We start from the raw sequence: 144,179 nt of genomic DNA on the forward strand, positions 1-144,179 counted from the left end.
ATCAACGTGGAGGGGTATTCCAATACGTATTTTCAGAGGACCGATTTTTATTTATTTTCTCAAGATGGGGAAAATATTGATGTCTTAGAGTATTATTGGATTCGAAACATCGACAAAGTCACCTGTGACGTAATTTTACTCGCAATTGTAATCATAGGTGTACACTTTCCTCGAGTTTACCTCGGTTTCGTCACCAGTGTGTTTCGACTTTGAAAAGGGACACCTTTCAGGCCTGCTGGCCCGCTTCAAGTATGTATCGAACCATTCATCATGTTTAGTTTACCCTCAACAGCCGAGCCGAGCAGAGTTCCAAGTGGAGATACCATACATTCAATACCTGTTGTGTGAAATTGATCTACCAGTCTTTTAATTAATATTATATCGGTGTTCGATAGTATCGTTGTTGTAAATTAATATTATATCGGCGTTTCATAATACCAGTGTTGTAAATTAATATTATATCGGTGTTCCATGGTACCAGTGTTGCAAATTAATATTATATCGATGTTCCATAAAAAAAGGAAGCAGATGAAGAAGTGTTCTTGAGTCTTGTATTAGGAAAAGGACACTTCGTGGAAATTGCTGCACTACTGTACGGATGCATGGTCCTGGGCCGGAAGATCAATCGTAGGTTTATACATATGTTTTTTGCGAAGAAACTCGAACATTATTTTCTCGAGACCACCTTATCCCAAACGATTACAAAGATATCGCGATTCTAATTAATCGATCGACACCAACGTCTTCGACACGTGTGTCTTTGTTGCACGTACCAGCATTCTCAAAATGCAATTTCTTTCGTTACTCTTCTTAGCGCAGTAAAGATGACAAGAAAGCAAAATATCGATAGTTTATCGTACAAGTACTGTCAAATTTCTAATTTTCAATATTTTCTCACAATTCTGGCACCAGACATAACCATGACCATACGTTCGTACCGAAGAAAATAGTTTTTCGAGTTTTTCATTTCGAAAGTACTTTTAGAGAAAGGTACTGCGTTTAGGTCATACGTAATTCTTAGAATGTTGATTTTTCTTACAAAGAATTGTTCACACTCCTGAAATATAGAGAGCCAAGAACGTAGGATCGTTTTATAGTTATTTTTTAACGGAGAAACGACTCCGTCTATCGTTCTTATTATTTCCCCTTTGATTTCCGCTACACCACACCCTCACCATGCATTCATCGACAAAGAATGTCAGATACGGGACGGGTTGCGTGCAAATATTCTAGTTTCTTTAGCTGGTTGCACTCTCGTCAAAGTACTTTCTTCGTCACGGTCCACACTCGTCGTTTCGTTATCGAAAAATAATAGAAAGTGGAGAAAATATCTACATCGTACCCTGCTCTTCTTCATCAAACATTCATCGACAAAGAATGTCAGGGTTGCGTGCAACTATTCTAATTTCTTTACCTCGTCGCGTATTCGTCAAAGTAGTTTCTTCCTTGTAGTCCACACTCGTCGTTTCGTTATCGAAAAATAATAAAAAAAAAAGAAAAAAAAATATACATCATACCTTCCTCGTCTTCATCAAACATTCATCGACAAAGAATGTTACGGTTGCTTGCAAATTTTCTAATTTCTTTACGTTCTTGTATATTCGTAAAGGTATTTTCGCCCTTATAGTCCACACTCGTTGTTTCGTTATGGAAAAATAATAGAAAAATGAAAAAATATCTACATCGTACCCTGCTCTTCCTCATCAAACATTCATCGACAAAGAATGTCAGGATTAAATGCAAATATTCTAATTTCTTTACCTTCTTGCATATTTGTCAAAGTATTTTCTTCCTTGTAGTCCACACTCGTCGTTTCGTTATCGAAAAATAATAAAAGAAAAAGAAAAAAAAATATACATCATACCTTCCTCGTCTTCATCAAACATTCATCGACAAAGAATGTTAGGGTTGCTTGCAAATTTTCTAATTTCATTACGTTCTTGTATATTCGTAAAGGTATTTTCGCCCTTATAGTCCACACTCGTTGTTTCGTTATGGAAAAATAATAGAAAAATGAAAAAATATCTATAATACATCGTACCCTGCTCTTCCTCATCAAACATTCATCGACAAAGAATGTCAGGATTAAATGCAAATATTCTAATTTCTTTACCTTCTTGCATATTTGTCAAAGTATTTTCTTCCTTGTAGTTCACACTCGTTGTTTCGTTATCGAAAAATAATAGAAAAATGAAAAAATATCTACATCATACCCTGCTCTTCCTCATCAAACGTTCATCCACAAAGAATGTCAGTTGCAGTACTGGTTACTTACAAATTTTCTAATTTCTTTACCTTTCTACACATTTGTCAAAGTATTTTCTTCCTTGTAGTTCACACTCGTTGTTTCGTTATCGAAAAATAATAGAAAAATGAAAAAATATCTACATCATACCTTCCTCTTCCTCATCAAACATTCATCGACAAAGAATGTTAATTGCAGTACTGGTTACTTATAAATTTCCCAATTTCTTTCCCTTCTTACACATTCGTCAAAGTACTTTCTTTGTTACAGTCCACACCACCTCGTCTTTCCAAAAGGCAATAAAAGCAAAAAAAGAAAGCAACCATCTCCTTTGCTGAACATTACAGTTGACTTCGAAACGTAGCAACGACTCGACTAATCGTCTTCGTTCCACCCTATCGTCGTTCCCTCCACACCACCCCTCGCCGTACATTCATCGACGAAGACCATCAGCACGCAAACAACGATTCAATCTTTGCGTATCCGTAACCAAGTGTAAGTCCACGCGTTCTCCGTCGATCGTGGCACGCTTTTCTTATCCGAACGCTTGGCTCGAAAAGACTGGTACTCTTCCCCTTTACCCAATCCGGCGGTCAGGAGGGGTGACCAACCACCCCCGACCGTCGTGGCTCGAATTTAATTTAAAACTCGTATTCCAGCCGGGTAAGATCCCAAAGAATAGCCTGGCAATTAATTCACGAGAATTACACGGGCTGCGCAACTTTTACGAAGTTTCGGGCGGTGGTTTGGTACGGTTTGCGCCCGTTGGAGAGTCCCGGTGGGGATATCGGCTCGGTCAGCGGGAACGTCGAAGGTGAAAGAACCCCCTGTGCCGGTTCTTGGCCGCGCGTAAATTCATTATAACGGAATGTCGTACGATCTCGGTACGTCACTCGGTTCGAGCGTAGGAGCATCGGGTTATCGCGTTAACGCTCATACGCTCTATCGACCGGATGTACACCGTTGGACAAAGTAGCACGTATTGCGTGCCCACGGTGACACGTGTATTACACAGCCGCGTATATATGCACACGTGTACACACAGAAGGGCCGAGCCACACCGTGGTAGCTCTCGCGTTTGTGCATGCCGAAGCCGGTCAACCGGTCCGCTGGCTTCCTCTTCAAAGCAACGTGTTTGCGATCGGACCTAACTATTCCTGTCACATTCTATCGAGCACCGGGGTATCGTTCCGCGGATTAAAATTACAGCGTAGTGCCGGCCAATCTGTTCCACCAGGCTCCCGATCAAAGATCTGGAGACAAGATGGTTCTTCACTGACGATACAACGACTACGAACGAACCAACGTGAGGAACACAGTTACTCATTTCTTTAACTTTCTACAAACATTCGTCCAAGTATTTTCTTCCCTGTAATCCACACTCGTCGTTTCGTTATCGAAAGATAATAAAGAAAAAAGAAGAAAAAAGATACATCATACCTTCCTCTTCTTCGTCGAACATTCATCGACGAAGAATGTTACAGGAGAAAAGTAGGAGGAATCGGTCACCAGCTACGATATCTCGTAGGAATCGAATTATCGGTTCGATCTTGGTATGTTCTTGACGAGATGGTTTTTTCGGGTTGGTTTTCCAGTTGAGGCACTCGTTACTTTTGGAATTACGCTTCTTTTTTTTTACAAAGGTTCTTTCGAACCCTATTGTGTACTTCCAGGTGGCGAGTCTAAGTATTAGTTTGAAAAAGGTGACTGTTTAGTGTAGCATTAGCCGAGACACTCGTTTCTTTTGGAATTACACTTCTTTTTTTTACAAAGGATCTTCTGAACCCTGTCGTGTACTTTCAGGGGTCGAGTCTACGTATTAGTTTGAAAAAAAGTGATTGTTTAGTGCAGTATTAGCTGAGACACTCGTTTCTTTTGGAATTACACTTCTTTTTTTTTACAAAGGATCTTTGGAACCCTGTTGTGTACTTCCAGGGAGCGAGTCTACGTATTAGTTTGAAAAATGTGATTATTTAGTGTAGAATTAGTTTGATTAGTTTGAAAAAGTTTGATAAAAAGTGTTTTACGAACGAGATGGTGTATTTTAGTTTCGAGTTACGGTCGATCCAGGAGGAATGTTTGAAACAGCGATGGAATATGAATCTTTTCAAAATGGATTTTTAGAATAATCCCTGTGGAGATTGTAGTAACAGCTTTGGATAATTTTTATACTAATTTAGCTGCGGAGTATATTTCAACTCGCTTTCGAAGGAAGGTAGAGTAGCTCTGTCGGCATACGTGGAATATTCGATTTTAATCCATTGGATTGTTCGGAAAATCATTTCGTTTTTTTTCTGGTGAATACGAAACACGATTTCTATAGAATGTATAAACATATTATTCAATTATACATTCTCCATTTTGAAAAACGAAATCACCTTCCGAACAACCTAATATAAATTAATTAACTCGTAAATATATCGGTTGTGTGAAAAATTCTTCGGATTGGATTGAACGTTTCTCTGTAGACGAACACGTAGAGATTGCACGAATTCGTTAATGAACGCAGCTCGTTGTTTTTCGTAAAAGAAGTACTAATATATTTACGTTGTGGCGGCACTACCCACGCTTGCCACCAGAGGGAAACTCACCACCAACCGTTTCCCGCAAGTTCCCGTACCTGCTCCGATCGCTATATATACGACCTCTTACCGATCTTCCAATGTCCCGGCGTATAAGGCAGGGCCTGCTAGGATGCCTTACTGACGAGTCCACTAGCAGGCCCGGGATGAAACGCTTATCCCCACTTCCTTATATTTCCGTTCTTTCCTTCCTCTAACATACTTTAATTTAGCGCCGCCAAAACGTCGTAAAATCGTTAGGTTTAAAGATATATTAATTTCGATACCGAAGAGTGGTATTACAAACGATATTGAGTCGTAAACGTCTTGTGTCATTTCGGAGCAATAGAAATCCGTCTCTAGTGATATAGAAATTTCATTATAATTCGGAGACATTTTAATTTCAATGCTACAGAGTGACGTTAGATTCGATTGCGAGAGAAACTCGTGAAAATCGTAATCGCTTTATAGTATACGTATCGTTCCAGAACAGTATGAATCCGTACTACTGGTACTTGGTGATACCAAGATTATTAAATTATCTTTCGAATGAACGATTTATCGACGTAAATAGGTTAATACAATACTCCGTATAGTACGACAGTTACCGAATATTCGCGTCTAATATTCTATCTACGATAACAGGGACCTATATACTCTATCATCCCGCAAAAGCGGGTTAAAATTAGAGGAGGGCAGATTGTGTCACCCTTTGACACAGTATCATACGCGTATACCAAACATTCTAACGCAAACCATCCGTGATTTTACTTAACGCGATCTATTATTATTGACTCCGATTCCGCGTTGGAACGCAACGGTTCCACAAGCTTCTAAATATTATCACTACGTTGAATCGTAATCTAATCGATCGTTAGAATCTTGGTGGATACCTATTAAAAGTTTCTGTTAAAGTATACGGTTAGTTTTTCTCGAATTTTAATTCTAACAAATGTAGTATTGTTATTTTAGTATCAAGTCTGACAATTGTAGTATCGTTATTTTAGTATCAATTCTAAAAATTGTAGTATCGTTATTTTAGTATCAATTCTAAAAATTGTAGTATCGTTATTTTAGTATCAATTCTAAAAATTGTAGTATCGTTATTTTAGTATCAATTCTAAAAATTGTAGTATCGTTATTTTAGTATCAATTCTAAAAATTGTAGTATCGTTATTTTAGTATCAATTCTAAAAATTGTAGTATCGTTATTTTAGTATCAATTCTAAAAATTGTAGTATCGTTATTTTAGTATCAATTCTAAGAATTGTAGTATCGTTATTTTAATATCAATTCTGACAATTGTAGTATCGTTATTTTAGTATCAATTCTAAAAATTGTAGTATCGTTATTTTAGTATCAATTCTACGAATTGTAGTACCGTTATTTTAGTATCAATTCTACGAATTGTAGTACCGTTATTTTAGTATCAATTCTAAGAATTGTAGTACCGTTAGTTTAATATCAATTCTGACAATTGTAGTATCGTTATTTTAGTATCAATTCTAACAATTGTAATAGTATCATTATTTTAGTATCAATTCTAATAACTGTAGTATCGTTAACCGAGTAGGTTTAGGAAAACGTAGCTTTAAGAGGACGTAGTTTTAGAGACAATGTTGTAAAAAAAAGAGTCTACGTTGCCAAATTAGAGAGTCGTAAATGTGCTGTCAGGGTTGTCAAGTCAGGAGTCGTGGAGTGTGATAGAACGGAGAGTCGTGTAAAATTATAACACGGTACGTTATTCACAGCCATTCGTATCACTATCGTACGTATCCATTTACAATTAATAAATAATAATCCCATACAATAATTACAGTAGCGTATCGATAAGTACAATACCAATATTAACCACTCTGGTACAAGTGGTAACAGTTCGTCTAACTACTGAAGATTCGATTTTCATGAATAGAAACTAAATAATTATACAAAGTATACTTATACATTCTGCAAACTGTACTCTCAAGAAACGCTACAACATCGAGAAAAGTCATTTCCGTAGCATTTTGCACTACCTGATATTATTTTCACCGAGAGAGATTGAAAACAGAACGCACACTTCTAAAAGTCTAAAAATCACTCGAACGGACACTACCGTTCTGTAATTAATAATTTCATTTACAAGCTACGCTTGTCAAAGATCGGTAAAGAGGATCAGAATGTTCACATTTTCCCTCAATCTCCGTGATAAACCGGTTAACAACGCTCGCGCGGATCGCGAGCGCGCTACGTCACCCGAAACGTACTCGCTTAATTGAAACGGCGGTGCCCGCGTCATAAGGACTAAGAAAACGTTCTTTCGGGTTTCAAATTAGTCCCGTGGCGTCCTGACCGCCCTCTGTCCGGCCCGCGAAAGAAGGTCGAGTCGCAGTTAAAGCTGTCTCTTATTTTAATCGCGATAATGGCGCTTCACCGTCGCGGCCTGGATATTTTCCGAATACCTCGAAGCGTTTCGCTCGGCCAGCGAAACGTTCCTCGATGGACGCGGGCCGGAAACGCGACAGGCAAGACGTAAGACCGAAGTTTCCGGCTCCCGAGCGAACGAACGAACGAGAGAGTGAGTCAGTGAGAGAGAAAGAGAGAGAGAGAGAGAGAGAGGATTTTAATTACGACACGATCGGATACAACGGGGCTAGTCTGTACGCGGCGTTAATAGAAGTTAATCGGCGGCAGAACTTAATCAGTGAATAATCACGTGAGCCCGGCCCACTTGGAAATTGAATAGAAACTTCCAGAGACCCAGCTCCTAAGTGTTAGACGACGCCCAGGTGATATTTACCACCTATCGTTACTTCGCGTTCTCGTACGAACGGTGATCGTCCACGGTTACTTTGCAACGAAAGGAAATTTCATTTCATTTATCGTTAGTGTAGGAATTATGTACGCCGGTTAAAAAATAAGGGTGAATAAATTCTAGGGTGTACGTGTATTGAATTAGGTAGGAGGAACAAAGCATTAACGAAGCGCACAATTAGTAACTACGCTGACTACGCTGACTACTGTGATCACACTGACTTCGCTGACTACGCTGACTTCGCTGACCACACTGACTTCGCTGACCACGCTGACTACTCTGACCACGCTGACTACTGTGACCACGCTAACCACGCTGACTACTCTGACCACGCTGACCACGCTGACTACTCTGACCACGCTGACTACTCTGACCACGCTGACTACTCTGACCACGCTGACTACTCTGACCACGCTGACCACGCTGACCACGCTGACCACGCTGACCGCGGTGATCACGCTATTCTTATTTTACGCGTCACTCTTCGACAATTTTCCAACAATGACTATCGCCCTAAACACTCTTCTCTCGCACACTTCATTCTAATTCTTAATCTCTCTCACTTCATGAGGCTGATCATGTACGCCGAAAATTTTCCAGTATGGTTCTATCTCAATCGCTCTTCTTTCACACTTCGCTCGCTCGTCTGTTCCAAACACTTCAGATTCTCTCACACGCAATCCCTTTCGTTCTCAAGCTTACCACATAATGAATTTATTCGAGAGATCGTACAACGAAGGAACGGATACGTGTACGTTTTACAACGCTCGAACGAAAATTTGTCCGAATTTAAATATTGAAATGGTAGAACGAAGGGAAGAAGAGGGGGGCTGGCAAAGAGAATTTATAAACGAGAGTAACTTGTAGGTTTAATTTCTGCCGATACGTTCATTGATCATCAGAGTTTGTGAACTTTGAAAGTGTGGAAAACGAGCAAAGAGAATTTGTAAACGTGGCAGGTTGTGAATTTTTCTTAAATCTTCGTCGGAGAAAATTGTACAAGCGGGTTGCTTAAATTTTCGCGACTTTTTTTTTATTTCGTTTCGTATAACACGATTTTGTAAACAACGTTCGCTACAAAATAACCTTTCCATTGTACGAGTAAATGACTCGATGAATAAAGTTCGACAAAACCGAACGAATGAAAATATACGTAACGCAAATTTTTTGTTAATCGAACCGGGCCGTGGAAATTTTCTCTTTTTCAAAGGAAGGGCGCTTTCCAAAAAGTTTGCAAACCACCGGTGTACATGCTCCGAATACTACACTCCGTAATTTTAGGGTTCGCCTAATTCGTTGCCCGAAAAAATTAGGAAACACTCGAGACTTTTTGTCGAGAAAACTATCCGACATATCAAACCTCGTGCATATATTTATTCGTGATTCGTCGAGCTGAACGAATTATCTCCAAATACGAATAATCTCCTTCCTCTTTTGCATAAATTGTTCATTCACAATCGTCCGTACCGAAAGAAGGATTCTTTAATAGAAAAAAAAAATGACAAAGAAACCTCGTCTTTCCAGGACTCGAAATACGACAGTGCAACGTTCGATTCTCAATAGCTCGATCATCGATTCGATAATCGAAGCCCCCTGCCTTTGGAAAGTCCAGCCAGAGACAATTCGAGGAGCTTTCTCGTTGAAATCGACGTTACGCGACCCAATTGCGTTCACCGCGATAAATATTAAATAGCGAGATTTACGTTGACCGCGGTGACCGGAGCGAATGTGCAAAGCTTCGCGGAATAATTGCAGAAACGGTGAGACGCGACGACGCGGGAATTACATTTCAGTAGCCGTGGCGAAATCTGGAACGAGCCCGTGTTAACGACAGCTACCTTGCTGGTATTGATTCTTTTCTCCTGTCCGCCGTACGGATATCACGGCTCGGGTCTTGCAGCGCCGCCTCGTAAATTCCTAGGGACGATTGATGCGGTTATTTGGATACGAAAAATTGTCGGCTCGCGCGAACCACGATACAGAGACACTTTCCTGTCGTTGTTCAATGGCTAGACGAGAGCCATCGAACGGTGTAAAGCGTCGTGAACGAATAAACCAACTGTCTCTACACGATGTCCCAATTATCGCCGGTCGATTTACCTTTTCGATCAAATTCGAACGGTTTCAATTATCGTGTTACGTATACGATAATTGAACACTCGATACGTATTTTTTTATTTAAAAGTACAAACCAGGGGGGTTGGCAACGATCTCGAGGGGAACGATCGCGAAGTTCCTGGATCGTTAACGTTAAAGATCGCGATTATTCGTAACGCGATATGAATAATTTACACGCGTCCTTTCACCGTGTACTCTTCCACGATTAATTTCCCGCTCGTCTAGATGACGCACATCGAGTTTCAATTGAATCGGTTCAACGTTTCAAAAACAGTGGGAAATTCGAATCGACCGGCCCTGATTGGGACACTCGGTAAATATTGCACATAAAGATGATTCATTTTTATGAAGATCAATCGCGTTATGAATAATTTACACGCGTTCCTTTCACAGTGTACTTTTCCACGATTAATTTCCCGTTCGTCTAGATGACGCGTGTCGAGTTTCAATTGAATCGGTTCAACGTTTCAAAAACAGTGGGAAATTCGAATCGACCGGCGCTGATTGGGACACTCGGTAAATATTGCACATAAAGATGATTCATTTTTATGAAGATCAATCGCGTTATGAATAATTTACACGCGTCCTTTCACCGTGTACTCTTCCACGATTAATTTCCCGCTCGTCTAGATGACGCACATCGAGTTTCAATTGAATCGGTTGGACGTTTCAAAAACAGCGGGAAATTCGAATCGACCGGCGCTGATCGGGACACTCGGTAAATACTTAAAAATGATTAATTTCCGTGAAAATTAACCACGCTCTGGATGTCCAATTTTCGAGGACAATTTACGAATTTGCCGAAAGGCTATCCGAGACGATTAACTGTTTTCATTGTCGAAGTGTTTCGCGCGATAGTTTTCCGGCTATACTAAATACCTCGTGTACGGTTCAGCGATTACGATCATTCACCGTAAACCAAAACCCCGCGTACATAATTTCGTTGTCGGTCTGCGAGCGCAGTCATTCGTGCTGGTCTACATCCACTCGATAAATAGCGATATTATGGACAACGTGAAAGTTTCCGTAACACTATTGCTATTAAATTGTAGCTTTGCTCGCGCGTACGTGCAACGAGCGTTTCGGTATCGCACGATCGCTTTTCGCTCGGACTTTCGCCTAGCTGGGCGGTTGGCGAGCAACAATTGAACTCGATGCTAATTATTAGTTGCAAGTAGCATCCCTGGAATTCCTTTAACGATTCTCGTGGTGATGGGAGGCTAGGCGAGTTAGTGGAACGATCGAATGTGAGGGACACACGCGTCTTTCGGCCACGGTGAACGGAGTTTAAGAAGCGAAACTGGTATTCAAATTTTCAACGGTTCGACGCTAACTTAGAAACTATCGCAGATGAGAAAAGTTTTCAAATCAAATCTTTCGCGGGGAACCATCGCGGGGTTAGGTACGCGGTAGATGATCGCACGTAGTCAGACAGTGGATTATGACGAGAGTTGGACAGACACTTGGAAATAACACTATTCAATTGCAGACACTTTTAACCCCTTGCTTTACGATTTAACTTTCGATAACGTCTTACGAATCGTTTATTACACCTCTTGTCTCAACTGAACGTTTCGATAATCGACATCGAGGTCGCTCGTAGCTCCAATTGTTCAATTTTCTTTTCGAAGACGTTACAGAAGAGTTTCTTTTCTAATATTTTCGAGGAGATATATTTATTGTACAGACTTGTAGAATTTCGGTTCGGTTCGCGAATCTTTCATCCGAAGTTGGTTCGCTCATCGAGAAGACCAATAAGATAAATTTAACGTAAGAAATTATACAGTCGGGTAAAATATTGGGTTGTTCGGAAAGTAATTTCGTTTTCCAAAATGGAGAATATGTCATTTGATAAAATGTTTGTACACTCTGAAAGAAATCGTGTTTCATTTTCACTAAAAAAAAAAAAATTGAAATTACTTTCCGAACAAGCCAATAGAATTTTAGGAAACGCTTACGATGGGAGAAGAATTTTTTCGTTGAATTCAATACCTTCGAACTTTTCGAAAGCTTGCATTTCCCTACGAAACGATATATTTTTATATATTTTATCTTGTAAGTGACGCTAAGAAGTATACATTGCAGTTTGGTGTGACTTCGAAACGACACTTTAAAAAATCGTGCTTCATTTTTACCAAAAAGAAACGAAATGACTTTCTGAATAACCCAATGTAAGAATTTCTTTCTAATATTTTCGAGGAGATATATTTAAAAATTGGAATCCATGGTTTTTACGTTCGTTACTTTTTCCTTATCACGTGTCTCGCACAATATTCTAAACAAAAGGGTCAATTGAACATCTGAACAGTGTATAGTCGAACATACAATAATTAAAATAAAACCGTTTCCACTTAAAATGGAGTACTATACGACCGATCATTCGGAGCTGGTCAATATTTCGAGACGTGAAATAAAACAGTGTCAAATTAAACACTTGGAATATATTAGGTTGTTCGGAAAGTCGTTTCTTTTTTCTTTCTGGTGAAAATGAAACACAATTTTTTCAGAGCGTGCAAACATTTTATTAAATTATATATTCTCCGTTTCGAAAAGTGAAATTACTTTACAACCCAATAATATTCACTCAGAAGAGTGTCTAGTTACGGTAATTCCAAGTCAGACATTTGGAATGGTGTCCGATCGAACACTTGGAATAAGTCTGTACCCAGTGAGACATTTAGAACAAGGCCACCCCAGGATCGATATTTGAAAGTGAAATATACCTCGTCGAACACTTAAAAAGAGATAGTGGTAGCCAGGTACTTGGAATAGCCCGACATCCAGACGAACACCCGGAACGGTTCAATATCTAGTCAGGCACTTGGAGCAAGATCGTTCCAAGTTAGACGCTTATTGTTAGTATAGAACTGTATCTATAGTACGAGCGCAAGGAGATTGCGTCTAGAGTTACGGCGGGTTCTATTCGTTCGGAGGCCATTTCCTCGGGCGTACACGATCCGCCATAATTCCCGACGCAATCTCTTCGCGCGTATACTGTAGTTAAACAATTGAAACGGGCCAGTATCCAGTCAGTCGCTTCGACTATGGCTGCATTTGGTTAAAAAACGCGAAACAGGGATGCATCTAGCGAATGCAGTCAGAGATGCATCTAGCGAATGCAGTCAGGGATGCATCTAGAGACTACACTTTCATGGGCAAGTGAAACGAGATCGTCTATGGTCAGACAATGTAGAATCCACTGTATAAATTGAACAGGATCGTTGTTGATCGAGCAAGTAGAGTTGTGACGTAAATATTAATAATTACAAGTGGTCGAAAACGATTTGGAAATTTCTCAAATTTGACGAATTTTTTAAATTTCTTAACGTGTTCACCGTGTCACTCGTTGTCACAAGTGTGCAACAATTTTTCTACTGTACGAATTGAACAGGATCGTTGTTAATCAAGCAAGTAGAATTGTGACGTAAATATTAATAATTATAATTGGTCGAGAACGATTTCATCACTCGTCATCAGAAGCGTAGAACAATTTTTCAACTGTATAAATTGAACAAGATGGTTGTTAATCGAGCAAGTAGAGTTGTAACATAAATATTAGTAATAATAATTGGTCGAGAACGATTTGGAAATTTCTTAAATTTATCCACCGATGTGTTCACCGTGTCACTCATCAGAAGCGTGCAATAATTTTTCAACTGTATAAATTGAACAAGACGGTTGTTAATCGAGCAACTAGAGTTGTAATATAAATATTAATAATAACAATTGGTCGAGAACGATTTGGAAATTTCTTAAATTTGTCCACCGACGTGCTCACAGTGTCACTCGTCATCAGAAGCGTGCAATAATTTTTCAACTGTATAAATTGAACAAGACGGTTGTTAATCGAGCAAGTAGAGTTGTAACATAAATATTAGTAATTTTAATTGGTTGAGAACAATTTGGAAATTTCTTAAATTTGTCCACCGACGTGCTCACAGTGTCACTCGTCATCAGAAGCGTGCAATAATTTTTCAACTGTATAAATTGAACAAGACGGTTGTTAATCGAGCAACTAGAGTTGTAATATAAATGTTAATAATAACAATTGGTCGAGAACGATTTGGAAATTTCTTAAATTTATCCACCGACGTGTTCACCGTGTCATTCGTCATCAGAAGCGTGCAACAATTTTTCAAAGAACTTTCGTGTGTTTCCAATAAGTTTCAAGATAGCATCAGAGGGGTGAAACTTTTAAGGGTATTTCCACCCCTTAAACTTGACTCACCGCAGTGAAAAAAAATATTCCCGTCCCTTGTTTTACACTGTTCTAAAAACCTCCAGACTTTCATCTAAATCGGCATCGGACACGCGATTGTTCGTTGTTGGTCGATCGATCAGACACAAGTTTTTCGTTGCTATAATATCGAGTTCTTTTCGGATAGCTTCGATTATTGGAAAATAAAAATGCGGATTGAACGGTTCATTGAACGTTACATTTTACCAAAAATAGAATATTTTGAAACGGGAACGTTTGCATCAACGGTGATCAATTGAGGTTAGTTTTACAAGAGTATTTTTAGCTGCACTCTATGCACGTAAACTGATTATATTTTGTCCTTATGTATAGGTACTAAAGATCTTTAATAACAATAATTACAATAATAAGTTCTAAACTGTGCGAAAAAAATATACTAACTATTATAACACGGTCGAAACTCGATTATTCCAAAGAGTATGCATTAACTGCTGCACTTAAAGTATACCTAAGTAGCGAACAAAAAAAAAGAAACTTTTCAATTTGCATCCAGATGAAATTACTCATCCACCGTATTTTCTCTACTACGCATCGCTAGATGATCGTCTCGCTGATACACGAGCGAAAAAGAATTTAAAAATCGAACATAACCTTAAAAACTTCTAAACTTACTAATATTATTATTATTATCATTAAACGTTTTCATTGTGCATTCGTAGAAGTATATACCCGAATGTGTATAAAAGTAAGGTGTAAACAAACTATGTATGTATTTGAAAGAGGCGTGGTGCAGTGAAATATACTGCTTACGAAACCTAACCTCGAAACGATTTACAACGAGTTGCGTGCCACGATGAGTCGTAGGCTCATTTCGAAAACAGATTATTCGAGGTGAGAAAAGAATTGGAATTTATCGAGTTTGGCATCGGGAACAAAAGACGGTGATTATTTCAATTTCTGTAATGCATTACGCTGTGAACTTATTGATATTCACTCGAACCGGGCTGACAGTAATAATATGGCGCGGCGACGTGATAAAGGGAGAGCCGGTTTCCAATGCGCAACAGCGATATTTCAGTGAATAATTTCCCTTTGTAATGTTGTAATGTATGTAACGCGTGGATGCGAGAGAAAAGGACGGAGACAATGAGCGTCGTGTAAAAACGCTAGAATATGAATTGGCTGTTTTGTCCCTTTGTATACGGGACGCGAGCGAATCGATGGGTCCGATTCGCATTATTACCGATAAATAATGAAGCGCGGGCGCGGAGAAAATATAAACTCGTTCGTTAAGGGGGGGGGGGGGGGCGGTCTTTATATTCGGTTATAGACTTTTTGCCCGCTTTGTGAATTATTAACCGATATTGGACCTTATTTGTCTCGGCACGTAAGTTCCCTCTCTGTTATTTTGCGCCATTAAGCAAGGACAGTGCGGCAATAAAGTATCGGGGAATAAAAATCTATTACTACCGGGGAAAAATATGCTAAATGCGCGTTAGGAATTCTTTCCTTAGCTGCATAATAAGAATTCTTAACGGAATATCTAATGAAACTGCATAATTCGATCGTTCGAACGTTTCTACGGCGTAGCGACGATTCAGGATTGAGATTATAATTCCACTGATTCGAGAGACGTCCGAGAAAATTCATTTAATATTGTCAAATCGGGTTCCGCGTTCGACGTTTATTAATCAAGGAATACCATGGTAGATTATCGAACGAAGTACGGAATTTAATATGTTTCGTTAATTTACGACATTGTTCATTGACAAGGTAACAATTGGAAGTTTCTCGAAATGAAATATCATTTTTATTATTTCTATCGAATAATTGGTAGAAATTGAACATTCTTGATAAGTCTGGTCGAAGGAAGCTCATGTTCGTGAAATCGACGATGTAATACTTTCTTTAAATGTTCGTTTTTAAATCGTGATTCGAGGAAATTGTAAAAAAATGAATGCTTTGGACTTTGTATCGGTTTATTTTCATTAAATGAATACATTGTAGGTGCAAATACAATTTATTCGGTACATTATGAATACAAATATATTTCACTCGTTGCATTATACATTCAACTATAATTTGTTCGTTGTGCATACAAATGCAATTCATTCGTTACGTTGTGCATACAAATGCAATTCATTCGTTACATTATGCATACAAATGCAATTCATTCGTTACATTATGCATATAAATGCAATTCGTTCGTTACATTATGCATACAAATGCAATTCATTCGTTACGTTGTGCATACAAATGCAATTCATTCGTTACATTATGCATATAAATATAATTCATTCGTTACATTCATTCGTTACATTATGCATACAAATACAATTCATTCGTTACATTATGCATATAAATATAATTCATTCGTTACATTCATTCGTTACATTGTGCATACAAGTGCAATTCATTCGTTACACTACGCATACAAATACAATTTATTCGTTACATTGTGCATACAAGTGCAATTCAATCGTTACACTACGCATACAAATACAATTAATTCGTTACACTACGCACACGAATACAATTAATTCGTTACATTACGCGTACAAGTACAACTTAGACAAACTTCACGAAGATATTCCCCGATATAGGAATGCGCGCGAAAGTTCAAACAATCGGAACAAACCTAAAGAGTTTCCTACTAAATTTCAGGCGCAGAAATTCACTCTCCTCCCGAGGGCCCTCCTTTGGAAAAAGTATCACTGCATCGTGGTGTTTCGAGGAAAGTGCACCTCCGGAAGCACCGAAAAGGGTACAAACATCCGAGAAGAAACTGTGCAGTAAATCGAACCTCGGGAACGATCCTCGATTAATTCGAGTCGGGAGCGATTCGAAGATCGAACTCTTCGACGACTCCGGTTGGACGTTACTCGTCCGGTTACCTCGGAATTGACACGATTTTCGATAAACCTTCCTTCCCACCAGGGGGGAGGGTGGTCACGGCCGATTAACATCGAATCGTGGTAGAAGATTGCCCGCACCGGTTACCGTGGTTCAAACGCCGTGAACGTCAACGATACCCGCGCAAGAGGGTTACTAATCGCTAAAGTACCTCCCTTTGTGCCACCTATTCCTTTCTGCGGGAGATAAAGCCGCGCGATCTCGCGCCACCGTCTCGTCTCGACAATGAACGAGTCACCGAGACCATCACGGTAACACGAATCCGCGAGCGACGCGCCAACGGACGCATCGACACGAAACACGACTCCCTCGCAAGAAAGAAAAACGAACACACCGCTGACAAAGAGCTACAGAGAGAGAGAGAGAGAGAGAGAGAGAGAGAGAGAGAGAGAGAGAGTGACGCGAACGGTGGAGAAGGTAGACCTGGGCACGAAGCCAAAGAGAAACGGAAAATAAGAAAAGAATCGCGGAAAGTTACCGCGACCGTTTCCAACCGCCCTCGAAACTCCATACCGGGGATGGTCCCATGTTCCGTGTGTGCCAGTGTTGTTTTTGCTCGGCGAGAAATGGCGGACGATTTCGGTCGAACGAGAACCGACGCGGCGTCACTCGGTAAATGGAGTTAATATTTTAACACCGGCGCTAGCTAACACGGTGGGGGTACATTTCTGCGACGTTTACACCCCTCCCCGTCTATCGGGCTCTCGGGCATACACCAGTAGGGGGAAATGACTAAGGAAGTTCCTCGAGGAACCGCCTGAAAGTGGAACGGGAGTCGCATACATTTCACGCCTGTTTTCGTGACAAACGTTACGAGGAATTCCCGACACGCGGCAGAACGAGCCGCGTGAAGGAACAAAGTACCTTTTTCCTCTCTATCCCCTCCACGCGCTCGTTATCCACCGTTCGCTTCCCCCACCATCGCTCGCTTCCCCCACCGCCGCTCGCTTCTCCCACCGCCGCTCGCTTCCCCCTCCACCGCGTTGTCGCGCGAAGAGGCGTGAACGGATACGGAGCGAGGGTGGGGGTAGCCGACTGCTCGCGAATACGACGCGGCACGTACGTCAACCGTTATTTCTTTCCACGAGGACGTCGACGACTACGGATACGAGGCACGACGATCCGCGCGCCTTAGACAATTTCGACGATCCGTTTCGCTGTCGCTTTTGTCAGCCCCGTGCCGCTTTCCAGCGATTCGCCTAGTCTCGCCGTGATGAATCAGCGTCGATGAATATTGCCGAGACGTCTATGACACGTCATACGCGCGAACATCCACCCCGTTTCCGGGTGCAGTTTTATCGCACCGAGGACAACTACACGCGTGTCTTGGGACACTTTTAACGCGAGATTTAGGAAACGGCTCTCGTTTTTTCGAAAGCTGTCCCAGAGACAACGTTTGTAGCGATCGACGTAATCGATATTTTTCTCGACTTTCCGTCCTAATTATTGAATCATTTAGACACGCATTGTATAGTAGAGATCCAAGTCAAGATTCAGGAACCACTTTTGCAATGATTTGTAACAACATTAATTAGTTACGAGCAACTTAAGAAAGCTCTTGTATCGTCGACGCTTGTAGTGCTCAAAATTGATCAACGACTTCAATCTGTGACATTAAATCTAAACACAATAATACATATGGGTAACAGCACCGTAAAACGTCGCTAATAAAATAAACTCTGACGAAAAAGAAAAGAAAAACGATCGAGTACTAAATAAACATATCCCTTGAGAAGATTACAAAATAACAAGTAAAGTAACAAGTACAAAATAAACCACAGTCTGTTATATTTGGCTCGAGCAATTCACCCGATTTAAATACAGGCTTCCATCCTACTTCCAACAGAGGGGAAAATTAGAATTGGCGATAAACATAATATTCAACTCCCTTGTTTACGACTAAGAAGATTTGAAACTCCGATAAAACGTAAATTGCCGGTAATTCACCCTACGGATTATACTTGAAGCTTTGAAAATTGCTCGTGAAAGTTCCACGATCGCGATGGGTGTACAATTTCGAAACGATCCTACGGTCATTCATCGTTTTTCTCGATGACGAAGCGATCGGGGGTAATGGGTGGTCGGTTCGCAGTTCGCGGAATCGAAAATACACCGGTGTCCGAATTACCACCGAATACAACTACCTTTCGTCGCGGAGATTTCGAAATGTGTCCCGTGCACGAAGAATTAATCGTACTAGAAGTTTCTCACGAATTCGAATTCCACGGATTTCGTTCCACGTCGCAAAAATAACAGGAACGCTTTCGGGGTTTTCACACTTTTCGTTGTAACTTTCTGATAGGATCGATGCGTCACTACTCGGAATTTTTGATACGTTCACCTGGGATTTTAAATGTAGTCCACGTGCACGACCGAAAAGAAAGAAAAAAGAAGGAATGATTTGAAAAATTCACGAGGTAAATTTTTACCGTTCGACACATCGTTCGACCGGTTTCGCGGCTCGTGAAAATAGAAAGGGTCGCTCGAAACGACTTTGGGACGATTTTCGTTTCCTCCGTGATACGGTGACGCGTATCGGGAACATTCGCGAAAAAAAGAAAAACAGCCGGATCCCGTTTACAGGGAGAAATATTATTTCGTTGGCCGGTTTGCGCGTTTGTTTGTGTCTTTACGCTCGTTTCGCGCCGTAGGACACGAAGCGTTCGCGTCCCTTATTGAAAGCTCGCCGTTGTGCGGAAATTTCGCGAGCGTAAGCAGCGAGTTAGACGGAAATTTGTTCGGCTATGTAGCCCACATTCATCGCACAGTTCATTACAGTCTTTTCAGACATCCGGCGGGTCAGTACCCAGAGGAAAGTTTAGTAAATTTTTGCGAGCAAAGCTTTTGTTTGCCGAGGAAGCCCAGACGTGAAATAGAATGGCACGTACTTTTCCCAGAGATACCATTTTCAAAAGAAATCTTTTTTTAACCGTGGAAAGTACTATGCTTCCCGAATAATTTACACGAATGTGGAACTTCGTAACCTATAGGCCACCGAATTAATCTTATTAACGTTATCTACGGTCTCTACGGAAATACTTCCGGGGTCGGAAAAGAAAAGGGATACTTTCGACAGAATTTTTCGTTCAGAGTTACAACGTGTCCTGTAAACGAGACAGTAAATTAAATGGGTATTGTAGTTATTAATAATCGTGCACAGGTGACACGTATATCGTTTCTTGAGGTTGTATTGTGGATAACGAACAGCTGAAGGAATATCGCGGTAAGTGATAGAATAAGCTTTTACGTAGTTTTCTTATGAATGTAATGAATAAAAATAAAGAAAGGAATCTTTGAAATTAGAGGATATTGGGTATCGGAAAAATCAATTAATCGTTCTTGCTGAAAGTTTTTCTTTTATTCGTAATACAATACAAATTACAAAAAATGTACAGTTGATCGTTGATACAAATTGTGCGACGATATTTTTATAATTAAAGTCACAGTTAGTAGAGAAGGGATATTCGAATCGCTCTATTAAAAACATTCAAAGCAATCGGAACAGTTCGTATCGTTTATTAACAATTTTATGTAAAAATAGCGAATAGGTTGCATTTCAAATCGTTTCTCGAATAGGTATTACAATTTTTGTTGCACCGTCTTATTTATTCTTTTACCATTTGCTCGTCTATGTACGAATACTCGAATACACTGGCTTTAAGTTCGAGTTAAAAATCTATGGAAGAAATTTAAAAAAATGTTAATTTACAAATAAATATCGTGATATCTTATTGCAAACAAATTTGACTTTCTTCTCGACTTTGTATCGATTTGTTTAATTAAACGCGATATAAAATCATTCTAATTAACCGAAACATAGTAATTCATTGTAATTGTACCACTTGTGCATCGAATTACTGTCCGTTACGTTGTAAATTAAGCGCGTTCAATTAATTGCGACGCCAAACGTTTTCCATTTACCAACAGACGAATTTAAATCACAAACTCTATAATTATAAGGACAATACATTTCGTGGACTTTAACGCGATTCCAAGTAAGTTCAAACCCGTATTTAGAGATCGATGTAATCGCATTAAAATTACAATCGTCAACATTCGAATTTCTACTTTAGTACCGATTTAACGAGTTTCGCGTAATTAAATTTACCCTGTAATTATAAATTATCGCAAATGTTTGTCGAAATTTGGATATTGGTGAAACGGAAAATCATTTAACCCGTTGGTTAGGTTAACAACAATTTATAATTGTACCGCGCATTTTCGCTAAACGTGTACACACTTCTGTATAAAATTACGTGTACTTTTTAAAAATGTATTCGTATTTCACAGAATTTTTCTTACATTTCTTACAATGTTCAATAATTGGCTACGAAAATAGGAAACAATAGTACAACCGATACAAAATTAAACAATGTGACAAATTCTTGCGCGTATACTATACGTATCTGGACCAAACAAATTTTTTTTTACTATCAAAGAGTGATCGGTAATAAACGTTTTCACGTAAGACAAACTATCGAAAAATTTCTCTCGATAAGAAACCTTTCCATCCTCGATAAGAAACCTTTCCATCGATTATAGACAATTCGTTTCACCTACGACGAGCATACAAATGTCAAATTGCACGACACAAAATCTCTAAAAATTTGATCGATTTGCTCCACACCTATCGGTTCTCTCGTGTCCACAACTCGAGCAAAAAAAAGAGAAAATATTCCTCGAGGACACGTTTGGTCGTTGGTTTGGATAGAGTTTCCCCGAGTACGCGTCCGTCGCGCGGAGGAACAGCACTTTTAATATCGACGTATCGCTGACGAAGGGACGCAAAAGGTGCGCGCTCCTCGCGACAAAGGAACGCGACGCCCTGTAAAAAGTCCATTCTGCAAAGCGCGAAATGACATCAAGTATCCGCGTTTTACGTCGCTTTGACGGTCCTGCGCTACCGGCACGGTTCAATGACGCCCGCCGAGCGTATAGTCGGCTGAGCTTTACGCTCGCGTTCGCCTCTGTAACATATTCTCTCGCATATCGCAATATGGTAGCAATTTGTCGGGTTCAACTGTCGAATATAACGCGCGCGCAACGCCGTCACGGGCGTGCGTTCTATAATCGCGTTCCTCGTCGGTGGAACCGATCCGCGGAGGCTTGAAAAGTATCACGGGGCAATTCGAGTCGCGCGAAAGACAAAATTTCCAAAGAAACGAAAATTCGAGAGGCGTTTCTTTCGTCCTGCGAAATCGTGTGAACGGTGGTGTCGTTTAAAGTTTCGAAGTTTTACATGGAATAATGTCAAAATTGAAGATGTAGTATCGGATTCGCCGCGTCCGTTTAGGCCTGCTTCGAGCGTAGGCCTAAACAAGATAACGCGCGCGGTCGGACTTGAGTTAAACTAAACATTTGGCGCCGATCGGTCCGCTAGCTTTCCTGGAAGCCACGAGTATCCTTTACAGGGGGTCTTGCTCTTGCGCGACGACCGAGCGTGAGAATGCATGGGGATCAAAGGGAATACACGTGGTTCGGAGAAAGTGAAGAGTGTTTGGGAAAGACGAACGATTAGGATGGCCGAACGTGACCGAATGTCTCAAGTGAGAGAGACTGAGGATTGGAATGAAAGAGAATGAATGGGAATGACTATATAGAGCGCGAAAAGAACAGTATGACACAGTATGACAAAGTATGACGACGAGAGTATGTCCGAAGAGTGTGTCGCGGACAGTATGACTGAAAAGACGATAAGACGAGACAATTGAAAGACGTACCAAGCGAAACTAATCACCGACACTACATATAACACTATTATCACTGTAACGTATAATATAAATATATATATCCATAAACCACGCACGAGTACAACAGTTATTTGGGGGCTCGTACGGGGATCAATCAGTCAAAGATCTCCTCTCAAGTGATTTGAAGAGAGAAAAACAACAAAGATATTTCGGTGGGCGTTGAATAGAAACAATGGATTCTTTCGAGATCGATTAGTCGTGGCACGATCAATTTAAAGAGTCCAGTACCATTTTGCAATCCGAGGCTTCGTTACGGTGGTATCAGCGGTTAAAGTTTACAGGCGCAACTATCGTTGCGTACTGTTTAGATTCCAATCGGTGTTGAGCGCACAGTTGCACGTACGCGCGATGATGCAGTCTCGCGGTGCATAAAAAATTTCACTGCGTGCATCTCGATAAGGAACTTTCGAACAACAGAATGGCAACCGATAGTTTGATTTACATTGGCAGGAGAAATTGACGCCGAAGAAAGGAAAGCCATTATTTTTATTAGGACATTGTTAATAATGTTCCTTCCGCACATTTTTACGGACGTACCGAATAAACGAAATGATTTCGATAATTAAATAGAACGATACGACACGAACACGTGTAGGAGATTCGAAAAGTAAATCGATAAGACGATTCGAAAGATCGGGAATCATCGCGATGATTTTTCTATCTGGAGAAGCGACTAATTGAATTTCGACGCTTTTACATCAAGAATACAGCTTCCACGCGTAATCCGAAAATTATAAGAACGAAACAAATATTAAATTAATGTAGCTAATAAACAATTGTTACTTTTCATGCTTTGAAACATTAAGAAACACGTTCATACTTCGAATCTCGGTCAAAATTAATTGCTGTAGGCGTATCAATCATATTTAATGCATAAATAAGATGCACATTGTTCGATTAATATACGAACATGCATAAATGTTAGTAACAATCGCGAAAATGAACATACATTCACCGAAACCGTTCGCCTTCGCAGATTTTGCAATATCTTGACGTTTATTTATCATATTTATTAACAATTGTTACAGGACCATAGTTTAAACAATTACTGACAATATCGTAGTATAAATAATGGCTTAAAATATCACTTCGTTGAAGTATTCTTCGTTCGCGATCAAAGTTTTCATTGAAATCCAACTGACATTCTCAAGGCTTGTTGAAATATTCGATTAGATTGAACAAAGACAATCGAAGTAACGGTGAGTGACCTTGTGGTGGGTATATAAGGAGCCCCCGGTTGTTTAAAATTTCATTGTTCCTGGAGCCTCCGAGGTGGACGGATCTCTTCGTTTTAGGTTTATGGAAGGGGGACCCCCCACCTTGGTAACCGGTACTGGCCGCCGGTAGGCGGTGGTCAGTACTGGCGACCATTATCTCAAACCTTTCTTTTTTTTTTTTTAATTGTTTCATTGTCTAATTCATTTCATTTGTTCTCTGATTTTAATTTCTACTTGTTTTTCCATGTTTATTTTTTTCCACTAACTGACTTCATTTTTATTTCCTATCATGCCTTGACTTTAGGTTTCTCTTAGATTTTTCTCGTCGCATCCGGCGATCTTTAGGAGGATCTTTGGGATCTCGTGGGATTTTTGGTTAAGCTTAGACTAAGTTAGTTTTAAGGTCACCATGTACGAATATCTGTGATCTGCCGAGCAATTATCCAATTTTTAGCTTCTTTTTGCTCGCTCGCTCGTTTCTCAGTCCGGCCACCTCTGCTTGTTGCATAAGCAAGTGACCGGCCGTGAAGGTGGACCGAACGCTCGATCGTCGTTTCTTCTGGTGCGTCCGCTTCGAGAGAGAACATGCTGCGAACACAGGGGCAGGTGTTCGCACCGGTCCCTGCGGAAGCCCCTGTGCCACAAGACCCTCTCTTCGTCATCCTCCGTGAGTCAGGTCCACGCTCTGCGTGGCTCCTGCCTGCGGAGTTGAGAGAAACGGGGCACTCCACGGAGTGGACGGGCGTCGTGCATTTCCTTGAGAATCGGGCCCACTAAGGGGAAACGGGACCGACCTAGTAGGATCAACTACACGGTTCGCGTCGCGTCTTTCCCAATTTTGCCTCATTTTTCCATAATATAATTGCTCGGCAGTACTAAACGAGGAGATCGAAGGAACATTGTTTCCTTCCATCTCTTTGGTTTAGTATCTTCGTTTGTACTGCGTGTCGAGGGAGATCGATGGAACTTTGATTCCATCTATCTCTCTCCGGGTCTCCGCTCGCAGCAACCTCCACGTGGTGAGACCTGGTAATCGGTATTACTCGCGACGAACAATAATTATTCGTCGTGGGTAGTACCGAGCTAATCGGCTGCGAGTTTAAAATAGTAATTTTTACGGTACAGTACTTTCCACAAGTAGAGTACTTTAAAGAACAACATTTTTGTAATGAGTATGAAAGTGCGAATATGTTAATGGATCGAAGAAAAGCGATTGTATTTCCGATGAATTGATGTATTGAAATAAAATCAATTTCACTGACAACAGAAACTTTATTTTTCTCCATTATTTGTTTCCATTTCTTTAACCCGATCCTATCAAACTGCTAAAACTACTTAAAACTATATGTCCTCGACTATCATGTTCTCCTAATACAAAGAAAATCGGAATCCATGATTCAGAAATTCGTTCGAAAGTACAACAAAATTTCGATTCGCGGAAATTCTTGGAATTTGACGTCAATTCTAAGAATCCGCGAAATCGTGCCACTTCCTCGCATATCGTATACTGACACCAAGAGTCCCAAAATCAAACATTTTCTAAAATTTATGCCTGAATTTCAACCTTTGGTATCAGGAAAATACCAAAAATTTCGATTCTTCAAGTATTAATCAAATGTTAAATTGATATATCTCATAGACAATTATTACTTTCCATGTTTTAAAACTTTAAGAAACATCTCTTTACTTTGAAGTTCGATCAAAATCAATTGCTGTAGGCGAATGAATCATATTTAATCCATAAATAAGATGCATATTGTAAGATAAATGTTCGGAACATGTATAAATGTTAGTAACAATCGCGGAAATGAACAAACATTCACCGAAACCGTTCGTCTTCGCAGATTTCGCAATATCTCGATGTTTATTTATCATATTAATTAACAACCGTCGTAGGACCATACTTTAGACAATTATTAACAATGTTCTAGTATAAATTATGACTTAAAATATCATTTCGTTGAAATATTCTTTGTTCGCGATGGAATTGTTGTTATTGAGATCAAACCGACATTATCAAGGCTGGAAATGTTTATCGATTCACAAACGTCCATCACGATGATTTTTCTCTTTAGAAAATTAATTGAATTTCGACGCTTTTCTTAAAGAATACAGCTTCTACGCGTAATCCGAAAATTATAAGAACGAAACAAATATTAAATTAATGTATCTAATAAACAATTGTTACTTTCCATGCTTTAAAACTTTACGAAACACGTTTTAACATCGAGTCTCGATCAAAATCAATTTCTATAAGTTACTTCATCATTTATAATGCATAAATAAGATGCACATTGTTCGATTAATATACGAACATACATAAATGTTAGTAACAATCGCGGAATAGAACAAAAATTTACCGAAACCGTTCGCCTTCGCAGATTTCGCAATATCTCGATTTTTATTTATCATATTTATTAACAAATGTCATCGCAACATATTTTAAACAATTATGAACAATGTCCTAGTATAAATAATGGCTTAAAATATCATTTCGTTGAAATATTCTTTGTTCGCGAAGGAATTTTTCTTCGAGATCCAACCGACATTGTCAAGGCTACATGTATCGATTATCGATTCACAAGTCTTCATCGCGATTATTTTTCTATCTAGAAAAGCGATTAATTGAATTTCGGCGCTTTTATGTAAAAAACACAACTTCTACGCGTATTGTGTAAATTATAAGAATTGAACAAATGTTAAATTAATGTATCTAATAAATAATTGTTACTTTCCATGCTTTAAAACATTAAGAAACACGTTTATACCTCGAATCTCGATCAAAATTAATTTCTATGGGCAAATCGATCATTTATAATGCGTAAATAAGATACATATTTAACATTAATATTCACAGCGTACGTAAATGTTAATAACAATTGCGGATATGAACAAACATTCACCGAAGCCATTCGCCACCGCAGATTTCCCAATATCTTGATGTTTATTTATCATAATTATTAACAACCTCCGTAGGACCATAGCTTAAATAATTATTAACAATGTCCTAGTAAAAATAATGGCTTAAAATATCATTTCGTTGAAATATTCTTTGTTTCGACATGGAATTTTTCATCGAGGTCCAACCGACATTCTCAAGGCTATACATATCGATTATCGACTCACGGGTGTTTATCACGATGATTTTTCTATCTAGAAAAGCGATTAATTGCATTTCGGCGCTTTTAAGTAAAGAATACAATCTCCATGCGTATTGTGTAAATTATAAGAATTAAACAAATGTTAAATTAATGTACCAAGTAGACAATTATTACTTTCCATGTTTTAAAACTTTACGAAACAGATTTTTACTTCGAATCTCCATCAAAATCAATTTCTATAAATTATTTAATTATTTGTAGTGCATAAATAAGATGCACATTGTTCGATTAATGTTAAAAACATGCGTAAATGTTAATAACAATCGCAGAAATGAACAAATATTCACCGAAACCGATCGTCTTTGTAGATTTCCCAATATCTTGATGTTTATTTATCCTAATAGTTAACAACCGTCGTAGGACACTAGTTTAAACAATTATTAACAATGTCCTGGTATATATAATTGCTTAAAAGCCATAAATTTCTTGTAATATTCGGTTAGATGGAACAAAGAGAATCGAAGTGAGGGTAAGTGACCTTGTGGTTGGTATATAAGGAGCCGCCGGTTTTCTTAAATTTCATTCCACGGGGAGCCTCCGAGGTGGACGGATGTCTTCGTTTTAGGATTATGGCAGAGGAGGGGGGGTCCCCTCTCTAGGTGAACGGTGGATGGGCGGTGGTCAGTACTGGCGACCACTTTCTAATTTTTTTTTTTCTTTCACTTATTTCATTTCTTCTGACATATCTGTGTTTCTTCCCCAACTGTAACTTGTACTTGTTTTTCCATGTTTATTTCTTTGTCACTGTTTTGTATATTTTCTGCCAATTAATTTACGTCGTGTACTTCATTGTTCACAGAGCCAAATTTTCTATCATGCCTTGACTTGCTTAATCTTTGTCGTTTTCCAATTTCTTTCTCTTAGCTAAGTACATCAGAACCGAGGAACATCGAGGGATCGAGGAACGTCGAAGAACAAAGAGCGAAGAACAAAGAGCGAAGAGCGAAGAGCGAAGAGCGAAGAGCGAAGAGCGAAGAGCGAAGAGCGAAGAGCGAAGAACGAAGAGGACTCCGTCATCGCAGCTACCGTGGGACATTCAGCTTAGTTTTAAGACTAGACTAAGTTAGTCTTAAGGACACCATGTACGAATCTCTGTACTCTGCCAAGCAATTATGGAATTAGTAGCCTCTTTTTGCTCGCTTCCTCGTTCCTCAGCCTACATAATCTCAATTCGCGAAAATTCAAAGACGGTAGAGACGCGTGCCGAAGGCAATAAGACGATTAGCTTAGATTTATACATAGTCGATCTATATTTAGTGAAAAGAGAAACCTATTACCAATACCACGTATATATGTATACGTACATATATATATAATAACAATAAATATAGTACGTATAATAACAATACTACAACTACAATAATAACACTATATACTAATAAATATAATATATACACCATAATCACTAATCGCACACGCACCACCAACAATAACATGTTTCACTTTAATTTTCGATCAAATATAATTTCTATAGGCATATCAATCATTTACAATGCACAAATAAGATGCATTCTCCAACATAAATATTCGGAATATGCGAAAATGTTAATAACAATCGCGTGGATGACCAAAAATCCACTGACACCATTCCCCTTCGCAAATTTCGCAACACCTTAATGTTTCTTTATCATAATTGCTAACAAGCGTCGTAGGACCATTGTTTAAACAATTATTAACAATGTCCTAGTATAAATAATTGCTTAAAAGCCACAAATTTCTTGAAATATTCTTTGTTCGCAATGAAAGTTTTCATTGAGTTCCAACCGACATTGTCACGGCTACACATATCGATTATCAATTCGCAGGTGTTTATCACGATGATTTTTCTATGTAGAAAAGCAATTAATTAAATTTCAGCGCTTTTAAGTAAAAAATGCAACTTTTATACGTATTGTATAAATTATAAGAATTGAATAAATGTTAAATTAATGTACCAAATAGACAATTATTACTTTCCATGCTTTAAAACTTTACGAAACACTTTTTACTTCGAATCTCGATCAAAATCAATTTCTATAAGTTACTTAATCATTTGCAATACATAAATAAGATGTACATTCTTCGATTAATATTGGGAACATGCATAAATGTTAGTAACAATCGCGGAAATGAACAAACATTCACCGAAACCGTTCGCCTTCGCAGATTTCGCAATATCTTGACGATTATTTATCATAATTATTAACAACCATCGTAGGACTATAGTTTAAACAATTATTAACAATGTCCGAGTATAAATAATAGCTTAAAAGCCATCAATATCTTAAAATATTCGCTTAAATCGAACAAATAAAATCGAAGTAACGGTAGGTCACCTTCTCGAGGGTATAAATAGAACCGCCGGCTGCCGAAAATTTCATTCGCCCGGGAGCCTCCGAGGCGGATGGAGCTCCTCCTCTGGGGCACCTGGACCCCCCGGGCGCGTGTCAGTGCGGACCCGCAGTCGACCCGCAGCGGAAACGGGCCGTACAAGCAGCGGTCACGCGCAGAACCCGCGCAGAACCCGCGCCGGACCCGCGCCGGACCCGCAGTGGATCAGCGCCGACCAGCGCGACGGAAGTGCGTGTGTAGGGAGATCGATGTAACTCCAATATATTTGAATAAATTCATTAAGCAAAACAAAATTAGCATTTTTTCTTTTCCCACTTTATTTCCACTCCCCCTACTCCAACAATTCCTAACTTTGGCTAAAATTTTTCCGAAAATTCTCAGAAATGACGTCATTTCCAAGAAATTTGGAAAATTCTAAGAAATGACGTCATTTCCAAGAAATTTGGAAAATTCTAAGAAATGACGTCATTTCCAAGAAGTGGCACGAAAGGAATACCTCCTTGCACATCATGTTCTCCTGATACCACTGTATCGAAAACAGCGAAAAATTCTAACGAAAGTACAGAAATTCGTTTAAAATTCCCGCCTCGAGGAAATTCTTGGAAATGACGTCATTTCCAAGAAGTGGCACGATAGGAATACCTCCTCGCACATCATGTTCTCCTGGTACCAAAGTCCCGAAATCACCGAAAAATTCCAGCGAAAGTACACAATTTCGTTTAAAATTCCCGCCTCGAGGAAATTCTTGGAAATGACGTCATTTCCAAGAAGTGGCACGATAGGGATACCTCCTCGCACATCATGTTCTCCTGGTACCAAAGTCCCGAAATCACCGAAAAATTCCAGCAAAAGTACAGAATTTCGTTTAAAATTCCCGCCTCGAGGAAATTCTAGGAAATGACGTCATTTCCAAGAAGTGGCACGGTAGGAATACCTCCTCGCACATCATGTTCTCCTGGTACCAAAGTCTGAATTTCGGGCAAAAATTTTAGAAAATTTCAGATTTTTAGAGTTTTGGTATCAGGAGAACATGATGTGCGAGGAGGTATTCCTATCGTGCCACTTCTTGGAAATGACGTCATTTCCCAGAATTTCCTCGAGGCGGGAATTTTAAACGAATTCTGGTACTTTCGTTAGAATTTTTCGCTGTTTTCGATACAGTGGTATCAGGAGAACATGATGTGCGAGGAGGTATTCCTATCGTGCCACTTCTTGGAAATGACGTCATTTCTTAGAATTTTCCAAATTTCTTGGAAATGGCGTCATTTCTGAGAATTTTCCAAATTTCTTGGAAATGACGTCATTTCTGAGAATTTTCGGAAAAATTTCAGTCAAAGTTAGGATTTGTTGGAGTAGGGGGAGTGGAAATAAAGTGGGAAAAGAAAAAATGCTAAGTTTGTTTTGCTTAATAATGAATTTATTCAAATATATTGGAGTTACATGGATCTCCCTTCACACGCACTTCCGTCGCGCTGATCCACTGCGGATCCACTGCGGGTCCGGCGCGGGTCCGGCGCGGGTCCGGCGCGGGTCCGGCGCGGGTCGACAGCGGGTCGACAGCGGGTCCGCACTGACCTGCGCCCGGACGGTCCATGTTCCCCAGAGGAGGAGCTCCATCCGCCTCGGAGGCTCCTGGGCGAATGAAATTTTCGGCAGCCGGCGGTTCTATTTATACCTTCGAGAAGGTGACTTACCGTTACTTTCATTTTATTTGTTCCGTTTAAGCGACTATTTCAAGAAATTGATGGCTTGTAAGCTATTATTTATACTAGGACACTGTTAATAATTGTTTATACTATGGTCCTACGATGGTTGTTAATAATTATGATAAATAAACATCAAGATATTGCGAAATCTGCAAAAGCGAACGGTTCCGTGAATGTTTGTTCATTTCCGCGATTATTATTAACATTTACGCAGTGATATTGCGAAGTCTGAATTTCGGGCACAAATTTTAGAAAATCTCCGATTTTCGGACTTTGGTATCAGGAGAACATGATTTGCGAGGAGGCATTCTTGTCGTGCCACTTCTTGGAAATGACGTCATTTTCAAGAATTTCCTCGAGACGGGAATTTTAAACGAATTTCTGTACTATCGCTAAAATTTTTCGTCGATTTCGAGACTTTGGTATCAGAAGAACATGATATGCAAGGAGGTATTCTTATTCCGCCGATTCATCGAAATGACGTCAAATTCCAAGAATATCCGCCATTTGAACCTTGGCAGCAATTTTAAACGAATTTCTGGACTTTCGGCTAAATTGCCGATTCTGGCACTCTCGTATCAGGAGAACATGATCGCATAGGAGGTATTCCTTTTTGCGGATTCTTCGGAATGACATCATTTCCAGGAATTTCCGTGGATTGGAGCTTTTTGTGAATTTTAAACGGATCCGCAATATTTTAAGCGGTGTAAGAGAAAGTGTAAGGCAAAGGAAAAATAAATGAGACTGATTTCATTTCATTTAATGGATTTTATTTATTAATCAAGTTTTCCTTTACAAATCAGAGCTATGGAGTGTATACATGATTGTTGTTACAATAAATAATAATGTGTAGTTAGGTATGGTTTCGTAAGAGAAGAGATAGTGATATTGGGGTTAGTAGCGGGGATATTAGTTTTCGTAGTCATAGTAGAGTAGGATCGGTAGTACTGGACCCAGCGATCAGCGGCGCTCAATTTGTGTATCGTAGATGTAAATTGTTACGTCGATAAGTTTCGTTTAATTCACCGCGGGGCTCAATATTCTTCTTTCTCACGTCTGTTTCGAAGCTAACCTCTTACTGACTCGGTGCAGACCCGTAGGATTCACAATGTAATTTCTCGAGCATTATACGTAGTCGCCCTGTTATACGTCGGATTGATCGATGACGCCAATGACTTTCCTCTCTCTCTCTCTCTCTCTCTCTCTCTCTCTCTCTCTCTCTCTCTCTCTCTCTCTCTCTCTCTCTCTCTCTCTCTCTCTCTCTCTCTGCGCGTTTCATGCTGTATTATGTCGTCCTAAGTTATGAGCAACGTGTGGCGTTCTGCAGTTGGAGCTCCTGGTGTGTGACAGGCTTCATCGTCAGGTGAGTACCAACACCGGTGCATATGCGTTGCTGTTCAGCGTGCTTATTTAAGCGGTTGCACCGTTGTACCTGGAAGCGGAAAGAGTAGCTAAAATTGTGATCCTACTGTGAACGAAATATACATAATAAATTAATTATTTATGAGCGTATTAATTATTTATTACCCCCTTAAGATTACATACAAGAGAAAACTTTGTAAAACCGTATTCTAATTTCAAGATACGTGTCGCTAAAAGTAAGCCTCTTCGATTAAGAAGATGGATTGATACTAAATACCATAATAGTTTATCCAAATTAAAACGGTCAATTGTATCCCTAATCTATTGTCTTGTCGATGTTGCATATTGAGATAGATCGTTACAAAATTTCGTTTGCAATTACGATGCAAGTTTGATATATATATATATATATATATATATATATACAACTGTTACCAGGTGTACAAAAATGTTCCAGTCTCGTGCATTCGTTAAAATAAATTTCCTTCGTTAAACTATCTATCGTAGTTATTTCGTCGATTATACCTATCCCAATTTCTGTTTCGGCATCGAATTAGGTAAAAAATATTTTCAAATTTCTTCCATCCACGGAACAAAAATTCTTCAAAATCGATCTTTCTGACCACCTAGATGACACCCGGAACGACAGAAATCTAGGCTCCGTGGTTTCGCAAGGCCTCCGATAAGAATGTCTTTCTTCCATTGCAGCGAACGAAAGAGCTAGTGGATCGCGTGACGAACGCAAGACACTTTATATCGAACGGAATGCCGTCCATTATCGTTAATCCTCGTTTGAATTGCAACGGGCGCCGGCGAAAACTCGAACGAGAACGGAACGTTCAAAGTGGCTCCTCGCGAGTACGCGAACCGCGAATTAGGCCAGTGGTCTTACAACGGTCTATCATTTTTTAAATTTCGTACCGGAAGATATCGATTGTCGGTCTTTGATACCAGGATCGTATCCCTGGTATTGGTAACAAGGATGACCCAAGAAGTAACATCTTAGCAACTGCTGAAGACTGAAGACTGACGGGTCTTTCATAACCGGTTACTCCATAACCCGGATAACAATGAGAGGACTAATTATTTCAAGTCGAATACCCGGCTGATAATACCGCGCTGAAAGGTAGAAGGCTTCAATCTATAGTTCGTGATCTTGGGATCAAAGAGATTATAGGCGCAGGCCTCGGTGCACTTGAGCGCTAGGTGTTAGTTTCAGAACGACGATGCATTGACACCTCCTCGCCAAATTTAAACGATGGAACGTTTATCGTGGACTCAAGAATTTTCAAATTACCGGGGATAATTGGAGATACTGTTTTCGAAGAATTGAAGCTGTTACTAGCCAACGAAAGATCGAAATACAGCGAATATCGCAGAGATATCGGATCTAGGGTTACCTGGGAAGTTTCTTGGATAGATCGTACGATGAAAAAATGAGTCGAGCAAACGACCAGTAAAAAACGAGACGATTGGGGTGCACGAAAGGAACCTAGACCGTCGAATGAATATTTGAAAATTCGAACCCGTTTCGTCGACGAAGTTTGGCCAGGGGGGTGAACAGTGACGTTTAAAAAAAAAAAAAGAAAGAAAAAAACTCCGATCGGTTCGATTCGTAGCCCGTGTTGCGTACTCTCATCTTCCGACCACTTTAGTCAATTTTGACGAAATTCCTCGCGTTTCGCAAAGCCCGATAGTGACATCAGACGAACGTTCGAGAGCCTCGTGAATTTTACATGGGGCGAGGGCAGGATAGCCGGCGTGCCATTGAAAAATATCGGGACGCCGAGTGAAACGACGCAAAGTCGAGTCTGCGTCAATAGGAATTTTATTACCACGTGCACTCGGGCCGGGTATCGGTGTCCGTGAACCGTGAGGAACCCTCGATGCGCGTGAAATCCGCGCACGCGACTCGCACCGACGGTGCATCGACGAGTACTGTTGTACGTGTCACGATTAGTGACGGGATCGAGCACCTTCGCGAGTAGACATCGAGGCCTGAGCAGTTAGACCGCTACCCACTCTACGTGGATTTCACGGAACAAGAGCAGCGGAACGAGCCCCTCTAGAAACTGAACGAGACCAACTCGAAACCTCGATACATGTTCGGAGAAACGAGCTCTGTAATCGTACGGTGGAATAAAAACGATTCGAATTTATTTACTTGTTACTCGTCCGTCCCCTATTCCTGATTCCTTTATTATTTTAAAATGAAGATAATTTTTATTATTTGTATTTTTATTAAGCAAAATAAACGAGTAAAATAAACGAGCAAAATAATACGTTTTATTAATGATACAACGAGACGAACTCGAAACCTCGATACGTGTTCCGAGAAACGAGCTCTGTAATCGTACGCTGGAATAAAAACGATTCGAATTTATTTACTTGTTACTCGTTCGTCTCTTATTCTTGATCCCTTTATTATTTTGAAATGAAGATAATTCTTATTATTTGCATTTTTATCAAGCAAAATAAACGAGCAAAATAATACGTTGTATTAATGATAGAACGAGACGAACTCGAAACCTCGATACATGTTCGGAGAAACGAGCTCTGTAATCGTACGGTGGAATAAAAACGATTCGAATTTATTTACTTGTTACTCGTCCGTCCCCTATTTCTGATTCCTTTATTATTTTGAAATGAAGATAATTTTTATTATTTACATTTTTATTAAGCAAAATAAACGAGCAAAATAATACGTTTTATTAATGAGAGAACGAGACGTTCGAATCGGTAGGGAACGAGAGATTTCGTGATGGAAAATAATTGATTGCTCTTCTCCGTGAATAATTAATAAATACGCAGAGGTAAGTTTCGTGGGTATAGTCTACGCGCGAAAATATTGCGTCTCGTGTCACGAGGGGTTCCGTTTCTTCAGGGGCCATTTTCTACGAACCATTTTTTACATTTTGCACGAACGAGATTGAAGGAGAGGACCTTTTTCATGCTACAGACGATCCTACACCTATCGATGGTATTCTTCTCAGGCTCGTGTTCAGATTCTTTCGACCGAGAATATATTTTTCATATTACGTTCTCGTATTTCGTAGTCTTTGCATTTTGATTCAATTTAGAGTTTACTCGAAAACAATTCTTTGCAAACTGAAATATAAATACTTTTACTACAACCTCGATTGAATATTATTCTACAAAGTCAATACTTTTAGTTAATAATTATTCTACAAAACCAATATTTTTAGTTAATAATTGCTCTATAAAACCAATATTTTTGGTTAATAATTACTCTATAAAACCAATATTTTTGGTTAATAATTATTCTATAAAAGCAATATTTCAGTAACTACTTCCTACGATCCTTCTAAAAATTACGTTACCTATCGTTTCGATTCGTCGCGATTATGGGTTAACAAAAATTTCTAAATTTTCATTTCTCGCGTAACTTTAAAATACAATCTTCTACCTTTAACAACACGTATCCTATCGGTATTTCAAAGTATCGCGCGTATGATCTCGTTGCCTGCGATTCAAAGCTTTCTACCTGCGTACCGCTAAGAAACTTCTACTTCTTATATTTAATAATTTCATTCCTTTCGCGAAAGTATACACATTTACAAAAATTACACGTATGTAAGTACACCGTCTAGATTATTCTAGCAAAGAGCTAGAAGCTCCGTAACAAATTTATGGATTCATGGATTCGACAAATTATTCTACGATTAAATACGATCGTGAAAATATTAAATGCTTACCTTCGCTCGTTCACCGTCACCATTCGATACCAGATTATCCTCTCCAGGGTTGGTACCCACTGCATCGATTCTACAAAGTTTCCATCGCTGCACCGAGACGACGACAGAGGGTCAGGAAATCATCGTTTCCTCGGAGGAAAGGCCAGACTCCCATTACGTTGAGCAAAACTCTCGCATTTTCCGCTAAATGTCCGTTTCGTGTTAACGAACGACTTATCATCATATTTGCTGTCACCGAGTGTCCGCGCCGGGCGGACCTCGTTTACGGAACTTGGCTACCTGCTAACTATAGCATCTACGGAATTAATTGAGACCCCCCAAGCCGGTCTATCTTGTTATACGAGTAAATTCTGGATTCGGGTAACTGCTCATCGGTGTCTGAAAACGAGCCGCCTCGTCTAATTAGAAACGTACGAGGCCAAAGCCGTGAAGAAGGATGAAAACGTCACGCGGCCGTTTTTCTCGTAATCGCGGCAAGAAATTACGCGCAAGCCACGCTCGGTATACGAAAATTAACGACCACGCGAATACTCGTTCGCTCGCGACAAGGGAGCCAACCGACTTTCAACCACCCCTCTACTCGGGGTAGAAATTTTCTTCTTTTTTTCTTCTTTTCGCCTTTGGTAGACAGCGAAAAAAATTAACGGTACCGAAAACGTTGATTTCGCGAGGATAGATTCTTTCAACCAGTGGAAGTGTACAGTGAAAGATACAAATTCGATGATAAAAATTTTTAAAAATATTCTGGAAAATTGATTTCATTAAATTTTAATTCAAAGAAGATTACCTCGTTTGCATTGTGCTTCGTGTTGCGAGATGAATTTTTCTCGCATCCAATGAGTACTTATTTTTCTTAAAAATACGATCTAATTGTAATTATAATACGTGGCTACGTGAATTACAATACGACTGAATATGAATTATAGTTTGCTGAATAGTTTTCAAATTTAAGAAAAGATAGTGTTTCAAATTTAATTTAATACCGATCGATTTTTATACAGTTTAAGTAATTGTCGACGAAATAAAATTCGAAATGTCTCGTTTCGGTTTTGTACGATACTTTACCCAATTTATTGTGTACGATTATTGCGCGTTAATGAAGGAAGATTTACCAAGTCAATTATTTTTCGTCGATAATTATTTTTCATTGATAATTATTTCTGATCAATTAATAATTTTTTTTTATCGATACCTGTACTCGTAGAATACTCGAATCGTTGATATACGTGTCCGAGTTTAATTTTTAACGAGATGGACATTTTCTTGGAGTTCATGAAAGTGGTTTTGTACAGAGCTTGAAGAGATTTTGCTCGAAATTGTGTGCATTGTTCAATGTACGCGTTGTTTCATCGTTGGTCTTTTTACGGTATTTGCGTTCACGTGTTTGCAATACGAAAGTGTTTTCGTCGCGAAAATAATTACAATGATTGCTCCAGAAGTGGAAACTGGATATTTCTGAATCGGTCTGAATCATTTGTGAAAATCGATGGGGTCGTCAGCCGGGCCATTGCACGGATATGGCTGGCATTAAATTTTCACGACATGCAATTGCGTCACTCGCTGCTACAGCATCCTTCTTTAATTGTAACGAGAACGCCGTTTCAACGATTTAATTCTCTTTTCTGTTAGCCATTCTCACTCTCGAAACTCTTCCGTTTCGAAAACTTTGGAAATATCTGTACTATCGATATACATCGATACAAATTCAATAAAAAAAATCTTTTAAATTTTCTCGAAAATTGACCGATTGATTTCATTCAATTCTATTTCAAAGAGGATTACTTCGGTTGCATTCGTATTTCGAGATGAATTTTTCTCGCATCCAATGAGTACTTATTTTTATCAAAAATACGATGTAATTGTAATTATATTACGTAGGTACGTGATTTACGATACCGACTAACTATGAATTATAGTTTGTTGAATAGTTTTCAAATTTAAGAAAAGATAGCGTTTTAAATTTAATTTAATACCGATCGCGATTTTTATACAGTTTAGTCGATCTTCGAGGATGCAAGGAAACTGATTATCGGCGAAATAAAATTCAGAATGTCTCGTTTCGATTTTGTACAATACTTTACCCAATTTATTGTGTACGATTATTGCGTGTTAATAAAGGAAGATTCACCAAGTTAATTATTTTTTATCGATAATTATTTTTTATTGATAAATACTTACCGGACAATTTCATCGGTGATGAGAATCGTTGAGTTGGAACTTCATTTGATGGGATTTGGTGTAACGCAGTAAAAATAGATGCGGCAAAGGTTTACGTTCGGGAAATATCTGTAGAAATGGCTTACGAAGATTTCAAATTGAAGATAGTGCTGGAGATTTTTTCTTTTTTTTTTTAGTACGCGACAGTTTTAAAAATATTCTAGAAGGTAGAACGCGAGCCCCGTTTTTGCGCTAGAGCGAAATTAAATCACAATTGGGAATTGGAAGGCAGTGAAATTTTCAGAAAACAGAATTTATTGACCCCGGTATATTCGCACGGTTGAGAATTATGATTAATTTGAAAAATTATTACATTATCCTCGTTCGTGCAAAATTGAATTCGACGAAAGTGACAATTTGTTCTACCGTGTTGCCTCTGTGTGATATTAAACAAATTTCTGAAAGAATTAAACCGTGGTAAATAGATTTGGAATTCGAAATATTTAACCGAACGCGACGATCCATAAGTATTGCATTCGATGGAGTACGTATTGCATTATAAAAAGTCCATCGATTTACGAAATTATCAATTTTGAGAAAAAGTTTACGAAAAATTGGAAATTATTTTTTCGACGAAGTAAAAATCTTGCAAATAATATACTTTAGGTGTTCAGGTAATGTAAATGATAATGTACGCGAAAAAAGGATTCGTTGAACCTTTTTTTAAATGTTCGTAAGTTTATAAAAAAAATCTGCACGTACCTAATCTCGATGCAATGGACCGGATAAGTGGAACATCGAGGTTATTACTCTTTGTTACTTTCGGCGAACAATTCAATAGAAGGCGATAATGGATGCATACGAGATCAATTTTCGTGCACTGAATTTTATGAAAATTGAATTTTTGTAATTGTCAATGTAGCTTCGCGAGCGTACTATCGCCGAATTACTAAAATTACTCGTCTCGTGTTTTTAATTGCTAATACGTATGCGATATCGTTATGCAATATCGTCGCAAAATAAAGATACGTGCGACCAATTGTGAATTCGAAATACAAAACACGATCGTTTTTTCATCGAGATCAAAGATGGTAAAAATTTATCTTTCAACTTTCTTATCGATCTTTTCCAACGGTGTGCAAAACGTGTTCTTTTTCATAAAAAAGCTACTAAAAAATTTATTTGAAAAGCTTCCTAGTATCCCGAATGATTTTTAGTTTCCACAAACCTGTATTGTTTCGTGAAAATCGGAGAGACTCGGTTCGTTGATGTTTCGCGTTAGTATATTCCTCATCGAACGGAACTTAATCCGGACCAGCAATACCAAATGTATTCTAGAGAGTACGGAAGATCAATCCTGGAATAAACGACAAGTCGTATCGGGCCGAATGTTATATTCAGCCGCGTACTTAATCCGAAGACTGTTCACTATATCTTCCCAGAATATCGAATGTATTCTAGGGAGAAAGAAAAATCAGTCCAAGAAAGAATTTCGAGTTGCATCGGATCGCAGGCTGTTGTTCAGTGATCTCGCGAGGCCTTCGAAGGTGCAACAATTATTCAGTTCCACGTTCTACTTGGTTTGATATTATTGGGTTGTCAATACGAATTGTTGGGAATAATTAACGAAAGTGGTCGAATTTTCAAAATTATGAAATATTGGGAATAATTAACGAAAGTGGTTGAATTTTCAAAATTTTTTTTTAAAAATTCCATTATTATTATTTGGAATAATAATCCCAATACGACCTGTTGGGAATAATTAACGAAAGTGATCGAATTTTCAAAATTATGACGGCTTGTAGAAAATATTTTGTTCGGAAAGTCATTTCGTTTTCCAAAATGAAGAATCTATAATTTAATAAAATGTTTATACGCTCTAAAAAAAAATCGTGTTTCATTTTCACCAAAAAAAAGAAACGAAATGACCTAATATTTTTCCCTCCAATACATTCTACTCACGGTACGCGACGTTACGCGGAAAGCTTCGAAGCCAATCAACAGCAACGACTCGAGAACCCGTTGTATCCGGATAATACCGAACGAGAAGAATCAACGTTCAGACGTGGCAGGATGAAATAACTCTACGCTCCCCTACAAATCCATGATTCCTTTATTAAGAAATATTGTATTGTTCCGACAATTGCGAAAATGTTGGTACGAATATCATGGCTCTTTAAGCTATTACGTTTCGCCGACGAGAAGTGTTATCCGGCGGTTTTCGTGGGATCGATTACCGCGTTCCCGAACGTCCGGGAATTTCCGTTTCCGTTGGCGTCGATGGCCCCCGCGTCTCCCGTAGTCGATTTCGGGCGCGCGGTAATCATTTATTATCTCTCTCGTGTTAAAAACACCGTACACCGAACGTTTAAGAGAAGTAAGTACAACAACATCAATGACTTTTTGCATACTTTTTTTTTGTCGTTTTGTTTTGTTTTTTTTTTTTGCTTCTTTTTTTCCTGTTTTTTTTTTTTCGTTTCCTTTTAATTTTAATCGTTCCCCCCGCACCGTCCCCGGAAACCAAGAAAGAAAGAAACACTCGAATTCGCATCGAAGTCGACCCTCGGCGCTCAGCCTCGTTTCGCGGTCGCGTCGGGTCATCGCACCGGCTGCAACCTCCGGGAAATCTGGTCGTTGGTCGGGGCTACTCGTTCGCCGACCGGATGCCAATTGCGCTCGGAACCGTGAAATTTCACGGACTCTGGTAATTAAACGATCGGCCCCGGAAGCGTAGCGCTGCCCGCGCGCCCCCGTCTTCGTTTTCGCGGCCGTTTTCTCCACACGGTCACGTGTCCTCACCGACGGGGGACACGATCGGTACCGCGGTATAGCGAGATCACCGTGTTTCGGTTCCGGAACTCGTGCCCTCGCGCGGCACGCTCGTAACCCCCTCCCTGGTTCCGCGCGACCGAGAAAAAACGTGAACCACCGGCAGCGCTGTCCGAGCGAGGCCTCGCGTGACCCCACTGGCTTTCCCCCACTCCCGGCTGAACGTTGCGCGTGACGTCGCGCCGCGAGCCTCGCTGCGACTGTGACGCCCGCTGCCCTCGCGTGACCCCACTGGCTTTCCCCCACTCCCGGCTGAACGTTGCGCGTGACGTCGCGCCGCGAGCCTCGCTGCGACTGTGACGCCCGCTGCCCTCGCGTGACCCCACTGGCTTTCCCCCACTCCCGGCCGAACGTTGCGCGTGATGTCGCGCCGCGAGCCTCGCTGCGACTGTGACGCCCGCTGCCCTCGCGTGACCGCGTTCTCAGCGCCGCGTGACGCCTAGGAACCGTCTGGAGGGGGTAACGGGCACGCGTGGCTCCCCAGCGCTGGACAGCGCCGACACGTACAATAGAGACAGACACAGAGACGACAACGGATCGCTCGCTGTGACGCGTATCGACGATCTCTCTCTCTCTCTCTCTCTCTCTCTCTCCTCTCCAATCTACCCCCTCCCGGCGAAGGTCCACGGGAGGCGAGCTCGGTCGACCTTCGTGACGGGAGGATAATCTCAGCGACCTCGGCGCGCGAGAGGATCGCGCGCGTGACGGCGACGATGACGTCGCGGGTAGTCGGAGCCGCTGCTGGTCACTCGTGTCGCAGCCGTCTTATGTAGCAACGTCCGTACGACGATCTATCGGTTACGTAGCAGCTCCGCGCATACAAGCAACACGAGCAGGTGCAACGCGAGACGCAGCGGTGCCGCGGACGACGCGTCGGACGCCAACGGGTAGGCGTAGGACGAGTAACACTCCCTGTAGGACTCGGGGTTCAGCCGTGTGACCGTGCAGTAATGATGGAGGGCGCAGGCACCGTTTAGGGGGCCACCGCAGCCCCAGATCTGCTCTACTTCGCGCGGCAGGGACACAGTGTTCGCCGCGTAATATCTGCGGGGCACAGAAGCGCGGCGTGCGGAAAGATAATCAACCGAGGGTAACCAGGCGGACGCGAGTCGCTCGGGCACCCGTATCGGGACAGTCATTAGCATTGTAATGGCGCGATTCCGTTGAAAAGGGTAGACAGTTATCAGCACCGACCGGCTCGGAATTATCATCCCGGGTAATTACTCGAGAAATATGGAAATTATTAATCCGTCGCCGGTGTGGCAGAACGTTGCCGCGGCTGAACGGGGGTTACGGGGGTGTATCTCACGCAATCGCCGCATCGGATCATGTAAATGCGGATGCACCGTGTCGGCCACTTTGCCACCCGACACGGCCGTGGGTACAGGTGCAACATTGCGCCGCAACTTTGTCACGAGCAATTTGCGTCGCTCGTCCGTTCACGGCTTCCGGAGTCACGCCGCGTATGTTTCGAGGTTTCTCGCTCGTGGAAGGCTACCTCCCCTCCGATTACGCGCAGGGACGTGGGCCGAGTTTTAAAATGGACGTCGATGTTTCAAGGGAGAAATCTACTTATCGAGATGAGTAAACGATAGATCAGACACCGAAGGAAACGTTCAGTATCGAAAAAGGCAAGAGTACTTGAAAAGATATTGACGTTGGAACAATTAAATATTTTTATCCAGATACTCGATCATTCCAATGATCGTTCGAGCACTTATCAGAGAATACAACTAGTAACAATGTTCCGACATCGAAATACCCAATCACAGTATACCACAGTGATACCACGTATCACAGAATACAACTAAACGAGTAAGAATGTTCCAACATCGAAATATCCGAGCAACGAAGTACTCGAACCCTTGAATAATTATACTCGATATCACCGAGACATTTGAAGCTCGCTCGTATTGAACACGAACACGAATCGAATTTGTAGATCGCGAAAGAAACCCGTGTAAGCGCATACCGTGTCGTTGGTCATGGTTAGAACGTCAGAAACGAAACGATATTCCAATTTTTCATTCGCGACGTGGCTCGACCCAAGCCTGGACGAAGTCAAACACAGATGATCGATGATTCCTGTCCACGATACGATCACGGTCACGTCTCGCTCCGCCGGTGTGAAAAATTTGTCAACGCCGTAATCCCTTACTTACCTGACGAAAGCGTAATCATTGGATTGCGTGAATCGGTCGGCCAAGTCGTGAAGAGTGATCGGTGTTATTTCCTGAAGCTCGTAGTACTCGAGCATGGAGTACTCGACCAACCAGTTTGCCTTCCCGATTGAATTCGCTTCCGGCAGATTAAGATAGTACTGCGTATAATCCAGAACCTGAATACGACAGAACCAGGGATCGTATATATTCACGGCTCTTTCAATCGGGACGTCGCATAAATAGACGGTCACAGACGGACAGAGATTATGGACGCCGGTTGCACGCCGTATTTCAACCTACCTGGCCGGTATTAGTTTCAAACTTGTACAGTCTCAAACCTGGATTGTTGGGCCCTCCAGGCGTGCTTGGCGATATACTGGGTGCCATCATTATCCAAGATGCCGGCAGACCTGCAGGCACGAATATCGTTTCACGATCAACAATCAATTCTGACCGAGTTCTTCTTATCTACCTAGCTTCGACCAATAGGGGATCGTAATGTTACCGGTATCGAGTGTCTGGTCGCGCGAACGTAAAAACGAGACGATTTTGAAACGCATCGAACGTGACCAATAAAGGAGCTTGTAAAACGACAGGAGTGTATTCCGCCACCAAACGCTAGGGGAGGAATTTATTGATTATCGTTCTTGGCATCTGACGTTTCCGAAGGAGTACGTGGAAAAATATGGGCTGATCGTGCGGGACTCGCGAACCATCGTGAAAATTTACTCATCCCGCGTTTATTGTCACTATCGCGGAACGACTGCTAACAAATTTTCGGCCAACAAGCTCGCGATCTGCCGAGTTGCATTATTCTTCAACTGGATGCTAAATTCGGGTATTATTCGGAGGATATCGGAAGAGGAAACTCGTCCGGCTAATGGAACTTGGAAAAATTAATGAAAATGTTTCAGTCGATGGAAGTCTACTCTGAGAGTGATTCGATCGACAGGCGCGCGAAATTGTAACGATTTTGCATGCTTTGTAAAAAAAAAAAAAAACGTACCGTGTCGGTCATACGCTTATGTAGATTGAAGTATAATAAAGTATTGTAGAGGAATGTATACTGCATTTTTGTGTTTCATTGGAATATAAATTCCTTTCAAAATGTTGCGTTTCAATGTGCAATATCACGATCATTTTCTACCTCTGATGGATTCAATCTTTCACATGGTATGTTTCTGCAAATGGAACCAACGTTTTCCATAATACATAAGCGTATACGAGATGAGTCCAGGAATTGAAGCAGGTTACAACCACGTTTTAAGCGAAAATAAGAGAACGGTACGGAGAAATATTGCACGGTTTAATGAAATCTAACCTCCTCTGACAACCGATTTTTCACGGACCCACCGGCGCGATCGTCAAATATCGATTGCAATTTTCTTTTCGTACGATTGCTCTACATAAATCGATTTCTCTCGTGACTTCGCGTAAAGTATTCAGATGAGAACGATATACAGAGTATTCTACAGAGTATACACTCTTGAGAAGTCTTGGTCTTGAAAACTAATAGAATTTTCGAGTATTACTTTGTATATTTATTTTTTTCTTGGAGGAAAATAATTTCAATTTCTCGAAATGAAAAATTGCCCTTCTACAAAGTTTGTGTTAGATGTAGGTTAGGTCTGGGTTAGGTCTAATAAAGTATAGAATATTTGAGAAGTCTTGGTCTCGAAAACTATTAGAATTTCCAAGTATCATCCTGTATATTAATTTTTTTCTTTGAGGAAAATAATTTCAATTTCTCGAAATGAAAAATTGCTCTTCTACAAAGTTTGTGTTAGGTTTAGGTTAGATCTGGGTTAGGTCTAATACTCTGTAGAATATTTGAGAAGTCTTGGTCTTGAAAACTAGTAGAATTCCCAAGTATCACCCTGTATATTCATTTTTTCTTTTTTTTTTTTTTTTCAAGAAAAATAATTTCAATTTCTCGAAATGAAAAATTGCCCTTCTACAAGGTTTTCATTAGATCCAAATTCACAGCGAACAAATTGGAATTCACAATTCCAAATTTATTTTTCCGAAGGGTGTGGTGGTTTTGGACAGGTACGCGTTTTGTTAAAATTCGATATCTGTGGCACGTTTCTATTAATGTGTAGAAATAATAATTTACACCCAAAAATACTACGTTACTGTAACTAACCTTATGAATTGAAACTTGTTAATCAAACGTGCCCGTACTTTAAATATTTTCAAATTCTATTTCCCGAAAAACAGTGTCGTACCAAAAAAAAAAAAAAAATATTCTACCTTCTCGATATACTTTTGTACGTAGATTCGATTGTAGATATCGTTCGATTCTCTTAGCAACTACTTGTTGCAGTACACCCAGTATACATAAATAGTTACTGGACATTTGTTTTCTTGCCAAATATTCATTGTAAATAATACTACTCGATATTAATGACTTGATAAAATTCCCCACACAACGTAACTAGATAATAAAGCGTAGCGAATGTTCGATATTCTTTGGAAATCTTCCAATCTGATTTCCGGTTACGGCTTTACGGAAGTATTGCTGCTGGCGACGTTGTCCTATTACATTCTTCCTTTTGCTCATTATAACGTTATAATAACGTGTCTAGCTATTAACCCCAGAACTTCTAAAGATGGTTCCTCGAACCCATAGATCGAAAAACTTTAAATTGCAATTATTTTCTTATCGTAGAAAAATTCTTAGAAAATTATTTCTTGTCGTGTAGACATTTAAGTTTAACATTACGCTCTGTTTAATATCCCGTCGTAAAAATAAGAATCATAGTAAGTAATCGTATTTCCAAATACTTCTGTTCCTTAGCTCTTTATATTCGGGTTCTTTATACTTACTTTAAATATTTTCCTCGAACCCATTGGTATGGCTAACTATTTCTATACGTAATTATTGGTACACTTAACTATTTCTATTCCTAACTATTGGTACACTTAACTATTTCTGTACCCTACTATTGGTATATCTAACTATTTCTATATAGGTATACCAAACCCAGACCTAACTATTGGTATATCTTGCTACTTCTATACCTAACTATTTGTAAATCTAACTATTTCTATACCTAACTATTGGTATACCATATATAAGGAACAACCATTGGTATATTATAGTTTAATTTTTCATACACACTGTGTAAATATCAACGAAAGACGCTTACGTTGCTGAACTTTTGATCTCGGTTGATTGAGGTTAGATTTCGAAAGAGCACTTCAGCTGCAACTCACCTCTTTGCACGCTTCGTTTGCGGTTAATGAATGCATACTTTACAAGTATAATATCGCAAACTTTGTACAACCGATGAACGTCAAATGAACAAACAATAGATAAAATCTAAATAAATAACAACTACCAATAACAATCCGCACGAGTCGCTTCAATCGAAACAAATACGAATCCTTAACGTCTCAAAAAAAAAAGCAAGAAATGAAAAGTAATTTCACCTATAGACCAAGATTAAAAATTTCTAAAAATACGATTTGTAAACCTGCCGTTAAGAGTGCACAGAAATGGCAAAAAAATTTGCAAATTGAAAACATCGTGTACGTGACTGTGCAGCCATTGTGTCACGTGTACGGTACTTGCCGTAGTATCAATAACAATTCGCACGAGTCGCTTCAATCGAAACAAACACGAATCCTTAACGTCTCAAAAAAAAAAGCAAGAAATGAAAAGTAATTTCACCTATAGACCAAGATTAAAAATTTCTAAAAATACGATTTGTAAACCTGCCGTTAAGAGTGCACAGAAATGGCAAAAAAATTTGCAAATTGAAAACATCGTGTACGTGACTGTGCAGCCATTGTGTCACGTGTACGGTACTCGCCTGAAATGGTCCCCGTATGAATAGGAGCCGTCACAACTCCGAGTGGAATCTCTCCGCGCGCGTACAATACATATTCAAACTCGGCTACTTTTCAAGGGTATGTTTCTCCACGCGACGTTCCTGTTGCTAATTTCAGAACGCTCCAGTTCCCATTTACACGGCGTAAGCGCTCTATAAACGCTCGCGTTACAAACGTTCAATGATAACAATTAACCGGCTCGAAGTAAACGCGTTTCATAGATTCCGCTGTCAACAGCTGTCAATAAAAGAACCGACCGAGGCGCCACGGTTTTCTGCGTTTTTCTTTGTACGCGAAATGGGACACGTTCGTGCTCGCAGCCAATACAGGCCGCGTATCGTTAAAAAAAAAGAAAAAAAAAAAAAAAAAAAAAAAAACGCTGGAATAACGACCGCGTTTCCAATCTGCCAATGGCGAAAAGTCGCGATAAAACAAGAGCTGCCCTGCAAAATGGAGAGCCGGGCTCTGAGTAACGCGAGACGATTATTAGAGCCTGGTTATACATCGAATCGACCTATCGCGGTCGATTCGATGTCTTCGATTGTCCGTAGTTCGTTCGGCGAGTCGAGTCACCGAATGTAAACAAAATATACCACTTGCCGGGGTATCGAAACGACGTAGTGGGAAAGATAAGCTGAAGCTCGTGTGTGAGGGGTGGGAGAACTAACGTGGATGTTTACAATATTGGTTGATCAGGTGTGAGGTATACTGGTGTAAGTAACTATTGGTGTACCAGGTGTAAGAAGGTGTAATGGTGTATCTAGGTATTGGTGTACGTAATTATTGGTACACTTAAGTATTTCTGTACCTAACTATTTCTATACCTAACTATTGGTATATCTAACTATTTCTATACCTAATTATTGGTATACGTAACTATTGGTATATCTAACTATTTCTATACCTAATTATTGGTATACCTAACTATTGGTATGTCTAACTATTTCTATACCTAATTATTGGTATACCTAAATATTTATATATGTAACTATTTCTATACCTAATTATTGGTATATCTAACTATTTCTATATAGGTATACCTAACCCAGACCTAACTATTGGTATATCTTGCTATTTCTGTACCTAAGTATTGATATATCTAACTATTTCTATACTTAACTATTGGTATACCATATATAAGGAAGAACTATTGGTATATCAGGTATAAGGTACAATGTTATACCTAGCTATTGAAAAAGAACATATTGGTATACGTAATTATTGGTACACTTAACTATTTCTATACCTAACTATTGGTATATCTAACTATTTATATACCTAACCTATTTATATAACTATTCTATACCTATTTATATACCATGTACAACTATTATGTGTACAGCAGTACATCTAACTATTGGTATACCATTTATAAGGAACAACTATTAGTATACCAGGTATAAAGTATAATGGTGTACCCAGGTATTGATATACACAACTATTGGTACACTTAACTATTTCTATACCTAGCTATTTATACATCCAACTATTTCTCTACCATGTGCAACTATTAGGTGTACATCGGTGTACCTAATTATTGTCAAAACATGTAACTGTATTCCTAACTACAGTATAATAGGCACCCCCGGTTACTTCTCCCAATCTGCCCACATTGCCTTCTCCCAGTCTCAAAATACTCGAAAAGTGTTACAATGTGCGAGTAACACGTCCCAATCCCCTCCGAAAGTCCCCATTTACTTTTGTTAATAACCAGTGACTCGATTCGCAGAACGAACTGTACAAGTGGCAAGTATCGAGACATACCTGTGTCGCTGTAAACCACCCGGTAGGTATCGGAGTGCCAGTGACCGAAGAACTGGCCACGAATGATGTCCGAGTAGCGACGAACGAACTCGAGGTACTTGGTGTTGTGCCTCTCGCTTAGGGCCGCGGCGCCGCTTTCGCGTTCGTCGACTCCCGGTGGCGTGTGCCCCACGATGTAGACCTGCAATCACCAGGTAGAGTGCCTTTCAGACTACCACAGTGAACCGGGCGGTTTGAAAGTGGCGGGAGAAACAGGTGTTCCTTGTGGAAGGTGTTGCCGGCAAGGGTCTCGTGACTCGTATCCCTGAGAGTTTAAGGTTCAAAGTGGTTTCGAGTCTGCAGTGTGCCCCGTGTTACTTTCCATTAAAAGAATTTGTACAAAACGCTTCCCGCTTCTGCAACACAGTTTCCGAGACGACGTTAAAAGGTATCTTCGCCCCTCAAACTCGAGTATTTACCACCGAAGAAGACGGTTATCTTTCACGTTTTATCAACGTGGCGAGCTAAACAGTTTTGGGTAAAATTAGCAATGGATATATCCCCTGAGAGTTACAAGTGCTCAAGTACCAGACGAGAAACAAACGATTTTCCATATTGTACAACCTGTGCGATGTAATAGGATGTTAGAAATGAAAGAAATTGTAATTAATGAAAAATAAATGTCCCCTGAGAGTTACAAGTGCTCAAGGATCAGACGAGAATTGAGCGATTTTCCATATTGTACAACCTGTGCGATGTAATAGGATGTTAGAAATGAAAGAAATTGTAATTAATGAAAAATAAATGTCTTCAAGTTTATTTCTGTGGGAACGAGAAGCTCGTATGGAAACAGATGGAGGTAGTTGGAAGAACAGAGGATAATCCTTTAAAATTGCAATGAGCGTAAATAGTATCCAAGACAAGGGTTACTGAACTACCCTTAGTCAGGAGCACAGCAACAATCTAGGTCGAAATACCTTTTATTAGGGTACCATCTGTTTCCATAAAGGAAAGTCTTTTTAACTCTTCTTAAAAGATGACACGCACCTGTTCCTACAACCGACCATTATTAATGAACGTTTTTACAATTACTGTGGCTAAAGTAGTATCCAGTATGCTCGTTAACTTTCAAAGATAATCGTTTGCTTATACTCTGTTACAGAGTCTCTTTGGACAGAAGAAGGAAAATTTTGTCTAATTTTCAGAGGGTTAAAATTTTTCTTTAAATAAACCCTTCCTTCGACACCTTGATAATTCGAAATAAAATTTGAAAAGTAACCGCAAGGAAAATTTATCTCTTTACCAAACTCAAAAACTTCTATTTCTCTACAAGCTTGTACGCGTCGATGCACTTAGCCATCTAGGTTTATAGAACCGGTGATCCTTGTAAGGTACAGGTTGCCTATTGCCCTCGTTCTCAAAGCTTATCCGAGAAAAGCGTAACTGAATAAATTCGGTAAAATTGCTCCACCTACACAGACTGTATAAGAGTGCAAAGTTTAACATCAAAAGGTTAGTCAACCTCTACCCTCAAACACGAGTCAGCCTCCGTCAATCGATCAACTCTTGCCTGTCAGCTGCTCCTGTATACTGGATGAGGAGAGTATAGCAAAGTACTCGAGGCACAAGCCATGGAAAGCGCCCTTAAGGATGCATCAAATGTGTTTTTCGTCGCAAAGAACCACACAGGTTGGCAACCCAAATGGAGTCTCTTAAGCGTTCCACGGGGAGACGTTTCGTACGTGTCATGTGCCCCCATTGCATGGTTAATTATAGATATGGAGAGCTGTTTCGATCAATAAACCGAATTATAAAACTGTAGATTCGTCGAGATGTAATCTGTCCGAAAAATAAACAAAAAGTATCCCTGAATATCTGAGTATAATCATTTAATTCCTCTGGTCATTCCTCTAGTCATTTATCCATCTTCGTCCAGACCCAATCCTTGTTCTAATTTCACGAAAGGACAAGTCTTTGAAACCAGCCGATTTGCGGCTGCGTATTGTTCGATGTATAACGACAGGAACGAATCTTACCCGCACTGTTGGAGATTCGAGATCACACGTCTCGTTTGCCCAATTAGGAATTACGGTTTGATTTCAACGGTCCATAATACGAACAAGTGGCGTCCCGGTGGAACAGACGTCAATCAACTCTACAGTACTCCAACGCGTATGTATCGCTGGACCTCAGATTACACCGGTGTAATTCTAGTGAAACGTTGGGGCGTTCCCTGAAAAGGACGTCGCTTAGAACCGCTCGAGTAGCGTGTACCGTGGAAACTCGAGTTGTGAAATCCTCCTGGACCGCGGCGAAAAGCCATTTGAAATTCATGAAAATCGTATCAAGCTTATTTAGCTCCGTACAGAGGAGCTTGGATATTTCGGGAATTAGATTGTGTTAACGGTTAATCCGAAAGTACATATAAAACCTTAATTGTAACGACAAAGGTGTACGGGAGGGAGGTGCATCAAATTCCCATTTGGGTTGCTTAGCGTCGTCGCGTAAGAGTGACCCGATTGTTTAAATTATCATTACCGAGAACCGGGCTCGATTACGAGTACAATCTCTGATGGAAAGACTGCTGTACTAAATTCGAGCATAAAACTCTCAAATTGTCTGATTCGTTCGTGAATTTGCCTCTTGGCGGTATTACGTTGGTCTTGATTACGTAGACACGTCGAGCAGCGAGAATTAAGATGTAAAACCATGAATGGTATCCGCTCGCAACGATGAACTCTCTCGTTAGCGTGCGTAGACGAAACATACCGATCCTTATCCGGGCCGCGAGATTGACTCGGGATGCGAATCTGTCGTGTAAGGAGACACGTGGCGGCTAATCGAGCACGTTCGCGAAATTAGACGCGTGCTCCTGGTGATTTACAACCGTGAAAGACGACACGTAAGACGTCTGGTGTTCCTTTCAAGAACGAAGATCGAACACTCACGGTGGGAAATCTCAATCCTAAAATAATACAGAAGAAAAGGAAAAAGTAGTGTATTTTAAAGTTCAACTAGAAAGAAATATTTCGTTAAAAAGAGAACGACTTTTATCATTTGTATTATACATACTTGTATATGTTATACATACTTGTAATGTCTAGAAAGTTATAAATTACCGCGATCGGTGTTAATTGAGGTCCAAGTAAGAATTAAGAACACAAAAGCACTGTATTATGAACCGTTTAAAATATTTAAATATCTTCGAAAGAAAATACCTTTCGAAAGAAAATACCTCCCCAATTTTTACGTAGAAATACATCGCTATCGTACTCCCCGAAAGCAGTTAAAATTGTAAAAACATAATCAAACGAGGTTGAACGTTAATTGGAGAGTGTCCAGGTGAGAGCGGAGACGGGCGAAGGTTAACCGTGTAAAAAGTAAAATCGACGTAAAGAGTTACGGGACAGGGTGAAAAGGAAAAGAGTAAAATAGAGACAGTTAAGTGCCGCGGGTGAAGAGATAACAAAGGATGACGTTTTCATGCAAAAATAAAGGAGAACCGTGGGCAGGGAGGAGCCAGGAAGAATCAAGGAATAAAGAAGGAAAAGGTACGCGGAAAGTGTGCTGGGCAAAGGAAAAAGCGACGCTGCTGGAAAGAAGAAAACGGGGGGCTTGGGTGTGGGGGAAGCGTTATCGGCCGGATAAAGAAAAGCTCGTTAAGCTGATAAGAGAAAAACCGTGGAAAAAGTCCTTTTCCATTCACACGGAGATTCTTTCTCAACGAATTGCGCCGCTGGGAAAAAGTGGGTTTCTTTAAACGGTGAATATCGTCGATCGGGCACCCGTGAGACGAAACTTCGTCGGCGAGAAGAGATAAGTGTTACGCGGTTCGGTAGGCATGGGGCCACGTCGCTACCCACCGATATTATGGAGCCGTAGTTCTTTCCCAGTATCGCGAGAAAGGCGTTTCTCGACGACCAGTTCCGCGCCGCGGGAGTTTTACGCGTCCCGATACGCGTGGCACCTGGATTATTGGACATCGGGGGAAACTGTGCTCGTCCTCTTTAAGCTTTGTGCCAGGCCAGCGCGAGAGGTTTTCGCAGAGATTCGCAGTTTCTACGTTGAGTTAGCGAATTCCACGGAGGTCTGTTTCCCTCGCGTAGCGATATTTAATATTCGACACGGTACTAAAGGGAGGATTTTCTCTCTCTCTCTCTCTCTCTCTCTCTCTCTCTCTCTCTCTCTCTTTCTCTCTTTCAGTCACTTGTCCATGCGCGGTTCGTTTCTATTTCCCGATTCGCGAGAAAGGAGAACGGTTGCAATTAAGACAAATTTTCAAGGGAAATTTCGTTCTCGGAAATTGGTGTTTGCAAGGCCTGATCAAAACAAGGTTCGATTGTTGGAAAAAGAAGTTGTTTCGAGCATGTACTGTACGCGTGAGAGAAGATTGCATTTGAGAGTTACGGTGAGCGCTGATGAGTTTGGGTTTCGGGGTAGAGGAGACACGTTGATAACTTGCCTCTGGGTCGAACAAGACCCGTCTGAACGCAATCTTTTCACGCACGTACTGTACATACGTACGATACCTATATGTTTAAAATTGTTCGCAACCTTACGTATTTAAATTTCATATTGTGTAATTCTAAGTCAGTTCTCTTGGTAACTTAAGATATTGCCTCTGGGTCGAACGAGACTCGTCTGAACGCAACACGTAATCTTTTCACGCACGTACAGTACATATGCACGATACCTATATGTTTAAATTTCTTCACAACCTTGCATATTTAAGTTTCATATTGTCAAATTCAAAGTCATCCTACATTAAAATTACGAAAACCTTCCTGCAATAGTTCTATCATGTAGAATGAAACTTCTTCGTCGATTTAAAGTGTACTTACATTTGGAGATATATTGTTTACTGTAATTACTGTACTCGTTAAAAGTCTGGTTGGAAAAAGAATTTGTTTCGAGCATGTACTGTGCGCATACGAGAAGATTGCATTCGAGGGTAGAGAAGACACACGTTGGTAACTTGAGAGATTGCCCCTGGGTCGAACGAGACCCATCTGAATGCAATCTTTTCACTCATGTACTGTACATACGTACACATATAAATTTCTTCGCAACCTTGCATATTTAAGTTTGATATTGTCAAATTCAAAGTCATCCTACATTAAAATTACGAAAACCTTCCTGCAATAGTTCTATTATGTAGAATGAAACTTATTCACCGATTTCATGTGTACTGTAATTACTGTACTCGTTAAAGGTCTCGATTTCGTGACTTTTATCGAGGAGTTTTCGTAGCATCTTTAATATCAACAGTTGCGAGTCGCACCCCGTGTGATATTAACGCGTATGATAATTATAAATAAGTACAATATTTACTGATAATTGTTCGATATTTAACAGTTACGTATTTATTCGTACGATTTTCGAGAATAAAACCGTAACCCACATTTTTCGATTACTGGAGTATATTGCTCCTTTAAAGGACTTCCGTTTCTGCTCGAATATATTGGCGCCGTTCGCGTCGAATCGGAGCGCTTATATATTAGAAGAAGCCCGAAAAAATCTGGTTTGCAGCGTGAAATTGAACTATTTCAAGCGCGGTACGGCGAATCGATACACGTGCTCGGTGCCCTCGTGGATCCCTATGACCTACCGTACAAGTAAAGGGAACAAACGATCTATATTCCACGTCATATCGTGCACCGAAAGAACTCAAGTCTCGTTTGTAGGATGCAACGTCTGTTGCTTGTACGGAGAAATTAATTTCTACGAATTTTCAGCGTACTAGCTCGAACGTAACAGAAGTCGGTGGATTCTAGTTTTTGAACGACTTACGTTTCCACAAAATTTGAATTTCTAATTTCTGCTTTACGAACAAAATTTCAGAACCGAACCTCGTCCGTTACTGTGCTATCCTATTAATAATCTTTTTCAGAGAATCGAATAGACAATAAATGATCATCGAAACGTACAAGTTGAAAGCTTTGAACAAAAATGATCTTATTTGCACTGTCTACAGTTTAGTCTGAGGAAATAATTTCCAGATCACGTTGTGACCCAATGGTCTTACATTAAGAACCTACGATAAATTTAAAACGATGTATACATTCCTCGAAAGCTTAAGTTTGTTCATTTTACTAGACGATTTTTGAAAACTGATAACTGTGGAATAATTTATCGAATAATTTCTGTTTCTTTTTTCTCGCGTAGGATAAAGTTGACGAACGATGTTCGTCTCGAGGTAAAGATAAACTCGTGTTTTACGCGAAATGCCGATAAATATCAGTAGAAACTCTCCAAGATGGATTCTAAATACAATAACAGTAAAAAAAAAAAGTTCCCGCGTTGTAATAAAGGTTTGCGCTCGTTTATCACGAGTTATTTTCGAAATATTGGTTAAAATGTCGGTAGCCCTTATTGTATCCCGTAAAGACCAAATTGGAACATTCCCGTAAACTAAATTAATTCTGCGTTACTTCCGATCCTCGTTGTAACGATGTTCGTAACAATCTCCATAAAATGTTTCAACGCTCCGGAAGTGATGTAACTCGCCTATTACGCATTGAAAAATTGCTATTACCGCGTAATAAATTTCTCGTTTAAATACGGGACCGGTTCGGCTCGTTTCGTCGAGAAATTTTTATTGCATATTGAATACCTCGGTTACAACGTGTCGAAACTCAATCTCTTAGGCTTACACCAGAGCTTTCATGAACCGTAAAATTGCTTCGGTGAGCATCAACCGGCAAGGCACTAAAACTTGGAATTTCCGAGGTGCGCTACACACAGTGTCAGTTCCTGGGAACAACATGCAGATTCCAAAATTTACCTACATAGAGCCTGTTCCAGGGCCGTACGGGCAAAAAGTTAACTGGCTGACGAAACTCGTAAAGAAAACTAAGGACAACGTGTAAATCGTGTGAAACTTTTCGACCGTGACGATAGGTAAACTTCAAATGCAATGGTTTGGGTAGGTGCATCGTTAAAATTGCAGCAAACGATACAAGGAATGCGGAAATATCAAACGGAAATATTGTGCACTTTGTTAATCGCTTTATTAACAAATCAACGCTTCTTTTTTTTTGGTGCAAATGAAACACGATTTTTTTAGAGTGTGTGAACATTTCATTGAATTATATATTTTCCAATTTGGAAAACGAAATGACTTTACGAACGACCCAATATTTTCTACAACCCGTCATAATTTTGAAAATTAACGACCACTTTCGTTAATTATTCCCAATAATCCGTATTGGGATTATTATTCCAAATAATGATAATGGAATTTTCTAAATAATAATAATGGAATTTTTCAAATGATAATACTGGAATTTTTCTAATAATAATACTGGAATTTTCCAAATAATAATACTGGAATTTTTCAAATGATAATAATGGAATCTTCCAAATAATAATAATAATAATGGAATCTTCCAAATAATAATAATAATGGAATTTTTCAAATAATAATATTGGAATTTTCCAAATAATAATACTGGAATTTTACAAATAATAATAATGGAATTTTTCAAATGATAATACTGGAATTTTTCTAATAATAATAATGGAATTTTCCTAATAATAATAATGGAATTTTTCAAATGATAATAATGGAATCTTCCAAATAATAATAATAATGGAATCTTCCAAATAATAATAATAATGGAATTTTTCAAATAATAATACTGGAATTTTCCAAATAATAATACTGGAATTTTCCAAATAATAATAATGAAATATTCGACAAAAATTTTGAAAATCACTTTCGTTAATTATTTCCAACGATCCATGTCTAGAAACCGACCACGACGCACAGAGTTTTAAAAACCCATCGCAGACATTTCCCGCGCGAAATCTCCGAATCGAGAACGGTTCTATTCTCCCCGATACAGGCAAAAAAAAAAAAAAAATAAAGAAAACAGTAGAGAAGAAACGAAAGGCTCGAATTTAATCCCCCGTAACCAACAACAAGCGCCGCGAGTGCGCGCGAAACGCGAGAGACTCCATCTACAAAAAAACATAAATTTTTTTTCCCTAAACGCGAGAAGTTGGGCGCGGTGGAGTCCAGGGGAGGGGATGAATGGACCGAGTCGAGCCTCGACGTTCATTTCGAATCAAAAGTGCCCGATCGGTAGTCAAAAAAAAAAAAAAAAAAAAAAGAAAAAAGAAAAAAAGAAAGAAAAAAAAAGAATCACAGCGCCCGTTCAAACGGGTCGCGGACCAATCGAACCGGGCAACAATGGTGTCGTTGATTGGTCAGTTTCGGTGCTGACGCGTTTAAACGACGAGTAATTTGCAATCGTATTATGCGGATCCCCGCGGTGCGATCGATTCCCCGTACCGTGTTCGCGCGATCGTGCGACGCGAGTCTCGCGCGAGTACGAAAAGGACGTGGAGATGTCCGCGAACCAGAGGAGCAGAGGGACGACGAAGCGGGCGCACGGGGGCAGAGTGAGGATTATATCTGTCCAGAGCAAATCGGATTTCTATCTTTTGTTCGGCTGGGTACACACGGACCTGCAGGATTTCAGAAAATTCTACGGGCGAATCTCTGGAGACGCCGCGGCGAGTGGTATTTCACAGAGGCTTGGAAAAGATTTATCGCTGTTCCGAGCGGGTTAGAAAACTGATGCGTGGCCGATTCGCTTGCCAATTACGGTTCTTAATCCCGTTCATTTTTGTTCATCTTTCCGGCGTGCCGCGGAGATTGACGGTTTGTTGGCTAATTCTTTCGTTTTTTTTTTCCTATTTTTCCCGAATAACTTCCCGACCGAATTTTTGCATTAAACGACGTCTGGAAAATTTACGAGGCAAACGGTTTTTCGCTCGCCGGAGCAATATACAGGAGTTTTATTTACGAGGATGCTGCGACCTAAGGCAACCGGTTTGCAAACTCTTTCGATGCTGGACGCTTGGAAAAAGAGATTGTGTTCGAGGTCGCTGATGGATTTAATATAATGCAAGGGAAATGCACTATTATGGTTTTCGAATCGTGAGTTAAGGCAGTGAGAGAGAAAACTGTTTAAGTAATACACACATCTTTTTCTATTGAAAATTTACTATTGTCTCGTTCTTGGGTTGCAAGAAGCTTTCCTTGGGAATTGCATTTTCCACTTTGGAAAATACTGGAGATAATTTAGTACCCTATTCTGGAATTAATAAAAACGTGAGGAGAATATTCTATGTAAGTTGGTGTTACAACACTTTGATAAGACAACTGCTACGATGATATTATTTCTGTAAAAATGAAATATGGAAAAAGTGTCGAAGTGAAAAGTTCACACAGAAACTTTTCAAACGAATAAAATTACTCCGGGGATAACGCGGGAGAAATGTAAAAATAACACATTTAGAAGATATTTAAAATGCAAAACAGTGAAGTATACGTATACCGCCACCGCGTGTGCAAACGTATTTGAGTTAGTGAAATTGCTTGGCGATGAATTTTTATCAAATGAAAAATCGGGAGAACGTGGAAAAGCAGTTGAGACACAAACCGCGATATATCTTTTCTGTTATTAGATTTTCAATGGAATATTCATCGATAATACACGTTTTCTTACCAACTATTACGACACTCTGATAAACTTTGACAATTTTTAAATTTCGCACAATTTCATCGCCATATTATTACAGGAACCCATTGCAGTTTAAATGGAATATATTATTTGAGTATACTATACGATTTACAATACAACGAGGTAATTGAGTAACTTTTGCAGCAGTACATACTACTATAGAACTATGAAACAATATATGTATTCTGTTGCTTTTATTATATTTCTGAAAAGCATTAACATTTTACACGAGGGGAATAAAATTTGTCTATTTGATCTAAGGAGAGGACACAAAATTAATTGAATGATCATTTATAAAAAGGTTCGTAGATATCGGTATTAAAATCAATTAATTCTTGCAAAAGAATTGTTGCTCTAGTGAGAGAACACTAATGATAATAACGGAGCGTACTCTATTCTTGAATCGTTCGTTAATATAGTGAGAGAGAAAACTATTCAAGTAATACACAATTTTTTTCTATTGAAAATTTACTTTCGTCTTGATCTTGGATCGCAAGAAACTTTTCTTAGGAATTGCATTTTCCACTTTGGAAAATATTGGAGCTAATTTAATACCTTATTCTGGAGTTGATAAGAATGTGAGGAAAATATTCTATGTAAGTTGGTATTGCAACACTTTAATATTTATTTTTATCAAGCGATAATTGTCGAGTTTTTGTAGCTAAATAGGATTATGTGTCAGCTCGTGTCTCACCCCATGAAAACGTTAGCGGGTAAGGGATCGAAAGAGGGTAAGACCTCTGTATAGACAGTTCTGTGATATATATGGTCATCAATTTATGTGCTCAAGTCTTTCGCGATAGCTACAATATTTCTTAGAATCCAGGGTTACAGGATCCGTGAACCAGATGACAAGAAATGTACATTCGTTCCAGCTACTAAAAATATTCTACCAAGGAACCAGTAAAATTAAAAGTTCAGCTGAAAACGATGAAATAAATCATTTCCATTCCCAACAGTGGAGAACGACTCTGTACTTCGCGTTATAATTACTTCACGACTACTTCAGTACCTAATTATTAATCTTCCACCCAATGTTGAAAATATAACGCAAACATCTTTACGAAAATTGCCTACTTTTCTTTCAAAGTCATTCAAACCGAGATCGTCTCAAAACTTGATCGTTATCGATAAAGACATTCTCCCATTTCTAAAATGTTCCAAGTGACATTAATGATAAATCGTACGGAACAATTTACAGCGAATAGAAACCAAGTAACGTATACAGGATCTCGTGCAAAGTATCTCGACCTCGTAAAAACGATAAACGAGTTCATTTCCGGGAGAGAAACAACAAATTGGACACTTGGTCCCACGATCGAGGTCAGTAACACTACCAATGTTGCCTCCTTCATCCTGGTCACCCAATTGTACACACGCTTCGACCTTCTTCCACGTACACCACCGTATTACGCAAAACCGATAAATGAACAAAATTACACGTAGAAACCAAATCAGAAGAATTACACATAGAAAACAAATCAGAAAACTTACACATAGAAAACAAATCAGAAAAATTACAGGTAGAAACCAAATCAGAAAAATTACACGTAGAAACCAAATCAGGAAAATTACACGTAGAAACCAAATCAGAAAAATGACACGTAGAAACCAAATCAGGAAAAATACACGTAGAAAACAAATCAGAAAAATTACACATAGAAAACAAATCAGAAGAATTATACATAGAAAACAAATCAGAAAACTTACACATAGAAAACAAATAAGAAAAATTACAGATAGAAACCAAATCAGAAAAATTACACGTAGAAACCAAATCAGGAAAATTACACGTAGAAACCAAATCAGAAAAATGACACGTAGAAACCAAATCAGGAAAAATACACGTAGAAAACAAATCAGAAAAATTACACATAGAAAACAAATCAGAAAAATTACACGTAGAAAACAAATCAGAAAAATTACACGTAGAAACCAAATCAGAAAAATTACACGTAGAAACCAAATCAGGAAAATTACACGTAGAAAACAAATCAGAAAAATACACGTAGAAAACAAATCAGAAAAATTAAACGTAGAAACCAAATCAGGAAAAATACATGTAGAAACCAAATCAGAAAAATTACACATAGAAACCAAATCAGAAAAATTGCACGCGCAACGATATCGCTTACGTTGTATCGTCTGGACGATTTCTCCAGTGAACGCGTCTCGTTGCCAACAAGGCTCGTAATAACACCCGCGTAGCGTTCTTTCGTCGCCTATTGCCCCTCTCGCCGCGCCGGATCGATCAACGCGACGGAATATATTCCGTGCTCGGGGGAACGAGTTGTTTTTGAGAGGAATTTTGATCACGTCCCCCACCTACTCGTCCCACGATTTGCCGCGATTCACAGGTTCACGCGTAACGGGGCGACATGCTCGCTTTCGCGTGCCGATGTACGCACAACGTCGACGAGATCGACGTCAAAGGAGAAGACGCGGGAGAGAGAACGGGGTCACACAATTAATAAGTACACTGACTACGCTGACTACGCTGACTACGCTGACTCCGCTGACTCCACTGACCACGCTGACTACCCTATTCTTATTTTACGCTTCGACAATTTTCCAACAAAGACTGCTGCCCTAAACACTCGTATTTCGCACCTTATATCCTCACATTTATTCATTCCCTTTCGTTACTTTACACCGAAAGAAAATTTCATTTCATTTATCGTAATCGTAGGAATTATCTAGTGCTGGTAGTTATAAAATAAGGGTGAATAAAGTTCTAAGATAGTTATACGCGTATCGAATGAGGTAGTAAGAACAAAACACACAATTAATAACTGTGCTGACTCCGCTGACTCCGCTGACCACACTGACTAAGCTGACTACGGTATTCTAATTTTCCAACAATGATTGCCGCCCTAAACACCCTTCCCTTGCACCTTATATGAACGGGGACCGGTGACGAGAATGGGGCAGAGACGGTGACACGCGATCGGGATCGATAGGATCGTCGTGGAACGGTTTAGCTATACGGATCTTCGCAGCGTGTATGGAATTCAAAGTCCTTCCATAATTTATCACCGGTCGTAGCATCCAGCCGGCTGAAGGATTCGCCTCGTTCTAAACGCCGCGGGCCGTAATCGATAACCGATATCTGGAAGGCGCGTTATCTGACACCGATATCGTCGAAATCGCGGCGCCGGTTACGCCAGCGAATTCGCAATGCAAAGAACCTTCGAGGAGAGAGGGCGGTATAGTAATTGCCCGTTGGAATAAATTCGCGACCGGTACGCCCGTTCCATGGGTGGCCGGGCTCATTGCTGGTAATAGCATCCACGCGACGGGGTGGGGGTACGGGTGACAGCGATCGAGCGAACCTTTTTTCTCGTTTCCCGTGTCGAAAATTAATAAAGAGAACTATTAATCTTATTTTTGTTTCTATTCAGTCACCTGTATTCCTCCCCTCCTTATTTCCTTTCTTTTTGCTTTTAATACTATTGTTATATATTGCAAGCCATTTACTTTGGGGAACGTTTACTTGGTGTACGTTGCAAGTCATTTACTTTGGGGAACGTTTACATGGTGTACGTTGCAAGTCATTTACTTTGGGGAACGTTTACTTGTTGTACGTTGCAAGTAATTTACTTTGGGGAATATTTACTTGTTACACATTACAAGTCATTTACTTTGGAGAACGTTTACTTGGTGTACGTTGCAAGTCATTTACTTTGAGGAACGTTTACTTGGTGTACGTTGCAAGTCATTTACTTTGGGGAATATTTACTTGTTACACATTACAAGTCATTTACTTTGGAGAACGTTTACTTGGTGTACGTTGCAAGTCATTTACTTTGGGGAACGTTTACTTGTTGTACGTTACATGCCATTTACTTTAGAGAACGTTTACTTGTTGTACATGACAAGTCATTTACTTTGAGAATATTGTAGGAATTATCTAATGCTGCTGGCTATAAAATAAATGGTGAATAAAATTCTAAGATATAGATATGTGTATGGAATGAGGTAGTAGTAGAAACAAAACGTTAACAAAGCACACAATTAATAAGTACGTTGACTACGCTGAGTCCGCTGACTCCACTAACTGCGCTGACTGCGCTGATCACACTGACTACACTGACTACGCTGACTGCGCTGACCACGCTGACCACACTGATTACACTGACTATACTGACTACACTGACTACGCTGACTCCGCTGACCATGCTGACTACCCTATTCTTATATTGCGCGACGCAATACGCTTTGACAATTTTCCAACAAAGACTGCTGCCCTAAACACTCTTCTCATACACCTTATATCCTCACACGCATTCATTTCCTTTCATTCCATGCATCTGGTCACGTATGCTCAAAATTTTCCAGTATGACGCTATCTCAATCGCTCTTCTTTCACACTTCATTCGCTCGTCTATTCCAAACACTTCGGATTCTCTCCAGACCACACGCAATCCCTTTCTTTCTCACGCATTACCACAGTATAAAAAAGAAGAGAAAAAAAGGAGAAACATTTCGAACGGGACTATCAATTTTTTAATACGTGGACGTTACGAAAATCGTTTAGAGGTAAGAATTCTTTTAGATTAGAAATTTTTCTTCTAACGACATTTTAACGCCAATTTATTCCAATTCTAAAAACAGTGGACGTTACGAAGATCATTTAGAGGTAAGAATTCTCTTAGCTGACAGTACAGAATTAGAAATTCTTCTTCGAACGAAATTTCAACGCTAATTTATTCCATTTCTAAAAACAGAAACTAAATCATTTTTTAATAAGTGATAAATTAATTTCCTATTGATTCATTCTAACGATTTGTACGCTATTTTATAATCCGTCGAAAAGTGAAGGAAATTCATTTAAAAGACTTCTCCTAGCGCGCTCGATAGTTTCGAAGACAGCACGAAAAGTCTGAAACGCGGGAGGTTAGGTAGTTTTACTTTCCTTTAAATTCGCGATGGCTCGGCTAGAAGAAATACACATCCCCCGTATTCTACGAACCTGCAAACTTTCATCAAAATTCTACGGGTTGGGGTGGCTTGATGTTCCAGCGAGTCGCGTTTCCCACCAGGGAGACGAGAATTTTCTTTCTACGACCGCGACCATATGAAATAGACGTTTGTTCCGGATAGGGACTCGATTCCACCGAGGGACTCGAGTCCCGTTTATTGGAGCGGAGAGTAAATCTTCGGGGAGGTTCGTTCGATCGCCGTGACACATTGCCCGGTTATCTATCAGTTTCCGCGAAATCATTGCAACGTACCGGTTGGAAATGCTTTTCACAGGACAATTAAACGCCGAGGTTTAATTCGAGCCTCGTCCCTGGGAGCAAAGTAATTGAAACGGATCGTAACGAACCTCTGTCGTCGCGAAAGCTGTTGCAACTTTATACGAATGATTAGTTTTAATTTTTAACAACTGCTCGAACTCGAGTTTCACCCTAATACTTTCACACCGGTTTACTCGCGTACGGAGATTTAAGAGGTATTAACAGCTTTGGGTTTATTATAAACGCTGCTTTGAAATCGTACACTATCGCCCGAGACTTTGTTTTCGCGAAAATCGACTTTGGGGTACGTGCAACCTTCACTGCTCAGTCTCGACTTCAAATTATCGCTTCTAACGACAAGTTCTAGTGTACACACGTTTCCATGACGCGATCCACCGAACAGAGTTTTAATTGAATGTAAACGCGTCCTCCAAATACATTCGAGAACGATTTTCTCGACGAAGCAAGAGTCGCGCGGGACAAATTCTTCTCCACGCTTTTCATTTATTTTTCAATATAGAATTACTACCGTGTGCTTCACCTTGTAGACGTAGCGGTAACTTTAAGGAGCTTGAGAAATTACTTTGAACTTTAAAATCCCTCCAGACATCGCTCAGATCTCTTTTTAATTACACTATGTGGAAAAAGCTTATCTAAAATTCATATAGCGTTCAGTTTGAGAATATAAGGAAGTCCGTCCTGCACTCTCGCTCGAGCAGCGGTTCTCAAACTTTTTCTATCTGTCGCGTTCCAAGTTTTATAAACCGATCCCTGATGAAACTGTAAAAATTGGGTTCTTCGGAAAGTAATTTCGTCTCCCAAATTGGAGAATATATAATTGAATAAAATATTTATACCCTCTAGAAAAAAACGTATTTCATTTTCACAAAAAAAAAAAAAATAACGAAATGACTTTCCGTACAACCGAATAATATCGCGATTCGTTGAAAAGACCATCTGTAAATATTTTGTAGAAAGAAATCGATAGATTTCTTATCTCGAACACCGAACCGATACGACTGGAGAATCTGATCTCTTGCGATATAATTTTCTCGAAAATTTACTCCACAACGTACATCCTCCTCTGCTTGTACGCGATGAAAAAGATGCCAGACAGCCGAATATAACGTGGGATTCACGATTGGGACGAATCTTGTCTACGAACCGACGCAACTGGAAACCAATACCCTTCGAGTCGTATTTCCATTCGACTGAATTTTTAGTTGAAATCGGTTCGTAGCTGCCAATAACTGTGGCTCAGTAGCTCGGTATTTTACATTTTTGAGCTTACCTCTGACAGTGAAATACGATCTATCAGCAATAGGGAGGCTTATGGATAACGCGAGTTGCATTATCTGCAACGTCCAAGCGGGATACGGGGAGAAAAGTTTGAGAAACACTGTAACGGAGGATCGTCGATGTTCTTAGGTACATGGTACAATGTAAAAGGCAACTTGTACGTCTGTGCTCGATACTTTCGGGGGAAGTAACTTGTAACGCCTATAGCCCACCCCCGTGTACGAACACGATCCTTCCAGCCACACGCAACACCTAGAATTGTTAGCGATAAATTGATCGGAGGTATTTCTATATGAGGTACAGTTACGACCCCTTTAAACTCTATTCGTTTTTAAAGTTTCACGCGAGTTTAAGTACTTCGGGCTTATTGCCTCCGTGCCAGTTTTTGTACTGTTTTCCGTAACTTATAAGCGTGGATATTAAATATCGATCCCGCCTTAATATACGGTATGTTCAAAGAAGTGCATCCTTAGAAAGTAAAGTTCGATGAATACGATAACTTTCACGGATATAGAACTTAATAAAATTCATGGTAAATTGTTGCAAATATTGAATACAGAATATGGCCCCATTTTCCTTCGAGTGTAATTTTTACGTTGGACACATTCTACACAGAGTGCCTCCACTATAAATAAATAAATGCTACCAAGCATTCGCTCAAATTTTACTTTCCTTGCTTTCCATTCGATCGAAACGAAATCATTTGAAATTCGATTTGTACTCTCAAAAATGACTATAAACTTTCTATCGAGATTGTAACTTGTTAAAAAAGAAATTTAACTAGACTCGAACCGCGTACAAAATATAAAACAACGGTTTGTCAAGGCATGTGTCCCAACCAATTATGCTATCGGAATTTTTCGTACCCACTTGGGCCTGCATCGAGTGCAGGTCTAGAAAAATGCATTGCGTGCGAATGCACCTGCGTTAGGGTAAGAACTTAATAAAATTCATAGTAAATTGTTGCAAATATAGAAAATATGAAACGAGATTGGTGTGTGGACACTACCTTTTCCTTCGAGGGTAATTTTTACACATTCCATACAGAGTATCTTTACTATAAATAATATTAATAAATACTACCAAGCATTCGTTCGTTCAAATTTTACTTTCCTTGCTTTCCATTCGATCGAAACGAAATTATTTGAAACTCGATTCGTACTCTCAAAAATGACTAAGAAATTTCCACTAAGATTGTAACTTACATGTTAGAAATGAAATTTAACTAAATTCGAACCGTGCACAAAAGAAACAATGGTTTGCCAAGGCACGTGTCCCAACCAATTATGCTATCGGAATTTTTCGTACCCACTTGAGCCTGCATCGAGTGCTTTTATTTCTCGCTATAATTCACTCTAATCTAATAATTTGCAACAATAATAATTCTATACATATCCACAACTATCGCAACAACACAATGGTACCGTACTCTGTAATGACAACCGTATCACCCAAGAATAACCAACCCGATAAGAATTCCCGTTAAATAACCACCGAACCATCGACCGTTTACCCATAAAACTACGTTAGCCGATGCATCAAGAGCCCCGTAATTTCGTGGGCTGTCGGTCGGTGCATAAAAATCCCTCTCCCCCGAAAAAATTCTGTATCGCGTTTCAGCGTGTTCCGGTGTTCGAGACAACGTTCACCGCGAATAAATACGCGCGATTATCGAGCTGTCGAACAATATCGAATATTAATATTTCCTCGGTTAGTTTTTCGTCCACGGAGAAATCCGATTCAACGTTTGCTCTCCGACTACGAAGTCCCGGCGCCGGAAGCTCTGTTATTGACTGATAGCCTGTCATCCCGGGTAACCGTGTCCCGTGTAAAATAATTTCTCGCGACGGAGACCAAAAGCGTAGTAAACGAAGCGTCGCCTGGCATCGATACCAGCCCGGTGGTCCAAGGATTTCTCGTCCTTCGTCCCTACGAGGGTCCACCGTACCGTTGGACGAAATTGACGTTTCGCCGATAAAAATTTCCTCGCGCGGAACACCGCCGACGGATAGCCTCCTCGTTCGCTCGGATTTCGCGAGAGACGAGTTTCACGAGCCGTATCCGGCTCTTTCGTATCAACTGCACCCCCTTCCCCATGAAAACTTGATATCCTTTTAATTATCGAACTAGCCGCCGAGCAAGAGGAAGGTTATGGTGTTGGTGAAACGTTCTGCAAGTTAAATATACTCGGTTAGCGCGTTCCCAGCTTGGAACACTCGCGCCCTTTATCAGGGCGCGACGTATCCAGCAGGTCTCCTTTGTGCGATCCGACGCGCGGGATCCTCCTCGACGAAAGAGAACGCGAACAGGAAGACGCAAATAATATCGTTTCGCGCCCGCTTCCGCGGCAACCGATCCGGCACTCTTGTCTCCTGGAATTTCCAGCTTTAACGAACGTGTCTGGCGATGTAACGTTTGGTAAACGCGGGGGGAGTAATTGCGCGGTGTCGTCGAACCGGGGAGAATTTTTCTATCGGGTTGCTCGGAAGCGAATTACAATAATAATACTATACATATCCACAATCATTGCAACGACACAATGGTACCGTACCCTGTAATGACAATCGTATCACCCAAGATGCACCAACCCGAAAAGAATTCCCGTTAAATAACCACCCTTTACCCATCAACCGTTTACCCATAAAACTACGTTAGTCAATGCATCAAGAGCCCTGTAATTTCGTGGGCTGTCGGTGCATAAGAATCCCCCTCCCCAAAAAAATATACATATCCATATCTATATGGGGGGATCCTATATTAGGGGGATATGGATTTGTATATTTTTGGGGGGATTCAGGGTACATTCGAAGCTTCGCTTTTCGAAAATGGGGAATACGTAAATTAATAAAATTACATATTGTACCTTCTGAGAAAATCGTGTTTCATTTGCACGAAAAAAATATGATATTACTTTCCGAACGACCCAATAATTAAAAATACCCGCTGCAAAATTTCTCTTACCTTCTTCGACCAACAATGTCACGATTGAAAAGGAACCTCGGCAAAATTGCTCGAAAGTGACAAAGAAATGGCCGACAACCTTGAATTTAAATTGTAAAATCTTCAATTACGGTAATCGATACTCATCCACTCGTAATGATTTTCAATATTTATATATAACCCAATATTTTCTAATCGAATAGGATTATTTCGCATTTATACACTCTGAAAAAATCGTGTTTCATTTTCACACAAAAAAAAAAAAAAATGACTTTTCAAACCCAATACAATTTCAGGTGCATCGTGGGGACTGCTCGGTGGATTCAAAGGGGCGAGATTAGACATTTTTTTCGCTGTTTCAGTTACTTGAAATTAAAATGATTTGCAGGTAAAGTGTGACATTTCTAGATACTATGAAAAATACAAAAGGCTTGTGAGAAGAAACTGTTCGCTTCTAGAGGAGTAACTGATGTCACTGTTTCAGTTACTTGGAATTAAAATAGTTTTCAGGTAAAGGGTGACATCTTTCGATACTATGAAAAGTACAAAAGGCTTGTGACAAGAAACTATTTGCTTCTAGAGGAGTAGCTGATGCAACGAAGAATCGAATAACGTTCTTGCGACCGTAAAGTTTATGTAAGCTTCTTCTTTTTATCGTGTCTGGCTATTTACTAAAAATGTTCTCGGTTTGTTCACAAGTTGTCAGAGTCTTTTCGGACTCGTGGAGATTTTTGCAACGCTCGATTGTACCGTTTGCACGAGTTCCCTTCGAAATTAAGAAGGGCGCGATAAACCGATGGAATTTCGTTGATACAACGATGGTTAAATATCGAAACCCACTGTCTCTTCGTTTCTGTTCGAATAAATGAAATTTAATATCGAAAGAGGGATTGTTTCATTTTATACGTCTCCACTGAATTATAGAGTTTTTAATTTTCAATGTTGCAAAGGTCGAGACAAAAGGCACAGGTTCGACAGGTTTGATTTTTGGTAAACAACGAGACGAATACTTACGTGTATTCGAAAACTTGTGCAATACGAATAAAGAGAGAAGGTCATGGTTATTGCACAGTTTCGAGTGTTTTTCTTATTTTGTTCTCCGCGTTAAAGATTCACCGAAATTTTAATATCGTAATATCTTCATTGCATCTGCTACCACTCTAAAAACCAACAATTTTCCCCTGTAAACCCGTTTCGTTGAGAGTGATAGATATTTTTTACGGTATTGTTAGGTGACACCCTTTATTATTTTTCATCGTACATCGCCACGACGAATTTTACTCCCCTAACCTCGACTTTTTAGGTCCCGGGGGATGCTCGACCGAGAATGTTGCTTCGAAGACGCGGTAATTAAAAGTTTACAGTCGCCACTAATTTTGAGTTACGGTGGTTTCGCGGGGAATGTCAACCCTGGTGGAAAATGTACGATGAACATTGATTCACCGGTGTGTTTTTATGCAAAATAAGAATTGCTACTCGTTCCCCGGAATGAAACGCAAGGTGAGTTCGGATGCGTGGAAATTTGTTTCAAAAATTCCACGAACGTATGAACAAATACGGTTGCATCAAAAAAAAAAAAATATATATATATACATAAATCCAATTGCACACTAACTACAAAAATGTCCAGATATACCCGTAAAATAATTTCTAAAAATATTAGAAATTACGATGTACACTGAAAGATGATATACACAATGAATCTCGTTAGTTACAGAATGCATCAACGACAAAAGTTATTTTTAACACTTGCGTCAGCAATGTGTGCCTAAATAAACGAATCCAAATTGAGAGAAATTATTTTCCATTGTAGTGAATCTTTAACGATCTCGAGTGACAAATTTAAAAATTCTCTGTTACCAAGTAAATACAAAACCCATGTCAGTCTATTCGAAATAAAAATAAAAATTTGGCTTTTCCACTACGTTTGTACTTTGTAAAAAAAAAAAAAAAAACTATCGACGTTGGATTGTTTCTCTGTCGTTGATAATAGACGAGTTATCAAAGCGGAGAATTTAAATATTTAAACACGTACACCCGGTAAAAGACGTTTTGCGCCAGAACGCGATCCTCCTTAAAACTCTATTGAAATTATAAGGTGATTACTTCCATTGGCAGGTGTAATGGGATTATTTAAGTATTTTAGCATCTCGTCTAGACAATATGAAATATTCATTCACCATTATCCGTGGATACTATCGATCTCCATCTCGTAGCTCACTCTTTTTCACTGTATAACGTTAAACGGAGAAAAGTTGGATATACATGGGTTGCAACTATTGTCCGAACAATGGTCCCTCGTTCGACCCGTTAAAAATCGCGAACGTAGACGTCGAAGAAGCAATACCGAAGTAAATGTGTTCCAAGATATTGGCGACAATCCTAGACTCGGGTCCTCGAGTAGCTTTTGCAATAAATTTAAACTTTTCTCATACTTCGTTGAACCTTGCCTGTACAGTCATAAATACATTCTATACAAACCTCGTAACGAACGTTGGTTTTATTGGTAGGATCGTTTCATGCGTCACCAAACGACACTCCTAAATAAGAGTGAACATTACATTATAGATTTATCAGCGTTACTAGGTCCTGTTGCAACAACCGTGGAGGACGAATAAGTAAAATGAATCGTTCCCTCGTAAACCGAGCACTTTGGTGCTTGAAACTGTGCCGAGCATTGTAAGACGTTCGACGGGAGTTTCGACGACGATGATAATAATAATAATACTAATAAAAAGAAGAGGAATAAAAAAAGAGAGGAAAAAAAAGAAAAGAAAAATTTAATCCAGGGCGAGGATCGAATAATCTCTCTCCCGTCTCGGGTTTTTTTTACGAAACGCGGGCAACTTTTAAGACGAACTTATTAAATTCATTAAAGGCCGAAAGTCGACGCGTAATCTTGTTGGATTATGTACTGGGTTAGGTCGGTATAAACAGAAGTTTACATAGGATTTAATAATGATATATAACCGAACCACGGCTGGATACCATTCTCCGACCGCAGCAGCTCGTAAAAATAATAACAGCGACGGAAGCAAACAATGCACAATAACGACACGCTTCGGGAGTAAATATTACAGAATTCCATAGAGGATCGTGCTTACCGTTTCCTTCTTCCTCCGCGCCTTGTCGAGGGTCGACTCGAACCATTTCCATTGACCGAAAGGATCTTGCGTGTTATCGATCGTGGTGCTTCCTGTGCGAGGCAGCATACGGTTGTCGGCTGTGTTCAGCCACAAATTTGTGTTGAGGAAGATGATTCGATACTTTTCCGAGCGTTGCTCTATCGTGTAATATCCGGCTGTAACAAGTGTTTGAAATCGCCGACTGAGTTGCCAGCAGCTTACCGTTTCAGCTTCTCGTCTTTTCCACCGTAATTTTCCGCCTTCAACGACAGCACTTCGTATTATTAGATTCTTACGGAAACGACTGCGAATTAGGGCTTGAACTGGTCGAATCATTTACGGTTCGAATACTTTGTGGATATTCGAATGCTGCGAAGAAACATCCAACACTTTGCTAATCGAATATTCGAATATTTGAGTGTTTCAGAATCACTTGTCGAGTATTTAAATACTAGGGCTGGGACTGGTCGAATAATTTACGTTCGAATACTTTGGTAATCGAATATTTCAATATTCGAATACTTTGATAATCGAATACTTCAATATTTGAATACCATTGTTCGAATACTTGAGTGTTTCAGTATCAGTATTCGAATATTTGAGTGTTTCAGAATTACTAGTCAAATATTTAAATACTAGGACTGGGACAGATCGAATAATTTACTTTCGAATCACTTTGGTAATCGAATATTTCAATATTTGAATACCGTTGTTCGAATATTTGAGTATTTCAGAATCACTATTCGAGTATTTAAATATCAGGGCTGGGACTGGGTTGAATGATTTACGTTCGAATACTTTGGAAATCGAATATTTCAATATTTGAATACCGTTGTTCGAATATTTAAGTGTTTCAGAATCACTATTCGAGTATTTAAAAGCTAGGGTTGGTACTGGGTCGAATAATTTACGTTCGAATATTTTGTGGATATAAGAATGCTGCGAAAAATCGTCGAATACTTTGGTAATCGAATATTTCAATAATCGAATACCGTTGTTTGAATATTTGAGTATTTCAGAGTCACTATTCGAGTATTTAAATACTAGGGCTGGGACTGATCAAATAATTTACATTCGAATACTTTGGTAATCGAATATTTCAATATTTGAATATCGTCGTTGGAATATTTGAGTGTTTCAGAATCACAATTCGAATACTTAAATGCTCGAATACAATTATTCGAATATCGTTACTCGAGTTTAGAAGAAACGACGTATGCAAAGATCGAAGTTTAGAATCGATTCAATTGTTCCTCGACGTTAATAAATAATTCAACACAGATACCGTTCCAGGAATTTAGTTACTTTACTGTTACGTCAACGAGGAGAAACATAACGTGTCATTTGTACAATAAACATTACACGAGACACGGAAAATTAAAAATATATCGATCCAATGAGTCCCTTGATTACAAAGTATTTTGTAATCCTACGAACCAAATACAATTTCCCTTCACGAAAGGGAAAATTAAAAAAAAGAGAACTTTTCTCCATATGCAAATACATACACACATACAAAATCTGTGCGAGACCACAAGTGGGATGCACAACCACGTATCCACGAATCCGATGTAACTCGAGGACGCATCGTATTGGATTTTTTCAATTTTCACCGCTTTCCCGACACTCTCTCGCGATCATCCGGCGTATAAAAATATCTTGCTACAAAAAAAAGAGAAAAAAAAAACAAAAAACCAACGGAATATACCCTTCGTGGCTATTGGACTTCTTCAATTTTCGCAACTGTCGTTCCAGCGTCATCGAAGCGTTTGAGGAAAACGCTTTCAGCGATGCTGAAACGAAAAATATGAAAAGCACCGAGCGAAACCGTGGTCGAAAATTTCGGTAGCTCCAGCAGACCGGGTTCTTGATTTAATCCGATTCCCGTATTTTCCTGAAGCCGTGTTTACCATTACAAGACACGTTTCGCTCGCTGTGTCCGAGAAATTCTCCGGTCCGTGGTCTCGAAAACCCGATGGAGAGGCACAATCAGAACGCCTCGATATACCCACCGATTTGAAACGTGTCCAAAGCCTCCTGCGGCAGCCATTGCTGCCAGAACACAGCGAGCTGGGAGAAGCTTACCCCGATGTCCTCGTGTCCGAGCACAGGGAACACAAATTGTTCCTTAAACGTGCGAGACAACAGATCGGTCAAATTCCGCAAACACTGCAGACGCAGCTCGTCGCTCATGTCGGCGGTGCGCGTCAGCGCGTCACTGCAACAAGTAGTTACAACCTCGTTAGTAGTAGTTACATACGACGAGAACTGCGAGAATTACTCCGATTCGCTGGTAAACACGAAGAAACGATAACGTACGGAGAACGTGGAGGGCGCACGTGTCGCTGCAACTTAATCGGTGCCACCTAGCGAAACTTTCGCTCGCGAATCGCGAGTAAAGTTTTCGTAAAATTGCGAAAAATTTTGTCGCGACTTCACGGTGACTCGGTTCCTTTACGAAACGAACGATACTGGTTTCTTGATTTACATTGGAAATAAGAATTATGGTACTCGTGTTGAAATTGTACGAAACGACCGAAACTTAAAAGGATTGATCAGATCTTTTCATCTACTCTTTATAACCTATTCTAGATCTTTACTAGAATTTTCTAGATCTTTTTTAGAATTTTCTAAATCTTTTTTAAAATTTTCTACATCTTTTTTAAAGTTTTCTAGATCTTTTCTAGAATTTTTTAGAAATTTTTAGATCTTTTCTAGAATTTCCTAGATCTTTTTTGGAATTTCCTAAATCTTTTCTAGAATTTTCTAGATTTTTTCTTCTCTATTCATCTATTCTAGAACTTTTCACCCCTTTTCACTGTTCCATTTCACCACGAAATGGAATATTTTAATTATTAATTTTTTACAATGAAAAACTAAACTTTTCTACTACTTCTTATCGAAGAAATGGAAATCTATCTTGAATAAGTTACTATGGGTGTTACGCGTGTATATGTGTCACTATAAGCGCTGGGACTACTTGTCGAACTTTTCTGTATTCGAATACTACTCGAATTCTTTCTTATTCTGAATAAGAATGAATGATTGACTATTTATACCTAAGTATTCGAATACTTTGTGCATTCCTCAAATATCTGAACAATATTATACGACCTGTACACGAGTGATACTTATCGAATCTTTCTGTATTCGAATACTACTCGAATTCTTTCTTATTCTAAATAAAAATGAATAATTGACTATTCATATCTAAGTATATGAATACTTTGTGCATTCCTCAAATATCTGAATAGTATTATATGACGCGTGCACGAGCGATGCAATATTATTTGAATATTCGAACAAAGATATTCAAATACTCAACTATTCGAAATGTATTCGTAGAATTCGAATACCTAGAAAATATTCCAACACTACGTTACTCGAGTAGTCCCAGCCCTAATCGCTACACCAGCCTGCGAAAGTTTCAGCCTCGATTCGTTGAAACATTCTTACACGAAATCTGTGTAATTAAATTGAAAACGTGAAATTATAAATCAAGTGACTATAATATCGTCGTAATGGAAAACACAAGGATATGCAACTTAAGAAATCGTATATATTGCCCGTCACTTTAACTGGATAAGCAACCCGTGAAGTTTGAACTGCGATTTACTGGAACGCTGTCGAAGCCCTTTAAAAACTGGGTTTTGCTCTTGAAAGTAACTGCCGCTTAGTTTCGCGACGCTTGCTCCATTCTGTGTAATTATTTCCTTAAAAGTCACTGTGAAGTTTCCATTGCATTCGTATCGGTAAACTTGTCGCGCATTTATTTTTCTTGTTACTCTTCATTATTCCGTCTTGTATTCCAGAATATCGCGTTGTCGAAGCTCATTAAATTTTGCAAAAGTTACCATTTCCTATATTCACTCCTCTCGCAATTAACAAATAATTCCAATTATTAAATACACGAAGTCCACGAAATCCTCTTGTTACGGAGAGAAAAAAAATTAAAAAAATCGTACCGTAGATTCTATCGTGGAAACAAAATGGTGCCTCGTTGCAATCGATTGTTCGAAGTAATAAAAAAATAGTAATCACGTCTCTGGAAACTTTTCATATTTAAATACATCGATCGGCCTGGTGAAACGAAACGGACAATAACGCGAGATTTACGCGTAACAATTTCCAACACGGTACCGAAAGTTTCAAGAGCCGAATGTTAATCGTGAAAAATAAGTCCAAGTGTCGTAGACACGGGACGGTGCGGTGTGTGCTCACCTGTCGCTGAAAGTTAATTGGTAATCTCGAAAGACTAATTGTGATTTACTGGCGCGCCATTAGTAAGATTGTCGTGATTGAATTCTTGCGCAAAGGAGATTTCTCGTTTCGAAATTAGCGGTGGTTCTTTTATTAAATTTCACTCGGTTCTTGAACCTCGTGATTCGATAAATCTGGCGTGGGAAATGATCGCGAGTTCGAATCTTTCTGTTCGAAGCCAAGGATCTAGAATCTAAATCACAGAGCTCGCGAAATTAATGGGTTTCCGTATGCTTTTCATATTTCAGATTCGCGAAGCTTCACGGAATGAAACTTGTAACACGAAACGAAACGTTTAAGTGTGAAATTTAAGGGGCGAGGTGACAAATGGTATAAATAGAGGAAAGTAGCGAAGCAGGTATCGCGTGAGAACTCGTGTCGTTACAACTTAATCGGCAACCTGCAAAGTTTAAAATGCGATTTACTGGAACGCCATTAGGAAGATAGCCGTGACTGAAGCCATTAAAAATCGGATTTTCCTGTTACAAGTGGCTGCTCGGGTTCGTCGATCTGTTTCATTTTTTTTTTCTTTTTCTCTCTCCTTTTTTTTCATTTCAATTTTTACAGTTTCCGATTCGCAACAATTTTAATCCTTCGCTGCACGGCGTTGTAAAAATACAACGTTGGACAGTGTTGTAAATCTACGAGATACTAATAGCGTATACCAGTGACGAGCAAAAGTTTTATTCGGAATAAAAAGTTAACGAATAAAACTAACGCACAACGATTCGTTCGCGATATTCGTTCGATCGGGCAGTTACAATTTTTGATTCCCTCTTCGCGGAGCGTTTCATTCCACGATCGAAATTCTTATTTTCACGCGACGACTGATTGTTCGTCTTTTGTTCGTTATTCGAAACTTTCGTCCGGGCAAAAATTGTACACGCGAATATATTGCAGGATTGATTTTATTTCGTTGATATTTTCTAACCACAATTTCGTTTCAATGAAACCGAATTTTGTAAAAAAAAAAAAAAGAAATTGTTATTCCCATTATTTCTGCTTCTCTAACAATAAGTACGATTCGATTCACGCCAGCTGTATTTTTATCCGAGGATAAAAACCTCGCGCGGCGCGATATAAAATGCGAAGATTAACGTGCACCGTTTGGAAACACGAAATTGAATTGAAAGTTCAAAAAGCCGATTGTTGTAAATCGCGAAAAGTAAGTCGAGACATTGTAGAATTCGCGTGCGATTCCATCGAAAAATCTAGGTTGTTCGTGCAACCGTGCACTATCAGCATTGCACTATACCCGCTGACGATGAAACGCGATATTGACGAAATGAATTCGGAACGCCTGAAACTTTCAAATCGACCACGAGTGGACTTAGACAGTTGAGAAACTTCGTTGCTTGATAGCTGCCAGGCGCATCTCTCGTTCTTTCGGTCTATAACAATTTCTGCTGTATCGATCATTCTTTTAACTTCTCGAGTAACATTAAATCGCGACCAATGTACGTACAAACACATGCAATACGATTCAAATGATTTTCGGAGCTCGAATTGGAGAATTGGTAAACTTACGTATCAGTTGTGAATTAATTTCTTTTTTATGCTCGAGAACACGCCAAGTGTTTGTAATTTTGTCAAGGACGTTAAATTAAATTGTACATGTTTTCTTAGACACTTTCTAATATTTAAAGGAAAATCTACTTCAATTTGGGCAATTGTCGATTGGAAAGAACTGTCTAATTTCATTCGGGATGAAACGATGATTGCACGAAACGTCAAAGACGAACCGTAAAGGCTAATGGAATAATCTATGGGATAAAATATGACGTCTGCATTGATTATCCTGTCCCGATAACGAGCGAAAGATATTCTATAAGCAAGCAACCCGGATAATAGAATTATATCGGCATTAATCAGTCTTTATTAGATTTCACGTTTTGGAACGAGATTACTGATTATTCGAACAATTTATACTGAAGTGCAGTGACGTTTGCAATTGCAGCGCCGATGAATTGATCAAACTCCATTAAACTAGTAGTTTGTACGGTTTAATTTATACAGGATGCGCGGCCATGTCTCTATGTTGCGTCGCACAAACACAAATCCTTACGGGCCATTGCATTCTTGTTCCTCGAGTTTGCGAATTACCAATTATTAGATTAGTTCTCTGTACTTCGCGTTAAGCATCGATCAGTATTGTTTTGATTTATCAACCAATTTACTGATTGCTTCCGAGTACCCGGGCAATTATTCGTTGATTACAATTTCTTGCTCGACCAACCGGTCCACTTGCTGTGTTCGTTCCTTTCGTTTCAATTTCAATTTTTACTCGACACGAATCGAACAAGTTTTTTTTTTGTCTTTCTTTTTTTCATATTCTCTGCAACGATTTTGTGTCGCTTCCCTCTTCGATTTCTCCGTATTGTAACAAGCGTTCAATCGTAGAGTTGTTGCGAATTTTTAAATCAAACACTTGTTACTTTCTTGTAACGAATGATCGTAAGTTTCACCAAAACATTGTTCATATACAATTCTCGACAAGCCCTTGATAAGTATTCACTATTCTATTCGATAAATTAAATTACTCAGATTCAGTCGTATTTAATAATAAAAATTCCTACACTTTTTGCAAAGTTGGGTAACTGCACAATAATGGAGTACCGAAACAGCTATGAGTTAGGAACAGAGTCAAATAGGGTACACGTTTACGTGAACTTTGTTCATTGTGTCCCCGAATCACTGTTGAATGGCTAACGATATTATACAAGACTAAACGTAACGTTCTGAACAAAATCAAGTCAAGTATACTATGTTCATTTAACGCTTTCGGTCAATTCTGTTGTTCTTCGTCAGAAATGAAATATAATGGATATAACCGATAACATTACACAAAGTTTTACGAACAAAGGACAATTTTTGCCTTCTCGACACCATTTGAAAATAACTTTTGCTCCTTCGTACCATTTCAACATAATTTGAACTAATCGAGAAAGTCATTTCGTTTTCTAAAATGGAGAATATACAATTGAATAAAATGTTTATACATTCTAAAAGAATCCTGTTTCATTTTCACCAAAAGAAAACGAAATGACATTTCAAACAACCCAATAATTAAAAACACCCTCTGCAAAATTTCTCTTACCTTCTTCGATCAATAATGTTACAATAAAAAAAAACCTCTGCAAAATTGCTCGATAGTGACAAAGAAATGGCCATCGCCGACCACCTTGAATTTAAATAGTAAAATCTCCAATTTACGGTAATCGATACTCGTCCACTGGTGACGATTACTCGAATCCGGATGCGCAAAGCGACCGGTGTGTTCCTCGAAAGCGGGAATCGTTCTGGGTTCAACCTCGTTTCTATGGAGCCGTCTCACGGGCAACGGTGGTACGTCGTCGCCCGAGCGATCAAAACACCTCTTAAACGTCCCCGACAGACTCCTGATTCAATAATGCCGCGCCTCGGTGCCGATAATCCCCGTAAGATTCGGTTAGTTGAATTTCCTACGCCGCGATTACCATCCAATTAATGTCCGGCAAACATAATTCCTCGCGAGATTCTTATCCGGCGCGGTGCGGCGGTAAAGCGATTAATCGACCGTGGGGGATAGCAGCTCGTTCCTCACGGCCGGAGGGCGCTGTCTGCGGGCCAACAACCTACCCCGTCCAGAGGACAAATTCGATTCCTTCGCCGCGATGCGATCTCATTGCCCTCGCCGCTGATTCGATCAAGGCCCACGGTGAATCGCAGCTATAGTCGCCGAACTCTCCTGCCAGCTTTCTGTCGAGCCGTATCCGACCGCTATCGCCGCTGCTCCTCGTGTCCCAGCACACTGAAAGCACGGTCAAAACGAGCCGCCTGAGCCGGCTGGGCTGGAGGAGTGGGGGGTGGACAGCTATACGGGCGAAACGCCATGTACGCGGGACTCCGAGCGAACAAAAGAAACCCGGCTGCGGGGGTGGGGTGAGAGGAGCAGAGGAGTGGGGTGAGAGGTGCGGAGGAGTGGGGGGTCAGCGAATAGGGACCCTGGAGGGGGGAAACGTGGGAACGAGTGGCCTTTAAAGGAAAAGCACACCGGACGGTCACGTACCGCTTCGCTAACGTCCAAATGACACGGAGTCATAGGATGGGGGTTAGGGAGGAGTCGGTATGAGGACGCAATTTGAGGTACCGTTATTTCATGCGAGCCTCATGCCAGCCAGACACGCCAGGTACTTTAAAATGATCGGTAAATACCTGGCGGGATGTAGTACCGATGGAAGGGAACACCGTTGGTGGCTCGAGTATAATTCTTGGCCATAAGCTCTGTTGCAGGTATTAGGTCATTTCGCGAGTCGTTGCGTGCTCTTGTTTGGAAACATCGTATTCCAAGAAGGATATCTACCGATGAGCGAGAAATATCGAACCACCCACCGCAGGGGGGCTACGGTTTCTGTACGACCGTTTCCTTCCAAGAATTAATTACTTCGGTTTACGTTTACGTACACTGGGAACGGATCGTCCACGCCTGTGATACTTGGATTAACAAGTATCTACTTTGTAACGAATGTTGACATTTTGTGTCGAAATATTTGACACTTGATGTCTAATAAAGATTGCTAGTATTTTACCTATCTTTGTTATTATTGTACCTTTCAATTTCTTTCCTATTTTAATGTTACTATTTAATATCACTACCTTGATTATCGTTTCGACTAAATTTTAATACAATTTATAAACACACTGGTCGAAAGTCGATAATAGAGAAGATTTTCTGTGAAATCAAAATTGCAAATATTTTATCTATCATACTTATTATTACACCTTCCAATTTCTTTCCTATTTTAATGTTACTACTTAATATTACTACCTTGATTATCGTTTCGACTAAATTTCAATACAATTTATAAATACACTGGTCGAAAGTCGATAATAGAGAAGATTTTCTGTGAAATCAAAATTGCAAATATATTACCTATCTTCTTTAATATTATACCTTCCAAATTCTTTCCTATTTTCCCCGATCATCGTTTCGACTAAATTTGAATACAATTTCCAAACACACAGATCGAAAATCTACAACAACAAAAAATGTGACACTAGCTACTAAATAAAAATTGCAAATATTTTATCTATCTTCTTCAATATTACACCTCCCAATTTCTCTCCTATTTTCCCCGATCATCATTCCGGTTAGATTTGAATCCAATTTCCAAAGACACACAGTTCGAAAATCGATACCAGAGAAGATAAAGGTTTCTCCGTTTGTTCGCGACGGACCGATACACTTGCGAGAGAACTTACGGCAGGTGAAAGAGAGGCGACAAAAAAAAAAAAAAAAAAAAGAAAAAAAAGAGGAGGTGTGTAGAGAGAATGCGTGCATACGGTCGGGAGCCAGCTCTTCCGTACGTACACGGGAACTACTTACTGCTCGCTGCGTTTCCCTGGGTGGAATACTTCGGGTCATAGTGGATGTCGGTGATGTGCCAGAAATACCCTGGAAACAGAGAAACGAGGTCGTACCTTCTGCATTTCGGCTTTTATTTGCATCCGTCGCGTCACATTTCCATTCTCTCTTTCTTTCCTACGGTTAGCCCCCCTGTAAATTGATGTAACGTTGCACCGGCGGGGGGGATCGCTTTGTCCGTGCAATCACGGAGACGAAACGAAACAACGAGAACGAGAACGAGAACGACAACGGGAGTCGTTCCCCGTGAAAAAAGAAACGATGGTGCGACGACACCTATCCCCGTGACACACCGCTACTCTCGCGTACAGTGAAAAGTAGAAATTTCCAACCGCGTTCGATTTTTTCCTGTAACGCAGATTGTTTTAAATTAACCGCGCGACGAACCCTTCCGCGGGATGGTGAAGAGGGTTACTTTGCAAGGTAATTAGAACGGAGATCGATCCGACAGAGAGGTCAGATCCAACGAAACAAACGAGGGAAGAGGAAACGGGACACGAACGCGAAAGGAACACGCGACCACTGATTGTTTCGTTCGTCGAGATCTGTTGCTGTTGCTCAGCGACGTATACTTGCCGCAGAGTGAGTAATCGTGTATGGTTTTTTCGGATTGAAATGGAACACGTGCTTCCCAGAGGAAAATTTTCGTTTTTTTTTTTTTTTTTTTTTTTTTTTTTTTTTTTTTTTTTTTTTATTCGGTTCTCGACGTTCGGTGTTTTACGGTAATTTAACACGCGCAAGGTGTACGCGCAGTGGCCGTAGAAATTGCAACTTTTCGCTGCTGAATTAATCAACGGCGGAAGAAGCTCCTGTTACTGAATTAATCTCACGATTTATTTTTTTCTTCTTCGAATTATACTCTTGAATTAACGCGGTAATTGAATAACGAAACGGTCAATTTTACAAAGACTCGAAGACAGAGTCTCACTGTGCACGTTGAATTGGATACAACTCGAAATTGTGAAATGAAATAGCACCGAGAGACGAATTAATTCGAAACGAACAATCGTGAAAATTCGTCCCGTAACTCGCGTTCTCGTTAAACGAATCTCAGTTGCGTACCTTTGTCTATTTGCGTTTTAATTCACGAACCTTGACGAAAGCCCGATTCCCATCCATTCGTGCGATATTGAATTCCCTCTGGGTCGAATTCCATAAAAATTTACCAAAAAAACAGGCCGAGTTTACTCGGTAGAGATTATAAGTTTCGAGTTAGACTCAATGAAACCGTTTTAATATTCCGCGTTAATCGGAAAATTATACGAACCATTCGTTCGTTACGCGAGTTTAATTAAAATCTGAATTTAATGCATAATAAATACCGTTATCTTAATTATATCCACAGCTAGGTAGCACTACGCGGATAAAATAATTAATTCAAACGTAGTAACGATTGATCGTCGTGCGTTTAACAGTCCCTCGTAACGCTGCGGATCTACAACGGATCGTACACTCGAGTTTCGAGAGGATTAAATGAATGGTAGAAGTGTTCGATCGACCGTCACGTAACGATAGCCGAGCCATCAAGATCAGTGAACCTTACCTCGTTTGATTTTTATTTGCGAGATCACGATAAAGAAGTGCTCCACGTTACGGGCAACGAAAGGTTTCACCGGTTAAAAGGAAACATCGTATTGACTTTCCAGCGACCGATGACTGATAACTTATTAGCGTCCATTGGAGCGTTACTAATTAACTTGGCAGTGCTTTGTGCGTTGTAACGAGGACGTTTACAAGTGCTCCTGAATTAGAGCATGGAAATGTAAAGCAGTGTACACAAACGAGAATTTATAATTTATGACTTTGCAACGGATAAATGAACGAATAGCGAAGATCCAGAGTGAAGTTCGTTCGGTGAAAAATGTTTCTTTTCAATAAGAATCTTCGTAATTGAATCAATATTATTCGGTTCTCGACGTATAAATAATCTTCGAAAATTGTTCGTTTACAGTTTCAATTTGTATCAGGTTGTGGATTCTTTTTTAATGGTATCGCAAATTAAAAGTATAGAATATTTTATGCGAGGCATGTAAAATCTTGAGATAAAGTTCACAAGCGTATTCTACAACGTGACTCGTAACTAATAAGATATCTAGAAGAAAATAAGAGACATTGATCTGAAAACCGTCTATTTTACGTATAATTATTTTCGGTGCTCGCGTTACTTCGTAGCGGAAGATTTCGAATTAATTCGTGATCGTATCGCGCGCACTTGTCAACGAGATTTTGCAATTTCTAAAGCCATTGTACCGCGAAACGTTAAACGAAGACGATATTCCGAAATTCGATACAATAGTTTCCCACGGATAAACTTGAAACTCAGTAAACGTGATGCCCGCTGTAATTTAAAGTGGCTGCAGCTGGAAAACAAAAGCATTCCAGGAGCCACGTTTATTGCGCCCTATTGTTCAGGGTGTGTAGGTTCACTCCTGTAAATCATTTCCTCTGTTGAACATATTCCATTTCGAAAAAGGAAACTCGCCGAAATTGAGGCACGAAATTGGGTCGAAGTATTACTGTCGTTTCGAGCGTCTTATCAGAACGCTTAGGTGGGTACTTGCTTCGTGGCGGCTTGTTAACCCCATCCATAATTAACTATACACCGGGGAAGTTAACGTATGACTGTCGAATAAATTCTCGCGCGACCGCGCTCAAAGAACATCGACCCACATTGGACAAAAGTTTCCTCGGTTTTAATAATTCACAACGATCGTGTAGCCGCGCGCAGCGACGCTTGGAGAAAATTAACCCCGGAAAGGGTAAGGGTGTGGAGGGGGGAGAAGGCGGCGTAGGGTCGTCGTAACCACCGATCGTAACATTTAAAACGTGTGCAATTTCTTCCGTGCGAAATGTTTCGAAAATGTTATTCGTTTTCTCTCCAACGTCGATTTAGCGAGAAATCGAATTTAAAAAGAAAAGAAAAATAAGAAAGCTTGTTCGCGCGCGTATGGAAAACGTGCAAAGACTTTATTAATATTTTATCGGTTCGTTTTGTCTATAATGGCCGATTGTACGTTCTCGAAAATACAAACGGATAAAATACGGTTGAACGAGTGTCGGTCAATAAATTGATGAAAAAACAAATCTATGTCAAAAGCTTGAGTTTAGTCGGATTGGAAGAGCATTTGTTATAAATTCTACGGGGAACATAAAAAGGTAGACAGTGAAAAAACAAAAGTGATGAGTAATGGCGGACCAATAGAGGAAAAAGATGTTAAAAACGTGTGGTAAAAGCGATACGCGAAACAATGGAATATTATCTGTCGATAACGTTCGAATAATGTAATAGTGTACGATGAATGCGCGGCATCGTTTCGGTACGAATTCGAATAAATAATTAAAATCGAATTTTTTCTACACAAGGGAAAGTTGTTACGTTTACTGACAAATATAATATTGAAAAATACTCTTTTTTGTGCATACTGTTTCTTTTATAATTGAATTCAAAGATAATTGTGGACGAAATAGGTAGGTTTGAAATGCAACCTTTCCCTTTTGAACCTTAACGTGTTTCACTCTTTCCAGGGTTAACGCAACTCGTATTTCTAACCACTGAGAATATATCTGCGACAATAAATAGAAGCAGTATTACAAAATCAACATCCCTTTTCGTAGAATATGCAATTAAACTCACAACTATCAAATATTCCATAAGGAACCTTACAAAGACTTTTATCATTATTACATTATTTCCAAGTACAATAAAATGTATCAAAAAGAGATGTGTCCATTAACTTCGTAATACTACACATACTTGTCGCTGAATATACATTAATTGATTGCCAAAAAAATAATTTTGTCGCCAAAGAGGATGTAAAAGGTCGAGAAACGTTGCAACCCCAAAGAACGCTCGAGCGTTGTAAAAACTCGTGTCACATCGGTCCGCGATATTTTCTCTATGTTTAAGACACAGTCACATTACACACGCATGCAATTTACCTATTTTCCCTTGCACCGCGCACAGCCACGAGAGTAACATCAGATAGTCGCGGATCATCATTCCGGGATTGGATCCTGTAATCACGTAATGCTCGCATAAAAAGTAGGCCAAACTCGGTTCCGCTTTGGGTACGGTTCGTGCGAACGATCCGTGACACTGGTAATCCCCCGTTGTCGTCGAAATCGGCGCCGATCGGATTAACATAATTTAGAGAAGCCGGGAACAACGAGACCGAGCGGCCTTATAAAATTTCATGAATCCGCGTAGCGATCGGTCTCTCGCGAGTCGAGCCACGCGGTGAAGGGACAGGACAACCCTCCGCGGTTTCAATTTTAATCTCGACTTCCGTTTCAAAGCCGACGACGAGGCTCCAGGCGATACCGAGACGCCGATTCCGCGGCGGCCCGCTCGAGAAACGCGCCTCGTAAAAACGGAGCTTTACAAGGCTCCTTTAACTGCAACGGAAGAACCTCGTGAAAAAAAAAATAAAGAAAAAAATACGTCGGGGCGAACCAATAACGCCCGGATCGTTCGACGAGACGACAAAGAGCTGACGCAATACTCGAAGCGTATAAATACGCAACGTCGGTGAACATCTTCACGGTGAAGATAAACGATGCGTTGGATAACGTCTTTTCAAATGATCGATGAATTTCGATGATCCGCCAAACGAGAGCGAAACGATGTCCCACCGTTTTGGAAACGAACGATTTCATCGATTTCGCGGAGAGTTTTCACAGTTTCGAGAAAACAAAGAGGTATTTTAACGATAAGGACAGTGGTGTTGGCAAATGTACCAGGCTCGGGTTTAGCTATGCATTTATGCATTGGAAACGCGGCACAGGTTTTGTGTCTCCGTGGTTCCGCGCATGCGTGTATCAGCTGGACGAAAATCGTAATCGTAGACACCGATTCTGGGCCGTTGACGAGAAGGTTTACGATGGACTGGTGAAATATGTACGGTGTACGGTTAATTGTATTGTAACAAACGTTGTTGCTAGGTGTCGTATCGTGGAATCGTTTTGCGAGAAATTCTTGACACGTTGCGTGAACAATTTTTGAAATTAAACGTGTGCTCGTTTGGGTAGAAGTGACTCGTACCGGTTCCGACTTGAATATTGAGAGAATTAAGTAAATTAAGTAAAGAAACACGTTTTCGTATTCTGAAAATTAGGAGAATCTAACGAAAAATAAAGGTCAGTTATTTATAATTACATCTCACCCTCTATTTAACTACCGAAAATGTGACACTCATTTACCCATTCTTCGTTATATTATAATATTGTAACAAGATTATCAAAACTGTGGTAAAATGTCCTTTATGAATTTCATATATTGCAATAAATGGAAATATATTTTCCATGACTTGCGGTGCGTTTTATACTACTTAAAAATATGTTCCTTTTAATAATAATAGCAATGTATCTGCATTGCTCCAGAGTTGCACATAGCAAGAAATTAAGTATGGAATGAAACGAGAAATGAAATAGTATTTTGAAATAAACATAAGTACACAACCATACAAGTAACCTAACAATTTTCTCCTTTTAAAGCAAATCTATAAAACCCAAGTTTCTCTCTCTCCTTTTCTGTCAATATTTCTATCTTTCGAAATGATCGTAAAGCACTGTCGAAGAAACAGTCTAAAATGCACAAAATGCACAAATACAAGTAACCTAACAATTTTCTCCTTTTAGAGCAAATCTATAAAACCCAAGTTTCTCTCTCCCTTTTTCTGTCAATATTTCTATCTTTCGAAATGATCGTAAAGCACTGTCGAAGAAACAGTCTAAAATGCACAAAATGCACAAATACAAGTAACCTAACAATTTTCTCCTTTTAGAGCAAATCTATAAAACCCAAGTTTCTCTCTCCCTTTTTCTGTCAATATTTCTATGTTTCGAAATGATCGTAAAGCACTGTCGAAGAAACAGTCTAAAATGCACAAAATCTGTTCCAAGGATTTGACATAGATAATACACGAAATATATGTAACGTTGATATACCTACTCGAGCTCGTTACACCGTTGGTATAACACAATTACCAAATAATATTAATTATTCAAGGAATACTTGGCAGTAGTAGATAGATTTCCCGATCGAATTATCAGAGACGTATCAATATTTAATACTTCAATGAATACTATAGTCGTTGCAAATGTTAATATCGCAACGAATTCCCATAGTCGTTGAAAATGTTCAACGATCGTTTAAGTGTTTCTTTATTTTTAGCCCATTATTTTTTCACGATTCGATCAACGAATGGCCCCAACGAAGCCTTCGAGGTTTCGTGACCGCCTGCTGCCTTTTTATTTCAAATTTTCACCCTCGATGGATTCCAACGGTAAAACCAGATAATCGGCAGCGATCATCTCCGTTTACCCTCCTTAACTCGCTATAACTTCTGGCTAATAAACTCGATCTATCTTTTTTTACGTTCACTTTTATGTGTTTTTTAAGACCACGTATTACCGAGTTCGAGGCCCTAATGGTTACCCAGTATTTTTCCAAGTACGATCCACTCTGACGATTATCGAGGAGACTACAAATTAATTAAAAATATTTTCTTCTCTACCTTAGCAGCACTTTTCGTTATATATATTTTCTGTACAATATTTGTTTTCTCGAGAGCTCTGACATGTTACGGATTATTGAGAATATCTAATGTATTCTCATTGCAAAGTAATTGAAATATTCTATAATAAGTAATTTGGAAATCAGTCAGTTTTTAATAGCGATATGTATTAGGAATAATACAGAATTGTTCGCAGGAAAAAAGTAACGCTCTTCGTTTAGTAATATTTTGTTAAATATTACGAGGAAAACTTGTGCGTTTATATTTAAAGGTTTTGTAATCTTTTACATAGAAACGTGTTAGTATTAAAGTTGAACGTTGAATTTATTAGCACCAGAAGGTAGTTAAGCGCTTACTATCATGACTTTTATCATGACCTGTCATAAAAGTGCAATCAGATCACTTATTATTCATATATAATATGTGTACTGTTTCATGTATGAATAACATTGTAACGAGTAATGGAAAAAATGTTTTACTTATCTCTTGCACAACTAGGTTGATTAAGGTCATTCAGAAATTAACTCATTAGGTCCTAGTCACGAAATGTTCCACAATTTTTTAACACACCTACACGCACGTGCCTAAACATTCGGATAATTGCTCGCGATTCGTATAAAACTTTGCAAATTGAAATTTTCGTTATTACCGTTTAATTACTTCTGTCCCATTAAACCCTTAATAGGCGGGTCAATAAAGTTTACAACAACTAGTACGGTGTGGTCACGTTGTGCACGTTGTGCAACAATTTTACGAATATTTAATGTATAAAAATCCCGTTACGAGATGATTCAATTTAACTTTCAGAATTAAAATTCCACGAGTGTCGTTTCAACGCATTCCGTGTGCCGAAAATGTGCCATAAATTACAATTATGTATCGAGATTGGTACGGTAAAATCAGCTTGTTGGTGACCGACATTTAAACGAATAGCATCGATCTCCTCGGAACAAAAACGGTAACAATTCTCTGCCGAGTAATTAAAAAAAATGAATTTAGTAAAATGCATGGCACACTCTACGGCTCAAAATTAACGACAATTTTAATACTTTGAACTACCACTTCTGTTTCACCATTATGACGTGAATCGCTTGTCGAAGGGGAACGTACTGCGCAACTATACCACGAACGATAACGTATAAACTTCAAATTAATACATTGAGAGCATAAAATGTAAAATTACTTTCCACGATACGATCAATCTACCCAACTCGTTCTAAACGATTCCAATAAAGAATGTTACACGAATATATTGTCTCTGAGAACGTTCTTTTCTTATTAATTTATATTTTCGACGATCCACGACAGGATTACACATTTCCCCTCGAAAATACGTAATTCACTACCGCGAATAGTCGAGAAACGTGACCCCCGATTCTTCCGGGCCGAGTACCGCGCGAATCTCTACGAAACTCGAAGGTAAACTAACTAGCCGCGCGTACCACTTGTATCAAATGACTAGAAACGGTTAACTACCTCGGGCAATCTTGGCTAAAGTCCTAACTTTCACGGGGCATAAAATACAGCTCCATGGGCTTTATGGACTAATATAAATTTCGAGCCACCGCCACGCCTCGGGAGATGATACCGATTTCTGTAACGCGTTTCGAATCACGAAGCGTATCTGCGATATTCGAACGCGGCCGTGTCTTCACGAGATTGAACCTGGCGTATCGGTACGATCAGTAACGCGCACCGAACCCAACAAAGGACACTTGATCGCGCCTTAGGGACCGTCATTACACCAGCTTCGTGACTGCCACTGGCCGGGTGTAACCGCGACAGATTAGCCAATAGCACGATGCAAAACACGCATCGCGCGCAATCAACGCTCTGCTCATTTACTGCCAGCATTTTTCTATTCTCTCTCTGGTCCCGCTGTGTGCAGATCGGGATCACCGAGATCGTTAACCCGGAGTAAAAAAAAAAACCTACCGTATTCAGCCAGCTAACCATGGTAGAAAATCGGGGGGAAAAAATCGAGAAACTCTTGTCTAAACCTTTTCGAAATGTATCTACGAAGTTTTATTTTGAAATTGAAAAAAATGAGAAAATTACGGAATATTTTCGAAAACGTATTTTAAGTTACTTGTATGCATCGAGTGTAAAATTACTTTTGGAAAAATGACCACGGTGCTAGGTTGAAAATTTCATTTTATTATACATCTTTTAAAAGTTTAACTTTTGCCTGGAGTTCGAAGTCTCTAAATCTTCTAAATTACTTTTGGAAAAATAACCACGGTGCTAGGTTGAAGATTTCATTTTACAGCTCTAAATCTTCTAAATTACTTTTAGAAAAATGTCCACGGTGTTAGGTTGACAATTTTATTTTACATCTTCTAAAAGTTTAACTTTTGCCTGGAGTTCGAAGTCTCTAAATCTTCTAAATTACTTTTAGAAAAATAATCACGGTGCTAGGTTGAAAATTTCATTTTACATCTCGTAAAAGTTTAACTTTTGCCTGCAGCTCGAAGTAGTTATTCTGATTACTCGAAATGTAATAAATGTGTCTTAAATTCCATAGTAAATTCTCGGACGTACTGCTTACCCGATCGTGACTTTTCGCAGTTCCTCGAATCGATATTCTTAAAAAATACATATTTTCCAATAAGAGATCTTTGGAAACATCCATTCAAGTAGAACAATGTAGAAGCTGCAGAATCATTACTTGGTTTTGTAGCAAAAGAAGAAAGACAGAAATCTGTGCAAAATTCAAAGTAAAAGATAGCTTAATCTTAACTTGGACGTACGAGAGTTGCGAACCGCTCCGTACCGCGGTCAGCTGCACAATGACACCGCGCACTTACGTTGCGCAGTCGCCAAACGCTTTAACCCCTGAGACGAAGACCGAGGAGAGGGGGTAACGTTGATCGGTCCACATTCCCCTGCGTTGGCACGAATTTCTGTAACCGCGGATTAATAATTTCTGCGGGTGCAGTTGCACGCGAGTGCATTGACGCGGCCACGAGCGATTTACGAGGCGACTATTTATGAAATCCACCAATTGAATATCGAGCCATGTATATAGTTACGTGTCGAAAAATAGACAGCGCTCGAAGTCCGCTGGCCGACCAATTACATCATCGCTGCGCTGACCGTGAAAAGAAATTATCGAGCTTGGCACCATGGCGCCGGAAATACGAGCATTGGCGCGAAACTCGTTGCCGATAAATACGCAATTTCGCTGAAATTTTCTCGCGTCTCGAGCCCCCGTTCAATTCTATCGTGGTAAACGCGCACCTTGATGACACACGGACTGCAATGGACGTTCGTGTATCCGTAACTTTCGCGAGTGATCCAGCAGAAATGAAATATTACGGATCCGGTCAAGTGGCAGCGACGAGGGGAAAGCATTTTTTTCATCGTGCTCGAGATACGATTCCGTGCCCGTTCGACACGGCGAAATTAATTTCAGCGTTATCAAAGGTGATGAGAAATGAAGCACTTTTTTTTTTCGTTGCGGCGAGAGAGCTAGGACGCACGTACCGAATCGAATTTTTAAGGCGTACGAGTACAAGCGCCAGGATTTGTCATCGAGTACCTCTGTATTCGTATATCGAAAACTAAATACTATTTGAATATCACTTGAATACATAACTATTCGAATATTACTCGAATACATGGTTATTCCAACAGAATTCGAATACTTGACTATTCTAATATTACTCGAATACTTAACTATTCGTATATTACCCGAATACATGATTATTCTAACAGAATTCGAATATTTGATTATTCGAATATTACTCGAATATTGGACTATTCTAATATTACTCGAATACTTGACTATTCGAATATTACTCGAATATTTGACTGTTCGAATATTACTCGAATACTTGACTGTTCGAATATTACTCAAATATTATACATGATTATTCTAACAGAATTCGAATACTCATCAAATCGAAATGTATTCGTAACATTGAAATACACGAATATTCGAAATATATTTGTAACGTTCGAATACCCAGAAAATATTTGCACAGTTTTAAGTAACCCCTGGCACAGTATCTACAGACCAATTGTCGAAGATAAAATCTTTATGCCTGATACTGATATTTAATCAAGTCCAATTAAATAGAAATTGGCACGGAGTCCGGTTGGTCTGTGTCTTTTAATCGGTGTCGACTACAGTTTATAATTATTAGTTGACTAATCGATTGAAAAGTTGGAACCAACTTGCACCATATGGTGGTCACGCTATCATCGTCGGAGCCAGAAGTTAGCTACAATGTTGGCAAAGTATCAGAATACTTTATCAAAGGAACACAGCCGAACATCGAGTCTAAACCTAAACTTTTATTCATAATTCTCAAATAATTTTAAAGGTTGTGGAAGACACAACTTCAGAGTCCCGTATTCTGCGTATTGAATGGACGTGATTTCACAAAGCAGGCGCGACTGCTTCTTTAATTTTGAGAATATTAAGCAGACCTAAGCTTCAAAGAGTCTTATGGCTCGGAGAAATTTAATTGAGGCTTTAAATTTTAATTAAGTCTTTCTGAAATAAAGCTTCTCCTGCTTAATAATGACGTATCGTAAAATCATCTTCAGAACTAATAAATAGATGGTTGTAATAAAACATAAAATATGTTTTTTTGTAATTAAAAATTATTACGATTTGTCTGTTCAAGACGCTGATATACCGTTTATGTAAATTCCAAGACTGAAATCTCTATGATAAAATGGGTAATTTCAATAAATTTTATGACAAAATGACAAAGGTGTATGCATTTGCTAAGAAGAGTGAACGTACGAAGTTGAGCGAGATTAAATGGAAGATTCAATCCTAGCGAGTTGCGAAGTTTAATACAAAATCCTTTTTTAATATAAAAAGCGTTCAGATGTTAGAATTGTTTCTGAAATCTACAGCGTAAAGGTTCATTGTCTACAGTCCGACGCTCGACTAAAGCAATAAAAGTGCACGACAATAACACGTGAACGTGCGAACCCAAACGGCCGAATAGTATCATAAACTGGCCGTAGTATCAATTTCTATATTGAATTTACAATTTACCAGCGAGGGTTGCCGCAATAATACCTTTTTCATACTTCAACCAGTCAATCTCAATTCCTGTGCAATTTTTATCTCGTCGTAGTACTCTGAAAACATTTTGCGTAGAAATTGTTTGTTTCGAAGAAACGGATCCTTTTTAATATCCGTAGACTCAATCGTATTTTAATTATAGAATACAATATAATAGAATCTAAATTCAATCGAAACAATTTTCAAAGTGATGAGGGTATTAGAAAAGGAGAGCACGATTTAGCAAGATAGTATTCGATTATAGTATCAAAGGGCATGGATGGAATGAAATATAAACGAGCAACAGAAATAGATCGTCTATAGTCAGACGCACATTGCAACGGACCGTCCATGGCCAGACATGCTACCCAGTAGAACAGCAATTGCAATAACGTGTTCTAGACAATCGCTTTTTTAGTTTTATTGCAAGGCTAGGAATATTCTTTATAGAAAAAAGAATGCCTGTAACCAGATTTTTACCATTATTTGTTATTACTAGAAAGATAAATATCCATAAACTTTTAGACAAATTGAGCACATTCTCTTGCAAATTTTTATGTTAAATTTCCACTCCTAATTCAAAAATACTTCTTTTTATAAATATCCGTAAACTTTTAGATAAATTGAGCACATTCTCTTGCAAATTTTTGTATTAAATTTCCACTACTAATTTAAAAATACTTCTTTTTATTAGAAAATATAATAGAAATAATTGTAACGATATCATTAATAGTACAATCACCACTCTTATTAATTCAGCTGAACGGAATTGAAATATTTTCGTAAATTAATTATTTGACTCTTACGATGTATTCATTTAATTTTTAATACAAACAGAAGGTATTGGAGATTTATTTTATACTGGCTAACATTTAATTATCATATAAATGTATGCCATCAATTTTAAATGAAATATTTTTATTATATTTAAAAATTCTCGAGACTGCCTAATTAGGTTAAGTGTACCATTTATATACTTTTCGCTTGACCAATCATTCTTTAATCATTCGAAGGATCGTATACATCAGGATACTAAATTATCCATAGTTTTACGGGTCCAACCTCCCTGCACAGTTCCCAAACATAAAAATTCTATAAATATAAAAAAAAAACGGTGGAATCATCGGGGAAGAAATTTATCAATACGTAAATAAAAACTGCAATTCAATCTTAAAATTACAAAAATGCCCAAGTGGCCGAATTTAAGGAATCGGACAACAAATCCAATTCATCGAAGAAAATAAATCATCCTGAGATTTCTCTAATCGAACAATATCAATAACAGGGAAAAAACGCGAGAGAAATCTCATAAATAACAAAATTACTTATTATTTTTAAAAGCTGCGTATCGTTCTGTTCGCTGATAATACTCCCGCATGGGTTACGGTTACAATCAGCGATTTCATGGGAAGTTGAAATTTATACGTAATTAACACTAGTCACTAACATGCGTCACTAATTTTGACGCATTTCTATCGATGAGGAAAATTACGAATACCGTTTATATTTTTCTTCGGTCACTTGTACCGACTTTTATCCATTTAACGAGACAAATATGTATCGAAATTCATTTTCTTCGAAGCTTTCTAATTTTATAATTCTCTATACGGTATACCTATTTCTTCTCGATACGCGCCAATTTAACGCAAGAAATATCCGTGAACCTAGTGTTAAACCACGATTTTCGCGATACACGCACGTGATGCATTGGCACCGAATTCTGTTAGCCGACTAAGAAACGCGGCACAGTTCACTGAGTGAGAAAGCCTTTGCACGCGCCGTGACCCCCTTAATCCAGTCAGCTTCTCAATTGAAAAGCACTAAAGTTACAAGGGGGGTGGTTGGGGGGTGTTTTAAGGGGAAGTGGTCGCGCTGCTCCATTATTAACTCGGCGCGTTGGCCGTACGGTTCGAACAAAGTACGTAATCTCCGAGTAAAACTTGAAGATCCCTCGTGTGTGCCCCTCCCCTGACTTCCCCATACGTCACGTTACGGCTGGGCGAAGGCAGCCTAACTAAATACGTCATGTCTGATTAATTAGCGTAAACTGCGCGATACGTGACCCGAAAACGATCGCTCTCTAATGTAGTAAGAACTCTCGAGATTATTACCGCATCGAGTTGATCCACACCGCGTCGGTATAACGAGCTCATAAATGCCTTTACACCGAGCATCGTACGACGGATCGAAACATTAGCGGAGAGGCACTATCACGCGGAAGGTAATCGTCCTTCCGGTCGGTTGATTCGAGCGAAACGCCCGTCCCGATGACCTCGTAATATGGATGAAAGAATAATTATCGACGTTCGAGCGACATAAACAGCACACACTGGCGTGGACAGAACCGAACGGTGACAACGGTGGCTTTTGGGACCACTTGTCGCCTCTTTCCATATTATGATAATAATTTTCGTATAAAATTCTATGTAAATATTACACGCGAAGTATTTATAGTATAACGGTGACGATATGTCATAGTGATACGAGCTATTCGAATGACTGTATATCCGAATGACAGAAGGTAGTCGGATGCTAAAGTAATGATATTACTCAAGTACATATGAGAATAATAATATTCGAACACCTCTATACATATTCGAATAATCCTATTTGATTACTCAAGTACCACTTCGAATCATCCTATTTATCTACTCCAGTACATATTCGAATAATCCTATTTGAGTATTTACGAAGTGCCACTTCGAATGATCCTATTTATCTACTCGAGTACATATTCGAATAATGATACTCCACTACTCAAACACAAATTTGAATACTGATACTCGACTACTCAAACGCAAATTCGAATAATGGTATTCTACTTAAACTCAAATTCGAATAATGCTACTCGACTACAAATTTGAATAATGCTACTCCACTAAAACACAAATTCGAATAATTCTGCTCTACTCAAACACAAATTCGAATAATCCTGCTCTACTGCAGCACAATTTCGAATAATTCTATTCTTCTCCAACACAAATTCGAATAATGCTGCTCTACTCAAACACAAATTCGAATAATGGTATTCTACTTAAACTCAAATTCGAATAATGCTACTCGACTACAAATTTAAATAATGCTACTCCACTCAAACGCAAATTCGAATAATTCTGCTCTACTCAAACACAAATTTGAATAATTCTGCTCTACTCGAACACAATTTCGAATAATTCTATTGTTCTCAAACACAAATTCGAATAATGCTGCTCTACTCGAACACAAATTCGAATAATGCTACTCTACTCAAACACAGATACGAATAATCAAACGATATTCGACGGTATTCTTCTCAAACGATATACGAATCCTCGAAGACACGATCCTACCCAAACCCCGTTTCAAAAGTTCCACGAGCGGAATCGCTCGATGTTGTTCACATGGTGTTCGAGCAACGAAGATTCGAATCACGGTTGTCGCGTCCCGAAGTGTCGTGCCGCGAGTACCCCGTCGAGCGTTCGGAGATTAACCGCGTGCCGGCGTGGCTTTTTAAACGCTATACAAAGGTCAATTACCGATAAAGTTGGAAGGAGCGTACGCCCGTGGTGCATAAAAGACGGCGGATCCGTGGTAGCCGGGGTGGGTACGGTATAGAGAACTTTAGAACGACGAAAAGAGGGGACACAAAGTACCGGTCGTAAACTGCGCGAGCGAGACACCCGAGCGGGGTTTCCCTGCTGTAAAACACGCTCGTACGCGGTGGCGAGTTAAGAAATTGTCACGTGAGTCGACGATCGTTGGCCGTTTAGGACCGCTGCCTTGACGGGGACAAAGTGGGAGGGACTGGTGACGACGGTGGTGGCTGTGGTGGGGGGAAACGGCGAGAAAACCGGCCGACGACGGACCGCCCCTGATTTTTGCAAGATTTAAATCCTTTCCTGGGTCGGGGCGTGCAAGTCTTCGAGAGCTTCACGTGACAGGTCGCGGTTTAAGGTACGACGCCCGCTACCCGCTGGACACGCGATCTCGTCGTAAACGAGCAAGAAATTTTTGACACGTTTATCTCCGCCCGCCTCTTTTGTTGGCACCGTCGTGGTAACGGTGTGGATATAGGCGTCGCGTCGTAACGAATGGACGGATAAGCGAGGTAATTTATAACCGGATACGAATATTCCGCGGGATCAATTTGGTTTTTAAATACGTAACGAGGCTGGGAATTGCCGTGATCGAGCAGGATGCCGCCATAGGTATGGAGGGGGGGATAGGTACAGGGGAGAGGGAGGACGTGCATCGATCGAGCGTGTACGACGAATGGGTAGACGTCTATGCGCTCGTACGAACCGGCTGATAAGAGGCGAGCACGTAAAGGTTGAGTAATGTCACGTATTGCGCTGGGTGTTCACAGGACTGTGGGCACAGAGGTAGCTGGTAAATAGAGCGCGCGGAAAGAAATAGAAAAGTCAATTTGAACCGGTACAGTTTTTTTCATTCGCGGCCCGGTAGTTACCACGTCCGTAAAAGGAACGTTCTTCGCTTTCCCAGCTGAATGAGTACAAGGTGCCGGATTCGGTTGATAGAGACCGATACGGAATTTATTTAAAGACTTCCTCGTGTACCCGATCGCATTGAAGATACCATCGGGAGGTTGAAACGTTTTTCAGGTCATTTTCACCCCTTAATCTTGAGCCAACGCCGCCTGTAATATACGCATCCCTTATTTTCGACCTCTTTACGAACCAAGGCTTTCATTAAAATGGGAACAGGGGGGCAATTTATCAGTGTTTGTATGTTTTTTTTAATATATCACACTCTTCCGAAGCGTGACGTTTTCGTTCAAGTTGTCAGGGTTTCGAGAATCTACCGACTTGAAAATTGTAAGACGATTTGTATCGAGATGTTCTTTCTTTTACGATTTCTCCACCTATGCTCGCATTATTTTTCTGTAACGAAAACTTACGAAAATTCACGATTCTACGCATCAGACGTGTTCGCAACGGTTCCCCCGTTCTGAGTCCGAGTCCTAAATACTGAACAACGCGTTCAATCTGCCGCACTTCCAACTGTCCCCCTTCGCGACGAAATGTAAATACCATTGAACAAATTTACCGACGAGCCGGGCAAGCCAGAGAACCAACCCCGTCGAAATTCGCGCAGCGGGCGCGAATGTCGTTCCCCCATCGAAACCACGACGCTACTCATTAGCAGTGGGATTTGTTCTCTCTATCGACTTCAATACGGGGCTATCTCTCTACTGGTAGACTCAGCTTTTCATAAAGACTGCCTTACAATTTTTAAATAAAAAATTTAAATGCCCCTCTCCTACGATGCAGTTTGATCACTTTTTAGGTTAGAAATAACCTTAAAGTATAAATGATTGTAACTCATTATAATTATATACTTCAATACGGGGTAATTTCTCTACTGGTAGACTCAGCTTTTGATAAAGGTTGCCTTACAGATTTGAAATATAAAATTTGAATGCCCCTCTCCTACGATGCTGTTCGATTACTTTTTAGGTTAGAAATAACCCTAAAGTATAACCGATTGTAACTCGTTATAATTGTATACTTCAATACGGGGCAATCTCTTTACTGGTAGACTCAGCTTCTGATAAGGACTACCTTACAATTTTGAAATATAAAATTTGAATTCCCCTCTCCTACGATGCTGTTCGATTATTTTTTAGGTTAGAAATAACGATGAAATATAACTGATTATAACTCATTGGAGTATCTAGATCTAAGAATTAACATGTTATTTTTTAAGGTGATCGACAAAACTGACGAAAAATAAGCATAACGTACTTGAATCGACTTGGTCGATATTTTATTTTCATAGGTTATGTTTACCTGGCACGAAATTGTACGATTACCATTTAATTACCGAGTAAAAGTCACGAAAATGTAGGGTCACGCATGGTAGCTACTTATGTGTAACGTACTCTTTTAAAAATTATTAATTTATATAAATATATGTCCTTTCTTCCTTCGTCGGTGGGTAACTCGTGGAAAAAATAAAAGTTAGAAAGAAAAGGGCACATTATCTCGTTAATTCACCGGGAATTGATTTTTTTTATCTTAGATCGGGGAGAGGTGCGGGGGTATTGTTCACCCAGGAAAGTGGAACACACCGAGTGTGAGCTGGATAAAGTAACGGATAACGCCAATTCAGTTATCGAGGGAAAAATTGCATCAGTTAGCGAGGTATTTCAGAACCTATTTCTCCAAGAGTCTTCCTTCTACTGCCGCTGAGCTCGGCGTACAGTGTTAATTTATTACCACGCCAGCTTGCTCCTGGAACCCCTCCTCTAACAGAACCCTGTAATTTTTGTGTAATTTAGTTCCGCCTCGATAATTCCTGCTGGTTCGCAGCTGCGAATTATTATCGCGGTTCTTAACAAATGAATCCGTCCGTGCATCTTTCCCGTTAAATTTGAATTTCCTCTGTAACACTTCCTCCCTATCCGGTTGGAAAATTTTGTCCCTCCCTCGGTACGTAATTTCGTCTAACCGCTAAAAAATATAATATTTAAAATACAATTAACTTTCCTCAACTTCAAACACAGAAAGAAATTTAAATAATAGAAAATAGGGAACAAACCCGTACACTTAATTTAGAAAAATTATCGAAAGAAGTTGAGTATACGAATACTGAAATTTTTATAGCCAGAATTGTGTTTTAGTAGACACATCGGTTATGGTGAGCAATTAAAATAACGTTAAACTTAGTAAATATGAAGTGATATAAACAAAGACTATTTTGCCTTCTGTGTAATAATCGATTCTCTTTCTCATGGAAAATGCTACAAGTTTCGAGGATACGTTCGCCTTAAAACATTCACGTTCGTATCAACCCATACAATTAATTTAGAAAAATTATCAAAAGAAGTTGAGTACACGGGTACTGAAATTTGTATAGCCAGAATTGTGTGTTTGAGTACACACGTCGGTTGCGGTGGACAATTAAAATAACGTTAAACTTAAGAAACACGAAGTGATATAAACAAAGACTATTTTGCCTTCTGTGTAATAATCGTTTCTCTTTCTCGTGGAAAATACTACAAGTTTCGAGGTTACGTTCGTCTTGAAACATTCACGTTCGTATTAACGAATCGAAAATATGTTCTTCAAAAAATTCTACGATACAGAGACGGTCGTTATGCAGTATAAATAATTTTTCCACTCCCCTCCGTACCAAATAACAGACGCAGGAACATTTTTCCCGATAGCGTCGACTGCTCGTGAGATATTCCACGGTATCGTGATAAAACAGACATCGTACGCGTACGTATCCACATCTCTTAACTTCGATGCGAGAAACGAACGTTTCCATATAATCTGCACGAACGAATACCGGGAGTTTCGCCCGAACGAATCCATAAATCGGTGCAGCCGTATTTAAAAATCGTTAACGGGAACAGTGTACCGTTGGAAGTTAAATTCTTAGTTTTATTCGCGAGCAATTATTGATCGTTTCAATAGGGTGCATTATATCGAAAGTTCTCGAGGGACACGATCGAACGGAACACGATCGTTTTAACCCGGTGCACTCTGCTCTGCTCGATCTCTTTTTTTTTTTCTTTTTTTTTCTTTTTTTTTTTCTCTCTTTCTTCGCCACCTACCTCGTTCTGCGCTCTCCGTCTCGAAATTCTTACGCTGGCCGCGTGATTCTTATAGACATTACGAGTTCCACGCTCGTTAGCTTGGCCCCTCGCCAATCAATGGTGTACGTACAGACTCGGTGCATGCACAGAGACCGGGCTTTACGCGGAAGTCGTCAGAAACTTCCAGTTGGCACTAAGCGGCCGAATATCCTGCATGCAATTACCCACGGTGCAAACGTTGGCGCAAGCTCGCGAGTCGAAGTTGTCGTCGTTTTACACCGGCTTCGAAGAATTTCAACGACAGGGTCCAAACTCCCGTCGAAAGCGTGAAATGTTACTTCCGTCTGTTCGGCAAACGGTAATTCCCCGCTCTCGAGTGACAAAATCGTCACTGACGCTTGAAACCGGGCCGAAAGTAACCATAGGTGCCTCGTGGCATCGATTTATGATACGATTGAGTTCACTCGATGAATATTTGTATTTACTTAAGAGCGTGTACAGTCTTCGACCTTGATTTCGATTCCTCGGTCCCGTACCAATTGGAACGAAGCATATATGAAATGATACTGAATCAGTTTTCGATTTCAGAACGGAAAAAGCATCGGAGAATGAAAATTTCCAATTTCTACGAGTGACATGTATAATTTGGAGCATCAAATACTTGTCTTATGTATATAAAATGAAACTTGAAAAATCTCTGATACGATAGCCTCCTAAGTATAAACTTGGAACAAGAAATCCCAAGTAATACAGGCTTTTGAAAGTTTTTCCTGTAACCTGTACAAAATGTAATCCCACGTGAACGTAAAAGCTCGAGCTGACAAAAAAGCCTACCCAAGAACCACCGTGATAAATGTAGGTTAAAAGGACCAACGTCCCAAGGTAGAGCAAACCACTCAAGAAAAATGACTCGTGGAATAAAAATAGGAAAGAGAATGTCACCGTGTGGAATGTCACCAATTTTCAACCCTAGAGAAATGTGTATAACATTTGGGTATTTTCGTGCGAAACTTTACGCAAATGTTTGAACAATTAAACGGTCGATAGGATAACCGAAAGGAACAATAAAAAAGTATATTCAAGTTAGCTTTAAATTGGTAAAAAGCAAACCTGTGTCAGATTTTATTTCACTTATCGACACGTAACGCACGCAATACGTATCGATGACAATATCGTTCGATGCTGTCGCTAAATAACGATATCTAGTCGACGATTGTTAGCAACACCTCTGTGACCTTTCGCGATATGATCGACACCTATACAGATGGACGAAACGCGTTGAATATTCCCACGATGCACCGACGTCCAGAGACGTCGCGACGCGAACTTGAAATGAAAACGTAACCGCCAGAGAGAGAGGGAGAGAGAGAAGAAAAACTATCTGAAACACCGACGAAAACATCAGCTCCGAGAGCCTGAAAACTTTATTTTCACCGAACCACGTTTACATTATTTAATAACCAAATACGATTCCAAGTTTCCTCCCATCGACGCGGTACGATCGAAAGGGGTTGATTCTACGTGTAAAAATTAATTGAAAATACAAAACAAAATGTTTTCACACAATGTTTCGTTTTCCAAATGAATTGTAATCAAATTCTTTTTCATCGATTTCACTACGGACGTCTGTCACGTTTATATTCAATACGTTGACATAAAGTTTATGAAAATACTATTTCATGAACATTTAAGTATGTGAATTTACGAATAACAATGGTAGGTTCGACCAAAAGTAGCTGATTTGATTTTCAACTGTATACAAAACAAAAGAAACCGAACCTTCTCTCAACTTGTCGCTAACTTTACAAAAATGCGATTGTGACATCTGCTGACTGCACATGCACCGATGCGATCGTCTTCGAATATTTCCAAGATCTTATCTTCCTGGAAGATCTTTCAGATTCGCTAATCTTCGAATATTTCGAAAATCTTATCTTCTTGGAAGATCTCTCAGATTCGATAATCTTCGAATATTTCAAAGATCTTATCTTCTTGGAAGATCTCTCAGATTCGAGTACCTTCGAATATTTCGAAGATCTCTCAGATTCGATTATTTTCGAATATTTCCAAGATCTTATCTTCTTGGAAGATCCCTCAAATTCGATAGTCTTCGAATATTTCCAACATCTTATCTTCTTGGAAGATCCCACAGATTCGACTATCTTCGAATATTTGAATATTCAAATCCTTGATCTGTACAAAGAAACCTTGTCACGCGTTTTCGCTTCACTCTCGCGCGTAGTAATCGGCTGCTACTCGTTCGTTCCGCTCGTCGCCCGGTATATTCCTCGATAAAGTTCCTGGACGACGTTACACGTAAACAGGCAGTCGTTGCCAGTATTCGGGTTAAAAACGACGTTACACGAGCGGTAGATAGTTCACCGTAGCCGTCCAATTAACCGGCAGCCCGGTAGTAAATTACCGACAAGCAAAGAAGAGGGATAACGGAGGAGGTGTGCTCGGCTCAAAAGAATCATGATTAGAACACGGATTTGGCTCGAGGGCCGTACCGTTTTATGGCGAAATACCAGCAAAAGGAGCTAGAAGGAGGAGCTTGCAGTCAGGCCGAGGAATTTCCTGCGCCGCATTCTAACACGCTAGGCGATCTATCTATACCGTTTCCTTTTAATACTGCTCAGCCGCTAACACGCGGCTAGAAGTGTACAATCCAGCGCGGTTCAAGAGGATCCGGAACCGTTCGATTCGTAATACCCACATCCTTTTTCACTCTGTTCGGAGGTAGATCTGAGGATAAGTACAAAACATTTCCAGCCAATACGAGGCCGCGAATCAACCCTGCGGAGGTAATATTTGATTTCCTGTTACAGTAACGCAAACACGGTACTTGATCTCGTTGCTCGGATACTATTGGATCAAACTCTCTTATTACGGTTTGTATCTTACTATGTTTTCGTATCATTTTGCGCGTGTATACTTGAAAACGGGGTTCTCATTCCTTGAAGACGGGTAGAGAAACGATTTGATGTAAATAGTAGTTTTGATATCTTTTAGGTCGAAGTCTTTTATTAGAGTTCGTATCTTACTATGTTTTCGTATCATTTTGTGACTGTAGACTTGAAAACGGGGTTTTCATCCCTTGAAGACGGGGTAGAGAAACGATTTGATGTAAATAGTAGTTCTGGTATCTTTTAGGTCGAAGTCTTTTATTAGAGTTCGTATCTTACTATGTTTTCGTATCATTTTGTGACTGTATAGTTGAAAACGGGGTTTTCATCCCTTGAAGACGGGGTGAGAAATGATTTGATGTAAATAGTAGTTTTGGTATCTTTGGTTAGGTCAAACGCTCTTAATACAGTTCGTATCTTACTATGTTTTCATATCATTTTGCAGCTGTATACTTGAAAACGGGGTGAGAAATGATTTGATGCAAATAGTATTTTTGTCAAACTCTCTTATTAAAGTTCGTATTTTGCTATGTTTTCGTATCATTTTGTGGCTGTATACTTGAAAACGGGGCGAGAAATGATTTAATGTAAATAGTATTTCTGGTATCTTTGGCTAGGTCAAACCCTCTTATTACAGTTCGTATCTTACTATGTTTTCGTACGATTTTGCGCATGTATACTTGAAAACGGGGTGAGAAGTGATTTAACGCAAACAGTATTTTTGGTATCTTTCGAGCATCGGTTTATCCAATTGCGATCGAAACATGGTAATAATGTAAACGTAAATCGTGTCTAATATGTTACAGTAATAATATTATACGTAATGTTTTCATTGTAGATATAATACGCGCTAGAGGAGATTACGTACGGAGTTATGGCGGGTCCTATTCGTTCAAGGGTCGCCTCCTCAGGCGCGTACAAGGACAGATATACACACATTCCGTTCGTGCCTGACGATATTGTCCCTGAACGAATAAGATCTGCCATAACTCCAGACGCAATCTCCTCGTGTGAACAACGTACTGTGTCTAATTGTATTCAAATGACCACAGAATAGTACGAGAACGTTTACGTTTAAATCACGATCGTAAATCAATTGCTGTTGAACAAACGTTACGAATATTGTCAAGCTCATTTCATGGGAAGGTTAAAGTGTCAGATAACGATGTATTATACATGTACTATACGTATATAGATATCTCACGCAAACTTTGTGGACCTTAACGCGTGGAAACCGAAAACGACAAGAACATTTTGTAAAAAAGAACAATGTGAAATGAGAGAAAATCTTGAGATTACACACTGGTCAAACATATTAGATTGTTCGGAAAGTCATTTCGTTTTTTTGGGGGGGGATGAAACACGATTTTTTTAGAGTGTACAAACATTTTACTAAATTATATATTCTCTATTTTGGAAAACGAAATGACTTTCCGAACAACCCAACAAATAAAATACTTAAGTTGGAGCAATATTTAATCTCCGACAATTGTTCTCTTTGCATCTACAAGATTATACATTCTTTTCCATCGTTTTCTTCTCTATCGTGGAACAAACTCATCCTACTTTTCCTTATTTATCGAATAGTGTACAAAACAAACGTTTAAAACATCCACACGTGCAAATACACGCTTGAATGCGACGCTACGTAGTTCCTCAACGCAAATTTACATTCCAGGAACACTTGAATTCCCAATACGTAAATTGTAAAAATTTTAAATCCACGATCCCCGAGGAGGGCCCTGGTGGAACAAGTCGAAGCGAAGAAAATAAACCAACCCTTGTAAATAATTAAACGACAGCGTAACGGAACAAGAATAAAAAAAAAAGAACCAAAAAAAAGAAAAAAGAACTACACGACATTCCGCTATGAAAATTCTTAATCGCAGTTTACATTTTTCACCCAGCCACTCCGGAAGGTTGTTGGATACCCGGTACCGGGATGAAACTAAGCTCGTGGCCCTCCAGAGGTTTCGTTTCGTTCGACGAAGGTTCAGGTGTTGGTTTCGTTGGTAGACGCGGCTCGATATAGCCGTATATTTTCCGCTCGTTAATGGCGCAACGAGTTCCACGGTGCAAGAAGATATTCTCGGTGTGTCGATATCAATCGGATTAATGACACAGCGATAACCGCGAGAACCGTGAAGCGGAAAGGAAGACGGAGGAGCGGAACGGAGAGGGGAGTCGCGCGCGACGAAATTGTAGCGGATCGTTATCGCGCGCCAGGGTCGCAAATTCGAAAAAAAAGAAGAAAAAAAAAAGACATTAACATCGTGGACGTTAACCGAACGTCGCGATGATATTGCCCCGGTTCGAAAATTTATTTCCAAGTCATTTCGTCCGGTTTCGGTCTGTTTTATTATCGGCCCCTGCGTCCTCAATCGCTCGTACTTTATCCAACGAGCGCGATAATCCGGCCGAAAACAAATTAATAATTGGGAACGTGTAACGGTTACGGCCGTGTAATTAAAAGTTCCGACCAATTACGAGGAACAAACGGGGCGGCGGGGGTTGGGAGTGTAATAACGCCGAAGGCCGCAAAAAAAAAAAATGTCGTCACCGCGGAAATATGAGAACGGAACGTCAGGATGAAACGTGCAACACGGGTAAATCGGAAACTGGTAGAGAAAAAGTAACGCGTTCCGTTACTTGGTACCGAAGCCACGCTCGGATACAAGGGTCGCTCGAAAGCGGGAATTACCGCGTTCCATCGACCACACCGCCATTGGACGGTTTGATTTATAATACGTGAAACACGGGAACGTGTGTGTGTGTGTGTGTGTGTGTGAAGGTGACGGTGCGTTGCACGAGCATCGTGTGCTTTCGAGGTTAAGTACAGCAATGCTCGTCTATCCGTCTCGGTTCCGCCTCTCTAACTGTCGCGTAATAATCCTTTCGTATTTATCATCTCGCGACGCGAGTTCGTTGAAACGTACATAAACAAGCGCACGGGAAAATTACTCGAAAGCGGGAATTGGCTGTACGGAGCCCCTTGCAACCCCGAAAGTCTAACCTAGCTAGCGTGGACATAGTGTTTGATAGATTAGGTACAGTGGCGCCCTCCTGGCTATCTCGGTCTCGCTCCTCCGGTTGTCGCGCGGCTATTCTCCTGTTTTTCGTATCTTGCCGCATTAACTCGTTAAAATGTGCATAAATAAATCTATGCAAATGCGTACCGGTTAGCAAGGTACTGGAAAATGTTCTGTCCTTCCATTCGGTTGATTAATTAAGGCTGGTAATTTTTGTCACCGGTGCGACGAAACTTGGACCGCGAGTGGATTAATTTCGAGTGCCTGGGCGGAACAATCGGACGGAGTAAAAAATAAATAACGCGGGAAGAGTATCAATTTTACGCGTCCAGGTTTTTATCTCAGACGAAGAAGCTATCGATCTGCTCAAACGATGCTCGAGCGTCGCCTGGCAAGGGCCAACGAGGCAATTGCAACCCCCTTTCGAGGACTCTTTGATTTACTCTATTACGATCTCTACGAACTTCGGACATATAAGTATTCTTTGTCCTCGTTGCTTCTTAAAGCAGAGAGAAATCGAACGAAAGTTCCACCAACCGACCAGAATCGAAGACTCAACGTTAAATGAGAGATAAAAGTAAGATCGGACCCGAGTTAATGAAAATGCGGTACCACGAACAAGCAGAACGTGCATTCGAATCTCCAGAGTCCGCGAACGCGTGAGAAACGAGGTATAGCTAAAGTGGTGATGCTGGAACCTAACCTCAATTTTTGGTTCAACTTGTTCCGACCTTAATCGTTCGATATTCGAGTTTGAAATTCCCTCGCAGTTTAAACACAGTTGTTGATTGTTTCACTCTGGCTGCCTCGTATAAATTCCAAGTTTTTAGCGTACAGCACGGATCGTGAAATAAATAAAATAAGTACCCCTGGGAGCCGGAAAGTTCGGTCCCGGGTTCGGGGGAAGTGTCACGGCACGAGTAAGGCTAATACGGACAGTGTCGAATAATTTTTGCCTACTCACAGCTTTTGCGAAGTCTGAGTGAAATATCTACTCCGATACCGCTCGTAATTTCTTTCAAGAATTATCTTCCTTGCTACACTTCCCTGAAACGTAGCAGGCAATCATGGAGGAATCACGATTAACCAAAAATTACGATTAATCAAGAATTACGATTAACCAAGAGTTACGATTGACCGAGAATTACGATTGATCGAGAATTACGATTGATCGAGAATTACGATTGATCGAGAATTACGATTGAACGAGAATTACGATTGATCGAGAATTACGATTGACCGAGAATTACGATTCACCAAGAATTATGATTAACCAAGAATTACGATTAACCAAGAATTACGATTAACCAAAACTTATGATTAACCAGGAATTACGATTAACAAAGAATTACGATTGACCAAGGATTACGATTAACCAAAACTTACGATTAACCAAGAATTACGATTAACAAAGAATTACGATTAACCAAAACTTGCGATTAACCAAAACCTACGATTAACAAAGAATTACAATTAACCAAGAATTACGATTAACCAAAACTTGCGATTAACTAAAACTTATGATTAACCAGGAATTACGATTAACAAAGAATTACGATTGATCAAGAATTACGATTGACCAAGAAGCACGATTAACCAGGAATTACGATTAATCAAAACTTACGATTAACCCAAAACTACGACTAACCCAGAATTACGGTTAACCAAAATTTACGATTAATGAAGAATTACGATTAACCAAAAATTACTCCGCACAAAGAGGACACGCAAAGTGGTATTACCACTCGTTTATCGTGGAAATCATCTTTCCAGGTGCCAACAGTAGCCGAACGAGCGTGCAGGCAACCTAGCAAACAATTGCCACCGAGTGGAATAAGTGATGGGCCCGGGTGCAAATATTACATCCGTGTAACATTTGGATACCGTGATGCACAGGTAGGCCACATCAAAGATAACGCGATCAACGTTAACGGGCTCTATCGTCAAAGAGCGGATCACGCTCGCGTACAGCTAGCCCGAGAAACAAGCGCGCCCCGTGTAATGTATTCAAAGGGAAAGCGTGGAAAAAGTAACGGTGGCGGCCTTGATCGTTCAACAGGCGTTAATTCCCCGGCTCGTGCAACGTGTGGCCGATTACGATTCTTTTTACCGGTGAATTTATTCCCCGAACGTGGCCAGCACAGCGACAGATGTATACTAGAGATTTACGTGACCCACGACTAGGCTCTGAGCGCACGCACGTACCAGACCACGCACATGGCGGGCCCAGGGACACGGTCGATAATTAATGGTCAGTTTTAAGGCGTTCTGAACGCGTCAAAAACGTCGCCAGGACTTTCCCTTCATGATTTACGACGTGGAAAACGGGACCCCTCGCGAAGTCGTCGGTGACTCTCGACGTGACTTCGTCGACCATTTGCATGCCACCGTTACGTGTGCGTTTGCACGTGATACGAGCACCCGCGAATATGCAACACGAAATTGCGAAGAGAGTACCTCTAACCCCGCTGGCTCGATACCACGGACACGTTCGATATCGGTGATTTCGCGTCGATACGATTTAAAGCGTATGGGACAGTTATTCCAGTATTCGTGTTATAAAATTGGGACCAACGGTTCGTTTAAACGCGAGCTACCCTGGTAAATAGAATAGGGTTACAACGGTGACATAAAGCAACAGAGAACGAGACTCCTATCGCGTGCGTTAAGTGATTGAAACTTCGAAGCGACGATGCACACGTAACGATATATACAAGCTATAATGGAAAACAAATATTTCGGTACTTGGAATTATACCTTTACGTGTGTATCCTCGTTGAATTGATCGGGTTCTCCCGATTAAGATGAGTCCAAACACGACCTCGTTCGGATTATTTTTCATTGTATTGAATTCGAAATTCTTGTTCAATGTTACGCGAATCTTAAATGAGTGTTTAGACTCATTTTCATCGTGAAAACACAAACAATTGATTCGTAATATCGTCGTGACGATGGTATAATTTGATCGGTAGATAAAATCCGATTCAGAAACTAAACATCAATTTTCAACGAAAAGAATATTTGATATCGAGTTATCATTTAGAGATTTTGGTACAGAGATGCAAAATTCGATTTGGTTAATTTCTTTTCTCAAACTTCTCTATTGAGTTTCTAGGGCTTGAATCATTGCCTTTCGATTCGATTCCACTCCACTAAGTAGAACCAGATCATGTTTAGACTCATTTTCATCATGAAAACACAAGCAATAGATTCGTAATATCGTCGTGACGATGGTATAATTTGATCGGTAGATAAAATCCGATTCAGAAACTAAAGATCAATTTTCAACGAAAAGAATATTTGATATCGAGTTATCATCTTAAAATTTTGATACAGAGATGCAAAATTCGATTTGGTTAATTTCTTTTCTCAAACTTCGTCTATTGAGTTTCCAGGGCTCGAATCATTGCCTTTCGATTCGATTCCACTCGTCGAACTAATTCGTATTTCGAAGTTTGCACGCCATACGAACGTGTAACGTTTCTGACCTAAAACAAGATCGCGTAACGACAAATATCGTCGGTAATAAGATCTTCTCCGAGGGCATTAGCTAAATAGCGACGGTTCTCACTGTAGACAGGACCAACGCAGCCGAGTATTTCGCTACAAACGGTTTAATTATCCCGCTGTCTTACGTTCCGATTTAACGCGATGAAATTGTATCGTAAGGAGAATTTAACTGTGCATAATTCCCCACGAGCCGGCCGAATTGAAAACGAAACAAGACCCGTGGTGGCACACGCCCGTTACTCGAATCTGACATTTGGCGTAACTGGATCTCGTTATCGATCCTTCCGATCGAAGTTTCGCCCGTGAATCGGGACCGTCTCGCCGTAAATATTTAAGATCAGTTTTCTCGGTTGTACAATCAACGAATCGCGGAGGATGTTTGCCCCGTGAAAGTACGTGCACTGTTCCCAATGGGAACGAAAACTCCCCGGAGCGCTTACGAATTGAATAAAATTCGTTCATTGTCGAAAATTGTCGCGAGTGTCACCGATTCGGATCGTAACGGAAATATAAATGTAAATTTCGTTCAGCGCCAAGTGTCGTTTATTTTATACTTGAAGATATCCACACGATGCTGGAACCGCTCGATACAGACCTCCACGGTTCTAAAAATATCGTTCGGCATCGATGTATCGTACACGGTTCAACTGTACGTGGTATCTCCACGTTTCGAGCGCTCGAACAACACAAAAGAAACGTACGCGTAGATTATACGGGATTCGTTATGCCCAGGGTTCGCGATGACTTCGACGTTAAAATGAATTTCCAATACGACGCGCTTCATCGATCCGACGAAACGGTTCTTTTACTTATCGCGAAAGAAACTAGGTCGAATTTCATTTCCAACAATTTCGAATGACCGCCAGGCGTAGTGTTAGTTAGGGAAATTTCTACGTATAATTGTCTCAGAGAAGTTCTCCGAGTCTATCAATGTTGACGACGCATTAATATTAAGTTAATTGGTGAGTTTGTTCGAAGAAACGTGTGGAAGCATTATGGTCGCTCACGAGAGTTATTTGGGGTCAATTTTGCAAGCGAAAACCTTGTTCCGATTTTTCTAGAAGCATTGTTTTCTATTAACGTTCGAGATAGGAGATCGATCTTCGTCTCGTCTTTACGTAATTGTATTATTGTTCCGTTATCGAGACGTTCTAATGGTGGTAATTATGAACAAACCGATGCAGAGATATTTCGAATATTATCTCGCTGTTTAATTTTGAAGTAACCGCGTCCGAGTACACGCAATAATAAATATTTCACAATTTAATGCGATTAAATTTCTCGTAAATGATAAATCAATACGGTACACGGGCGACAGAGCGGATTGAAAATATGCACGATCGTGCGCGCAATTAACGAACATGCTACTTGAAAATGGTTCCATGAACTTAGGTGACTGAGAAGTTTGAAGGTTAAGGGCGAAGCGGAAGGTTGATCGAGATTGGTCGCCTCCCATTTTTAAAGCGAAACTTGCTCGCGATACTTGGCACGAGACATTGCGAGGATGATAAACATTTCCCAGTAATCAATCTCTTTAGATTTAAAGATGATTGAAATGATAAACGAAATTACCAGCTCGGCGCTCGGCGCTCGGCAAAAATTTACTATTAAAAAATACGATTATTCGGAATTTCAATAACGATTCCCAATTAAAATGGCACGGACCTGACCCCTTTTTAAACCAACAAATATCACGCTGTAGAATATAAATTACACAGAGTGTATTATAAAGATTATAAAAAACTTTGCGTAAAAACTTGTTCTATTTGACCTTATGGACTAATTCAGCTTTACGAAGAAGCTTCTGAGAGACTATTTTCCATACGTACTATTTCTATACATGGTTCATTAATACCTCGTTTGACAATAAAAATTGTCATAATAAATACATGATTGAGTACCAATATCGAATGAAACGATTGTTTGTACAAACTCTACTTATTTGATATACTGTATTTGCAGTTCCAGGTGATGTCAAATATTTTATAAATTATTTTACGTATAAAAGGAAAGTATCCAAGTCAGTAAAGAGATTATTAATAATTCTAAAAGCTTCCTAACCTGAACAATTATTGTAATGTAACTTACATCGTTGTAAACTCTTTGATCGTTAAATGTTCAAGTTGCTATGGGAAAATGTTGCTCGAAATCAAAGCTATGGAAAGTTCCAACAAAGAAATCTATCATTAGCGACTATCGTTAACGATGAAAAGAGGATTTGTCTTCAACTGCGACATCAGGTCCTCCTTGACCAAGTGACACGAATCGCAACGACTTTGTCGAGAGTTTATCATCTACACGATGGATCTAATCGAATAATCAATTCCACACTCACCACGAATGTTGCAAAATTAATTTAACGATGGAAAACACGGACAACGTCCCATACTACGTGTCTTATATTTTAATTATTACGCAAATGGAAACACGGAATTGAATTGAAAGACTCGGAAATTACGATGTAACTTCTTTTCAAAATCCCGAGCAACTTGTTACTCGTTCCAATAGATACCAGACCACCGAGAAGGAATTTTTCTAATACCCTGTATAATTTATATCGGAATGAATCTCGACTAAACGAGATGAGATTCCTCCCGCCTTTTTCGTATAATTTGAAATTAAGGCGGGTTAAATTGACGGTACACCTCGTTCCGTCGCTGTTCGCAAAAACCTCGGATGTTAATCTTATTGAACAGCTACCACCGCAACAGACGGAAGAAACGAATCGGTGAAATGATAATTCCAAGACGCTCAAAGAAGTTATTAAAAAACACAATTATGGAAATACGGGAGCCCGCGAGTGAAATAACGTCGAAGAGTTTCCGCTTGTTATTGCAACATACCGAACTGGATATCCAACGAAACATTAATACGAGAGAAACGATATTGATCCATACCTATATATTTTTACAACACGGAACAGATGTTTCGTAAACGCGTCGTAACATCTCTCTTTCATTGTTTCTTTCGCGTGCAATCACCGATCATTCGACTCGTGGGTTATCGTTTCGAGAAACTCGCATTCGTTAGCAATTGCAGACGCGCGGGTGATACTCTCGCGACTCTTATCGAGGTAAACCACCGGTCGATGAACGTACGTAGACAATTTTAACGCGCGGTGTCCGTCTGCGTGCTCCCGACACGTATGTACAATGGTAATTCGGGCGTGTCAGCGAAAATCGTCGGCGGCGCCAAGAGAGCATCGAAAATCGCTGGAAAATTCCCTCGGTAAATCACTTTCGCTCGTGTTACGTACGAATTAACCGCCGAACGGAGATAAGGCCGACAGGTAATCACGAAAATAGTTGCCACGAAGTTTCAGTTCGACTTATCGCGCGATTATATGGGATTTTTAAGTACCTTCGCGATAATTAAGCGGTCACGTTACACGAGGGATCGTTAGATCCCCCTCTTTTCTTCGAGGAAGTTAACACGACTGGCGCGGTATGTTAAGGACACACGGCTGAGTTCACTGTGAGCCCGTAAATTCACGATAATATTTTCGAGATTGCCTACGCTGAGTCCCGTAGTGACGCGCGTTTTCACAGATTTCGGACCTGGCTGAAGAATCTTGATTATACGAGGTAGAAGAGGTAACAAGAGGTAAACCAGAACGAATCTACGCGAAAGAATAAGTCGAATACGAAGTGCGACATTTATGAAAATAGTACGATTTATAGTAAATATAATTCTAGACTAGTAATTCATAGAATTGTTGGTACAGTTATTAGACATTAATAGACATATTTATGTAAGATTATAATTATGTAAATATGTCTATCATTTATGTAACATTATAATTATGTAAATATGTCTATTATTTAGAGATAATTATATCTACAAATAATAAACGTATTTATATATTATATTATATATAATAACGGTAACCTAAATTCGCTAAACAAATATTTCGTCGTAGTAAAAAATTAATAAGATATCAATGTCACTTTTTATCTTAATATAAATGTATGTGTGTTATAAATTATAAGAATTTATTTGCAACGAAGTTAATTGTTCAGAGCAATTGATTACCTACAAAACGATATCTAATACGTGTCACTTCTTGATCATAAGACAAGACAGATAAACAAATATTTCGTCGTGGTCGAAAATGATTAAGATATCGATAGGTTACTTTTTATCTCAGTATAAGTTCACGTATATGAATTTTAAGGCTATTATTATAAGACACGTTCTTATGTGTGTGCGTCATAAATTATAAGAATTTATTTGCAACGAAGTTAATTGTTCAGAGCAATTGATTACCTGCTGCAAAACGATATCTAATACATGTCACTACTTGACCATAAGACAAACCTAATTGTGAAATAATGATATGACGACTGTCTGTGGGACGTTGATGAATGGACCCAACTACTCCGAAGATCTCCAAGGCAATTATCGATGCGAATTATTTCCTGTTTTCAGATTAATCCTATCCAAAATGACCTGAATTAAGAAATCGAAAGGGCTAAATAACAATTTGCTCGGTACGATCAACTCGTTAAAGTTTCTCGTGAAGTTATCCCAACTTCGGAATGAATCTAGCGCAAACTTTGCTGATATTCCACAGTAGCCAGTACAGCACGTTCACTTTTATTAAATTCCAAAAGCAATGCCTGGTGTGAATTCCCTTTACGTTCATTTTTAACCGAAAGCTATGGACTAGCTAGCTTCAACGACCCCTGGAAGATCGAATATAAGGAACTAATGGACGTTTCGAAGTTTGAATAGGTTCGTGCACGCACTCTTACCCCGTATCAAAAGTTTGCACAGCGAAATCCACAAAGATTTATGAAATCAGCTGACATTCGAACACTCGTACTGGTCTTTGGACCGTATTCCACGAACGACTGCAAGCTCTAAACATTTTCGTACCGTGTAACACTACGTCCTTTTATTACATATATTAGGTTGTCCGGAAAGTCATATCGTTTTCCAAAATGGAGAATATATAATTTAATAAAATGTTTATACACTCTGAAAAAATCGTGTTTCATTTTACCAAAAAAAAAAAAAAACGAAACGACTTTCCGAACAACCCGATAGAAACTTTAACAGAAACGATCCTTAAACGAATACGTAACATCGAGCTTTGTTGGCAATTTTAAGAGTATGTTCGACTATCGGGTAGAAACGAATAATTGTTATTATCAGTCATTCAAATGAATCTAACCCACAGTTACTTATGTACGCTAAGAACCATATACGATAAAAAGCTATCGTATACTTGAACATTGAAACGAACTGTACGTACATTTTGTTGACTTCTGTACGAATAAATGAAGTTCGAATACAAAAGAAATCGTTCAATTATTAATGCTCTACATTTGATTCCTAACTCAATCTCTGTCTATCCTAATCTCCGTTATCCTAAATTCCATTACATTTTAACAATTCGATTTTTCCTAACTTTCATATATCGAAGAGATAACAATACCTAGCTCAACGCAAAATATACCGACCAAAATACATGTTACACCAAAGTCCACGTTGTTTAAAAATCTACGTCCGATTCTCGCGTACAGATCGCGAAGACTAATGCAAATCGAAAAAAGCATTCATACTATGTGACACTACGTCCTTCTATTACGTACATTTTCATTACATTTTAACAATTCGATTTTTCCTAACTTTCACATACCTAAGAGATCTCAAAGAAAGACTGGAAAGGTCTATATTACTCGTAAATAAATATTATCTAGCTCAACGCAAAATGTACCGACCAAAATACATGTTACACCAAACCATGTCCACGTTGTTTAAAAATCTACGTCCGATTCTCGGATACAGATCGCGAAGACTAATGCGAATCGAAGAAAGCATTCCCCCGCTTTCAATGTACACGTATACGTGCGCGGGCGTACAAATTCGTATAAAGTTTTATTTCGTGCGAGACTGACATATTCCCACTGCTAAAAATTTCATACGGAAATGGATGGCAGCTAGGTACCAAGGGCCGCGAGAATCCGGATATATTCGGATAAGATTTCGCTACAGCCTCCCGCCGGCGTCTCTCCTCTTCCCGGCAGCCGCGTTCCGTCAATCCGTCCGCGACGAAATTCAGATTTCACGAGCCAGCGAGTCCGCCAAGCCAGAAGCAAAACGTCTCCAGCGGATTCGGGCTGGGCCACGATTGGCCGTGGCTGTCGCGCCTAACCGCTCTCGCGCGTTTCCAACTCGCTTAATTACGGGCCGTTCGATGCGGCCCGAGTCGCGCCCGCGCGCCAAAATTTCGAAATCTAATAACGAGTGAATTACGGCCGCGGTGAGCCTTCCAATATCGTGGGCCGTGCTACCACGGCGTGCGCGATCGAATCCGTAACGGGACGACACGTTTACGTAAGAACGATCACTTTTTGATTACCTTTCGCGCGGCGAGAACGTTCGAAACACCGAAGAACGTGATGCAAGATTTCACGCGTGTACGGTCGATTGTTTCGGTGATGTTTAACGTTGAAAGTTTTCAGCGGCGAATGGTCGAATCGATGTTTAAGTGAGAGACTATTTCTTAAATGTTTGCGTTAAGGGTTGCTTGGAAAATTTTGATAGAATTTGAGAAGATGTTTAACGTTGAAACTTTTGAGCGGCGAACGTCGAATCGATGTTTAAGTGAGAGACTATTTCTTAAATGTTTGTGATAAGGGTTGCTTGGAAAATTTTGATAACATTTGAGAAGATGTATCTTTAATTCGAGACTATTTTTTAAATATTTGTGATAATTGTTGCTTGGAAAATTTTGATAACATTTGAGAGTTGATGTGTCTTTAATTCGAGACTATTTCTCAACTATTTATAATAATTGTTGCTTGGAAAATTTTGCTAACATTTGGAAGCAGATGTATCTTTAATTCGGGATGGTGGCTGAATCATCATTTTCTTTCGAGAATTTACTTTGGACATTTTCCACGTTACTGGGAAATAATAATTATTTTAGCAGTAACTGAAAATACTCGTATATCCTTCAATTATTGAGACGGATTTCTCGAAGATGAAGTTAGGTATTGTATAAGTTCCCAAGAATACCGTACCCGTAGCTTAAATATATACTAATTTCGCCAAAATTACCAAGATAATTATCAAATATTTTCTCGGACTAACGTAATTCGATCTCTATAATGCGCTATATTATCTGTGGGTGCATTCTAAATTTAGTAAACTTTATTCCAGAACAATCACACTCAGCTGTCCAGTCCTTCGGAAGGAGTGTCAAAGTTCCAAATACGAACTACGGATCGGTTAAACAGTTTATCCCTTGTAGCATCAAAATAAATTTTCTAACTCGATTGGCTATATTTGATCCTGCATCTAAAATTAGCAAACTTCTTGCGCCGAATTAACGTGTACATTTCGTTAGAGTTCGCAGTCTGTTAATACACCACCGAAGAAACCACTGTGAAAACTCCATTATCGAATATCTCCCAAACCATCGACCATCTGCGTCCAAAACCATCTACCATTGACTTCTTCGTTCCAAATGCTAACACTGTGCAAAATCTCGTTAAAAAATTACACTCGAGAGCGTGTTCCTAAAAATTGATAACAACGCGCGGTGCGGTTACGTCGATTCCCTGGATTTGATTCGCGACGGTGGAGCAGCCGCGTCGCTCGTGCACCGTCGTTTCCCCGTCGGTTCCTTCCACACTGTGGACGACAGAAAGAACGATAGCGGGTAAAGAGGAGCCGTAATATCCGTCGGAAAATTTGTTCGGCGAAATGAAATTATCCGGCGACGATCTTGCATTATACTCGTGGTTCTACGTGCCCGGCATAACGCGTCGCCGGCACCGTCCCTCTAATACGTGGAATACGTATCGAACGCTCGTATCGTAACTCCCGCTCGCTGAATTGCTGGGATATCTTGCTCGAATTGCCCACCACCCTGGTCTACAGTCGGTTATACGGTTCTTTTACGAGCGTACCGATTGATTCGTTTTCAACAGCACCGGGGGGGGGGGGGGGGGGGGGGGTGGTGTGTTTAATTCGAACGACGCGTCACGGATTGCGCGATCCGGTTCGCTTTTTGACGAGAACAGGAAACGAACAGACGTTACCGAGAGACGTTTCCCCCTTCGCTGGTGGTATCGGTTCTGGGAGGAATAATTCTGTTTATTGGAACGCAACCGTCCTTCCGATTCGAGAGTTTTTGAAAATCGAGAAGCTCGATTCAACGATACCCGAGTGTTCTACTGTCTCTAATTTAACAACTTTGTTAGTGTGCTTCTTTTTTGAGTTTGATGTGCAATTTATATGTAGGTGGTACTTGTACACTGCCTTCTAGAGTTATAGGTCTCTAATTTAACAACTTTGTAAGTGTGCTTCTTTTTTCAGTTTGAAGTACGATTCGTAAGTAAGTGGTATTTGCACACTGTTATCTAGAGCCATAGGTTTTTGGAAATCTAATAATCGAGAAACTTGTTCCAATGATTTTTGAATATCTAGGATATATAGGTTTTTGGAAACCTAGTAATCGAGAAACTTGTTCCAATGATTTTTGAAGAGTTCCGGATTACTTTTTTTAATCTAACAACTTTGTAAGTGTACTTCTTTTTCCAGTTTCAAGTACAATTCGCAAGTAGATAATATTTATACACTGTTTTCCAGAGTCATAAGTTTTCGAAAACCTAGTAATCGAGAAACTGGTTCCAATGATTTTTGAAGGTTTCAGATTTACATTTTTTAAACTAACAACTTTGTAAGTACACACTCTTTGAGGTAATCGTTCGCAAGCACACACTATTTATATTAATTATAGAAAAGTATTGATGATCGTTTCATTTTGATGACTAGCTGATCTTAGAGGACCAAGGCAATAGTACTTAACATTGTCAAGCTCACGGTACCACAGTTTATAATAGCGGTCGCAAAACTTTGTTTGAAACTGGTCGGTTAGAATAACAGAGGGAAACAAAAGTTATACGTATAATTTGATACATTAACGAAATACAGAGTTTGATTTCTAGGAAATTGGCAACGAGATATAATAACGCTTAAATCGAGGTTCAAAGTGAATGTTCCCTGTGATTAAAATCGTTTGCAATCGCTCGTGAAGTAAACACCCAATGTGTAAAAATATTTCGTACATTCCAACCGCGAGAATTTCTTTTCGTACAAATAGTACCAAATAGTGGAATTAATCTAATGAAATAACTCGATTAAAATACACGAACAAACGTGTACAGCAAGAACACTTCCTCACCGAAGCAGCAGCGTCATAATTCTCGCACGACATTTATTTAAATACCATCCTTTACCTACGAGGCGTATAAAAATAACCGGAAGGCTAAATCTGACCTGCGGATCGGATCGTTGAACCTTGGTCGACAAGAATATTCATAATCTTTTCAGGTTCACGGCACGGTTCAGGGGACGAGAATTCAAAAAAAAAACAGATCAGGGACAATCTAGACAGTGATTAAGAAACGCCAAATCTAGAATCGTCATTCGAACACGAAATACTTGGTTCAGGGGACGAGAATTAAAAAAAAAAAAAAAAAAAAAAAAACAGATAAGGGACGATCTACATAGTGATTAAGAAACGCCAGATTTAGAATCGCCATTCGAACACGGAATACTTGGATATAAATCCAACGTCCAAAAATCAAACCCGAAATATTTGGTTACAAATCCAAGGTCCGAAACTTTCGGTAAAAATCCAGCTACAAAGCCGAAAGTATAATTTACGAAAGCCAGAACGGCGCCTAAAGGAAGTTTCGTGAAACGCCAGCATGGCAGTCGACCCCTATAAAGGAATGCACCGTGAGTAAGTGGAATGCAGGAACCGTCGACTAATTTTTGCCTCCAGGTCCCGCAAAGTCCAACCGTTGCACCATCCGACCCAAAATGAGTCACAATTTCTTCCCAGACCGATCTTTCGAGGTCCCATATCGCACGTTGACTGACTCCTTTCGTACACGGGCCGAGCAAACTCGATCGTAGACGTCACTGAACACGTCCGAGAGTTATCCAGGGTCTGTTTACATTGTCCAGTAAACGTGAACCGCGATCCGAGTCGTGAAGCGAGCCCGTAGCGTTTCCCCCTTGCGAGCACCCGTGCTGATCCATCCGGATCCCAATAATACACAGAGATTAACCGCGCTTCGGCTCGGGCGCAAGTTGTGCGTGGAACGTCAAAGCGCAACGATAATTAAGCGCCGGGTCCCGCGCTTACTTCCGTACACCGGACGATCCCGAACGAAACACAGAAGAAACGGGACTAATGAGAAAAAGTTCGACGCCACGTCGCCCGAACGGTTTTAATTAAGGCGATGGGGGCAAACACGCCGCGCCGAGAGCACCGATATTTCCACATGTCCTATACATCCAGTCGACCCCGTACACTACACGGGGGAGGGAAAGCTTTTTCTCCGCCCCGTCGAAACGGGGTCCTCCGACCCCGGATACTACTTTCTTCGATTAATTCACCGACGGACGATATATCTTTTCGCGATCGACGTTACGCGCGGCAGGTACACACAACATTTATCCCCCGATATCGTGGAAATACGTCCCGCGGGATTCGTATCGGTACCGCGCGAAATCGCGTCGGATTAATCGTTCGCTCGTTGGTGGATCGGTGTGCCGTTGGAAATTATGTTTACCGGGTCGTGGTGCGGCGCGAACGTTAAATATTTCTTCAACGCGAGAGAAACCGCGCTCTCACGGAGATTCCGTCGATCGATTCGCGCCCGATCGAGACACATCCAGGGCGTGGGTGGCTAGGTAGCGTTCGTCGTTGGTCGAGAGACACGTCGCACGGTGAGTTGTTCAGAGGATAATGACGCCGACGGAGATAACGAACGCGTTGGAAGTATTATGCTCGCGCGTGCTCCCCGGGTGACGAGCCGCCGGCACCGGAGCCTGGCACAAAGTTAACTAGCTACGACGAAACGAGAGAACTCGAAAGACGTTGCAAAGGGACCCGGCAATCTGCTGGCGACTAGACGAGCGTAGGACGACGAATCGTGGATCTCTCTTTTCGAAGACCGTGCACAACCAGCTTCAGTGGATACGACGTGTGTGTACATCCAACGTGTTGACTTCCCCGCTGACACAACGAACCCTACTCTAGAAACTTTCGAGCGACCCTACCAGGTCGTTGGGAACAACCTACGCGAAATTCCCACCTCTCTATCTCCTCTATCTCCATCTCCTCTATCTCCTCTATCTCTCAGATTGTGATACGAACGAACGACGAGGATGTTTCCAAAGGATTGAAAACTTCTCTCGGGTGGTTCGAATCCCTCGAAACCGACTCGAACGTTTCTTCTCGTATACTGTACGACTCCCGTACCCGATGGGTCCCACCTAGAGCCCGCGTCGTCCACGTCGCTCGCAGCGGGACCCGCATACCCGCGTGGCGCGATAAAGACGCCGCGGTACGAGTGACACAATCGGTACTTACGTGTACGTCGGGGCGATACGAAAGAACGTCACACGACAGACTCAATCGTAGTGGGCCATAGCGGGACGCACACCCACACGCGCACGCTTTTCAATCCCCCTGATGTCTAGCCCCTCGGAAACTTATGATCCGCCAGCTAGCAAGCAGCCCGTATAAACCGGCTTCACAGGGGAGCGAGAGAGAAGGAGGAAGGGGGAGGGGGATGAAATCCCACGAGTCCTCCCCGAGAGGTACCGGTCCTCCTTTTGCTCGATCGCGGTTATCGATCTCGAGCCTCACCGGATCATTCTTCCACGAGCACTAAACTATCCCCACCGAGTGCGCGAGCTTTCTTTCTCGACGATACTACGTAGCACCGGGGACAGTCGCGCGACGATACCGTATTTTCTTTTTTCTTTTTTTTTTTTTCTCTTCTTCTCTATGCACAATTACTCCGCGAATCGACGCCGATCACTCGTTCGACGTATTCTGACGGATCGATCCGCGGTCGTTCGGTCTCGACGTAGCACTGTACGCGCGGATACGTCGACGCGAGGATTTCCGCGTACGGAGCACACAGGAGAACCGAGCGTAACCACCGCGTGCGGCCCGCAACTTCGCGCGAGACAAACTCGTAGTCTCCTCGAGCCGGTGGGATACCGACGACGAGGACGCCGACGCCACCGCCGCCGCCGCCGCCGCCGCCGCCGCCGCCGCCGCCGCCGCCGCCGCCGCTGCCCGCCGCCGGGGGTCGAGGATGGCTCCGGCTTCGCGACTGCGCCCTTTCGGCTCTCTTCAACCCATTACGGTTCTCACCCGTTCGCCGCGCACAGGCATAAACATACACGTACAGGACAGACGTTATCATGCAGTGGCGCGCGAGCGAGCGAGCTGAGCGAGCGAGCGCGGTGCAACGATGTAAGGCCAACACGAGCGAACGCGCGAGCACCCTCCTGTAATAACGTAACCCGTCTTTGTGTGAGTGCGTTGCTTCTTCCCTTCGGCCTCGTACCACCAACCTGACCAACCCCCCGTAACGTTCACCCCTTTCTCCGCTGCGCGGATATCCCCCCTCCCCCCTCCCCCTCTCGGCCGCAACACGTAGCCCTTCGCGCGTAACCCTAACCCCCTCCCCGCTTCGCATCACCTTCCACCACCACCGTGATACATCATCGTATCGCTTTATGTCTCGCGTAACGTTTTATTAACCAGAAATCAAGTATACGGTTTTCTTTACACCGTAACCTACCGCAACGAAGCTGCTTCTACGTGTTGAGATGCGTTTGAAAGATGGACGGAGTACGGTGAGGCGGGGTGTTCCAACGGTGGAGATTTTGGGAGAAATCGGGGATGTTTTAGCTAGAGAGTAATTGACTCTGTAGGGAGAGAGGAGTGTTGAAGGAGCAATTGCGCGTCCTGATCGCCCGAGGTTGAAGTTTGGGGAGGAAGAAGGCGCCTTGGTTGTTGATTGACAACTTGGAGAAAGAGAACCACGGACTGGAAAACCGAGATTTTTCTCGTGATCGGTACTCGAGTACACGGTGATTCTGGTGTTCGGTGAGTGTCACGGTACGGGAGTTGTGATCCATCGAATCTTTGGTATTGTTTCCGTGGTTTGCGGTTCGTGTCGCGGAAGTGAAGGAAGAAAGGTTCGTCGAAGCTGCGGGGGTTTCAAGTTTTCTGGTATCTTGCGTGAGATTGCGGGAATATTTTTTAGGTATTGGGACGACAGATGTACACTTCTTGGGTATTTGAGTATTCGAAAGTCACTGTTCGAATATCGTTACTCGAGTATTAAAGAATTCAAATATTATTCGAGTATTGAAGAATTCAATTATTTGAATATTAAAGAATTCAAATATTATTCGAGTATTAAAGAATTCAAATATTACTCGAGTATTAAAGAATTCAAATATTACTCGAGTATTAAAGAATTCAAATATTATTCGAATATTAGAAAATTTGAACATCATTATTCGAGTATAATATACAGTATTATCTTTCTTGCGAACTGATAATTATACAAACACCATGAATATCCAGATACTTGGTTAACTCGCAGAATACTCGAGTATTACAAAACGAAGTGCGCGTGGGAATGCTTTCTTAGAAGTCATGTCGAGATTTTAACTGCGAGAGATCAAATGAGTCTCCCGGAGAGAATCACAGATTGAAAATCTCACGAAGATTTACTCGAAGTATCGATTATATAGGTAAGGTATAGAGTTTATAATGTATTGGGTTGTTCGGAAAGTAATTTCGTTTTCCAAAATGGAGAATATATAATTTAATAAAACGTTTATACACTCTAAAAAAACTCGTGTTTCATTTTCACCAAAAAAAAAAAAAAAAAAAAAAAAAAAAAAACGAAATAACTTTCCGAACAACCTAATATATAACTATATGGTCGTGATGCTAGTGATGTGATTCTTAAATTTATTACGCTATGTGGAAACGAAGAATGGCTGTTGCTTTTAAGTGTGTTTCTAGTTGGCTGCACAAAGAGAATTTCCCCTTTGTAATTAATACAAAAAAAAAACGGAATGACTTTCCGAACAACCCAATAAAATTATATTTATACAGTAATACTTTATACAGTATTACTGTTTAAAAGTTTCTCCCTTTGCTCGAAACTGCATCGCATTAAAAATCGTTGCACCCATAATACGCTGAAATAATTGGACGTAACTTCAGGAATTTCAAATTCCCGTCTTATTCTTAAGATTGATGTTATGCCGCACCTAAGTTCCAATTTCTCCTCCACCCCGTTGGGACGCTCTTGGAACGTTGCTGATAGAAGCGTGGCCCTGAAGACGCCAATATGGACTCGGAGGGGTGGTTTCCTGAATTTTGCATGCGTCTTGCACAAGCTTGCTGCACGAGGCATGCAGATATGCAACGGATGGACGTCGCATGCGCCCTTAATTTGAGAAACGAGCCTGCAATTCCGTAATCCTTGCCCAAAGTCTGGCTATTCCCATGGGTTCACCATAGGTCGATCGCTATTGAGAAGCTGGAAGAAACTCTCAACTCCTTCGAGCCCTAATTAGAACATGGAGATTCCCAGTCCATAAATAATCGAATCGAGAGTGAAAAGAATGTCACGTTGTCTAATTCCTTTCGAGCACTTATTGAAAATGAAAGTACGACTCCGAAGAACCTTATTCTCGGACTCGAGAAGCATAAATATGTCCCCAATCCCCTCTTTCGTGTCTTGGATCTACTTGGATCTAGTTGGGTTCAGCAAGGCTTTTATCTGGGGGATCCTACCTTGGTCGTGGTTGTAGTAGGGCCTCGATTATTACACGAGTGCCTGGCTTGCTCGTTGCATTGCCTTCGCAAGTGGAAAATGGTCAGGTAGCAGCGAATGAAGTCGGAGAGGGGGCCAGTAGTAACTGCTAGTGTTTATAGGCAGTGGAGATTTGTAAGCGGGCTCGAGCTCATTGGATTACCTTGATTATTGTACGAATTTTCAACCTCGATTTTCTGCAATAATCGAGGTCTTCCACCGTAACTGCTCGACCGTTTGCTTCCTTTTAGAGCTTTTGAGTTTACATCCGCCGGCCCTGAATGGATCCTATAGCCATCAATGGGATGCATTTTGGATCGTATAATGTACAATCGTGAAATCCATCACTCTTAAAAGGTAGCCTTATAGAGAATTTGAATCAAAGCGTATCTAACCTAAACCACCGTGTAAATTTCAAACTCCGCAAATGGCGAAATCGCTCCCCTCTCTCTCTCTCTCTCTCTCTCTCTCTCTCTCTCTCTCTCTCTCTCTCTCTCTCTCTCTCTCTCTCTCTCTCTCTCTCTCTCTCTCTCTCTCTCTCTCTCTCCCCCCCCCTCTCTCTCGTAATTATATACTCGATGTCAAAAACTAAACAGAGATCGCGTAAATAAACCGCGAATCATCTTTTATAGTGTTGAATGCGCAATGGAAATCGAATTGACCTGAATTATGCATAGATTTAAGCATTGCGCTTGAAGTGCGGTTTATAGCAACTTGAATGGCCACTCAAACACCTGGGTTATTTGTTCGACGATTTAAACACTTAAAAGGGAAATCAAACAGGTGTTTCTCGAATAGTTTGTGAAATAATACAATCGCGCAGTGTACGGCCCCGCTATCGCAATCTGATTGGCGCGCTCGATACTTTGATTAAATCGAACCTGGCTGCTCACCGGCTGAAGTTTGATTGCATCCGGAAGATGCTACCTGAATGACTGCTGACTGAATATGAATTAGATACTCGGGATCCTGTCTTCCCGATAGCATTGTTATCTTCCTTTGATTACGTTCTTCGTTCTTGGCGCATTTCTATCGACATTATTCGTGTTCCGTTATTAAAATGATCTTGGACCACTCTCCCCCGGAAAAAATGGATAATCCGAGGTTTGTTTTGTGTCTTATAGACGCAAAAATGGTAAAAAAGAAAAGAGAAAACATCCGAGCAGTGTTGCAAACCACGTCGGCTGCGAGACCTCGCGTGGTCATGTGTCTTTTGTTCATAAAATGTCCCGTTTAAAATAACTGCAGAAAATTGTCCGCCTACTACGATTCAGCTTCACTGTAGCCCAGATTGTTGGTCAACGTCGAAGCAAAGGTGAGAACAACTAATAATCCCGAATAAAGAGGGATTTATTAATCCGTATTTAATAGGGAATTTTTATTAATAGAGTAAAATTTATTTTATACGTATCCCATGAGTGTTTATAAATTAACGATGACATTTTGTAAAGACCTCCATTGCGGACAATATTCAAATCGGGTAATCTTCGTTGAATTGTTCATTACCAGGATACTTGGTCATTCAGCATCTCGTTCGTTGCTTTATCAACGGGAACGAATTGCAATTTTTATTCGCGTGTATAGATAATTATTCAGAGGAAATACTCTCCTTTTGGGAAGTCTTTTTCTTAGTCTGTTGCGTGACCAGAAAAATGTCTAGGCAGCGGAAGTAAGTCGGTCTGTAATTGATTCTAGAGCCCTGCAAAGTTTTTGGAGGATTTCGCCTTCTGATAAAAGGAGAATATGCGTCTTACAGGACGTATATTGCACGAGGATTTTCCTAAAGCAGTAAACCTGCTCGTACAAAGAACTTAAGAAGAATAAAAGGAAGTTTTAGATGCTCACAAGATGCTTTCAAGTAAAATGTAATTTTATCGGTATACGAATGCATTACCCGAGAATCTTTTTTTTATCGGACAAGGATGCCATGTTTGTTGGGAACTGATTCGATGGATCTAACTATACACCCGTTGTATCATATGTATCATAAAAAATACCAATTTTTCCTACGATCGAATATTCGAACACTTCGGTGCATACAATTTGAATACTCAACTGTTAGAATACTTGATGCGTTAAACACTGTTCGAATGCTCGAATAGGATCACACTTAATTTTCAACGACTTTCAAATAATTGCAAAGGAGAACAATGAAAATATATCAACTCCCGATGACGAATACCTCACATTTGCATACGATGCAACTGCAATCGAATCCTATCGTTGACTCGTAGATCATAGGTTTTGACATAGATCATACATTTTGAATACTCAACTATTCGAATAGTTGATTCGTCAAATACTATTCGAATGTTCGAGTAAGATAACACTTAATTTTCAATGATTTTCAACTATTCGAAAAATATATCAACTCCCAATGACGAATATCTCACACTTGCTTCGGTACAATTGCACTCAGGTCCTATCGTTGGCACGTAGGTCACATAATTTGAATACTCAACTATTCGAATACTTGGTTCATCAAATACTACTCGAATGCTTGAGTAATCGATCACCCTTAATTTTCAACGATTTTCAAATACTCGCAAAATATATCAACTCCCGATAACGAATACCTCACGCTTGCATTCGATGCAACTGCAATTGATCCCTATCGTTGACACGTAGGTGATAGACTTTGCGTCAGCGCTACCGAAATAGCGAGGTATTTGTTCAAGATTAAACGTTCACGCGTTTTCCTTAATAAAGAAGTTTCAGGGCGAAAAGAATTTTCACCACCGTCACGAACTCCACGCTGTCATTAGTCCCGAGACTTGTACCCACGCGCGGAAAACGCGGAGACGCGTGCACGCGCAAACAAGCACGCAATCGTGCATCCGTGGTATATAAGCGAGACGCGTCGTAGACTGTGGCCGGAAAATAAACGCCGAGGCGCGCGCCTCCGCGCGACTAACCGACAGTTATACACCTGTGACTCCCGCAGACACTCGAGAACCTCTACACACCAGACGGTATTTTCACGGTTCCGCCGACACTCCGTTGAACCATGTTCACCCCTGAATTATGAAAGGAGAAATAAATGACTGGACGGATGTCGAGAACTCGTGCAACCTGGAAAATTTCTAAAGACGTTCTCGACGATTCACGGAATTGATCCAAAGTCGCTACGAACGATCCGCAAAATAGATTTGCATTATAAAAGAAAAATTCGCTCAATATTGTGTTAAGATATTTGTACGGTTTTTGATCTTCAATTTTTTTTTTTTTTTTTTTTTTTTTTTATGAAAATATGTTGTAACAGAAGCTTTAGATAAACTTGAAACGAATATGTGTATTCGAAGAATACTGAATCAATTGGAGTAACGAGAGACTGACGTCTGAGTTAAGTGTGTAATATGAAACCCAAGTGTTCTTAAAAAAGTTTCAAGATAGTTTGGAAAAGTTAACTGCAACTACACACTACTTCTAATTCACGGTACAATAAACCGGATAATGGTTACTCGAAAGTTATATTACTTAAGAAAATTAAATATATTTTGATATTATCTATAGGCATTGTTACGGAAAAATAATGTCGACTTCGATACTGAAAAATTGAATGTATTGGTTATCTAAAGAATTACACGACACTTTTTAAATATTGGTCCGAATCAATGTTTGATACAGTTATTTATGGTGTTGTTAGAATAATACCAGTTGTGTGCACCACCTGTGTAATATATAATAAACTATCAGCCCCGACCAGTTTATTTTTGTTCGACCCAAATACGCCAAATACATTAGTGTCTCTCAGTTGCGTTTGTATTTCCCAATTTCATCGAAATCAAATTCACCTCTGTTTCGTTTGTTTTCCATTTTTTTACATATTCGTATTTTCGTGCAACTTTTATCTACTGTATGTCACTATACAGGTAGATTAAATTTAGTATAAATTACATTTAAATGTATTCGTAAAATCGGAAGAGTTACCAATGTGTTAAAGACACGTGACAAAAGAATTTGTATTTTGTTTGAAATCGGTAACATATTGAATAGACATTCGGAAGATCGAATGGTCAAAACCCCTCCATAAACAATCCTCTACAGCTTTGTATTAATCTTGGCTTTACCAGGGAAAAATTCTCCCAATCCTGTGACAGTTATCCAAGCATTTCTCTTCTGTATTTACAGTACCTACTATTGCTAGTTCGTACTTGTGTATTTTAGACATATTTTGTATTCTTTGTACAGAGTGGAGCGTAATTCGTGGTATACGTGAAAAAAATGCGATGCCTTGCCAAGAAACTGTTATCATTATTAACGAGAAAGTGCTTCGGCAAGAATAAAAATACTAATTACAAATCACAAATTACAAAATAGAAAATGCAACCATAGAGACCAAAGACGAAACACAAAGTACGAAAGTACGAGATACAAAGGTTGAACAGCAAAATACAAAGTACAAAATACAAAATACAAAATACAAAATGGAACAAGAGATAAAGGACGAAATACAAAACACAAAGTACGAAAGAACGAGATACAAAGGATGAAATGTAAACTACAAAGTACAAAATACAAAATACAACAAGAGATAAAGCACGAAACACAAATCACAAAGTTCGAAAGAACGAGATACAAAGGATGAAGTGCAAACTACAAAGTACAAAATAGGAAATGCAATAAGAGATAAAAGACGAAACACAAAACACAAAGTACGAAAGAACAAGGTACAAAGGATGAAGTGCAAACTACAAAGTACAAAATACAAAATACAAAATACAAAATACAAAATACGAAATACAAAATGCAACAAGAGATAAAAGACGAAACACAAACCACAAAGTACGAGATACAAAGGTTAAAGTGTAAACTACAAAGTACAAAATACAAAATGCAACCAAAGATAAAGGACGAAACACGAACCACAAAGTACGAAAGTACGAGGTACAAAGGATGAAGTGCAAACTACAAAGTACAAAATAGAAAATGCAACAAGAGATAAAACACAAATCACAAAGTACGAAAGAACAAGATACAAAGGATGAAGTGGAAACTACAAAATTATAGCATACAAGATACAAGATAAGAAAAAGAAACTAAAACGAGTAAAATACAAAACGCAAAGTATGTATAAAGTAGAGAATAAAAAAATACAAAACCCAATGTGTTCAAAATACTTAACAAAAAAAAAAGAAAAATACAAAACAGAAAAACCTAAAGTACAAATTTCAAAACCAAGAATGCGCGCACCTCTCGAAAACGCGAACCACGTTCGAGTGTGAATTTCGGCCCTGTTCGGTGCCAGGAATTGCACGCCACCCGGTGCATCAGTGTTCCAAGTAAAATTCAACTCGCCGACAACGTTATCGCGAAATCACCACCCGCTGTTGCTGTCAATCGCGCTGTTTCTAATTATTTTCCACCGCGAACGGTTCCATTTCGAGCAACGCGGTGGTGGAAAAGGAATCACGTTAAACGCGCGAATTCCAGGCGGAATTGCAGCCGGTCGGAACGGTCCTCCTTCCTTACAGTCCCGGGTAAACCATGTAGAAATCAAAGTCACTTGACGTTGGATCGGAGGAATTTCATTTGCCAGATTCTACGGCCCGGGGACCTTTCGACTGACTAACTCGCGCGACATTTTGGGAACGGCCGGTACAACTTCGTAATGGTTCGTCCGCGCGGGCTATCAATTCTTCCCGGTCTCCCTGTTCGACCTGACGACACGGGTACCTGGCCACGGATATTTTTCAAGAATTCGCCGAACGACATCGGGGGAACCATTCCTCTCTTTATCTCCAAGAATCCACCGTTTTATTGCTACGCAAGAATACCTCGCGTTGTAACTGCGCTGGAAAATATTCCGTACGTCGTTTCGCGAGCTACAGCGTGCTTGAAATCTTGCTGGAGTTTGAGAGAGAAAGAGCGAGAAAAAGAGAGAAAGAGCGAGAACGAGAGAGAGAGAGAGAGAGAGAGAGAGAGAGAGAGAGAGAGAGAGAGAAGGGGGGATGGTAAAACCCCGAGCGTCCTCCTCCAGAGTCGACGATGTTTAAGCTGCTTCAGAAGTGGTCGCCGCACCCCGTACCGTTCGCATGATTTACATCGGCTGGGCGAGCTCGGCCCGATGTGTATTTTGCAAAGAGGAAGGAAGAGTCGGACGCGGGTGAATTAACGACGGCGCGTATGTCACGACGCCGGTAATTCCACCGAGACCAGTAATTCCCACGACGCCCCGGCTCAACGAAAGCTTTCTGATCGTGCGTAAGCATAAATGCTCTGTCCTTGTGTATCGTGGGGATAAAAGAAGATCAGTCTCGGATTAAGGGGATACGGGGATCCACGAGTAAGTATATGGACCGTATCGAGTCACTTTTGCTTGGTCGCGAGGCTTGGCCAGCCTGACCCCCGTACGGAATCGTAATTTCATCCGAGAGAGAAATAAAGAGAGAAATCTTTCTATTTTTCGCGAAATGTATCCTGTCGCGTGGCGATAAATTCCAAGGAAGCCGGTTAAGGCAGAAATTGCGATACAAATAAGTGTCGCGAGAGTGGATCGAGTATCGATTGTTTCGGGCAAAGTCTCCGTGGATAACGTCTGTTTGCAGTCGAAAGACATGGATCAACGAGAGCTTGGATTTTTAATGTAAATTCTGAAGTGGGTCGAAGAACTTGACGTAGACGTGTATCAACGAGAACACCAGGACCACCGTTTGTAGGCTGTTCCTATTCTCGAGTTTCTCATTCGAAGTGACCGAATGAACACGACTTAAACCGTCGCGTCCAGATCTATTCACGATCCGGGAGACTTCTTTGCGAAGATTGAGACGAGGTACTGTGTCGATGACTCGCGAAATCGAAGCCCCCATTCGGAGCGACAAGAGAAAAGAGACGAACGATTAATTGTAAATCTGTTCGAACGTCAGCCGGAACGATGTTCGCGTAATGGACAGCCTCTGCAGTTGAAGAAAAATATCCGTGACAGTATCATGGCCATAAAACGGCGTTTAGAAGACAATAATGTTTCTTGGCAGAGTACTCTTCGCTGAAACGTCTGTTATCGAGAGTACACGTCGAAAATATAATGGCACGTGTTCAAGATAATATTGACCGTAACTGGAACGATGTCGTTTACACGGACGAGTCTTGTTTTGAGCATAATTTCCTATTCGAACATTTTGGCTTTCCTGTAAATCTGTAGCAGTAGTAGTACAAAGGATTAAACATACGTTAAAGGTTCGTGTTATAAGTTTGTTTCGATTCCCATTACGTAGTTTGTATTTTCAGTGGTATTTTGAATGCACCACAAATTATTAAATTGTACGAAAGAGGTACTGTTCGTTAAAAAAAAAGGTGTGCCTGTGAATGTACAGATTGGATACTTCGAGAGAATGACTATCCAAAGCGTCAAAGCCAGCTCTGACGCGAGTGGAAACAGCAAAATTGAGTTTCTTCGTTAGAATAGTCATTTGAGTTTCCTAATTCAGATGCAACAGAAAATTGGTGGGCCTTTACCAAGTAAAATCTTCAAGTAACATACATTCATTATAATAATCAACAATATTTGATATTATACATATTGGTATGTATACGCCTAATATTATTCAAGATTCACTTTCTAATTAGAGGTAGATTTAATTTTATGTCTACAAAGTTTCTTCCAAATAATTTATTCCTATATTTTAGATTAATCTTTCGAGGGACATCGACCCTACGGTCTTATGTAACATATGTGCCAATTCCACTAGAATCCAATGTTCGTCAATAAACGTAACAGTTCACTAGAATGACTGCTAGTGAAGTTAATCGTTTACACACCGCACACGTGGAAAGAAATTGGATACGTGTGGAAACTCGCTGAGGAATTGCTAAAGATAAATACGAACGACTTGTGGTTACGTCGTTTTCATATCCATGTTACGTGACAACACGATCGAAGAACTCTTTTGAATTCGATGGACAAATAAAGGATGCTAAACAGGTCGGTTATATCGATGGGAAATATGTAGCGACGTCAGTTACGCATTCGAGAGTGAAGAATTGGAAATTACTCGTAGTTGGGACCATTGGAAATTGAAATTCGTAGACATTAGACGTTTCGGTCAATCTTTGTGAGAAAACTATTTCAGAAACTACTTTCTCCTCGATCTGAAGTATAAATCTAGGTCGTATTCTTGAATTGGTCATTAGTGTTCCGATAGAAAATCAATAGTACGTCGATGGATAAAATATAAAGTACGCGTTGCCATTTTTCGACTTTCAACGAATTAACGATGCTGAAAGCTTCTGTGCTATTTTTCGCAACAGTAGAGGAAATTGTCTATAAATTTAGATACGAAAATATAATCATGAATTATGTGGCTCGGTTCAGATTAAAAATTACTTGCAAACGTTTTTAGACTATTTAAGTAGAATACTATACAAAAATTCGCCTCTTATTTAAACATAGAGGGAATTGTCTACAAATTTAGATATGAAAATATAATCATGAATTACATGGCTCGGTTCAGATTGAAAATTACTCGCAAACATCTTTAGACTATTTAAGTAGAATACTATACAAAACTTCGTCTCTTATTTAAACGTAGAGGGAATTGTCTACAAATTTAGATATGAAAATATAATTACGAATTATGTGGCTCGGTTCAAATTAAAAATTACTTGCAAACATCTTTAGACTATTTAAGTAGAATACTATACAAAAGTTCGTCTCTAATTTAAACGGTACTTCGATTAAAAATGAATAACATTGTTCCGAAACCTTTTTTATAAATTGCATATGGAATATCTCAAAAAAAAAACATTCTCCGCCAAGAAACCCTTCGAACGAAGATACTGTAGGGAAAAATAAATATTAGTCTCGAGTTAAAGGCAACGTGGTACCCACGAGTAAGTGGAATGTCGACACTCTCGACTAATTTTCGCTTACTCACAGGCCCGACGAAGGCTCGTAAAAACACCCGACTCAAAGTCACTCTTGAATTCCACCCAAAACTATATTTTCCACCTTCCATCTCTACATCCTATTCTAAAGATCCCGCAAAAGCACCCCTAAAAGTTTCCCTTCTCCGTACGATACATATTATCTTTTCCTTTGCAAATACTCCAACCTTTCAAGATACCAAAAAAAAAAAAAAGAATCAATCTAAACGAACAACTGAGCGATACTCCGTCATCCGACTCGCGATACGCAAAAACGTACGCGAACTTTCTTCCAGTTGCGCGAACGAACTATACAACACGTTCGCGTACCCGGCCCGTCGAAATTTATCCACGAAATCTTTATTCATTCTCCGAACGGTTCGCATTTGTTTCCTCCTTTGGTTCCGGGGCGCCTGTTATTTATGCGAATATTATTACCGGCGTCGGGTGTACGGAGGTAGAAATAGTCGGGGGCCACGAACGCGCGGCATTTTCGACGCTGGACCCGATGGAAGATCTCAAAACTCTTGAACGTGCCTCGGGTAAGGTCGCTCTTTCGTCGCGGCGCGCGCCGCTCGTTCGCTCGTTCCCCCACTCCTACTCCCACCACCGTAACCACTCCCCCGCCGCGCTCCACGCGCGCCGAAACTTGACATACCGTGCACGTATAATCTTTCCAGATTCGCTGATTCCTCCTACGCCCGTCTGTGCATCCGGCCGAACACGCGACGCCAAAGCGGACTCGCCTCGGCGCAAATACTCGTCACTACGTGCACGTATTTGCCGCGCGTTTTGTACCGCGCCTCCTCCGCGGCTACGCCACAATTCCGTGAACCGCGCAACGAGCGAGAGCAAACTGTTGGCCGGAATTAATCCCGATTCATAGGTACGCGCGTGCATCCGCGGACGGAAACCTCCCAATTCCCCGAACAGGCGTTGGTTGCTCGTTCCCTCCCTACGGTTCGGCTCTCCCCGCGACACTTAAGAATTAACGCGAGCATTAAACGGCAGCCGACCGATAGCGCGGCGATCGGTAAATACTAATAGCGTACGCCACGGACAACACGGATAGGGGATAATCGGAGGAGCAACTAAGATGATTACTGCTTAGCGTTCTATTATGCGGTGGCCGTTGATGAATTGCCATTACTGGCCGAATGGGAAACGATCGTATCGTATGGTTAACGGTGTATAGCTGAATTCGTAACGAGCGAGGCTGGGTTCTTGGTACGGTAGCGAGAGCAAAACGACCGCATTGCTCGTGTATTTAATTCCTCCCCGGTGGTACCGCGGTCAGAAATCCTCGCCTATCGCGCGGGAGACCGGCGCGAGTTCGCTTTCCTCGCTATTGACGTTAATGTATTATTAACCGTACCGTGGCTCGAATATACGATTACTTTCTTTCGCGTTCCGCGAGTTCTCCGATTATTGCTTCTCGCAAGTGGGCAAACTTTAGGTAATTCGTAGCTTTGGTTCCTTCGTGACTCTTTTCTCTTTATTTTATCGTGTTGCTCGGAAATTCGCCAATCGCGAAGAAAGAGACTCCCCTGGAAATATATGTGTAATTGGAAAATTTTTATCTACCCAAATTCGCGAAAGTTGCATCGAAATTGAAATTAATTCCCATTTCCCCTTTCGATGCAGTAATGTTCCGAGTTCTCGATATTAGGTGTAACCTCGATATTCGATTCCAAAATAATATTGGGTTCTTCGGAAAGTCATTTCGTTCTCCAAAATGGGGAATATTTAATTTAATAAAATGTTTGTACGCTCTAAAAAAAATCGTGTTTCGTTCCCACCAAAAAAAAAATCGAAATGACTTTCCGAACAACCCAATAGCATTTAAGGTTGCAACAACCCAATAGTATTATACTTAAGGTCGCAAAAAAACCAATAGTATTTAAGGTAGTAACAACCCAATAGTAGTTAAGGTAGCAACAACCCAATAGTATTTATGGTAGCAACAACCCAATAGTATTTAAGGTCGCAACAACTCAATAGTATTTAAGGTCGCAACAACCCAATAGCATTTACGGTCGCAACAACCCAATAACATTTAAAGTCGCACCAACCCAATAGTACTTAAGGTCGCAACAAACCAATAGCATTTAAGGTCGCAACAACTCAATAGTATTTAAGGTCGCAACAACCCAATAGTATTTAAGGTCGCAACAACCCTCTTAGATTATCAGTGATCACGTTGGAGGAGTAGTTAAATTTTTGGGTATTTGTTTGTATCGAACGACGAAGTTCGGTATCTTTTAGAAAAGCTAACGCTCTTTTACACGAATCTGATATTTGTAGCACTTCTTGGAAAGTTGAACAACCATGTTTCAACCTTTTCTCCGTGTGTGTAGTAGCTACTTAAAATGTGCTCAATAGAGTTTCGTAACTCCACTTAGGAGTGATTGTTCGATTGTTTCCCACAGGTCGCTACCCCCGGTGAGATGCATTGAAATTCTTTGAGAGGTTACAGAAAATGTTGATTAGCCTAAATGATTCTTTCTTTTATATTATCTTGATATTTCGGAATATTTACAAAGGAGAAAACAACATTGTGTGCTGTAGGGAGAAGGAAAAACCTGTTCCTGAAGGGGTTGTGGGTACTCGATCATTCTAGTTACCCTCAAAATCAACGTAAATAGTATTAGAAATTCCGTCGACAGCAACGTGGACGGGTCTGCTAGTTGATATTCGCTTTGAAAGGACTGTCAATGTTTAGGATAGAATATGCAAACATCGGAACTGTACTTTTACTGCACAAACTGCAATATACTGGCCAAAGTGATTTGCAGACAATTTTCTCTATTCCGTCAGTACTCGAGTCATTTTACGGGGCAGTAATATCGATGTCACAGTAAGGGTGGAGGTAATAAAAGCATCGAGACCCCCGAGACGCCATTCTTCCCGTTGAAAGATAAACACTACATCTTCTGTTATTCCGTGAAAAGTTACCAGGCAGCTTTAGTCGAGAAACGTTACAATATTATTTTAATAACCAGTTTTTAATAACCACGACCCAGTCAAGCGGATATTAAATTGAGCATAATACGCTTTGTATTTCTGGAACGATCGAATTGCACTCCCTTTTAAAGATTACTGATACACTTGGGACAGAAATTCTCAACGTTCGTGTGCATAATGTACGATTCGAAGAACAAGACTGAAATAAAATAACATTTTTTATCTCTCCCAAGAACATTTACCAAAATTTTTAAATAATATTGAACAGGACTAAAATTATACCATGTATTTATCACTCCTGTTGCAACTTTAGTATTTTCGTTCTATTGGCAATTAATCTTTTTCACTGAATTCGCGTTTATAATATTCACTGACAGAACATTAATTTTATCAATTTGTATCCATTGTAAATTTTGTTCCATACAACCCATATCTAATGAGAATCCAATCCAAGGATCGAAACGTGTATTGTATTGTTACATAATTTGAAATCGATTCAAGCACGAATTAGTCTTTCATCTGGAATTTATTACTTCGGGTGAGAATATTCTAAAATGATTGTATCCTCGTACCTATATTTTCGCGAACATCTGGACCTTTCTCGAGTGATCTTTTTCTGTATATGTGTAAGCTATTTTTATCTTTTTCAGTAGAGTCTTAGCATAGTTTTGCATACGTTTCCTAGTGAAATTCGAGATATGAATTTCGTTGAAGCGCACATACACACACGCGCGTGTGCGCGTTCTCGTAAGTTTTAAAGCAAAGAAATTGCACGAAACTATTTCAGAGGAAAGTTGAATGGCTTCGCAGAACGATCGAGGTGTCCTTTTTTGAATAAAATTGGATTAACCTTTCAGGTTAATTTAACAATCCGCGGTACGAGCACGCGTTATCTTCAAATCTACATTTTACAAATTGCTTCGATATACAATTTTCCAGTAACAATATTTACAAGTTCTCGGTGAAACAAAAGCAAAGCGAACCGATACCGAAAAACCATTTATTGCGAAATTCATTGCGAGCGTACAATAAAAATTTTATCACGCGTGTGTAAAATTGATTTAAAACGAGCGTCACGTTTTATTACGCGTTTATTACAAAACATTTATTTTTTCACCGCAATGTCCGTTCTTTCTTTCCGCGCGGCGTAGTTTCACACATACTCCACTTCATCGTTCAATATTCCATTACATACGGAGATGTATTTTTCCATTCGAATCCCTAAGAATGAAAAAATGTTGGCGCGAATTGCATCACTTCCATATTTCCATTTCTCACCATTGAAATTATCCCCCGTAAAAACGAACTAAGTCAATAATTACTCATTAAATCAACAGAGATCAGTGCTCGAGACTCTTCAAACGCGCCTCTCGTTTAATACGGAAAATTCCAAAATTGTACAATCATTTCTGAAATAATTTCCATTTGGAATCCCTCTGTATTCACTGCAAACGTCCAAGAGTACATTCTCGTTAAATTCTCGATTGAAAGGGAAAAATTAAAGAACGAATAAGAAAACATAATTGACACATACCTATCGTATTGTATCAATTATTATTCGTTAAAACTCTTGAGATAGGGTAGGTGGTAGCAACGCTCACATTTATACCATTTCTGTCCAATCCAAGTCTCGTGTGAGACCCAGGAGTCCCTTGACTTCCACCCAAACGCCACACTAACCATACATTGTGCGTAATATCCGTGAACTACCTTATGACTGACTGAGACGCTGGCTTGTTATGGCTGCCTGTTTAGGGTCACGCAGTTGATCCGATAACATAGGTACACTGTAGGGAAGGGGCTGTTGAATAGGGAAGCAAACCCTACTCTGGACAGCTCTGATTCACACACGGTCTTAATACACCCCACTCCTTTGAGTCCCCCCCCCCCCCCCCCATCTACCATTCTCGCTACGAGTTTGCTCTCTTCTCGTATGCCCGCGGAGCTACGATTGCCCTCAGTCGCTTCATGGGCCAACAGGTTCGACATATTCATTTCAAATAGTCGTACAGTCGATCAAATGACAACGAACGAACGATTTCGACAACGAGTATCGAGTAAGCGAAGACTTGCAAATTTCAAATATTTTCCTCTGATCGCACGGTGTACGACGGATACGAGACGTTGAGCCAACGTGGCCGGAAACTGGCTCTCAGTCACGATTATTAGCCGCGCGAAAGCTCCCATTCTTTGCCGCTCTTCTTATCCGAAACTTCTACTAATTACATATTGCACGGGGAGCCGGTTGTAACTGGCTAACTTCGAAACTCGCAGTGCTCTTGCATGACATCCCGGGTTCAAAGACTCACAGGTCTCGGGGCTCGGGAATCAAAGTGACGCGGGGGAACTTTCAAAAGCTTATGAAATTGCAGCAGTCCCTTTTGTACGCGAATCACTGTTCGTTCATGGATGTTAATGAGCGAATCCGCATGTATTTTCCATATCCTTCTCTAATTAGAAGGGCGAGGTGGCGTGTTCGCGAGAAAGAAGGGCGAGGCAGCGAGAAAGAACGAGAACCTGGACTAGAAAATTTACTTGCCAAAGGATTAGCTCGGCGAAACGACCGAGTGTTTATCGATGTGACGATAACTTTCCTCTTTATTTAACGCATCGAGTGTGCGCGGAATGAAAAATTGCTACGAGGAGTATCTGATAATTTGTGACGAAGGAACAATCAGATCGAAATGGAAATTGGTGAGATTCATATTATTTTCTCCGTTACTGTTCGCTTCTAATTCGATTTGGAAAAGAAGTTTCATTTCTCGAAGATCATGGATTCGATCGCATGTTCGACTTTCGGGCCCGGAGGAGGAGCAACGTTTCAAAAATTTCGAAAAGTTGCCGCGAACTAATTAGAAATCGTGAGCTTGCGGGTTTCGCGCGACTCGACGAAGCAAGGATACGAAACTGGAACTGAAAGTTTTTCGCTTCCGGAAAACGAGTTGACATACCGCGGCGGTAATCCGATTAACCGTGCCCGGTCGATGAACATTTTCCTCGTCGAACGCTCCTGCAGACTTTAAGTCGGCAGCTTAAAATTCTACGAGCCGCGATGCCCGGTCTCCGGTGGATACGGAATGACAAGCGTGTCTCGTAACAACCAATTCCCTCGGCGGCGCCTTGAGAAAGCAGACGGAAACTAACGCGTTCCACGGCAAGACGGTTCGTAACTCTCTGGAACTCGTTGGAACTCGTAATATCTTCGCTGCTTCTCGAGTGACAACGCGGAGAACAAGCTGGAAATGTATACCAGGCTCGAGGAGATAAAGCTATCTTCCTCTGGGTGCTTCCATTCGTGTGTGAGTGTGTGCGTGGTTGTAGTCGCCACGCTCGTGGCCGCCAGTCACCGAAAGCCTTTGATCTTTTGCACCGTGCGCCCATATCGGTCGTCCCGCTCACCTTCTTCTTCTCTAGCGAGGTACTGTGCGAGGTACGCGCCATTTTTATCCCACGACGCCCTTAATTTCATTAGCCGAAGTTGCCCGCGTCGCGAAACGCGGACTCTGTACATCGGATACAAAAAACCATACCATCAGTCGCTTTCGGCGCACGAAACTCTTCTGGCGGGGAAGCTACCCCCACCTCAAGCGCGCAATGCGCCAAGTGGATGCGCGTGAAATCATTGTAGCGTCAACTGCACGACGATGCGGATCGCAGCAGCGGTTGGTAATCAATGGCCGTGTTACCGGAAGTCGATATTAAAATTACTTCGATCCACGTATAAGTACTTTTCTCTTACTTTAAGGGACTTTTACGTGTTTGAAAAATGCAAACGTATTGTCTATAATCTCTCGATTATACCTACTTCTGACAAATATTAATTCGTACATCGATTATTTATGCAATACGTTACACGCGAACAATTTGTCAAGTACTTGCAGTATTGTAATTCTTATTTGAAAATATTAAAGTAACAATTATGCGTCTGCGTTAGAACAAGGTAAACTGGATTGTCTAGTGATACTTGACAGAGAAAAAGAATCGTTGTTATAATCATTGTTATAATCTTGTTGAAAAGTAACGAATGTAAAATGATCTAAAAATCTTACCGTTACCCTGTCCATTACCAATTACCGAGGGACAATTAACGAGTCACCTCTCTCGCTACGACCACGCAGCATCCGAGCATCAACTTACTACGTAACTATTATAATTCCATGCGCAGCTACCTTGCGCATCACGCACTTAGGAAGGGGTCGATTCTCCGTTAGCGGCTTTGGTGCATCTGTGGTAGTATGAAGAAGTTTTTCTGCGCTGGTTGTACAGACACGAATCTTATCCGGATCGTTGAGTTTTCGGCGCGAATAGCTCGATCTCCACGCGCAATAATCCCAGGGAAAGCAGCCGGCAGTGAAACGCGAGGAGCATGGTTATATAATCGACATTCGGTCGGTTTTAAATTTATCACTTTTGGCTTGAACTCGCGCTCGTAAAATATATCTGCCCTTAACGCGATATCGATGAAAGCGATCGTCGATTTTCGAGAACGACGGTTCAGCGAGGAATATAAACCCCATGGAATGCGTTATGAAGTGGATCAATTAAGGCGGGAACGATGGAAATTTAGACGTTAATTAACCCGCGGCGTGGAATATGGATGATGTTTAAGTGCGGCAACAGATTAATGGACCGAATCGTTCGTTTCCACTTAGCTGAAAAGAAAGGATTGTTATTCTTTTCCGATTTGCGAAATATATGAGGAAATATTCTACCACGATTATTTCAATGGCGAACGAATTCAATTGCTTTTGTTACAGGATGTAATATTGAACGAGAAGAAAAATTCATGGATCGTTAAATAAATAGCAACCGCCTGCACCGCAGTGTGTAAACGCTATTGAAACATTGTTTAAATTGTACTCGCCTGTATACCTGAAATTAGTAGCTAACTGCCCTTATAAAAATGTAGTGTCGCGTAAATAACGTCTGCTTTTGTATTTTCATAACAAGAATTACAACATTGAACATAATTATTATTATTATTGTACGCCGGGTGGATGAAATTCGTGTCCGACAGATATTTTTGAAATATTTATTCAACTGTATATGTACAGTTTCAGCAAGAATTAAATATGAACACATTTGTTGAAGCCAGGAACTGTGATGTACTTCAATTTTACTACCGTGCATGCAAAAATTTATTTTCATTTTAACCTGGGTGTAAAATTAATACTCCGAAGGTACGTGGGAATACCGCAATTGTACGTGTTTCACATCGCAGTGACGATTGTCAGTTTTTGTCACAATCTTTAATAGTTTCTCTAAAAATTTGTTATGTTTATGTAAAATATTCCTCGTATCTTATATAGTTGGAGAAATACACAATGTCCGTGAGGTGATACAAACTACTTTGGAAGCTATTCGAGATAACGACAAATAATTTACTGGCGCTTTTTGTGCGCTTTTGGCATAAATGTGGTACCATTGACAGATTCTGCAAAATTGAATTAGTTTGCAACCACCCAATTTTTTTTTCAAATGGATCGTATAGTACTCACTATATATTAGGTTGTTCGGAAAGTCATCTCGTTTTTTTTTTTTTTTTTTTTTTGTAAAAATGAAACACGATTTTTTTACAGTGTAAATTATATATTCTCCATTTTGGAAAACAAAATGACTTTCCGAACAACCCAATACTTTCACGAGGGTATTGTCATTGTACCGGTAAGGTTCTCCCGGTAAAAACGAATCCAAACGTGGCCACGATCTTCTTTTATTTAAAAATTTGTTAAAACTACCGTGCACAACTTATCGTTCGAAATATTTCGACTTGAGATCGGTGTTTGGAGTAATTTTCAACTGGAGAAGCTCCACGATTCATTGACAAAACTCTCGCGAAGATATAATGAAAAATACGAAACTAAATGTTTGCCAATGGACGACTCATCCGCTAACTCTGGTCCACTCGTGAACCAATCCCATTCGTTCTCCTCGTTGAACGTTACACACGAGGCTTTGTCTTATCCCGAGATAACAAACTCCGATGATTCCTGGGGCAAAAAAAAAAATCGTCGTAGCTATGAAAACGAGCGAACTCGGCTCGTAATCAATTAACGAGAGAATAGTGTATGTACCTTCTACTTATTTTCCGTCGCGTTGAAAAGAATAATGTCTCACTCGTTGCTTTCCATCTGGTACTGGAGATTATATCCGCTACCGCAAATAACGAAAGGAAAACATTGCACACTTCGGGTCGAGACAACGAAAGCGGTACGTTAATTGCCATGAAAGATACTATATACATATATATATATACATATATACATATACACACACCACGATTCTTTGATCCGTCGTTTTAAAACCGTCGCAAAACAATCTCCGCCGCCGCGACAGCTTTTCATAAAAACTGAAAACAACCACCAGCCATCGAATCCATCGAATTATTCATAACCCGGCAAACAACGCTATTTCTACGAATGAAATATTCAGACCACCGTACGGGATTCGCGGTGATATCCCGCGGTCAGTAGTTAAGTCTCCCCGATCGCATGTTCGCACGCTGGTAACACGGGTTCGGCACGGTGGGTACCTTGCTAGCTGAAAATAAATTTCGAAATTTCATTCGTCTCGCGCAGCGCAAACGAGCCGCCTCTTTCGCGAATAAAACATCGACGACGAGCCGGACGATTTCACGCGGAAATTGCACCGGGTATCCATCATCGCCTGTCCTTTCTGTATTCGGTACAAACGAAAAAAAAACCAACCAAAGAAACGTGCCGACTTCGACAAAATTTGACGATAAGTGCTCGTGGGATATCCTAATGGATCTTTAGCAACGAAAGGAGGAACACGAAATCGTTCTTGAACGGAAAAAAAAAGAGAAGGAGAAAAATATGCGTAATAATACACGCAACGTGTAAAAAAATCCCACGAATGTTTTTCCAAGGAACGTTCTGATTTCGAAATACAACGAAAACAGATACGGTGGTGTTCGAAAGGGAGATTACGTACGTTTAAAGCTCGCAATGTTTATTCCGTTCTTAGAAAGAATTATCACACAACGTCTGGAGAGCTAGTTTACGTCCTGAGACATCTGCGTGACAAACTTGAACATTAGCCTACCTACTATTGCTTACTACAGCATTCTCATCGTCTGCAGTACAAACGATACGAAAGTTTGTAAACCTGTACGTACTCGGAAAATGAATAATATGGAGTTGGTTTCTTTTCACGAGCTATTTTCTGCACTTCGTTCGACACATTCCCTCATTATGGTTACGTATCGTAATACATTCCACGTTTTGAAACACTAGCTTCCAGATTTATGTACCTGGCGTTCACCGTAAGGCATAGGGAGTTCGATAGCCTGTTGTCGTCTATTTCAAGATGCATTTCTAAGAGAAAGGTGACTCAACGAGTAGCCCTATCGAGGTAACGAAACAAACGTCTAATCGAGGTAACGAATCAAACTTCTGAACTTTGCACCACTCGCGTGGTGTGTACGAAAAATACAGTATTCTGTGAAAAGGAAGCAATGAATCGTAATCAATGACAGCGAAATAACCCGGTCTAAATGTTCTAGAGAAGCTGCTAGCGAAGCCTAACGCCAATAAGCAAGTTTGCAGACTTGTCTAGGAACCACGAGCAGACATCTGGTGAATCTAGATTCCATAAATGAGTCTGTAACGTCTTACACGGGTCCTGGCCAGACTACCAGTAGGATCTAGGGTTAATAGGTGAACCTGTAACGTTGTTCAGGGACTCTAAGCAGACCTCTAACGAGTTTAAAGTTCATCGACCGAGTCTTTAATGTGACCCTAGATCTGTAGACGAGTTTATAGTATTGCCCAAGATCCATAGGTAAATCTCTAACGTGGTCTGGAAACCCTACGTAGACCACTGATGTCGTCTAATGTCTATGTAAGCAGGCTTGTAGCGTTATCTAGAGACCCTAACCAGGCTGTTAGCGAACTTAGGGTTTATCGACAATTCGACAGCACGATCCAAGATCCCTGAATGAGTTTATAGCGCAGTTGGAATAAATTGACGTCTCTGTAGACACTCTAGCGACACTATAGTTCATTTACTGGTCAATAGAACAGTCTAGCCTCGATGGATGAATATTTAGCGTTGTCTATGGTCCGTACTTGCGCGTAACTATCAACCCTTTCCACTCGAGAGTCGATCCTCGATCGCCACTTAATCTAGTGTACTTTCTCCAATTCGGAAAACCATCGTGGTTTGGAATTGAAATTAACATTCAATTGCTCCTTTCTTGTGAGATGTAAACATATGCATATGAAACGTTGAAATGATCCGTTTTAAATCAATTACACGTTTCGAAGGATTTCATCGAGGTGCTAGTTTCTGGTAGCAGAGAAGCTTCGAAAGGGTTAAATTAACCACGTTCGTTTACAATATAGAATCTATAGCATAATAAATTAATAAAAGAAACTAACCACGTTCGTTTACAATATAGAATTTATAGAATAATAACTTAATAAAACACTAACCACGTTCGTTTACAATATGGAATTTATACAATACAATCCTTTTCTACTTTCAGCGTCCAAATAATTTTTCCACTCGAATCGATTCACCAACTTGC

The 144,179-nt window shown here is 40.2% G+C and overlaps 1 protein-coding gene and 1 long non-coding RNA gene across 2 annotated transcripts; one reads left to right on the forward strand and one right to left on the reverse strand.

Moving 5' to 3' along the window:
* Positions 1-546: 546 nt before the first annotated feature.
* Positions 547-17,190, forward strand: LOC143146057 (uncharacterized). The gene is made up of 2 exons (XR_012991833.1): positions 547-627; positions 16,581-17,190. It is a non-coding gene; the product is annotated as an uncharacterized LOC143146057 (long non-coding RNA).
* Positions 17,191-41,685: 24,495 nt separating this feature from the next.
* On the reverse strand, positions 41,686-121,167 carry LOC143145696 (cyclic GMP-AMP phosphodiesterase SMPDL3A). The gene is made up of 10 exons (XM_076309315.1): positions 120,535-121,167; positions 84,541-84,615; positions 80,563-80,631; positions 78,816-78,987; positions 72,950-73,155; positions 70,917-71,113; positions 48,822-49,002; positions 43,521-43,630; positions 43,221-43,396; positions 41,686-42,102 (listed from the first exon to the last, which is right to left on the reverse strand). Exons 2-10 carry the CDS (start codon positions 84,599-84,601, stop codon positions 41,850-41,852), a joined length of 1,425 nt encoding a protein of 474 aa, XP_076165430.1. The 5' UTR covers positions 84,602-84,615; positions 120,535-121,167; the 3' UTR covers positions 41,686-41,849.
* Positions 121,168-144,179: the final 23,012 nt, after the last annotated feature.

Source organism: Ptiloglossa arizonensis, chromosome 4, assembly GCF_051014685.1.
Source record: "Ptiloglossa arizonensis isolate GNS036 chromosome 4, iyPtiAriz1_principal, whole genome shotgun sequence".
NCBI classification, from domain to species: domain Eukaryota; kingdom Metazoa; phylum Arthropoda; class Insecta; order Hymenoptera; family Colletidae; genus Ptiloglossa; species Ptiloglossa arizonensis.

Coding starts and splice junctions, on each gene's coding strand:
- LOC143145696 (XM_076309315.1), bottom strand. CDS start 84,601: ATGATGATCCGCGACTATCTGATGTTACTCTCGTGGCTGTGCGCGGTG. Junction 73,156..78,815: donor GAATTTGTCCTCTGGACGGG/GTAGGTTGTTGG, acceptor TACTTGTTGCAG/TGACGCGCTGACGCGCACCG. Junction 43,631..48,821: donor GGTGGTTTACAGCGACACAG/GTATGTCTCGAT, acceptor TCGTGCCTGCAG/GTCTGCCGGCATCTTGGATA.